At 50.4% G+C, this 137,796-nt stretch overlaps 8 protein-coding genes and 1 long non-coding RNA gene across 21 annotated transcripts in view; 4 read left to right on the top strand and 5 right to left on the bottom strand.

Moving 5' to 3' along the window:
- Nucleotides 1–1,377, top strand: part of SLC37A4 (solute carrier family 37 member 4) — a 6,379-nt gene extending 5,002 nt beyond the window's left edge. For 4 of the 5 annotated variants that reach the window (XM_043900723.1, XM_043900724.1, XM_043900725.1 and 1 more), the window contains exons 8-10: nucleotides 10–75; nucleotides 433–571; nucleotides 679–1,377. In XM_043900723.1, the coding sequence (XP_043756658.1) occupies nucleotides 10–75; nucleotides 433–571; nucleotides 679–845 (372 nt within the window). In that variant the 3' untranslated portion in view covers nucleotides 846–1,377. The remainder of the gene's footprint in view (nucleotides 1–9; nucleotides 76–432; nucleotides 572–678) is intronic. The other variant, XM_043900727.1, reaches the window with a different exon arrangement.
- Nucleotides 1,378–2,020: 643 nt separating this feature from the next.
- On the bottom strand, nucleotides 2,021–5,455 carry TRAPPC4 (trafficking protein particle complex subunit 4). Its single transcript, XM_043900735.1, has 5 exons — nucleotides 5,205–5,455; nucleotides 4,851–5,025; nucleotides 3,387–3,490; nucleotides 2,633–2,759; nucleotides 2,021–2,365 (listed from the first exon to the last, which is right to left on the bottom strand). Exons 1-5 carry the CDS (start codon nucleotides 5,377–5,379, stop codon nucleotides 2,287–2,289), a joined length of 660 nt encoding a protein of 219 aa, XP_043756670.1. The 5' UTR covers nucleotides 5,380–5,455; the 3' UTR covers nucleotides 2,021–2,286.
- A 281-nt stretch (nucleotides 5,456–5,736) lies between these two features.
- RPS25 (ribosomal protein S25) lies at nucleotides 5,737–11,550 on the top strand. Of its 2 annotated transcripts, none has more exons than XM_043900743.1 (5): nucleotides 5,737–5,896; nucleotides 6,134–6,229; nucleotides 6,779–6,962; nucleotides 7,316–7,414; nucleotides 11,461–11,550. In XM_043900743.1, the coding sequence occupies exons 1-4, from the start codon at nucleotides 5,894–5,896 to the stop codon at nucleotides 7,408–7,410; spliced, it is 378 nt and encodes a 125-aa protein (XP_043756678.1). In that variant the 5' UTR covers nucleotides 5,737–5,893; the 3' UTR covers nucleotides 7,411–7,414; nucleotides 11,461–11,550. The 2 variants fall into 2 exon arrangements, with proteins under 2 accessions (XP_043756678.1, XP_043756674.1); XM_043900739.1 differs by lacking the exon at nucleotides 11,461–11,550 and adding an exon at nucleotides 7,517–7,563.
- Nucleotides 7,532–15,399, bottom strand: CENATAC (centrosomal AT-AC splicing factor). The gene is made up of 11 exons (XM_043900729.1): nucleotides 15,228–15,399; nucleotides 14,925–15,088; nucleotides 14,423–14,521; nucleotides 11,964–12,030; nucleotides 11,826–11,888; nucleotides 11,443–11,507; nucleotides 11,184–11,289; nucleotides 10,078–10,108; nucleotides 8,034–8,123; nucleotides 7,824–7,956; nucleotides 7,532–7,739 (listed from the first exon to the last, which is right to left on the bottom strand). Exons 1-11 carry the CDS (start codon nucleotides 15,345–15,347, stop codon nucleotides 7,664–7,666), a joined length of 1,014 nt encoding a protein of 337 aa, XP_043756664.1. The 5' UTR covers nucleotides 15,348–15,399; the 3' UTR covers nucleotides 7,532–7,663.
- Nucleotides 15,400–26,634: 11,235 nt separating this feature from the next.
- On the bottom strand, nucleotides 26,635–36,387 carry FOXR1 (forkhead box R1). The gene is made up of 6 exons (XM_043891595.1): nucleotides 36,113–36,387; nucleotides 29,177–29,251; nucleotides 28,838–29,082; nucleotides 28,375–28,601; nucleotides 27,172–27,410; nucleotides 26,635–26,712 (listed from the first exon to the last, which is right to left on the bottom strand). The coding sequence occupies exons 1-6, from the start codon at nucleotides 36,171–36,173 to the stop codon at nucleotides 26,684–26,686; spliced, it is 876 nt and encodes a 291-aa protein (XP_043747530.1). The 5' UTR covers nucleotides 36,174–36,387; the 3' UTR covers nucleotides 26,635–26,683.
- Nucleotides 36,388–43,028: 6,641 nt separating this feature from the next.
- On the bottom strand, nucleotides 43,029–45,965 carry UPK2 (uroplakin 2). Of its 2 annotated transcripts, none has more exons than XM_043890619.1 (5): nucleotides 45,936–45,965; nucleotides 44,533–44,667; nucleotides 44,209–44,347; nucleotides 43,909–43,979; nucleotides 43,029–43,528 (listed from the first exon to the last, which is right to left on the bottom strand). In XM_043890619.1, the coding sequence occupies exons 1-5, from the start codon at nucleotides 45,955–45,957 to the stop codon at nucleotides 43,392–43,394; spliced, it is 504 nt and encodes a 167-aa protein (XP_043746554.1). In that variant the 5' UTR covers nucleotides 45,958–45,965; the 3' UTR covers nucleotides 43,029–43,391. The 2 variants fall into 2 exon arrangements, with proteins under 2 accessions (XP_043746554.1, XP_043745861.1); XM_043889926.1 differs by lacking the exon at nucleotides 45,936–45,965 and adding an exon at nucleotides 45,142–45,259.
- A 21,546-nt stretch (nucleotides 45,966–67,511) lies between these two features.
- Nucleotides 67,512–95,986, top strand: BCL9L (BCL9 like). Of its 6 annotated transcripts, XM_043900716.1 has the most exons (11): nucleotides 67,512–68,282; nucleotides 74,479–74,534; nucleotides 80,256–80,403; nucleotides 83,018–83,119; nucleotides 84,362–84,747; nucleotides 85,473–85,592; nucleotides 88,636–88,846; nucleotides 89,002–89,086; nucleotides 89,187–91,470; nucleotides 91,864–92,145; nucleotides 92,579–95,986. In XM_043900716.1, exons 4-11 carry the CDS (start codon nucleotides 83,094–83,096, stop codon nucleotides 93,670–93,672), a joined length of 4,488 nt encoding a protein of 1,495 aa, XP_043756651.1. In that variant the 5' UTR covers nucleotides 67,512–68,282; nucleotides 74,479–74,534; nucleotides 80,256–80,403; nucleotides 83,018–83,093; the 3' UTR covers nucleotides 93,673–95,986. The 6 variants fall into 6 exon arrangements, with proteins under 6 accessions (XP_043756651.1, XP_043756649.1, XP_043756653.1 ...); XM_043900714.1 differs by lacking the exon at nucleotides 80,256–80,403; XM_043900718.1 differs by lacking the exons at nucleotides 74,479–74,534; nucleotides 80,256–80,403.
- CXCR5 (C-X-C motif chemokine receptor 5) lies at nucleotides 93,852–109,565 on the bottom strand. 2 transcript variants are annotated; one of them, XM_043900721.1, is made up of 3 exons: nucleotides 109,538–109,565; nucleotides 108,433–108,552; nucleotides 93,852–98,606 (listed from the first exon to the last, which is right to left on the bottom strand). In XM_043900721.1, exons 2-3 carry the CDS (start codon nucleotides 108,487–108,489, stop codon nucleotides 97,539–97,541), a joined length of 1,125 nt encoding a protein of 374 aa, XP_043756656.1. In that variant the 5' UTR covers nucleotides 108,490–108,552; nucleotides 109,538–109,565; the 3' UTR covers nucleotides 93,852–97,538. The 2 variants fall into 2 exon arrangements, with proteins under 2 accessions (XP_043756656.1, XP_043756657.1); XM_043900722.1 differs by lacking the exon at nucleotides 109,538–109,565 and having other exon boundaries at nucleotides 108,433–108,569.
- LOC122693055 lies at nucleotides 104,533–114,618 on the top strand. Its single transcript, XR_006340840.1, has 3 exons — nucleotides 104,533–104,819; nucleotides 105,215–105,288; nucleotides 111,422–114,618. It is a non-coding gene; the product is annotated as an uncharacterized LOC122693055 (long non-coding RNA).
- The last annotated feature ends 23,178 nt before the right edge of the window (nucleotides 114,619–137,796 follow it).

Genomic DNA, 137,796 nt, shown 5'->3' with positions numbered 1-137,796 from the left:
CTCCTCTAGGATATTGCTTTCTGGACTCCGGCTCTTCACCCTCTTGCTGAGCTCACAGGCTTTACAGAGAATGAGGTGCTCCATCTTTATCTCTGGTTTTTCTCTTGGTCTTATCTCACCTTTATCTTACCCCGCTCTGCCTTGTCCCCAGCCAATCTGGCTTGCACAAATCCTGAAAGGGGACAGCATCTAACTCAAGAGGGATGGCTTCTCTACCTTCCTCACCTACCCATACAGGTCCCTTAGGTTGGCTCAGTGTGGCCGCCGCTCCTCCAGTCTGTAGTCAGTTGTACTGGGAAGTGGTCTGTATGTGGGAGCCACTTTCTCCTTACAACTACTTGTTCCCGGGGCCAAGCATTCTCTCCTGTGGCAAGGGCAGGTAGGGAGCAGTCTTTCCCAGACTCTAACTGCCACCCTGCACTGCCCTTACAGCTCTGGATCCTGGTGTTGGGAGCTGTGTTTGGTTTCTCCTCTTATGGTCCCATCGCCTTGTTTGGAGTTATAGCCAATGAGTGTGCCCCTCCGAACTTGTGTGGCACCTCCCATGCCATTGTGGGACTCATGGCCAATGGTAAGTGATACCCCAACTGATGCCTTGCCCTCAGGCCAGCGAGGGGCTGGATTAAGCCCCTCTGGCTCCAGCCTCACTGTGACATGGGCTCTTCTCCTCCCTGACAGTGGGCGGCTTTCTGGCTGGGTTGCCCTTCAGCACGATTGCCAAACATTACAGTTGGAGCACAGCCTTCTGGGTGGCTGAGGTGATCTGTGCGGCCAGCACAGGTGCCTTCTTCCTTCTACGAAACATCCGCACCAAGATGGGCCGAGTGCCCAAGAAGGCTGAGTGAGGACAGTGCAGGCTCCAGAGCATCCTGTCCTACTTGTGGCCTTTCCCCTCCGTGGGGGTAGGGAGGGAAAGAATGGAGGGTGCCGTCTTCACTAGCACCTTTGACTTTCCCTTTCTGCTCCTTTTCCCTTATCTACATGGCACTGGAAGTTATCAGTAGTTAATGAGGTCCCAGCTCATCTCATCTCTATTTAAAGGACAACCTTTGTTCTTGGACTCCATTAGCTCCTATTTCCTGCCTTCAAATAGGAACCCCCTGCACTCAGGAAGTCTCCTATACCCTTCTCCCTCTCCTGAGCCCCACCCTGTCTCCATCTCACCCCATCCTCACTTGAGGTGAGGCATCTCCTGCCTGCAGCAGCTGGGCAGCCATGGCCCGAGACTTCTTCCAGAAGACCTCAGCAAGGAGGCAACTGCTCCTGCCAATACTTTGGAGTTCAGGGCCAAAAGGTCACTCTCACCAATACAAGGGTACAATAGGTGGGAGGGTAGAAAGATTTGTTATAGAGAATTAAAACTAGATTTGATACTAACCTTGTCAGTGAATCATTCTTTCAAAAGGTGTAATACAGAGATAGCTTTGAGAAATACTCCCTTAATACCTGCATTCTCTACCCCCAGAGAGCCAGGGAAAGCTGAAGGGTAAATGGACTCCTTTAAGCTCCTGCCTCTTCTGCCTTCAACTTCATGCTGCAGAATTCAATGCACATTTTAGAGATGACGCTACTGGGTGTCAGGCAGTTTAAATAACTTGCTGTAGTGAGGCAACAGTATAGTCAGAAAGTCTAGGTTCAAGGTCTACTGGTAACTAGCTTTGAGACTTTGAAGCAGAGAGTTTGTACTTTGCTAAATCTCATCTGTAACACAAACAGGATGAACATCCTGAGCTAAGGGAGAGGATGAAGGGAGATAAAGCAGTAAAATCTGGCTGTGAGCCCTTGATAAATGTTCCATCATTGTTTTCATTATCGTCATCACAACCGAACCACCCAAGAAGTCAGTGGCAATCCAAGACTCCTGCTTCAAAGTCCCATGTTCATTCATTCGCTTAATGAATATATATTTGTTTTGTTTTCCACTGGAACACAGTATCTCAGCTTCCTTGAATTCCCTTATCATTCCTGTTTCCCCTTCTGAGGCTTTCTCCCCCAAACCGTCAATTAGGATAGCAAACACTGAGCTCAAAGGAATGTTTATTACAACATTTATGGGCCTACCTCCTATAAATAATCTGTACAGAGTTGGGAAGTAGGACCATGACAGATATAGGAGGAAAGAGAGAATGGTATTAAGGCTTGGGATCAGAACATGTCATCAGGCTCAGCATCCTCCCATTTTCAAGTGCACTAACAATGCTGCCGGGATCTCCATCAAAGTGGAAACCGCAGGATTCCTGCTGTAGGATCTCTTAAGAATTTGGTGGGGTCCGCTGTAGGTTGAGCCTAAGACCCAGGTCCAAAGGTTCCAGCCTTCTCTGCCACCTCCAGGGCTAACTTCAGGTTCTGGTCAAACAGTTCACACCTAGGCCAGGCCCAGGAGGCACAAGACAAAGTGTTAGGCCTGGCTCTCTCCCCACCGTGGGTACAGAGGCAGAGCTAGTGGAAACTCTGCTTGAAGGCCATCAAACTCAAGGAAAGTCCTTGCTTTCTCAAAAGAATAAGTAAGTGAAAGGCTAGTTACTTTTTATTTTAAAATAACTATTACACTTCAAAATGACATTGGGGAAGCAAATACAGGGAGAGAAAACAAGGAGGCTTTGACTAGAATCTGCAGACTGCGACCGCTTACCTGATGGGCATTTCCAGGGAGTAAAATGGATTCTTCAGGGCAAAGTCTGAGTAAATCTCATAAATTTTTCGGAGAAGAGAATCTATCCCAGCCTGCCTAGGATCCGCCAGCACCACAAACTTTATCCCTGGAGAGGGACCAATGATTACCAAAGGGTAGAGAATCAGCAAATAAAACTGTCCTGTTTGTACAGCACTTTATATGCTCATTTTTATTTTATCCTTATTGCCTCATAAAGCATGAAAAGCAAGACTTTGAATTCACAGGGAAGAACAGAGAAGTGAAATGACTTTATAGCACCACCCAGCTGATTGAGTGACTAGGCTTTGGGTTCTAGCTCTGTTGCTTACCTCTGGCCTGGGTGCCTCTCAGCACAAAGTGCCAGGCAGGGAACAAACTCAGGCAGTTTTCCATGCTCTGCCTTCACGAAGTGAGGCAATGCCACTCAGGATCCAAAGGCCATTTTCAACTGGCATTCCAATTTTATTTTGGAACAACACTTACACCTTCCAAAGTGTGTGCAACATGAGAGAACACTAAGGTGAGTTTATCTGAGCACAGGATAACGAGGGCTGAGCATGGACAAAACTGGCATCAAGATTAAATATTGGCTTTAGATTCACAAAACAAATAACTGTGCACTTGTCCCAGAAAAGGCTAACCACCACCCCCTTGCTTACCAGAGCCAACTTTGGTCAATGCCTTCCTCCAACCAGACCCATCGCATGCCTTTGGCCTGTCTGGAAGCGCATACCTGTCAGAGTCTGGAAGCAGTGCAGTTTGAATGTATCTGTCTCCAGCATCTCAATGCCTGAGCTGCCCTGTTCAGGAGACAGCTGGGAGCCGATTGCGAACAGCCTATTTGCAAGAAAGGCAAAGTTGGGAATGCACCTCATTGCTATAAGGGAGGAGTGCTTCTCAAACTTTTCCACCGAGGTGACCCTTATCTTCTGAACACTTAAATTATAGCTTGAAATAGAATCAGCAGTGTGAACTGCCTGGCAGCAGTATCAAAATTTTGTAAGAATTCATTTGAACTCTGCATGTATTTTACAATCACACTTTGCTACAAAACATACTACACTGAAAACTGGGTAAAATTAACACTCTGGGATTACCATGCCATGTTTACCCACCAGCTGACTATGCATATCCAACACATCTTATAATACAACTGTCAGCAGGAAAAGATCTTAAAGATCATTTAATCACCTTACTTTAAAGATGAACATATTAAAACTCAAGAAAGAGAAGGTAACTTAGGCAAACAAAATCACACCACTGCCAGCATTACCTAAAGCCTTGTCATACTGGATCAATTCTTTTCATGACACAGCACTGACAATTTAGGAGGAGACAGAGAAGGCTGATGGGACCCTACACTCACACGAAGAATAGAAGACACTGGAGGTGGACAGCTTGCCCAAGATCCTTGACACAACTTGTACGATCATTAATATTTTCTTGACTTCTTGAATCTTAGCATACAAATCAAATGTTTTTCTATCATAGGCATGATCCTATGCTAGTTTTAGAAATCAATCCAATTGTTGGGTTTGTGACCAATTAACTATGTCTAGTAGTTCTGGGTTACCTTGGTGGATTTCACCCCTCAAATGCTCTAACTGGCTGGCCCTGAGAAAATTTACTTTAAAGAAAAATTATAGTTATGTTCAGATCACTCTTGGTATGACTAGATGGACTCCCCTCACCAGGCCAACTGATAATGACTGCTCTGACCCCGGTCATAAATATGAGTTTTCTTCTATTACTCAAGCTCAACCAGAAAAACAAGCAAAGGTTTAGCCAAGGAATAAAATCTCCCACAATTATGGAATGGATTTATGTAGATGGGGTGTCCCTGGTGGCTCAAATAAATGGTAAAGAATCCCTTTGCAATGCAGGAGACCCAGGTTCCATCCCTGGGTGGGAAAGATCTCTTGGAGAAGAGAATGGCTACCCATTCCAATATTCTTGCCTTGAGAACTCTATGGACAGAGAGGAGTCTGCAGAGCTACAGTCCATGGCGGGGGGGGGGGGGGGGGGGGGGGGGGGGTGGGTCACAAAGAGTGGGACACAGCCGAGGGGCTGTGTTACTTTTTTAGAGAAAGGTAAGCACCGCCAGTCAACAAGTCTCTGAGCGCAGAACTACACTAATCCAGTCAGCCTATGAGCCAAGAGTTGACGGACAGAATCTAGGAAGAGTTGTGGGACTTACGAGTGGAACATGGAGGCCAGCATGAGCTTCTCATTGGAGGTGAGGCGAGGGCGGCCGAATCGAATGGACACTGGGTAGTTAGCAGGGTTGCCCAGGTACTCCAGTACCTCTTTCCCATCGGCCGTATACTTGCCATTCACGTCCACACCATTGATAGCCAGCACTGCGTGGCCCACTGCAATGGCGAAGCTAAGGGTCAACAAAGCCTCAGACTGCGGATCCCGCCAACAGTACAAATGACCCAGCCCCCAATTTCATCCGCCCCCCTCCCAGAGATAAGCAGCCCACCAAGGCAGCACCTGGCCCCGCCTCATCCTCCCCCAACCCCGCGCCCCGGGAACGAGCCTAACCCACCCCGGATGCCGTCTCGCTGGCCAAAAGCTACCAGCACACGCTCGTCGTGCAGCTTAAGCAGCAGATCCAACGGGTAGCTGAAAGTTTTCTCAGCCTCGGCCCGTGGGGCGTAGCTGTCCAACTGGTAAATAAGGCCGCCAGCTTTGTTCACCACATAAACACTGAAAATCGCCATAGCTGCCGCCGAGGCTGCCGGACTAGGACTCAGCCTCTTCCTCCCGGCCCCGCCCCGGAAGCGCAGCACGGGACCTGCTCTCGGCGCTCCAGGCCGCGCTTCCGTTCCCCGGCCCGCGGGGCCCGCTGAGACGCTTGCGCCCTTGGAGCACGCCTGAGTGCCACTAACACAGGGACTTTAGATGCCGGGACCTATAAAATTGTTCTCCTTTCCTTTTTACCGGATCTTAGCGCCAGGAAAGTGTAAAATGTGACTGCCTCAGAACTGGCCGCAAAATCGAAAAGTCAGGGATAACGCCGAGAGTGTGACGTTACGGAGGTGGACCCTGCTCCGTAGCCAGTTCCGGGCCTGAGCCCAACCTGTGCCTCCGGACTTCCTTCGCGCGGCTCCGCCCCTTGTCCCGGAAGCAATCGCTGCGGCCGGAGGTTTCTGGGCTTGCTTGCGGGGCGCACTTCCTTTTTGTCCGACATCTTAGCGAGGCGGCAGTGGTCGCAGTTGCTCTCCGGCCTTCGCTATGGTGAGCTCGGTGTAGGGGAAACTGGCGTGGTTCTGGGAGCAGGCGGTGCCGGCGCGCGTTTGGGGAAGTATCAACGGAGGGCTCACACAACTGCCGGGCCACGTGTGGAGATGGGAGGGCTGTAGCTTTCCCCATGTGCTCCGGTAGTGGAGTCTGGGCAGGGTGGGGGGCGAAGGAGTAGCGGGAGCGTAAAGGGCTGCCTTGTGACCTGGCCGCATTCCGGCTTTTCTCCTACAGCCGCCCAAGGACGACAAGAAGAAGAAAGATGCCGGAAAGTCGGCCAAGAAAGACAAAGATCCAGTGAACAAATCTGGGGGCAAGGCCAAAAAGAAGGTAGGAGTAAAGCCCCTCAAATGGTGAGGGATGTTGGGGGCGTCTAGTCTCATTTCCCTATACTGTAACAAATGGCTTGTAAGGTTGTGGGGTTTAGAGTCAGGTTATTAAGAGTTTACACTCACATCACTGTTTTGGTTTTGACTCATATAAAGAATGGGGATGTATATGCTACTTGGAAATGAAAAAGTGTGTACTGAGCTACTTTAAGTGGGCTAGTGGGGCTCAGCCAATATCCGAAAGCCTCAAAGATAGTTTATTTTCCCCCCAACGTAATGTCTCCGATGCCTTCACCAATAACCAAGGTCTCTTTTACTTTGAACTTGGCTTTATGATTAGTTCAGCTTTCATTTGCTGTGTTTGCAGATTCTGAATTTTATAGGTTTCTGCAGCCCAAGGGACAGACCCACTCTTGTATAACTCTGCAACCTTGTAACAATTCTTTGAGTCAGGTTGTTCCAGAGAAGGGAAATACTGGTGCTTTGAAGAGCACTGATTTTTTTTTCCCCTTTTTCTTCCTTCCTTTTTTTTTTTTTTTTTGGTGAGCAGAAGTGGTCCAAAGGCAAAGTTCGGGACAAGCTCAATAACCTAGTCTTGTTTGACAAAGCAACATATGACAAACTCTGTAAAGAAGTTCCCAACTATAAGCTTATAACTCCAGCTGTCGTCTCTGAGAGACTGAAGATTCGTGGTTCCCTGGCCAGAGCAGCCCTTCAGGAACTCCTTAGTAAAGGTGAGAGGAGGGTGTGTTGTACTGGTTTGTATGCTTTTTGCACCTTAGTTTGGGCTGACCATGTTAGCCATTTTAAATGCAGTAGGTGGAGGTTAGCAATACAATTCTAGCATGTTATCTAGGCTATCCGTAGTGCCTAAGTGGAAACAGTGATTTTCAAGTTACAGTCAAGTGTTGTGAGGGTAGCCATCCCAAGAGCTGGTAATGAGTCCCTTCTTTTTAAGGGGTGAGTCAGGTTAGATTACACCAAGAAATGTAGGCATGTCTTGTAAACTCATGCTTTAATTAAGCATTTTTAGTTTGTTGAGTTTTTAATAGTACTATTGTGTGAAAATTTTATTCTCTCTTTCTAGGACTTATTAAACTGGTTTCAAAGCACAGAGCTCAAGTGATTTACACCAGAAACACCAAGGGTGGAGATGCCCCAGCTGCTGGTGAAGATGCATGAACAGGTGAGCTGGTAAAGATTCGTGAACCTGGGGCTCCTATATGAAGTACACATCCCCTTCACAAGGGTCTATAGTTCTGATTTGATTTTTTTTTTTTTTAAACAGGTCCCACCAGCTGTATATTTTAAAAAATAAAACTTTATTAAATCAAATAAGTGGGTTTGTCTGTTTCCTAAGAAAGGCAGTTACAGGATAATAGCATGTAACAGATTTGTTGTCTTGGCTTTGAGCCTTATAGTGGTTGGAAATACATCAGGAAGCCATTAGCTTTTTTCCTTTATGTGACTGCTGTTTGTTTCTTGCTGCAGCTTCACTTTTGAATTGATGCCTGAAAAGAAATGAAAGGTTAGCAGCACAAAGAGTGAGATCTCCAAGGGGGGAGCAGGTTGGGGTCCTGACACTAGGCTCATACCTGGATTGCCAGCGGCGTCCATTATTCCAGACCCGGCCAAAAGAGGGCAGCCAGCCAGCACTGGTGCTGGAGCTGTGGTCAAAGTTGGCCCCAACTCTGTCTGGTGGGAGCTTCTTCAGTTTCTGTTTTTCCTCTACAATGAGTAGTTTTATTTGAGTAAGAAGACTTCAAGAGTAGGAAGCCTTCATCACCATTCCTGTATTAACTTACTTTCTTTAAGAAACTCTTCATAGGAGGGTCCTATTTGTTGGTTCCCAGAGCTATAGTCCTCATCTTGGACCATCCAGGGAGGTGTGGCACCTGGAAAAGGAAGACCTTTTAAGCAGAAATGAAAACACTTCAGGACTTCTGGACCATGGGAATTAGAGGGGCTTAAGCTTATTGGGGGCATGACATAACAACAAACTGCACACATTTAAGGTGTACAATTTGAAATGTTTGCAGTAAAATCACACCGTGTATCCTTGTGCCCCTTTAAATTATTTTTTAGCACACCTCCTTTATACCCCTTTCGCAGGCCCAGGCAACCACTGATGTGTGTTCTGTTGCCATAGATTAGTTTGCCTCTTCTATAATTTTGCATAAATATAATATGTACTTTTGTCTACCTTTTAGCATATTCTGAGATTGTGTGTTGCATGTATCAGTCATTCCTTCCTTGTTGAGTATTCTTTGAATTGTTCAAATTTGCTGGGGCACGTTTAGATTTTTTCAACTTTTAAAGAAACTGCTGAACTCTTCCAAAGTAGTTATGCCATTTTGCATTCTCACCAGCAGTTTATAAGAGTTCTGTATACTTTTTTTTTTTTTTTGCTGTGTGACATGGTCAACTTTTTCCCTGTCCAGGGATCAAACCCACACCTCGTGCATTGAGTGCAGAGCCTTAACCACTGAAGCACCAGATAAGGCCATAGTTGTAGCTATTTTGATGACCAACTTTTTATATGCCTTTATTGAGTTTTGTGCTGCACTTAAGTTGCTTGAGTTGTGTCTGACTCTGGACTGTAGCCCACTGGGCTCCTCTGTCCATGGGGTTTTCCAGGCAAGAATACTGGAGTGAGCTGCCATGACCCTTGCAGGGGACCTTTCCAACCCAGGGATCAAACCCATCTTTCTTAAATCTGCATTGGCACGCAGGTTCTTTACCGCTAGTGCCAACTGGGAAGGCTGTTGAGTTTTGAGAGGTCTTCATATATTGAAGATAGTTTCTTCATCAGATGCTTTTCTTTTTTTTGAAAAACATGTTTATTATGCTAAAGTTTTGCAGTGTTTCCATTTTTCAAGCAAAATATTTTTTTCCCTTAGTCGAAACACAAAGAGGCTGTGTGGCTGTGGCAGGTCTAATGCTATGGTGGGCATTATGTAAGGTACAGAGACTCTGGCCCTCAATTGCAAGTAGTTTTAGATATTAAATACAGTTCCCTGTGCTATACAGTAGGACCCTATTTAGTTTATACCCTTTTTTTTAATACCCTTATTTTTATTTCCTTCTCCACAACCACATGTATTCCTGCGATAAAAGAATTATCCTTACAGTTCTTATTTTTCTTTAATATAAAAATATTAAGCGTATTATTTTTAAAAACACAGAGGTTGAACAAAAACCCACATAAGAATTACCATGTCCCTGTATATTATCAAGTGTGAAACAGATCACCAGTCCAGGTTGGATGCATGAGACAAGTGCTCAGGGCTGGTGCACTGGGATGACCCAGAGGGATGGGATGGGGAGGGAGGTGGGAGGGGGTGTTCAGGATGGGGAACACATGTAGATCCATGGCTGATTCATGTCAGTGTATGGCAAAAACCACTACAATATTGTAAAGTAATTAGCCTCCAACTAATAAAAATAATTGGGGGGGGGGAGGGGGAATAAAGCTGCTAATACTAAAAAAAAAAAAGATGTGAGAAAGACATCAAGAAAGATAACAAATGTTGGCAAAATTATCATATACTATTTCACTGCCAAGTAAAACATCCCTGGTGAATTAAGTAGCCAATTGGATAAGAAAATAAATTAAGAACAATAAAAAGAAAAAAAAAATTACCATGTCCCAACACATTTACTAATTTTAAAACATCTTAGATATGAAAGGTAAAAAAAAAACATCTGGTAAGCAGGTAAACATTATGTCTGTTACTTTTCTGAGTTAGATGCATCTGACACAGGTGTCGGGGTACCCTCCTACCAGTGAAAGACCTACAACTCAAAAAAAAAAAACCTCTTACAGTTTGAGATTGCCATGGGCCTTACCTGAGTGTATATTACCAATTCCTGGTGTATCCTGTAGTGGAAAATGGGGGAAAAATTAAAAGAAAGCCAAGAGATGATAAGGATACTCAGCCTAGAAGAAGAAATTGTACAGGAGGTGGATGGCACCACTGCCACAATGCTAATGCTGCACTGAGTTTATGTTAAATCTCACAGAGCGTGGTAAATCACTGAAAGACAAGTCTTGTCCCCACCATAATCAAGGGCTCAGGCTGGAGATGTCCAAAAATAAAGTGCCTACTACATGGTAGGTAAACAACCCTTTCCTCACAGAGCATACATATTACTGGGGAAGAGAACTAAGTATGAATTATACAAATTACATGCACAGCTTTTTACATGGTATGACACAAGTTTTTCATGAAAAAGTGACATCTGAGCTGAAGGGGGAGGTAAGGGTAAGTAGAGAAGGGAAGGAAGACATCATTTAAGACAGTGGGAGGGAAGTTAAAGAGGGAGAGGACATAGTTATGGCTGATTCACGATGTATGGCAGGAACCAACACAGTATTGTAAAGCAATTATCCTTCAATTAAAAAATGGCAATTACATGTTCAAAAGTAAAGAGCATAGCAGGAGGCTGGAGGATAGGATGTAAAGATAGCAGGTGATGAGGTGTCTGGGACAAGACTGCAGGAGTAGAGATTGTTCCAAGGTGAAATAGAGGCCAAATTCAGGAGATAAGGCATACTCACTGAGCAATGTGAGAGATGAAAAAAAGGAGGTGGGCATACTCATTAAGGGAATGTGAGAGATGAAAAAAAAGGAGGTGATAATCCGTCTACAGTTACTAGAAAGAGGAGTGGTGGGGGTTAGGTGCCTGTGGGGTATCTGTAAGTGTCCCTGTGTTGAGCTGGAACTGGATTCTGCACAGGATGATTTAGGAGTTGGTGCTCCTATGTGACAATGTAGGTAGTGTGGATACCATGGAGGGTGAGGAATGAGAACATGATACTATGGAACAGGGCAGCAAGAGGGAAAAGCCTACTAACACAGGAACAGCCAGAATATACAGAAAAGCCAGGGGAGATGGGTGTCCTGGGAACTGAGGGGGCATTAGCCCTTTCCCAACGTGCTTAACCATTGTACCTGATGACCAATGAATGTCAGAGGTTGTCCTGTCTCCATCCAGTCAAGCTCTGGGGCTGGTGGCAGGTCCAAGTATGAGGGCTGCTGTGAGGTGGAGGCTACTTGGCTGGAAAAGACAAAACAGGAGCCAGGCTGGCAGACTAAGTCCTTGAGCCATGAGGACAGCAAGAATGAGATTTGTTTCCATGTCTCGATCAAAGTTACAGAATGTTCTGAGATGTCAGAATGTCCAATAAGAGGTTTCCTAACAGTCTTTTACCTGTTTGTCCCTTTCCAGCTTCCAGGTGCTGAAGAGCCCTCTTCTGGGTCTGGCACTGTCTGAGGCTGAGTTTGATTCAGGAAAAATAAATGTGTCTAGAATGCTTAAGAATTTGCCTAGGCCATACTCCCCACCTCCAGAAGTAAACAAATTGACAAATTGAGGATACTGCCCCATCTGGCAACTTCCCTCCCTCCCAGCCCTGCCCACATTTTCTCCACTGATAAGGCCTGCCCCCTGGTGGGCAGGGAAGGGAATTCAAGACAAGCAGATGGAGTCCATAAATTTTTCTTCAGAAGAGCTGGTAGGTGAAATGCTGGACCTGGGAGAACCAGGAATCAGTGGATTTGGATACTGCTCTGGCTCCTCCGAGGGAAACCAACCTCTAAGACAGACCGAACCATCTCCTGCCGGCTTTGCTCCACCTCTCGGATCTGAGCTGCCATCTGTGGGAGAGGGGTGACTCAGACAGGTACCAGAAGATGGGGCTGGGTCCTTCAGAGGCCATTCCTTTAACTCACCTCTTTAATCACTTCATCCTCTTTTTCCTCATAGGAATCCAGACTTTTCACCATGGATTTCTTGAATCTAAAAAGGAAAGGGACAAGTCACCCCAGAATCCCAATCCCTGCTAGTTGTGAAAAGATCCTCAGTAGATCATTTTTCTCTAGATTCTGAATAGTGTCAGACTCCCAGAAACCAAATCTCAGTAGTACAATGAACACCCATGTACCTCTCACCCAGACCCACTGTTAACATTCTGCCATACTGGCTCCAGTTCTCTTACAAACACATTTCCTTTCTCTCAAGAACATGAGACTTAATTCTAAATTTTTCAGCATGCATTTCCTGGGAAAAGGAACAGTCTATGAAACCATTACCATACTTTAAAAAAGAAAAGTCAGTTACCCTTTTCTGATGTCCAAATTGTCCCATATTGGGGACAATATATTTGCAATAGTTTTTATCCTACAATACACACAAAGATATCTGCATAATAGTACTACTGTCAACGAGACTACTAAGTAAAGCTCAAGATTTCTTTGCAGTTCTTTAATCCTTGGAAAATATCCTTCAAAGGGTGTACAGATTTTTGTTTTCAAATGTTGCTTGAATTCTGGGCCTCCCTGGTGGTCCAGTGGTTAAGAACCCACCTTGTAATGCAGGTGATACCAGTTCAATCCCTGGTCCTGGAAGATCCCATATGATGCGAGCCAGCTAAGCTCGTGCCCCGCAACTACTGAACCAGCACTGTGGAGCCTGCAGGCTGCAACTAGAGAGTAGCCCCCCCCCCCACAACTAGAGAAAGTGCACACGCCGCAAGCAAAACCCAGAGCAGCCCTGCCCCCCAAAAAAATTTTTTTTAAAGATGTTACTTTAATTCTTATTCTTCTGTCATTGTTACCAATTTGATAGTTACATGATAATTTGTCTTTGCCTAATTTTAATATGTAAAACATTTATATAGGGGAATGGCTCTACCATGGTGCCCTGGCAGACCTTACAGGCAAAGCCTTGAACTGCAACTTATCAAAGTCTTGACAAAAGGTTTGAATGATCCTCCAGGAACACAAGAGGACAGGAGGTCTAAAAGGAACTGCTAGGAGGCCATCTCCCACTGGTCTCCTTATCTCTCAGAGGAGGGCGTTACGAAACAGTTTTTCATTAACTCCCAGTTCTGATGGGGTATGGGGCTTTGTGCTCTCAGATTAGAGCTGCAGATATAAAGCCTGTAGCTGCAGTCTAGTCTTGGCTCCCCAACAACAGTATCCCATAGTTCATGCTACAGTCACCCAGCCCTATTTGTATCACTGTGGTCCTTTTTGGTGTGTGGGACAACCTGGGAAGCTGGCACTTTGGGCTTACTCTTTTCACTGCCTATGTAAGTAATAAGCTGCCTGAATCTAAAAGTGGCTCATTTGTATCTTTATGGGTCAAATCAGTCAAGCCTGGCCTGGCTTAGTCTTGTGTGAGCTTGAAATTTGTAAAGTTCAAAAATCAAAACTATATTTAAATAAAAAGTTCAGAGAGTCCATCCATATAATTCTCAGTTATAACCTTTCTGCTAACTACCCTTTATTCATCCACCAAAAATTATATAGAGCTGGGTCAGGCTATGACAAGTAAGTGGCCTCAGTTTCTTTTTTAATTTTTGATGTGGACCACTTTTTTTAAAGTCTTTAATTTGTTACAATATTGTTTCTGTTTTGGCCACAAAGCATGTGAGATCTCTGCTCCTAAGAACCTGAACCCCTGCACTGGAATGCAGTCTTAACCGCTGAACCACCAGGGATGTGCCTGGCCGCAGTTTCTTATTTCCTCCCGGCCCAAACAACAGACTGGAAGACAAGGTGATCGGGTTTAAGTACTTCTTAATTCCTCATTATTCTCCACACTGAGTAGAAAGGAATAATAATAAACACTATGTATTTTTTTAACTTTGGGATCCCCTTGGGTTCCACTCTCCATAATCTCAATACAGTCCCAATAAAAGGGGTGATGTGAGGCTGCCTGAGTCCTCTTTCTGAGGCAGTCACAACTCAGCCCCTCTGTGCTGCCAAGCTTCCTGCACTCCAGGTAGTTGGGGCCCTCCAAGGCCAGTTAAAACTATTAAAAGTGGGCACTGGGTAAGCATGTTTTTTGCACTCTATAAAAAGCATCTTCTATTTCTAAAGAAACTTAGTAGTCTCTCTGTTACATATTAAAGTAGTTGACTATGGTCAGCTTTTATTATACGCTTCTCTATTTGCTAAATATATTGTAAATCCCACCATCCCCCCCCCCCCCCAACTATATTATAAACCTTTCAAGGACTCTGTCATTTTTCATTTGTGTTCAACATGGTGCCTAGAATAATGAGTGCTACAAAGACCATGGTCACTGATGAAGTCCTTACTAAACTTTACAATTAGAGGAAGCTCCTGACACAGATGCAAAGAATCCACACTCTGCTACCTCATCATGTGGAGGAATGACTCACCGAGCGAAGTCCTGGGGGGAGATCAAAAACTTCTCTTTCATCTGGAACTCAGCCTTGTTTTCCCACCAGAATTTGTTGGTTGCTTTCTTGTGCTCTGGACTGAGAATGGAAAGGACAAGTAATCTCAATGATAGACTACATAATGCAAACTGACACCTGGGTCTCTGGGCAAGGCTGAGAGAATACTGACAATAGTTTCCTCAAGATCTCCAGTTTCCCCCTTCCAATAAAAATGTGACAATCTGAGAGGAGGTGATGGGAAGGAACCTTGATTGAGCCAGTTGTCCAGTCATGGCCATCCCCAGCACTGAGACCACTGGGACCATAAGGCCTAACCCTCAAGGTTGGCCATGCCTACAAGATGACTGAATCATCCAATCTTATCAAATCACAAAAACGTTCTTCCTCTCACCCACCCTAAACCCTCCCTCCATTAATTTATAGACTAATATAAACCTATTAATACACTACCGCTGTGAGGGGTTCCGGGCCCGGCGCTCACCTGGCCAGATGCTCCAGCAGCCCCCCGTGCAGCACGGTCAGGTTTCCGTGGCTCAGGTGTTTCCGCACCTCACAGCCGCAGCACAGGCACCAGCAACATCGCTCGTGCTCGGGCACGTAACGCTCCACCTGGGCGGCGCGGACGGCCTTGCGGGCGGCCTCCACCTGTGGCGGAGAGGATGCCAAGGCGGACAGGCTAAGTAGGACCCCGGCGGGATCCCCAGATCCCACCCCCTGCCTTCACAGCCCCTTCCGCAGCCCCGCCCCAGGCCGTCCGCGGTCCCCTCCAGCCTCCCGTCCGTACCTGCGGCAGGAGCCGCTCCAAAGCCACCTTTAGCTGCCGCTGGTGCTTGCGACTGTAGACGTGCCCGCGACCGCAGAAGAAAGTCTGGCGGCAAAGAGGACAACGCTGCGCCGGCGCCATCTGGCCAGGACTGGGAAGCCGCGACGCAAAGCTTCTCCTACGCGGCCCCGTGACCTCTGACCTCTGGGGCGGAAGAACTCCGGGGCCCCGAGCCCCCAGCGGCTGGTAGGCGCCACTGCAAGTCTTTCGCTGCTGCGCACGCTTTTCTCCCAGCTCCTCCCTGTGCGCAAGCCCAACCAGTCACCAACATCGCCAAATGCTGTCTGGCTGGGAAAGGCGAAGGGAAAAGAGCTCCCGCAATAGTTAAGGGAGACCGCACACGTATCGGGAACACTGACAAGGACCCGTGCAATGTAACAAATCGTAACTCGTGTTTATAGGGTGCTCAGTGTGTGTCCAGAACTTTACACGTACTCTGTGATCACAATAACTCTATGTGCGTGCATGCTGAAGTCGCTTCAGTAGTGTCCGACTCTTGTGTTCCCAAGGACTGTAGCCCACCAGGTTCCTCTGTCCATGGAATTTCCCAGGCAAGAATACTGGAGGGGGTTACCATTCCCTTCTCCAGGGTATCTTCCTGACCCAGGGGTCGAACCCGGGTCTTCCTCATTGCCAGCAGATTCTTTACCGTCTGAGCCACCAGTGACCTCTTGGAAGCACAAGGCGGAAGGCCTAATCTAAGACCTAGTCACTCACACCCATGCCCCCACAGGGGCGATCTGAACGCTGCCCCTGTAAAGCTGTAAAGGGGAAGCTATAAAGGGTTCAGAATCATTGCTGACATCTTTAATCTGTAAACATGCTAAACTAGTGGAACTTTATTCTTTACAAGTCACTTCTAGAGTCAACAGCCTTCCTGTCTAGCTCCCTTAAGAACTCATAGGGCTGAAATCCCCAGACTGTTGTGATCTGCACACTAGAGCTCCCTCCAAAAAAGCTGGGACCTGGCCCAGACTCTATTTGTAGGACTTGCAAACAGAGCTGTCACAGGGTCCCCAGCTTCCCTGACCATGTGTTACCAGTACTGGTGCATTAACCTGCATGGGTTACAATGTCTGTGGGTGTATACAGTCAACTCTACATAATTCAGACCCAGGAAGTAGGCAGACTCCCCTTCAGAGCTTGACTTCCTGTTGGAGCTTCCGCTTAGACTTAGGCCTTCACTAGATGTGATCCATTTTAATGACCCTTGCAGTTCTCAATTCCTTGACCTCTCCTCACTCCCCTGGCAGGGGTGATCCTGGACTTTTTTCACCAAAAACTGCACCTTCTCTGACTTCAAACTCTGAAGTTCTTCTCTGACCACTATCTTCTACCCTCCCTTGTGGCCCTACCTTCCAGCTAGTCTTTAACTGCAGGGGTGAATATAAGCACTCTTATCCATTCACTGAGAAAATTATTCATCATTTGCCAGCTGCTAAATACTTTGCTCCTTTAAAGGTCTAAAAATCTTTAAAGTGTGGCCTCCAGGTCAGCAGCATCAGCATCTGGGAGCTTGTTAGAAATGCAAACGCTACTAACACATATATATGGAATTTAGAAAGATGGTAACGACAACCCTATATGCAAAACAGAAAAGGAGACACAGAAATACAGAACAGACCTTTGAACTCTGTGGGAGAAGGTGAGGGTGGGATGTTTCAAAAGAACAGCATGTATACTATCTATGGTGAAACAGATCACCAGCCCAGGTGGGATGCATGAGACAAGTGCTCGGGCCTGGTGCACTGGGAAGACCCAGAGGAATCGGGTGGGGAGGGAGGTGGGAGGGGGGATCGGGATGGGGAATACGTGTAAACCTATGGCTGATTCATATCAATGTATGACAAAACCCACTGAAAAAATAAATAAATAAATAAAGGGGGGAAAAAAAAAAAAGGAAGTGGAAAAAAAAAAAGAAATGCAAACGCTTGGGCCCCACCCCAGACCTACTGAATTGGAAACTCTGGAGTAGGGCCCAGCAATCTGTGGTTTAATGAGCCCTTCAGGTGATTCTAATGACCAGTCAAAAATTGCTGGTCTAGGACTTCCCTGATGGTACAGTAGGTAGGAATGTGCCTGCCATTGCAGGGACCATGGGTTCAATCCCTGGCCTGGAAAGATTCCATATGCCTTGAAGCAACTAAGCCGGTGTGCCGCAAGTACTGATCCCACGTGCCAAGAGCTGGTGCTTGCAACAAAAGACGCCACTGCAATGAGAAGCCCATGCACCACAACTGGGGAGTAGCCCCCGCTCATCGCAACTAGAGAGTCTGCACGCAGCAAGGAAGCTCCAACACAACCAAAAATAAATAATAATAAACAATAAAAACCTAGCTGTTAAAAAAAAAAAAAATCACTGGTCTAGCTCTTAGGTCCTCTTGGCTTTGCTTTACCCACTGGAACCCAGAAATATTTTCACCACATTCTCATGGCAACCTATTACTTCACTTGACTTACCAAGCTCTCTCATTCTGTCACACCCCAACCATCAACCCAGCTATCTCATCTGTCTCTGTCATTTGTTCCAAAACTGCATTAGGTAGTCTACACTGTCTGCTTCAAATTCTAACTTCTCAGCCCTCTGCAGTTTGGCTTTTGAAACTGTTTCTCTAAAGTCCTCCACTATTTATTGGGCTGCCATTTGAACTAGATTGTGTGAAATGGAACTCACCATCTTTCTCCTCAGATCATTCCCTGTTTTCATCCTCCCAGAAAATAATACCACCAAGTTAAAGCCTGGAGTTTTGGAGTGAGTTGTCTGTGACACTCCTTTAGTCCCCACATCTACTCTGCACAAGTTGTCTTATTGGATTTCTGAGATGTTTAAAATCTGTTCTCCACCTTTTACACTCACAGAGTACACTTTATTTCAATTCCCTTCCTTTCTTGTTTTGATTCATGTAAAATCTTTCTGACTGGTTTCCAAGTGTCTGGTGTACTTTACCTCCATTTATCCTCCAGACTCTGGTCTGAAGGTAGTCTCTAAAATGACTTTCCTGATTAATTTAATGTCTAAATTGCCTTCAAGAAGTATCTAAGTTTTGCAGCAAGAATTTTACACTAAGTTTCCTAACCTCCTTTTCAGTCTTATACCCCACACACCCCTCCCCTTCTCCAGGCAATATTCCTACAGTTCCACAGCTTCTTTGCACTTTAGCATCTCCAGCCCTTGGTTCCCCAGCCTAGAATTTACTTCTTTCCAGCTCTGCCTGATAAATTCTATTATGTATAATAGAAATATGAAACTGCTGTGAAATATGAACTAGAATGGAATTTCCATAAGGCTGGTGATTTTGTCTGGAACATAGTAATACCTCAATCTATTCATAAACTCTTGGATCAATTCATGATTGAATGAATGAAATGTCACCCCTTTTGTCAAGCCTACCAGAGTGGATCCTGCAGAATTAATTTTTCAATTCCAAGATCCTTTGCTTATCTTGTCGTCATTTTGTTCAATAGTCAGTTGAAAATCTAACAGTTGAAAGATCAAGTGTAGGGACTGTGTTTTGGTCATGCCTGACTTGGCAGAACTAGCAGAAAGGCGTCTTCAATGCATGTTTGTCAAATTAAAATCATCAAAACTCCAGGAACCCTTGTGTTGACATGCCCATGGGGTAGTAATCTATGCTGGGAAGAGCCTCAGAAACATGCAGCTAACAGCCTCCTAATTATGTTGCAGAAAGAGGGACCTATTCCAAGGCCTGAGAGTGGGCTCTTTTCTAACGCTCAGAAATGAATTGTCCAAGGAAATACACGTGCTGACAAAGCAAGAGACTTTATTGGGAAAGGGCAGCTGGGCAGAGAGCAGGAGGTAAGGGAACACAGAACTACTCTGCCACCTGGCTCACAGTCCCAGGTTTTATGGTGCTAGCGCTAAGTTGCTTCCGTCATGTCCAACTCTTTGCTACCCTATGGACTGTAGCCTGCCAGGTTCCTCCGTCCATGGGATTCTCCAGACGAGAATACTGGAGTGGGTTGCTATGCCCTCCTCCAGGGGATCTTCCTGACCCAGGGATTGAACCCATGTCTCTTAAGTCTCCTGCATTGGCAGGTGGGTTTTTTACCACTAGCACTTATGGCCATAGAATTAATTTCCAGGTTGTCTCTGGCCAGTCATCTTGCTTGACCCATATTTGATCTCAGGGTCCTTTCTAGTGACCCACGCATCTCTCAGCCAACATGAATTCCAGTGTGAAGGATTGTGGGAGGTTGGTAGGACAGTATTATGGCATCTCCTCTCTCCTTTTGGCCCCTCCCAAACTCTCCCAGTTTTTGGTGGCAGCACCATGTTCCTTACTAGGACCTCCTGTTGTGAGATAACTTAAGCAAATGGTCATTATTGTGCCTGGCCAAGGTGGGCAGTTTCAGTCAACGGTTCCCTAACAATAGTATCAAACTACAAAACAGCCTAGTGGATAAGTTTATTTTAAAGTTCTAAAAAGTAATTTCTTATTAAAAAAAAAAAAAAACTGTACTGAGGTTATAAATAAAAAAGATTGGCCTCCATCTCTTTGCTACCTGCCAGTCCCCAAAGATGACTACTACTGTTCGATATCTATTTTCTTCAAGGCACTTTCTGCTTCAGCAACATATGTGTATCTATATAAACATAGTTTCTGTCACATTTGGAATCATATCGAACATACTGTTCTGCTACTGTTTTTTTCACCCTAAAAATGCATTGTGGATATCTTTCTACATCAGTATATTGAGTGTGATTTAAATACTGTCTGTATATCCCTCTAACTGTCGAATGTGTTTACATCTTCAGCTCAGACTTATCTTCTGAACTCCAGACTTACAACAATTATCATCTTGACATAACCACTGCGATGTCTCAGATTCTAAACACAGAACTGCTCACACCTGCCTCTCATTCACCCAGTCACTCAAACAAAAAACCTCAGAGTCACTCTTTTCTTCTTCTGCATCTAATCAATCCTGTTGACCTGTTGATTCTGTCTCCACCCTACAGCATCAAATTGGGCTGCTTCTCCCCCTTTCTGTTGCCATCTGGATTCTGCAGTCATCTCGCTACAGGCTTCCTGCTTCCACTTTTGCCCCTACAAGTCACCTTCGGTGAATAGCTAAGCATCATTTTAAAAATTAAAGGGAGTTATGTCAGTTACTTCAATTACTTTTCGCTATACTCGGGAAAAAACCAAAACCTCTCAATTTCATATCATAGCTTAGAAGGGTCTGGTCTCTGCCTCCCAACACCACCTTGGTTACCATATTCTGTAGCCCATCCCCATTCTCTCAACAGGCCAAGGTGAGGAGGTTCCTACCTCCTGAGCTTTGTCTATTCTGTTCCACCTACTACAACACTTTTCCTTACCATGCTTCAGCCTGGCTACTCATTAAACAGGTCTCAGTTAAAATACCTTTCTTAGAAAGGCCTTCTCTGACCTCCTCTCCAATTAGAGTTGAGTATCCATATTGTCTCTCTCACAATAACCTAAGTCTACCTTATTAAGATTGATCATCATTGTACATTATTAGCATATCTGTTTAATATCCTTTGAGACTGTGAGGGAGGTTGCTATCTGTGAGGGAGGAGTCATTTTGGGTTTCACTCTATCCCTGGCAGCTGGCACTGGGCCTGGCATAATGAAAGATCAAAATGAATAGTTGTTGAATGAACAAAAAAGAGGGGGTAGGTGTAGGACTATAATCGTCTATTAGAGAACAAATGGGCAAAGGCAGATTTTTCTCTGAGTTCCTTTTCCCACAAAGGCTATATTGTTGTGTTCCTTCCTTCTGATCTGTTGCCTTTTGGGATCCACTTGTGGCTTAAACCAAACATCAACAAGAATGTGGACAGGGATAAAGATGTGTACATAGTACAGGTGAGGCAAGCTAAGACCAGATCAGCTGAAACCAGAGCTTAGGATTCAGGACCCTCTTCTTCCTGGGACCTGTATAGATAAGGGCGGTCGGTAAGGGAACTCTGCCTACAGTGTGTTGGGTGGGCCCAGAGCCAATGACACTAATGACCTGGCCCTCGACCCTTCTGGTGGATGCCACATAAAAACAAACAAACAAACAAAAAACCAGCATCCAGACAGTCCAGAGAAAATCACTCCAGGTGGGCCAGGGAAAGGCAGTTCTCTTTTTTTCAAAGAATATACTTGGTGGCTTCCCTGGTAGCTCAGTGGTAAAGAATCCACCGGCCAATACAGGAGACACAGGTTCGATCCCTGGTCTGGGAAGATCCCACATGCTGTGGAGCAACAAAATCCATGTACCACAACTATTAAACCTGTGCTCTAGAGCCGGGGAGAGGCAACTATTGAGCCCAGGCACTGTTAACTACTGAGGCCTGAGCAGACAGCCCACGCTCTGCAACAAGAGAAGCCACCACAATGAGAAGCCCTTGCTCTCTGTAACTAGAGAAAAGCCCCCACACTAATGAAGACCCAGCACAGCCAAAAACTTAAAAAAAAAAAAAGGGGGCGGGGTATACTTGTTTTGTTTTTCCCCAGTGGCTGGAGACTTTATTTTGGCCGTGCATGCAGGATCTTAATCCCTCAACCAAGGATTGAATCTGTGCCCCCTGCATTGAGAGCAGAGTCTTAACCACTGGTCCACTAGGGAAGTCCAGAAAGGCAGTTTTTTACTTGCTCCAGCCGGGAATCTGCATGAGTCTGTCATCTCTTTCTTGGCACCAGGCACTTTCTCTTCCCTGATTGACCCCACCTCCCCAGCCTCCTCAACTGCTTGCCCGAAGCATCCTGACCCCTCACCCAGCAGGGCAGGGCTGCCTCTAAGCACTTCTGGAGAAGAACTAGCTGTTGTTTTCCAGACCTGGAAAAAATACCCTGTGCTCATGTCCCTGTGAGAAGGCTTCCCCAGTTCCTCTCAAGCTAATTGCTCTCTTCTCTGTGCTTCCAGAGAACATGGACTCTGTTAAGAGAAGTTACTAGTGACAAGTAATAGCAAACAGCATTCTTACTACCTAACAGGCCCCATGCTAGGCTCTGGAGTTTGGACATGAAAGGGACTTATTCCATTGTATTTTCCTCAATGGTTGCCAAGGTCACTGAGGGCGAGTGCCTCTGGAACAAGGACTTATACATTCCTTGGTTTGGTGGTTTTCTATTTCATTAGCCTTAACACCCTAGAATGGAGCAAATACTTTAAGACCATCTTTATTGCTACACATGGGCTTTCTCTTTCTCTAGTTGCAGCGAGCAGGGCTCCTTGTCGTTGAGGTGCTCGGGGGTCTCACTTCCTTGGCTTCTCTTGTCCAGCACAGGGTTTAGAGGAAGTGGGCTTCAGTTGTTGTGGTACATGGGCTTAGCTGCCCCATGGCCCGTGGGATCTTCCTGGACAGAGGTCAAACCCGTGTCCCTTGCATTGACAGGTGGTTTCTTAACCACTGGACCACCAGCAAAGTCCCATACAACCATCTCTACCACCCTGAAGTGAACCTTGCTGACAGAATAACCTACCTATATGTATCATTAAAAACAAACAAACTGGAGGACTTCCTGAGTAGTCCGAAGGTTAAGAATCTGCCTGCCAAGCAGGGGACTTGGGTTCAATCCCTGGTCCTGGAAGATCCCACATGACGAACAACAACTAAGCCCATGCATCTTAACTGTTGAGCTCTGGAGTCTGGGAGCCACAACTACTGAAACTTGCATGCCCTAGAGCCCAAGCTATGCAACAAGAGAAGCTGAAAAGCCCACATACTGCGATGAAGAGTAACCCCTGCTTGCCGCAATTAGAGAAAGTCCACGCACAGCAACGAAGACCCAGTACGGCCAAAAATAAATCATAATAAAATTTTAAACAAATAAACAAACTGTAATGTTCTGTAATATAACATAAAAATAATGGGAGAGAAATTTATAATAAGAGTATATTCTAATAGATAAACTATATTTGAAAACATGAAACAGTTGAACATTTGCACATTCTTACAGTAAATAGCTGAAATGTCATTCAGATGATTATTGAAAATCCTTTTCCTTTATACTGGCTACCTTGACACCACCACATATTTGTTTATACATGTAGAATCCTTGTGGTCACAACAGATACAAACACAGGCCAATACAGGGATGTGGTACTGGTGACTTAAATACCAGAGCAGCTTTGCTGTCAGTGATTTTCCAAAATGGCAAACAACTCTTGGTAAACTTCCAAACGAAAAAAAGGACAGTCTTCCTTCATTTTACATAGGAGTTGCATTCCTGGAAAAGTCAGTGTATAATAAAACAATACAACAAATACTTTCTGCTTAGATGTAAAACCAGGTTAGGTTCTTGGCTCAGCTCATTTCATAGGTATAAGGGTCTAAGGTCTTAGGTATAAGGGTCAGCTCTTCAAGGTGAGACACTCTCTCCCACACTGACATTGGACACTCCTGGGCCTTATGCCCCAAATCACTGCACAACCACAGTGCCCCCCAGGGACAGTGAGAGCCCTTGGCCTAGCACTACTTTCGGTGCATGTTCCAGAATGAAGGCAAAGCTGCAACCGGTAGAGAAGAGATGGCTCTGGTGATAGACTGGTGACCAGGGAGAGACTTCATTTGTTACCAAAAATGTGCAAACCACGCATGAACTGGGGCCTTTCTTCCAAGGTAGAGATTTTGGTCAGGTGGGATACTGCTTGTACTTTTCAAGAATAGCACTTTTCAGAGACCAGGGAGGAAGCAGTCTGATTTTATAGTGATACAGACTACAAAAATGAAGGCAACTCCTTGAACATAATGACCACCACACTCAATGACCTGAGAGCAACAGTGCATGTGTGCTCAGACGCTTCAGTCGTGTCAGACTCTTTGCGATCCCATGGACTGTAGCCCGCCAGGCTCCTCTGTCCATGGGATTCTCCAGGCAAGAGTACTGGAGTGGGTTGCCATGCCCTCCTCCAGGAGATTTTCCCAACCCAGAGATCAAATCTGCGTCTCTTAAAGCCAGTTCTGGGACTTCCCTGGTGGTCCAGTGGTTAAGGCTTCGCTTTCCAATGCAGGGAGTGCAAGTTCGACCCCTGGTCTGGGAGCTAAGATCCCACATGCTCCCACAGACCAAAATACCAGAACATAAAACAAAAAGAGGTAATGTTGTACCAAATTCAATAAAGACTTAAAAAAAAAAATAGGCAAGTGATAATGCTAAAAAAAAAAAAAAAAAAAAAAAAAAAGTCAGTTCTTTACCACTAGCGCCACCTGCGAGAATAACAGTACCTATTCCTTAAGGCTTTTAATACAGGTTTAATTGTATGGATTAACCCTGCAAAAGCACATAAAATGATGTTTGGTCCAATTGTAAGCACTCAGTGTTAATGTTAATATGCCAGACATGGGAGTATACACTTTGCATTGTCCGATTTAGTTCCCAAATCAAAATCTGTGTGTACTTCTATTATCCCAGATTTGCATGCAAAAGAAATGGAAGTTTAGAAGTGTTAAGAAAACTTGTGCTAAAAATGATACAGTGAGAGAGGACAGGTGATTTGCTGAGAGGGAGCTGAGCTGGGAGTCAGAGATGGAGAACAAGACTATTGCTGGCAATAGCAAGGTCCCAGTTCCCACTGAGAGTTGCCAAGCACTGAAAGTAGATATAGGCTATTACTAGCCCACCAGCCTCCTGGAGCAGAGAGGGTATCCTAACCAGACATCACAATGGGCAATAAAATAGCTACCCTTTATTTTAGAACTGTGTATCAGTTTCAGGAGGAAGCACTCTACTCCATCCCCCTCGATCTCCACACTGGTACAGTGCTAAGAAAGCCATCATTAACTCATTTTCCTCATCAAGACACTGAGAAAATGGCTGCCTGAGGCACGTTCTTCTGCAATGAGGATGCAGGAGAAACAAGCGGCTACATCAGAGCTGAGAGCCAGGAAGGAGAGCAGGGAGGAAAGGAGAAGTGAGACTATCTCAACCCTGACCAACCACAAAGGCCAGGGAGCTGCACGGACAAGGCGCGCCCTTCCTGAGACTCAAGCACCACCCACTGCCACCTCTGGGGAGGAGTGATAACCAGTCCCCTGGGACCGTGTCTGAGACTGGAGCCATACTTTGTGCAGACCAGCTTCGGAGTAAGGGGGAGCAGCAGGAGGACAGGTATTTCAGCCCCATGGGAAACCCAGAATCATCTTTGAGCACTGTGGGGAACATCTGTGGCATCCTGATACAGCTCTGAATCTTGTTCCCTTCTTATCCGTCCCCCTGGCTTCTCTCCCTATTGCTCAGGTCTGATCCTAACAGCCGGCTTTGCCTTGGACACAGTCTCCTGCAATCCAGAAAGCCACCTCAGCCCAGCTGAGATCTATAGCCTCTGGAGACCCTGAATCCCCACTTGCTCTGGCTTCTACAGAACCCAGGTATGAAAGGGCCATTCCCCCCCCCTCCCCGCCAAAAAAAGAAAGGGCCATGCCCCTCAGTTCCAAGTTCCCCTCCCTCCCCTCTAATGCTTAAGTGGGAAAAATGAGGCTTGAGCCCAGCTACTTCTTTTCTCAAGAAATTATTTTCCTTTGGGACTTCCCTGGTGGTCAAGAATCCATCTGCCAATGCACGGGACACAGATTCAATCCCTGGTCTGGGAAGATCCCACATGCCACAGGACAACTAAGCCCATGTGCCATAAAGACTGAGGCTGTACTCAAGAGCCTGGGAACCCGCCATAAAGCCTATGCTCTGCAACAAGAGAAGCCGCCATGATGAGAAGCCCAAGCACCGCAAACAGTGATAGTCAAAATTGCTCAGTCATGGCTGACTCTGTGAGAGGCCTCTGTCCATAGAATTCTCCAGGCCAGAATACTGGAGTGGGTAGCTGTTCCCTTCTCCAGGGGATCTTCCCGACCCAGGAATCAAACTGGGGTCTCCTGAATTGCAGGCAGATTCTTTACCAGCCTAGCTACCAGCCCTTCCTTACTTGCCGCAACTAGAGAAAGCCCAAGCACAGCAATGAAGACACAGCACAGCCAAAAATAAATTGTTTTAACAAAGAAGTTCTTTCCTCTCACCTTTCTTTCTCATTGCTCCCTCATGGCCTCCCAGAAGGTCTTTCCTTCAACTATTCCATAAACGATACGTTTCCCTAGGCCTCTCCTCACTGTCCCCAGCTGATTACATCCACTCCTGTGAGTGGGTGGTGATTTGGGGGGCCTTTTGCAGGGCTGGCTGCTTTATGCTAGCCATCTCCCAAGGAAAAAAAAAAAGAGATCCCGAAGAAGGTTGAGTATTTTCTTCAGAAGAGTATGGGGTCCCTTTGCTGCACACCAGGCAACTGGCCCATTGCCTCTGGAGCATCCAACATCTCTGAAGGCAACCCATGTCCAACCTCAGAGCTGACCTGTACCTCCCCTGCTACCTCATCCTCAGACCACACACACACACCAGGCTGCTGCAGATTACTTTAATAAGGCATGGGTTGATGGCTGGTTCTTGGAACTAAAGGTCAAAGAGGGAGGACATCACATCTGAAAGGAAAGAAGAAAAGTCAAAGGGATCTGTCTGCCCCCTGCAGCTGCTGTTCCCTAAGCCTGGAATGCTCTCTCACGGCAGATGATGTATGTACTTCTCTCAAGCTCAAATGCCACCTGGTCTCCAGGAGAGGAAAAAGCCCCCTTTTGCAGAGAATCTCCCATACCATGCTTCTCACATTGTGTGGTCACCACTTCCCCAGGCTGCGGGGCTGTGAGCAGCACCAGCTGTTTCTCCCTCAGCTCCCAACACCTCACGTTCCATGCTTGTGTATGTGAGGATCCCTCAGGCAGGCACCAACCCAGCATCTCAGAACACCTCTGGCCTCTCCCCTTCCTCCAGAAACTGCCCCCCCTCCACCTTGGTGTGACCCTGGCTCCTTCCGTGCACACCCGGCCTCGGGTCGGGATCTTCAGGTCCCTCCCCTGGGCCTCGCTTGTGACAAGGCCTCACACCTGGCTGGCTCATGCACTGTCGGATCCTTTCCAGCCGGGTGGAGGCCAAGGCACGGGCCTCTTCTGCAAAGCGGCGGTGTCCCTCGTCAGTCAGCTTCCAGAGGCACGATCGGGGCTGTGAGCGGGCCCCACCCTGCATGCCGATCGGCACCTTCTCGAAGCTGTCTCGGAAACAGAGATTGTGACGCACAGTGTTCTTCCAGCCTTCAGGAGCCGTCCGGAAAAAGGGGAAATGTTGTCTGTGGACATGGAGGAATAGTAAGGAGAGGGGTGGTCTTTCTGGAAGACGCCTCTCCTACTCTCATCCAGGGGCCAGGAGCCCTCAGCCCTCCTCTCAAGGTGGTGACGCAGAAGCTGGCCCACACTGCACTGTGCTGACTAGGCCTGTGGCTGGCGCAGCTGGTACAAAGCCTCACCCTCTGAACTCAGTACTGCCCCCACTCCCAGGCTCGCTTTCCTTCTTCCCTCCTTCCAAGGGCTCAGGACTGACGACTGGAACAGAGCTGAAATGAGGCCAACCAGCTCCTGTCAGAGGAATCCTGGTCAAGGAGGACACCTCTTGAGGATTAATATTCTGTGATTCTGACTCTTCTAACAGAGGGAAAAGGTCTGAAAAACTCCTCATACTCATGGGTACCTGACTGTCAGAAAGCAATGTAAATCCTTTCTCAGCTCGGCTTCCCCTGGTCCCTGGGGGACAGGCCATGCCAAATGAGTTTAGTCCAAAGGGAAAACGTGAAAAACTGCTGGGGGATCTTGAGAGGAAGATGAGAGAATTTATGACCCAGGTGAAAGTATGTTTTGAAGAACTAAGATAGGGACTTCCCTGGTGGTCCAGTGGTTAAGATTTCACCTTTCAATGCAAGCGGTGCAGGTTTGATCCCTGCTCAGGAATCACATTCCTCATGGTCAAAAAACCAAAACATAAAACAGAAACAATATTGTAACAAAAACTTAAAAAAATATATAAAGAACTAAGCTATAGAAAGGTTGGAGTCTCTTAGATGTGTGGGGTGGTGGTGGCTATCCTATGTGAGGTGAGGACACACATTCGGGGACAACCTGGAACCAGAGCCTGGGGATCCTCTGGGATACATATGGGGGAACTGAGGCAGCAGCCCAGGGCCCCGGGCCAACTGGAAGGTATCAGAACAGGGCCCTGCCCCCTCCCTTCGCCCTCCTCACAGGGCCCCCGGCACATACCGAGTGAAACTGTAGATCTGTTGCACGTTGAGGCCACAGGGGGCACTGTTTCTTAATGCCAGTGCAATTAGGTGGAAGTAATTGAGAGGGGGCCGGGACCAGGGCCTCCTCTCCTGGCTGTTGGCTTGCCGAAGCCTCCGACACTGGAGGGCAGCCGGTTTGTGAGAGGATGGGAGAGCCACAGAGGAGCGGTCATCCTGGTCCTCGGCCTCCTCCTCTTCTGTGAGCTGGAGGAGCACAGAGTAGGAACTGGTCCTGACTCCATAGTCTCGACTCCAGGGGTGCGGTGGCAGGAAGGGGTGGTGGGCCAGGGCCACCATCTGGGCTTCTCCCCAACCCAGGAGAGGGAGGGCACAGCTAATTTCTGAACCCATTAACCCTTTGTCAGTCCTAAGAAAACAGCCCTCTGCTGCGTCATCCCTGGGCCCACCCCCTGCCTAGAACCCACCCCAGAAATCCCTACCTCCCAGTTGCTGGGGGAGGTGGCAAACCGCTTCCAAGGGGGAGACTGGTCTCCAGGAGGTGACAGCGACTCCACCTCTGTAGCCTCCGGGCATTTGGCAAAGTCTTCTTTTGGGACTGGCTGAAGGGAGAGAGCTGTGGTTGTCAGATTCTTCCCCTTACTGGGTTCTGGGACCTCCAGCTTTCCAAGGGGGAACATGATGTTGGGGTCTATCCACATCCACAGGTTGGGCTCAAAATCTGGACCTGCAGTAGAGAAAAAAGGAGACTGTGGCCCATAGCTCAAGGACTTAGGGTGTCCCACCCAGGCCACAGGGCCATGTCACTTCCCTCCACTCACCATCTTTATCAGGGTTGGGTTTTTTCCCCAGAGGTAGCATTGGTGGCTCAACTATTCGGAGTTTATATCTGGCAACTGGGAAAGAGAAAGAGTGTCAAAACATCCTAGGATTTCCATTGTGGCCCCAGGGTTCTGGGCCTTGAAGCCTCCCTGGGAGGTGACTGTGGGTCCTGCCTGGGAAATCATGTCTTATTCTATTGGTTTCCCCTTACCTCTCTGACCTTCTCATTTTCCTCTGCGTCCTTCCCTTCTCATCCCACATTACGTCCTTGGACCATCTCATTAATGCCTGTTACTTCAGTCAGTGACCATCTATAAACTCAAAGCTTCCACATCTTTATTTCTAGCCTAGACTTCTCTGCTAGCCCTTAAATATAACTGTCTATGGGATAACCCACAAGCACTTGAACCAGGCAGGCTACAGTCAACAAGGTCAAAAAAAGAGTCAGATACAACTTAGTGACTAAACAACAACACATATATATATATGTATTCTTTTTCAGATTCTTTTCCATTATAGGTTATTACAAGATACTGAACATAGTTCCCTGTGCTATACAGTAGGTCCTTGTTGGTTATCTATTTTATATATAGTAACATGTATCTGTTAACCCCAAACTCCTAATTTATCCCTCCCCTCACCTCCCTTTTGGTAACCACAAGCTTGTTTTCTATGTCTGTGAGTGAAAATCATTCTTGTCTCCTCTTTCCCATAGAGCCACAGCCAATCAATCACCAAGTTCTACCATCCCAGTCCAAGCCTGTAACCTAAAATTTCTGTTTACCTTTTCTTTATCATATTGCAGTTTTGAGCCAACTCATTGGAAAAGACCCTGATGCTGGGAAAGATTGAGGGCATAAGGAGAAGGGGGTGACAGAAGATGAGATGGTTGAATGGCATCATCCACTCAATGGACAGGAGTTTGAGCAAACTCCAGGAGACAGAGAAAGACAAGGAAGCCTGGCATGCTGCAGTCCAGGGGTGGTAAAGAGTTGGACACAACTGAGCAACTGAACAACAATTGCAGTTTTGAGTTATCTCCTAAAATGTTAATTCAATGTTGCCACCCTTCACTGTAAACCTTTTGATGGTTTTCTATTGCCATTGGGCCAAATCTAAATTCCCTAAGATAGTCTATAAGGCCCTGGCTCCAGGCTCTCCATCCATCTCCAACAGACCTTATCTAGGAAGATCCTCAGTCAATTCAGTTCAGTCGCTCAGTCGTGTCCGACTCTTTGCGACCCCGTGAATCGCAGCACACCAGGCCTCCCTGTCCATCACCAACTCCCAGAGTTTACTCAAACTCATGTCCATCGAGTCAGTGATGCCATCCAGCCATCTCATCCTCTGTCGTCCCCTTCTCCTCCTGCCCCCAATTCCTCCCAGCATCAGGGTCTTTTCCAATGAGTCAATTCTTCACATCAGGTGGCCAAAGTATTGGAGTTTCAGCTTCAACATCAGTCCTTCCAATGAACACCCAGAACTGATCTCTTTTAGGATGGACTGGTTGGATCTCCTGGTCTTCCCATAAGCTATTCCCTTTCCTGGAAATCCTCTTCCTGCTTGCCTCATTAATTGCTACTCATCCATCAAGTCTGTTTAAACATCTTTCTAAAGCAGCCTTCTCTGACTATCTGTCCAAACACTCACATAGCACACATTTTATTCTAACTGCTTGCTTAGAGTCTGTCTCCAGGTCTGTTTCCCTCACTGCCTGGGACATGGGAGGAGCTCAATTTAAATTAATGAATGGATACATGGTGGGCTCATCAGAGTCAATCAGGTATATATTAGAGCTAGGTGCTTGGTATGAATCTGGCTTCTGGTCCAGTTAGGGGGAACTTGTTTTGTCTTCCTCATTGTCCCCATGAGTGTCATATTACAGAAGAATCTAGGTCTTTGTCTGGAAAATGATGATATACTTATTGGAAAGCTCAGTGTCTAGAAAGGAAAAAGTAGTTAAGAGATATAAGAAAGAAAAAGGCAAAACTATAATCATTTACAGGGAAAAAATAGATTAGCATAGAAAACCATATAAAATTGATATAGTAATAAAAATTATTAGAACTAATAAGAGTCCAGCAGGTTTGATAGATACAAGAGCAACATACTAATCACCACTGTTCCTCTATACCAGCATTAAGAAACTGGAAAATAAAGTTTTTTCCAAAAAGATACTGTTTATAATAACAACCAAAATTATAATGTGGACCTTTATGTGAAAAAGATGTAATTACTATTTGAAGACCTAACAGAGTTCAATAAACCAAGACATACAGTACATATTATTAAAGATGCCAATTGGCTTCCCAGGTGGCACAGTGCTAAGAACCCATCTACCACTGCAGGAGATGCGGGTTCAATCCCTGGATTGGTAAGATAACCCATTCCAGTATTCTTGCCTGGGAAATCTCATGGACAGAGGAGTCAGAGCTGGCTACAGTCCACGGGGTTGCAAAAGAGTCAGACACAACTTAGCGACTAAAGCAATAATAAAGCTGCCAATTATTCTCAAGTTAACCTATACATTTAATGCAGATATTATAACACATAAAAATTAGAAGGGTCTGCACAGTAAAACTCACAAGGGGGAAAAAAAAAATCAATAGATGATAAAACAGAAAAAAAAAAATCAACTCCCAAACTCTCAATTCTCTGACAGACAACACCTACAAATCAAAAAATAAAAGGCTAAGACAAACCTGTTTGTGGGTAAAAGATACAAATCAGTAATCAGAAGGAGGGGATATCTGAAGACGCTCAGCCTCACTAGTCAGAGGAACACAATAAAAGAATGAGATAATACTTTACATGGAACTGACAAGAATTATAAAGACAGGCAAAAAAAAAAGCATTGACAAAGATGCAGTGAAACCAGATCCTTCATTACACTGCAGATCTGAATAGCAACGTACAGGTGAGGAATAATCAAGCAGCACTACAGATTACGGTCTGCCACTGGGTGTGTCTATTCTAGTTAACAGAGGAACTTATACACTAATCTTCACTGTTGCCATCACCTACCAAACTCTGGTCCACTCCCCCTCATTTAAAGGAATTTAGTTCCTTGCTCACAGTCACTAATGATACTCCTGCCTTAAATCTTGGCTGTTTCAATTGGTACATAGATGATTCTCCAAAGACCCTGGCCTGGAAGGTTTTTTTAATTCTTCTGCTCCCCAATTTTTGCCTTCCATCCAAATATAAACAGTTCTTCTCAGTGTAATAACCTGAACCAGTAACTGCAACCTCTCCATAACCTCACTGCTGCACCCTGTAAAAGTGTTGCACCACCTCCCCTTTCCAGCCATCTTCTTCTCAACACCAACCATCTTTTGATACCAGTGATAACACCAATCCACTGATCTATGGCTTTGGAGCACTGGTTTGGAAGAGCTGGATTTAATCAGGGTTGTGGTTTGGCGTAGCAAGTGTTCCAGAGCCAAAAGAACTGACGGGTGTATGCAAGAGAGTGATTGTGTCTGACTGCGGGATTCCAGGTTAAAGAGAGGACTTCCCCTCTAACTCCACTCTTTGAGAGCAAGAAAAATGGTGATAGGATCATCAGACTGGTGATCTCAGTGGATCAAAGGATAAGGCCTCTGTCCCTTCTCTCCTTGCTCTGACACAGGTGGCTCCGTGCCTCCTCAAGCATACAAAATGTACCTTTTTTTTTTATTGGTGCAGGGAGCTCTTGGAGGTTTGTGGGATCTCAGTTTCCTGACCAGTGAGCAAACCCGGCCCTGGCAGTGAAAGTGTCCAAAAAGCTGGACTGCCAGGGAATTCCTGTCTCCTCTCTTTTCTGATGCTAATAAGATTGACGGCAGGAGAAGAAGGGGGAGACAGAAGATGAGATGGTTGGATGGCATCACCAACTCAATGGACATGAGTTTGAGCAAACTCCAGGAGATAGTGAAGGACAGAGGAGCCTCAAGTGCTGCAGTCCATGGGATCGCAAAGAATTGGACATGATTTAGCAACTGAACAGCAAAAGCAACAACCACTCTTTTCTGTTATTAATTTCTGTCTCTGGACTATTATCAGCATTCAAATATGCTGTTAATTCTCTGATCTTATTAAAAAGAACTTGTTGGGACTTCCCTGGTGGTCCAGTGGTTAAGACTTCACGCTCCCAATGTAAGCGGCTGGGTTTGAGCCCTGGTCAGGGAACCAGATCCCGAATGCTGCAACTAAAGATCCTGCACATGTCAACAAAGGACAAAGATCTCACAAACTGCAACTAAGACTCAGTGAAGTCAAATAAATAAATACAAATACTTTTTAAAAAACAAAAACTTTTGCTCCCACTTTCTGTGCCAGGCCACTACTCCATATTTTTGCTTTCTTTTGAGGCAGAACTCCTTGAAAAAATTGCCTGTACTTTGTCTTCACTTCCCCTCCCTCCTACTCTTAAATCCTTGCCAATCAGACTCCTCCACCACTCCCCCAAAACCACTATGCTTAAGGTTGCACTCCACCAAAACCATACACTCAAGGCTCTGCTTTGATAATTCCAAGTCAGCCCACCCCTGATCTGATCTCTCCTGTGACCACTCCTTCTTTGAAACACTTTCTTCACTTGATTTCCAGGAAAAGACAATCTCAGTTTTGATTCTCAATGGTCATTTCCTCAGTTTTTGTTAGTTATCTCTCTTCTCTCCAATCTCTTTAGAATGAAATGCCCCCTAGGGCTCACTCTATTTTCTCCCCTTAAATGACACACGTGTAACAAAGACTTTCAAAATTCCTATCTCTCTCTACAATTAAAACATAGCTACCAGTTTACTCAACATTTCTACTTGCATATCTAAGAAATATCTCAAACTTGGCATGTAAAGAACAGAATTCCTGATTTTCCTCCCCAGATCTTCCACATCTCCGTACAAGACAAGTCCAACCTTGAACTTGGTCAGCTAAAAGCTCTGGAGGAGTCATCCTCTAATCTTTTTTTTTTTTTTTTTACATAATACATCCAATCCATCAAGAGAATCCAGCTCGTTCCTTCTCACCACATCCTCCACCACCACCCTGGTGGTCCAGTCCACCATCAGCTCTTGTCTGGATTACTACTATAGCCTCCTAAATAGTTTCCTGGTTCCCAGTCTCTCTATACTTCAACCCAGCAGCCACAATGATCTTTTCAGACTATAGATCATTCAGGATGAGCTATGTAATTTGCAAAGCCCAGTGCAAGAGGAAAATGTGGGGTTCCTTGTTCAAAAATTATTAAAAATCTTGACAGTGATAATAGGACATTAAACCCAGTATAAACACCCTATGTAATGGCACAGGTCACTCACTATGTTGGCAATCAGGTCACTCCACTGTTCCAAACGTTTCAACCGTACTAAACCTTACTCAGAGTCAACCCTAATGCCCTCAGAAGGGAAGAGGGCTCTTCCTGACCTCTGCTCCACGCTCCACACCCTCTGAACTCTTCACTAACCTCTTTACAAGTTCCTCAAACACTCCAGGCATATTCCTTTCTGAGGACTTTTCACATGGGCTATTTCTTTTGCTTGAGAAACTTTTCCTCTAAATATGGTCCAGCTCACCATCTCACCTCCTTCAGCTGTGCTCAAATATGTTCCTGGGACTTTTCTGGTGGTCCATTGGCTAACACTCAATGCTCCCCATGCAAGGGACCCCAGTTCAATCCCTGGTCAGGGAATTATATCCCACATGCCGCGACTAATATAAATAATATATATTACACACACACACGTGTGTATATATATATTAATATGAACTGCCTGTGTGACCCCAGTGGAATATCAGCTCCATGAAGACCTGTCTGTTTTGCTCATGGTGTATCAAGAGTGTCTGGAAAAGTGCCTGGGAAAATTGGAGGTGCTCAATTAATATTTCTCTTTTTTTTGGCCATGCCTTGCGGCATGCAGGATCTTAGTAACCAGGGATTGAACCTGGGCCGCCTGAATTGTGGAATCTTAACCACTGGACCACCAGAGAAGTCACTTGATAAGTAAATATGTCTTGAATCAAGACACAGGAATGTTCAGCATTACTCATGGTGACATGGAGTTCCAATGGAGTTTTGTCTCCGTCAGTAACGAAAATTAAAATACGAAAAAATAATATATGCAGATGATAGAATATCACACAGCTCTCAGAAATGATGAATCAGATCTTCACTTAGCAACCCAAATAACTCTCAAAAACAATGTGAATTGGGGGGGGGGGAGCAAAGAGTATTATGTACAGTAAGGTTACCTATAAATGCAAAATAATGCTAAACAGTTTTCAAAGATACATCTATAAAGACATTAAATGAATTAGGAGTGTGGTAAGTGAGGAAAGAGGGTGGGGACTGAAGGAAGAAAATGAGTTAATCCAACTACTCTGCCCAAACAGATATATCAAGAATGTAGTAAGCAATTACCTCAACTCTCAACACCTGAGAACCAAACTAAAAAAGTTTTTTAAAAGACAACGGTCAACTATCCATTCAGCAAATACTGAGCGGCTTTAGGTGTCAGACAATGTATTAAGAGGGGGATACGGCCACAGACAAAACTGATTTAAAAAAAAAATTTTTTTTAAGAGAAAGATGAGTGAAACCCATAGTGAGCCCAAACGGCGTAGGCGCCGCGGAGAAAAGGCTGAAAAGAGACCTAGAAAGTTTTGCGACGGCGCCCGTGAACGAGGGTGGAAAAGCAGTGTTCAGGCAGGCCCCTGCCTTCCGTGGGCTTCTAGTCGAGGCTGGGGCCCCCTCGCCTCTTGGAAGAAGTTGGGGGGTGGGGGCAGGGGCGCAGCAAAGCGGGTAAGGAGTCCAGAATCGCAACATCGTAACGGGGCTCGTGAGGGCGGCGGGAAGGAGGTCAAGGAGCCGGAGCCCCCGGCCTCGCGCGCCCGCGAGGGCCCCCCTCAGCCGTCGCGGCGCGCCCATCCCCCCCACCCCGGTCCCGGACACTCACGGTTCTGTTCGGCTAAGGGCAGGTGCGACGTGGTGAAGGCCAGAAAGGACTCGTTCCCCATGTCCCAGTCCAGCAACCCCGGGACCTGGCCATGAAGGCTGGCCCAGAAGTCGACGTGCTGCAGTTTCAGGTCCACGGTTATGAAGAGGAGGGCCAGCCGGCACCGGGTGGGCGAGTCGGGAGAGACTGAGGCTGAGGCCTGGGAGGCACGTTCTTAAATCCCCTGGCGCTGATTGACTTGTGTGGAGCCCGCTCAGGTGTGCCTCGTTTGACACCCTCGGCCTCTCGGGCCTGCACTGAGCGCCCCCCGGCCCGCCTTTTCCACAACCCCTCAGGCTTTCACTTTGGGGTTTGGGGACCTTGGGGATTCAGAAGGGAGGGATCCCAGGCTCTCTTTCCCCTCTACATTTGCCCCAAGCTTTTTTTTTATTTGGTAAATCAGTCTACCAATCAAGAATGATCCTGCGATGGTATTAGCAGCTACTTTCTAGAAGTTTGGAGGATTTCATGGTTTATCCAAGATCGCATCTGTAAGTGTAAAGTGGAGACGGGATTAAATGATGTTTTATGAATTTTATATGAATTTTATGTCATTTTTTTTGGAATGGTGATTCTTAAATTTTGTTTTTCATACTTTCAAATTTACAGAAAAGTCCCAAGAATGCTATAAAAAAATTCCAGTATACCTAAGTCCTGTAACCAATTATACCAATTATTAACGTTTTATCACATTTTTGTTTTTCTCTCTGTGTAAGACATACATTATCTTTTTCTGAACTACTCGAGAGTAATTTGCTGACATCATGCCCCTTTACCCATAAATACTTAAGTGTGTATTTCCTGAAAACCAGGATATTGGTTTACATAACCAGAAATGAGAAAATTAAAAAATTTAACAAGGATTCAATGAAAGTGAAAGTGGCTCAATCATGTTCAATTCTCTTTTTGTTTGTTTTGTTTTGATAGGTAAGAAGTAGATTTATTCAGATTCAGAGAGAAACACACTCCAAAGACAGAGTGTGGGCCATCGCAGAGGCCGAGTGCGGCTGTGTCTGACTGTGACCCAGGCCAGAATCCTGGAGTGGGTAGCATTCCCTTGTCCAGGGGATCTTCCCAACCCAGGGATCAAACCCAGGTCTCCCGTATTGCAGGCAGATTCTTTACCAGCTGAGCTACCAGGGGAGCCCTTATGGATTCAATACTGTGTTTAAAATACAGATCCTATTCAACTTTCACCAATTGCTCTAATAATGTGCTTTATATGACTTTGTTTTATTATCTAGAATCCAATTCAGGATCATGCAAGGCATTTAATTTTTATGTCTCTTTAGCCTCTAATCTGGAGCAATTTCTCGGACTTAAATCTTTCATAACATTGGCATTTTGAAGAGTATAGGCCATTTATTCTGTAGAATGTCTTTTAGTTGAGGTTCCTATTTCCTCACAACTAGATTATGTAATTTTGGCAAGAATGTCAGAGAAGAGATGCTGTTTCCTTACTAGTACATCACATTAAGAGACCCGTGATGTCAGTTTATCTCATTATTAGTGGTATCCATTATGTTTTTCAACTGTGAAGTTACCTTTTTTTTTTTCTCTTTTGTAGTTAGTAAGCGATTTGTGGGGAGATATATTAAAGTGATCTAAAATCTTATTTCTCATCCAGTTTGTACCCACTAATTCTAGTGTCCACTTATGATTCTTGCCTAAATCAATCGTTACTATGATGGGTGTGAAATGATTATTTTATTTAGTTATTTTTTTGACTGCACCTCCCATCTTGTGGGATGTTAGTTCCCTGACCATGACAGTGAAAGCAGAGTCCTAACTGCTGGACTGCCAGGGAGTTCCCTGATTTTTCTAAATCTATCATTCTATCTCCATTTATTTAGTTGGCATTCTTTTGCAAGAGCTTCCCAGGTGGTGAGGTGATAAAGAATCCACCTACCAATGCAGGAGGTACAGGTTCAATCCTTGGATCAGGAAGATCCTCTGGAGAAGGAAATGGCAACCCACTCCAGTGTTCTTGCTTGGGAAATCTCATGGACAGAGAGGAACCAGAGCGGGCTACAGTTCATGGGGTTACAAAAGAGTCAGACAGGACTAAGCACAGCACAGCACATTCTTTTGTAAAGAAGAACTTTTCTTTATCTCATATTTGTTTGTTATCAATATGGACTCAAAGGATTGATTCTTATGTTACAGAGTGGATTATAATTCAGTACTGTATTTGTTTTATCCTTAACTTGTTCATATTTGGCCAGAGGGTGAGGCAGCCCCCTCTGGTTCCTTTGTACATTCTGGGTTTTCCCATCAGAGCCCATCCACCCTGTACTGTATTGCCAGTTGCTTGCCTACTAGACTGGAAGCTTTGAGAGTAGTACCTGGTGTATAGGAGACCCTCAATAAATATTGTTTTAACTATGGTTAAAACAACAACGTCCTTTTAAAAAATTTACTGGCACCCTACCTTTAGTATCAGTAATAACGGTAAATTTATGATAATTTCCCTAGTTATAAAATAATACATGTCTGATACAGAAAACTTGGAAATATAGAAAGCACAAAGAAAAAGACAAGAAAACAAAAATCATTCTTGTTATCCACCAGAGATAATAATTAATTACATTCTGATGTATAGTATTCCAATCTTTTTCCTGTGTTTCATTTTGTTTTATATCAAAAGTTATTGTAATGCATCTACCCTTTTATAGCCCCTTTTAAATTAATGTATCATTTGAGAATGTTAATATCATGTAAATCATATCTCTGATGAAGTTAACACCCAGAATGTATAAAGAACTCCCACAAGTCATCAAAAAATCCAAACAACCCTGTTTAAAAACGGGCAAAGGACTTGAATAGACATTTCTCCAGAGAAGAAATACAGATGTCCAATAAGCACATGAAAAGATGTGCTTTTATATCATTAACAGTAGAGAAATGCAAATAAAAACCACAATGAGATACTACTTCATATCCAGTGGGATGGCTATTATAAAAATAAACAAAGAAAATACAGGAAATAACAAGTGTTGACGAGGATGTGGAGCAATTGGAATCCTTGTGAATTACTGGTGGGAATGTAAAATGGTGCAGGCTCTCAAAAAAAAGAATTACTATATGATCTAGCTGTCTCATTTCTTGGTTTATACCCTGAAGAACTGGAATCAGAGATTTGGATAGATCTTTATATCCATGTTCAAGACTGCCTATTCACAGTATCTAAAACATGGAAACAGGGACTTTCATGGTAAGAATCTGCCTTGCAATGTAGGGGACTTGGGTTGGATCCCTGGTCAGGAACCTAAGATCCCACATCCCTGGGGCAACTAGAGAGAAACGCACACACCTCAGTGAAGAACTCACAAAAGATCCCCTGTGCCACAACTAAGACCCAAGGCAGCCAAATAGATATATTTTTAAGATGGTTAAAATCATAAATTTTAAGTTTGTATTGTGTGCTTTGTCACTCAGTTGTGTCTGACTCTTTGCCACCCCATGGACTGACTGTAGCGCAACAGGCTCCTCTGTGCATGGGAATTCTCCAGGCAAGAATACTGGAGTGGGTTGCCACTTCCTTCTCCAGGGGATCTTCCTGACCCAGAGATTAAACCTGCGTCTCCTGCATTGGCAGGCAGACTCTTTACCACTGAGCCACCAGGGCGGAGAAGGGAATGGCATCCCACTCCAGTGTTCTTGCCAAAAGAATCCCAGGGATGGGGGAGCCTGGTGGGCTGCCGTCTATGGGGTCGCACAGAGTTGGACGTGATTGAAGCGACTTAGCAGCAGCAGCAGCAGAGCCACCGGGGAAGCAAAGAATGAATGTGCTGTGCTGTGCTTAGTCGCTCAGTCATGTCGGACTCCCTGCAACCCCATGGACTAGAGCCTGCCAGGCTCCTCTGTCCATGGGGATTCTCCAGGCAAGAATACTGGAGTGGGTTGCCTTGACCTCCTCCAGGGCATCTTCCCAACCCAGGGATCGAACCCAGGTCTCTCGAGTTGCAGGCGAATTTCTTTACCATCTGAACCACCAGGGAAGCCCTTTATGTTTGTATTACCATGATTTTTAAAATGTTTATATCATCCCCCTACCCACATACATTTGACAGAACTCTAGAAGCAGAGCGCAGGCAGGAGGGAAACTGAAAATAAATAAGTAAATAATGTACATATCAGTTATTTCCAAACTTTGCTGCATGTTGGAATTCCATGGGGATCTTTAAAAAGTACTAATGCCTGACTCCCACCCCCAGTCATTCTGATTCTGGTGTAGAATATAGCCTGGGTTTGGGATTTTTAAAAGTCTCCTGGATGATTCTAATGTGTGGCACAGTTTGGCTCCCTGTCTGATGCTCTTGTTGTTGCTGAGTCGCTAAATCATGTTCAACTCTTTTGGGACCCCATGGATTGGGGCCTGCCAGGCTCCTCTGTCCATGGGATTTCCCAGGCAAGAATACTGCAGTGGGTTGTCATTTCCTTCTCCAGGGGATCTTCCCAACCCAGGGTCTCCTGCTTGACAGGCAGGTTCTTTACCACCATTGGTCACCTGATACAAAGGGCCAACTTGGAAAACACCATTATACTGGGAAAGATTGAAGTCGAATGGAGAAGGGGGCAGCAGAGGATGAGATAATTGGATAGCCTCATAGACTCAATGGACCTGAATTTGAGGAAACTGCAGGAGATAGTGGAAGACAGAGGAGCCTGGCATGCTGCACTTCATGGAGTCACAAAGAGTTAATAAGACTTAGCTACTGAACAACAACAACTGATGCTCTTCCCACCATACAAGAAGAGTGGGCACCATACCTCCCTTGGCTGGTACAGTTAGGATGGGAAGAAGGGCCTGAAGGATTCTCCCTGACCCTCCTTCCTAACTTCAGGCCTCAGGGGAGTTGGACCCACCCAAACTAAGGAGGGTCCCGTGTTCACCTCCTGTCATCTATCATGACACTTCTTACAATTTTTTATTAAATGTATTTACCTGTTCACACTTTGGGGAATCTCTTTTCCCCTAAATTCCCTGTAAGTTCCACGAGGGAGGAAGAGTGTCTTTTCACAGTTTATTTCTAGCACCTGGCACATAATAAACGCTAAGTTAGTGTTTGTGGAATTGATAAATACTGTTGTTCTCTTCCATTGCCTCCATCTCCAGGATCTTCTAACTCTGTGTCATTTATTATTGTTTTTGCAGAATTTTTGGCACTTTTCCTAGCCCCCCACCTTCTCTTCAGGGGGTTGTTGATTCATCCATTTGCTCACTTTTTCTACAATATATATTGAATATCCACCATGTCCCAGGCACCACAAAGGTACTGTAGGCCCTTGGGAGCAAAGAGACAACTCTCAGGGAACTTAAAGTCTGGAGGGAAGACCACTGAATAATCACATTAACATAGTAATAAACAATAGTAATGCTATGAAAGACAGAATGGGAGAACCCAACCTAGTGGTGGGGGTGGGGTAGAGGTCAGAGAAGGCTTCCCTGGAGAAGCTGGGTTAACTATGCAAATAGAATGGAATTGGGGGTGGGGGTGGGTGGTCTTAAAAGTAGTATAGGGCTCAGGAAGGGGCTTCCTTGGTGGCTCAGATGGTAAAGAATTTGCCTGCAATGTGGGAGACCCAAGTCTTCCCCGGATTGGGAAGACCCCCTGGAGTAGGAAATGGCAACCCACTCCAGTATGCTTGCCTGGACAATGCCATGGACAGAGGAGCCTGGTGGGCTACAGTCCATGGGGTTGCAAAGAGTCAGACATGACTGAAGCAACTTAGCACGCACACAGGCTTAAAGAAGAGTCTGTGCAAAGGCCTCAAGGCAAGAGGGAATGCAGGACATTAGAAGGAATATAGTGAGAGCTGAGAGGTAGTTAGGGGACAGACAGGGCTGGCCTTGAAAGGCACCACAAAATTTTGGTCTTTACCCTAACAGCAAGGCAAAGATCACTGATCCTTAGAAGGAATTATTTATTGGGGAGAACACAAGTGAATGAGGTGACCACTCCCACTGTCCCCTCGGTTACTCTCAGTACCACTTTTGCTCCCTCTGGCAGGGTGTTCCACTTCTCTCTTCTCCTTGTGCCCTTTAGCCTGTTCTTCACTTCCCCTGGAACTGTAACCCCTCTTCCCCCCCTCCTTGCCCCATCCGCAGAACCCTGTCCTTGGGCCTCACTCTGGTAGCCTTCTGGCTTTTTCCCTTCGCTGTGCTGGTTATTCATCATGATGAAGAAAGCCAGGGCTTTCTCTAGTTGCAGAGCACAGGGTCTAGGGTGCTTGGACTTCTCTAGTTGTGGGATCTGAGTCCCCCCCGCAGGGATTTAACCAGCACCCCCTGCATTGGAAGGCGGATTCTTAACCACTGGACCACCAGGGAAGTCCTGGCCCTCTGGGTTGTTTTTTTGTTCAGAGCCTCTCTTTCAGAGCACTTCCCCTTGCTCTCCCGGCTACCACAAAGGCCCTCAGGCCTCTGGATCCCAGCCTTGGCTTCACTCCCACCCCAGGGCCCTTGGATGGTGCAAAACCTATTGTCCAGGTGTGGGTCTGAGAACTCTGACTCTTGGATTTTTATCTCATCGCAACTTCATGCTTCCTGGGAAAAGTAACTTTGGGGTTTCAGGGCAGAGAGAAGACTGAGAGCAGCCGCGGCCTGGACATAGGTTCTGTACGTTTGCCCAAAGTGAAAGTGAAGTAAAAGTCACTCAGTCATGTCCAATTCTTTGAGACACCATAGACTATACAGTCCATGGAATTCTCCAGGCCAGGATACTGGAGTAGGAAACTGTTCCCTTCTCCAGGGGATCTTCCCAACCCAGGGATCGAACCCAGGTCTCTGGCATTGCAGGTGGATTCTTTACCAGCTGAGCCACCAGGGAAGCCCAAAGTGGAGCCCATTGAAGAGAACACACACAGAAACGTGGCCTCAGGCTTTATTGCAGGGACTAAACTCACTGAGGGAGGGAAAAATTCCTGTCTTTCAGGGGTAGAGCGGTTAAAGAGGTGAAATGGGAGAAAAACCAATTCTGACAGGAGTGGGGTGAGAGCAGTAATAGGGAGTGTTGGGCCAAGGGGACACCTAGGGGATGAGAAGGGGACGGAGGGAGGAAAGGGCTGTAGTGGAGAAGGGAGGGGAGATAACGGCTCTGAGGGAGCCCAGGCCTGGTGCCTTGGCCTGGGAGCAGGCCATCTTCTCAGCAGCGGAGGCAGGAGCAGACGCAGCGCCCCGGGCTGAGAACACAGACAGTGCCTTGGACTTGCTGCCTGCTGCCTGGTGCTGTCCTCCTCACTTTTGGGCGCCCAGTGCTAGGGCGATGATCAAGCCCAGAACCAGCAGAAACATGGCGACCGAGAGCAGCACCGTGATGACCACCATGCCCCCTGTCCGGGCCATTGCCAGCCCAATGGATTCTGCCTTCCTTCCTGTCAGAAGAGAGGAGGCAGGCAGTTCTAGGCAGGAAGGGCCCCCATCCTGCCCAAGGCTCCCAGCCGGCCTTTCATCCATTCATCCAGCCAGCCATCCCCTCATCCATGTCTTCATCCAACCAACCAACAAATCATCAGATAAACATTTATGAAGCGTCTCCTAGGTGAGGCACTGAGGATTCAGAAATTAATCGGACACAGTCACTACTCACAAAGTTTAGCGGTGCGGGGAAATGTGTCAGCGGCCACTTAAAATGCCAGGGGCTCAGTGTGAGGATAGAGGAAGGCAGAGAAGCTAAGGGAGGATAGGAAGGGGCAGGTGGGGTTTGGGGTGAGAGGGGCCAGGGAAGGCTCTGGGGCCCTGAGACGTTACTCACGAGGAAGTGTGGACATTGGGATTTCTCTGCTGGTCTCGGTGGATGCCCCCTTTGTCACGAGGTAGGAAATGCTTTTGTGGTGAGGTTCGGGAGAGGAGAGAATCCTTGGTCAGTGTCCAGGACTTAGAGTATGAGGGAGTCCAGGCCTCCCTCTCGACAGCTATGCCCAGGAGAGGCCTGTTCTGTTAGCTGTGCCCCTGCTCTCTCCCCCATACTCACCACATCCCACCAAAGTCAGGACCCAGCTCCTCTTCCTGTAGCCCTTCCCACCCATGCCCCAGGCCCGGCTCTGGTACTTACTAGTATTTGGTTCCTGGCGCCAGGTTTGTCACCTGGTATGCAGTGAGCCGGGTGACCGTGAAGCCAGACCCGCTGTCCACCACGCTCACCAGCTCCCTGCGTCCGCGGCACGGAGGCACCACGAAGCTAGATCTCACCACTGGGGGGAATTGGTGGTGAAAGGTAGGGTCAAGCTTCAAAAGGCCCCAAGGAGGAGGGCAGTATTTAGAGTATGAATGGTGGGAGAAGGGGGTCAACAGGAAGGGAGAGTGGGAGGAGGGATGCCCGGGTATCCTGGGAAGGGATCTCTGGGGACTAGGGGGTGCCTGGGAGCGGGAAGCAGACCTTTGCTGTCATTGGCTCGCCGGACAGTCAGGGTGGCATTGCCCCCTGTGAGGTGACACGGGGGCAAGGCAACGAGCAGACTTTCCGTCATCACTGGGGACAGCAGACCAGAGAGGCTTGAGATGTTGAAGTCAGCTAGGGGGCCGGAAAGGAGTTCAGGGGAGGATCAATCCCTTTCTCGCCAACAGATCGGCCATCCCGCTCCACCCCTGGGGGTCCTCTCTAAGGATGAAGAGTCCCTTCCACTCCGTGGTCTGTTTGCAGAACACGAGTCTTTGCCCATAGGACCACCAGGTGGCAGGCTTGGGCTGCAGAAGCTGGGTACTCCTGCAAGCCTCCAGATGCAGGGGTGCTAGAAGAGGGCAGCTCCCAACCCCACCCCTGTCCAAAGCCTTGGTCTCTTCCCCACTCCTGCCTGCCTCCTGGGTCCGGAAGGGGACAGGCGTGTGCCCTGGGCCCAGCGACTGATGCCTGGTCACCGCCATCACCAGTTCCCCAGCCCCAACTGGCCAGACCAGCCCCTCTTTGACAGCCCTGGAAGGCACAGTGCCTCCTCTCCAGAAACAGCCTTCCAAACCCCTCCCCACCCCGGCCAGAGATGGCAGAGACCTGCAGCCCCGGGGGCCAGGACAGCCAGCAGAATCAGAATCCAAGACAAGGTCCACACAGGCCGCGGAGATGCCATCGCTGGGCTGGGAGCTGGGGTGGGTGCTGGCGGTCTGTGACTGCCTAAGGCAACTGAGGCCCTGCCCCGGGGGCTGTCTGGTTTTGTCCTGGGGGGGTGGGAGGGGCTCGAGGGGAATCCTGCCCAACCTGTCCCTTGGGCACCAACAGCCTCAGGGGAGGCCCCCAGACAGGTTTTTCAGGATGGGGAGCTGGCCCTCAGGCCAGGAGGGGGAGGGCCTGGCTGGATCTCAGTGGCTTAGTCAACGCAGAGGGGCAGGGGAACTGAGGTTGGGCTGGAAAATCCTTCTGGGACACCCACGTGTAAGAGCACGAGTGTTCCCGCCTGCACGAGCATCTGGAGCCCAGCCTGTAGAGGACCACCCCCCCCCATGTGGTGGGGGTCTTCCCAGGAGGGTGGCAAGTACTGAGTTTGCCCTGGTGTGTGGGGAGAGGGGAGTCACCCTGAGGGGCTCCTGAAAGGGCCTTGGCTGGGCAGGAACGGGAGAGAAACAGAGAAACCGGCAGGACAGGGTCGGGGCATCAGAGCCCAGGGCCCCAATTCTTGGCAATCACTGAGGCCCAGGCACTGAATTCTGGGAGAGGCAGAGGGGTATGGATGCCAGGAAGCACACAGGGCTTCCCATTCCTCTGGAGAGTGGGCCAAGGATGCCACGGAGGACTTCCAGAGATCGGAGAGGTGGGCATTGACCTGCCCAGTGGGGGTGGGGGATACATACCGTCAGCCTTGGTCAACAACATTTGCTGAACTGTTTGAAAATAAAGGAGAGAGAGAGAGAGAGACGGGGAGAAAATGAAAGAGAGACACTTCTCCAAAGGCCCTCCCACCCCTGTGCTCCGTTAGAGAGCCGTGAAGGAGCTGTGGGCAGAGAAGACAGGAGGAGGAGAAAGCACCTCTCCTGGGCCCCAGCAGGCGCTTTGCTTGCTCTACACTCACCCTCACCGCCAGCCCGGGTGGTGGATGTTATTGGCTCCTTTCGTGGATGTGGAAACTGAGACTCAGTCAGAGCCACTTGTGGAACGTGGAATACTTTGTCAGGACAGGTCGTAGACCTCCGCAGAGAGCCTTTATGTGTGTCTTTCTGCTCGTGGAGCTACTTTGGCTCCCCCAGCCCAGAAAAGGGCCAGGGTCCCACCAGGGAAGTGAGGGGCTGGTGAGGGTGTGTCCTTAGCCCCACGGTGAGAAAGTCAGCTCACGTCCTGGGGTTTGAGCAGGGGGTGACAGTAAAGACAGGACTCCTGGACCAAAGCGGAGAGTGGGAGGGCCTCAGACCAGTGCTTCTCCAAATTGAATGTGCATGTGAATCACCGGGGATCTTGTTAAGATGCAGTATCTGATTCAGTGGGTCTGAGGTGAAGCCTGAAATTCTGCATTTCTAACGAGCTTCCAGGTAAGGTTGATTGATGCTAGTCTGGGAGGCACACACCAGATGCTCAGTATGGCCTCTCCCTCCCCCCACACACACTCTGGATCCTCTGCTGGAGATCAGAGTCAGGTGTTTTTCCCCTGTCTCCCAGGACAGGCTGCCTTTGGGTGAAGAAATGAATTCTGTTTTCCCTGCGCCTCGGCTTTTGTTCCCTTTTAGATAAGATCTGATCATTATTTTGCAAAATGAAAGAGGATCTTTGGCACATTGAGAACTCTGGAGAGAGGGAACAGACTAAATGGTAGAATTCCAGGGGTGAGGGATCTTCTTAGTACTCTTCAAATCCCATTCCCAGCCAGGAGGATGTTTACACTTGGGCTTGGGAGAGATCACTTCCCATCTCAGTCACAAACCAGCAGCAGAAAGAAGAGATTGGGTTTATTGCAGACTGGGTCATGTTGTGTCTACTCCTAAGCTCCCATCTCCATCTGAAATTATGAGTGAGACAGAGTGGGGTAGGGGATGACAGAGCTCTGACCAGATTTTAAAAGAATAAGAGGGGCCTGTGCCTTTAAACCCTCCTTTCTCCCTTCAATCCTCCCCCCTTCCCCACCCTTGGCCCTCCCCAGGTTTCTGGAGGAGCTGAGAGTTGCGTCTTCTCCCTGCCCTGCCGAGCTGCTCACTGGCTGCTCTGGAGGCTGTGCTTTGGGGTCTCCATGGAAACCATTAGTTGCTAAGCAACTGGAGCATCATCTGTGCTGAGCTCTCGCATCTAATTATCCCATCACAGCCGCCGAGAAGGGTTTGGGGAGCTGAGAGGAGGGGGAGGACAAGTACAGGAGCAAGAGGATAACTCTTTTAGCAGAGCAGATTCATTGACAACGCTGAAGTCATTTAAAGCCACAGCACTCTGTTCCTCTGGAGGATTTCCTCATGGCTTGGAGAAATCGAGCCAGGCCCACAAATGCCTGGGGTCTCTCTCTTGGACCCACTCTTTCTAGGCTGTCTCTCTCTTGGTTTCTCGATTCTCAACTCACTCAAGTTTCCTCCCTTGCCTCCTTCCTTCCAAACAGCAAATAGTTATTAAATACCAGTTATGTCCCTGGAACTGTGCTAGGCACCAGGGATGTGAAGGTAAGATAAATTTTTGCCCTCAAGGAGCTCCTGATTGTTTTATTCTGCTCCAAAGATTAGCTCCTGAAACAGACCTACTCTTTCTAAACTCTAAACTGTGGTTCTTTCTTGCTTCCTCTCTTTCTCCCTTCATTGCTTCCTTCTTCCCTTCCTCCCTCCCTCCTTTCTTTCATTCTTTTTAAATTGAACTCCAGTTGTTTTGCAACCAAAAGAGCTTGGATCAGAACCCAGGTCTGCCTGACATATTATACTTTTGTTTCTCCTTTGGCAATGCCATTCTTAGTCACTTAGAAGAACATGTCCACTTGGTTCCATGGGCATGTCAACCTCTGATGGGCACTACCATGTAACTTTAGGTGAGTCACGTTGAACCTCAATTTTCTCACCTATAAAATGGAAAGACTCTTTCCTTACCATCTGTCTAGCAACATATAACAGATGTAAAAATGCTTTAAAAATAAAGTCGCAAAAGGAATGTAGAGACCATTGTCAGAATCTATAGTAGCAGACCGGGGGAAACCCTGGCGACTTAGATCTAGAGGTCAGATGCAGTGCTCACCAAATGTTGGTCCAATGATGAATGGTAGAGCATCTGTCCTTGAGATATGGGGCTGGAAAAGGCTGTGAGAGTAAGAAAATCTCAGTTGTTCAGTGATAGAATGCAACTGGATGCTTCTTTATTTTTTTTTTCTAATATTGCCCATGACACAACCACTTCCCTCAAATCTTTCAGCTTTCTGACCTTGACCAAGTTAACTACCTAACTACTCTGAGCTGCAGTTTTCTCTTCCATAGAAAGGGTATAAAATCTGTCTCATCAGGATACTATGACTATCACTCAAGGTAATTTATTTAAGAGTGCCTAGCACTGTATCTGGTTCAATAAATATTAATTTAAGTAATTTATCTTATCCTCTCTTTTTTATTAACCCTTGGTGCAGAAGAAGACTAGAGGCTCAGAGGCAATAAATAACATTCTGAAGGTCTCAGAGTGAGCAAAAAATGAGGTGGGATAGAATTTAGAATTTGCTTTTCCAACCATGTCATTGATGTAAGGGCTTCCCAGGTGGCTCAGTGATGAAGAATCCACCTGCGAATGTAGGAGATGTGGGTTCAACACAGCTCCTGCTCTCAAGTTGCTGATTTTTGGAGGGTTGCAGAGTTAGCCTTCCTAAGTGGAAAGGGATATTCCAAAAAAAAGGGACCAGCCCATGAAAAGACTCAAAGATGTGAATTATCCTGACACCTGGAGCTGTGAACAATACATCTTGGCTAGAAAGACGTATTCAAGGATGAACATGGTGAGAGCTCTAGCCATCAGTTAGGCCACCAATGGCTTTGTAAGCTACGCTGAGGAGCCTGGCTTTTTTTTTGTTTTTTAGATTTATTTATTTTTGGCTGGGCCGGATCTTCGTTGCTGCTTGCAGGCTTTCTCTAGTCGCGGCAAGCAGGGGCTACTCTGCAGTTGTGGTGTGCAGGCTTCTCATCGCGGTGGCTTCTCTTGTGCAGCACAGGCTCTAGAGTGGTGGCTCAGTAGTTGTGATGCACAGGCTTAGTTGCTCTGTGGCATGGAATCATCTCTGACCAGGGATCAAACACACGTCCTCTGCGTTGGCAGGCGGATTCTTAACCACTAGACCACCAAGGAAGCCAGGAGCCTGATTTTTTTGCTGAAGAAAACAGGAAGCCTGTGAGGAGTTTTACTTGTTTAAAGATCTTTCTGGAAACAGTGTGGGAATGGATTGGCAGCAGGTAAGAGACTGGTTCATTGTCAGGGTTGGTTTATGTGGCCAATAGAATATGACAGAAATGATAGTAGGTCACTTCTGAGGCTACGTCCTAAAAGGCATTGCATCTTCCCCCTTGCTCTCATGGATTGCTCACCCTGGAGGATATGGGAGCACCTCCATGGGGAGGTCCACGTGGCAGGGAATTGAGGCCTTCTGCCAAGATCCAAGGAGGAACTGAGGCCTCCAACAGACAGCCATGTGAATGGGCGAGCTTGGAGACAGATCCTCCGGACCCAGTCAGTCCTTCAGGTGACTGTGGCCCAGGCTGACACCTTCACTGAAACTTCATGAGACAACTGGCTAAGTCTTACTCAGATTCCTGATTCTCAGAGTAAATGTTCGCTTTTATAAGCCACTAAATTTGGAGATTAGCTGCTATGCAAGACTTGATAACATTCTTTCCTGGAGAATTCCATGGACAGAGGAGCCTGGTAGGCTACAGTCCATGGGATCACAAAGAGTCAGACATGACTATCGCTTTCACTTTTTTCACCAATATCTTGGGCAAGTCAGATGAAAGCGACATTTTCAAGTGAAGTCAAGTGAAGTGAAAATATATAAGTCTGGAGCACAGGAGAGAAGTCTGGGATGAAGAAAGGGAAGGTGGACAATGGCTAAAATCATAAATGTAAGGACTTCCCTGGTGGTCCAGTGGTTAAGAATCCGCCTTGCAATGCAAGGGATGCTAGTTTGATCCCTGATCCAGGAAGATTCCACATGCCAAGGGGCAACTAAGCTCGTGAGCCACAACTACTGAAGCCTACGTGTCCTGCAACAAGAGAATCCACCACAATGAGAAGCCCTTGCACTGCAACAAAGAATAGCCCTTACTGGCCACAACTAGAGAAAGCCCACAACAGCAACAAAGACTCCACACAATAAAAAAATCAGAAATGTAGAAGAGTCCTGGAAGACCATGGTGGAAGGGAAGGATAAGAAAGTCAAGTACAGAATACCAGGGAACACAGTGTCTAAAGGACAGACAGAGGGAGAGGAGCTGATGGAGGAGGAATGAGCCTTAGGAAAAGAACCAGGGGAAAGTGGATGGATGGTTTTGCAAAGGAAGTGTCAGATGGTATGAAGGTCAGGATTGAAGTCCAGGACTCAAAAATGTCCCTGGGGCACTTCCTTGGTGGTCCAGTGGCTAAGACTCTATGCTCCCAAGGCAGGGGGCCTGCATTCCATCCCTGGTCAGGGAAGTAGATCCTACATACTGCACCTAGAGAACCCGAGTGCTACATCTAAAACCCAGCAGACCCAAATAAATAAATATTAAAAAACAAAAATGTCCCTGGGCCTAGCATCTTGAGGGGTATTGTGTGTCCTTCGGAGTAGGTTCCTGCAGGTGAGCGGGGCAGCAGCCAGATAGTAAGAGTTCAGGGATAATTGGGAGTAGGTGGAGTTAGAACTGTGTAGATCTCTCTTTGAAGAAACTTGGCTGCAAAGGGAAGGAGACAGATAACCAGAGGGAATTGTGGGTACAGAACAGTCTCATCTGTTTTGTTTTTAAAGCTGAAGAGGGAATTCCCTGGTGGCCCAGTGGTTAAGACTTCATGCTTCCAATACAAGGGGCACAGGTTTGATCCCTGGTTGGGGAAATAAGATCTCACATGATGTGCCATGCCATGCCTTGCAATGCAGCCAAAAATTTTTTTGAAATAAAATAGAATAAAGCATGTTTAAAACATAAACTAAAGATAAAGAGAAGGGAAGGTATAATTTATGGGGAGGCTCCTGGAGGAGGGAGAAGATGGCACTCAGATTAGAAGTGGAGGTATTGGCCTGTGGCGGTAGGAATGGAGGTATTAGCCTGTGGCGTAGGAATGACACTTTCCAGCAGAGAAGAGAATAGGAGCAATGGTGCAGAGAAATCTTATACCTTTGGTGGGGGGCGGGGGGCGGGGGAAACAGGTTGGGAAAGGCTGGGAGATAAAAGAAGAAAGTTAAGGGAGCTCCCTCCTGAATGTCTCTGCCTTCCCTGGAAAGTAGAAAGCTCATGGGGGAGGGAGGTTTGGGGCCTAAAGAGCTGTTGGGGGAGAGGAAGACACAGCTACCAAGAACCCTGAGGAAGACTGTGTTTGGAGGAAACAGACAGCTGAGAGTGGGGACCACTGGTCTTCAGGGGCACGGACTCTGTTAGTCAGGGTTCTCCAGAGAAACAGAACCAACAGGATGTGTATATATAGACAGATTTATTTTAAGGAATTGGCTCATGAAGTTGTGGAGCCTTGGCAAGTCCAAAATCTGATGGGAGAGGCTGGCAGGCTGGAGACTCAGGAAAAGAGTTGCAATTTTGGAGTCCAAAGGCAGTCTGTTGGCAGAATTTCTTCCTCCTAGTGGGGAGAGGGTGGAGGTCACCTTTGCTACATTAGAACCTTCAACCTTCTCCCATATTGTGAGAGAATCTACTTTACTCAAAATCCACTAATTTAAGTGTTAATCTCATCCAAAAAACACCATCACAGAAATATCCAGAATAATGGTTTGACCAAATATCTGGGCAACATGGCCCAGCGTGGTTGACACATACAATTAACCATCATACAGACCTTGACATGTTGGGAGTTTTTCAAATTGCTCAACAGCTGGACCATAGAAATGATAAAACTGTCTGGTTGTAGTGACTCAGGGTTAGGGTTCTCAAGGCATGGAAAGTTGAGGGTATTGGCAAGAGTGAAGGGATGGAGAAAAGACCTAGACTGGTTTCGAGAAGGAGCAATAGATAGGACAGGAAAGAGGATGGAAGGAGCAGGTGTTCAGTGAAGTCAAGGCAGAACAAGGCGTGGGAGAGGTGAAGGAGCAGGGGTTCGTGGACCTGGCAGGAGGTGACGGGGGCTGTCTAGGTGGCTGCTGAGGAGACAGAGCCAAGGTCTTCACTGCAGCTGGATGGGATCAAAGTGTTGTGAGGCTGGCAGGGGCTGCAGACCCAGTGTCCCCAGGGTCCAGGCAGATAACGGAAGTAGTAAAACCAGGTGGGGCCAGCTGGAGAGAGTGTAGCAACATGAGCTCCCTCTACTGAAAGAGTTGCTCTGGGGAAGGGGGAACATAGTATGGTCACGCCTCCGCGCTTTTTCAGGAGAAGCCAGAAATCTGAATTTTTTGGTAAAATGATCATATTTTCAAATTTTAAACTAAATATATATTAGGAAAATGCACTTGTGAGCCAAACAATATACACCTCCGAGGCCAGCTTTGCCCTGGAGTCCCCAGGTTGTGTCATCTGGGACATAGGACGTTGGAAAGGTATTTGAGGCTGGGGCAGAAAGGCTGGAGGGTGTGGAAGCAACTAGGGGCTCAGTGCAGCCAGTGGGTGGGATCCTGGGCAGGAGGGTTTGTCCTGGGAGGAGTGGGTGCACAGGTGAGGGAGCAACTGCCCTGCCGTTTCCACAGACGGCAGGAGCCTCCGACGGGGTTTGAGCAGGGAAGTCGAATAATTCATTCTAGTTGTAGAAAAATTACTGAAAGAGTAGGTGGAGGCTTGATTGTGGGGTAATTAAGCCTTTCCTTAGGCTGAAGGAAAGCTAATCCATACAAGAAATAATCATGGCCTGAATTAATTTATTCAATAAATGTTTATTAAATGCCTCTGCATCAGTCACTGTGCTAAGTGCTGGACATTCAGAGGTGAACGAGACATTGTTCTCCCTTAAATTATGGTCCAGTGGGAGAAACTGAAGAGGCCACTACTCACTGTATCAGGGTTTTAGTGGAAGATGTAATAGTAGCAGCTATTATTTACTGAGTGCTTACAACATGCCAGGCACTGTGCTAAATCCTTTATGTTTATTTTCTTGTTTAATCCTCACGATAACCTCTATTATTATTGTCCTTATGTTTTTTTAATAGTTAAAAAATATTTACTTACATGGCTGTGCCTTGTCTTAATTGCATCATGAGGAATCTTTTATTTGTGGCATGCAAACTCTCAGCTGTGGCATATGAAATCTAGTTCCACAACCAGGTATCGAACTGGAGCCCCCTGCACTGGTAGCGGGGAGTCCTAACCACTGGATCACCAGGGAAGTCTCTCTCCTTATTTCATTAATGAGGAATCTAAGGTCAGGGAACTTAAGTGACTTGCCAAAGAGACACCTCACAGAAGGGGCCTGGGTAGTTACAAAGGGCTTCCCAGAGGAAGTGGTGATTAAGTGAAGACCTGAAGGTTGAGTAGGAATTAGCAGTGTAAAGGCTGTGAGGGAGGAGTGGGGAGGGGAGATTGTTCTAGGCTGTTAGGGACCAAGGTTAGGGACTGGGCCCATCAGTGGGGGCAGGGTGGGGGCGTGTTAGAGTGGATTTTGAGAGAGTCGCTGGAGAAGTAACTGGGACCAGATGAAAAGTTTTGTAAGCCCCATTAAGCAATTTTAGTTTTTTAAAATATTCTTTATTTTTGGATGTGCTGGGTCTTCATTGTTGTACGTGGGCTCTCTCTAGTGTGGCGAATGGGAGCTACTCTAGTTGTGGTGCATGGGCTTCTCATTGCGGTGGCTCGTCTCGTCTCATGGAACTCTGGCCCAAGGGTGCTTGCGCTTCAGTAGTCATGGCGCATGGGCTTAGTTGCTCCAAAGTATGTGGAATCTTCCTGGACCAGAGATTGAACCCGTGTCCCCTGCGTTGCAGCTGGACTGTCAACTGCTGGACCACCAGGAAAGTTCTAAGCAATTTTATCCTAAGGCTAAAAGGAAGCCCCTGAAAGGTTTTAAACTGGAAAGCATCATGATCAGATTTGTATCTTATAAAGATGGCTTTTGCTGCAATGCAGAGATTTTGTTGGGTGAACAGCTGGGAGATATTTTGGACATCTCTGACACACTGTGGAGATAAGATTCCAGGCAAAAGATGATAGAAGAGGAGATTTGGGGGTGATGGTTGGGCTGGGAAGGCTGTGGAGAGGGGTGAAGAGCAGAGTTCAGGATGCCTCCCAGGTCCTGGCTGGGGCAGCTGGGTGGAGGACGGCAGTGTCACTAGCTGGGCATGCGTCGGGGTGGGAGGGGCAGATTTGTGGGAAGAGGGTGGAGATCATGGAACTTGCTGAGCCGAGGTGCTGGAGGACACCCAGGTGGAGGCGAATGGAAGGCGGGCGGGTGCGTGTTCTGGAGCCCCCAAGGCTGTCAGCTCAGCTGTGACAGCTGCAGCCTTGGAGAGAAGGACGTGCCAAGCAAGAGGACAAGGTCAAGGAGAGAACCTAGGGAACACCAACACTATGGGCAGAGGAACAGAGGAGCTTGCAAAGGAGACTGAGTGCGTGCGTGCACGCTCAATCGTGTCCCACTCTTTGCGACCCCAAGGACTGGAGCCAGCCAGGCTCCTCTGTCCATGGGATTGTCCAGGCAAGAATACTGGAGTGGGTTGCCATTTCCTTCTTGGAGGAATCTTCCTGACCCAGGGACTGAACCTGAGTTTCTTTTGTCTCCTGCATTGGCAGGCGGGTTCTTTACCTTCAGCGCCAACTGAGAAGACTGAGAAGCTTCCCAAAAGGAAAAAAGAAGAGCCAGGAGAGGTATCCCAGGTACAGAAAAGAGAACACTTCCAGGAGGCATGTTCCCCATCTAGCTGGTGCTCAGCGAATAAAGAGCCATGACGCGTGCTCTTTGCATGTGGCAAGTAGGAGTCATGGGGACTGCTTCAGGCTAGGGGACTCTTGAGTGAGGGGGACGGGGCTGGGCACAAGGGTGTTGAAGGCTGGCAGGTCTGGGAGGAGTTGGGTCTGAGGCTCGGCAAAGGGCTGGTTGACCAGACAGTCTGGGGAGGGCAGGTGTGAAGGAGGACGTGGAAGAAGCTCTTTTTCTCACCAACCCCCCACTTCCATGCAGTCCAAACCCTTTTGGGTCTGGAACCTATGATGGGAACAGGGAAGGAGGGTCAGGAGGGTCATCCTGGATGTTGGTGGCTTGTGGAAGAGATGGTGTGAATTGAAGCAACAGAAGTGGGTTGATCTAGATCAGCTTTCCCTTCAGGCCTCAGGAGGAAGCTTTACCTCCGTTCCCGCCCCCACCCCACGCCCGCCCCTGCCCGGTCCCTCTCCTCAACCTTCTCTACAGGGGTGGGGGGCAGGGACCTGGGATCTCCAGCTCAGAGACAAGCTGGAGCCACTACAAGCGCGCGCGCGCGCGCACACACACACACACACACAAACACACACACACTTCCTGGTTAGGGTGTGGCCCGCGCGCGCGCGCGCGCACACACACACACAGACACACACACACACACACACACACTTCCTGGTTAGGGTGTGGCCCAAGCCAGCCCCCAGAGAGAGTTGTTTCAAGGTAGCCAGGTGTGCCGGAGGGCCAGAATCCCCTTGAGTCCCAGGGCACCCTCCTGAGGGGGAAGGGTGGTCTTGGCAGAACTGCCCAGGCCACAGCCCCAGACTTGGCCTTCTCCCACCTCCCCAGGCCCTGTTTAATATGCGCATCAGCTACGGTGCCCTTTGCAAAATTGTTATTTGTACAGAAGCCCGAGGGAGGGGGAGGGAAGCCGCGCCTCACTTCACCCCCTCCAGGCACTTCACTTGCAGGGACCTGCAGTCAAATACCAGCCCCGGGTCCCTCTGGCTCACTAGCTCAGAGACTTGCAAACTGAGACCGCCGGTTCCCCGACTCCCCACTTGGCCGCGCTGGAGTTCCTCCGCAGCACTGCCGGAAATGGTCTGGCCTCTGCGCTTCCCCCACTCCCACGGTCCTCCCCACCTCAGCTCTTCCTCCCCACTCCCCCAGCCCTGAGCTCAGAGCACCCCAGCGCCTCCCACTGAGCCCGGAGTCTGGCTGCTGTGGTGTATTTGCCTGTGGTTTCCCCAACTCTGTCTCTCCGAACGGAATGAGAGCCCCTAACTCATCTACCCCACCCCTCCCCACCCTCAACGGCGCCCATCCTGCCCCGTCCAGTCCCAAGGGGGTGCAGGAAAAGCCAGGGACTGCGACATAGGTTCTGCAAGGTAGGCAGTGGGCTAGGAAGGGAGGAAATGGCTTTGGAGGAGATGGGCCCCACTGCGCCCCACTCCGGCTGCTGCTTGCCAGCTTGGGGCCTTGTTCGAAGTTTCCTGCCTACCAGTGGAGGCGATCAAACCTACCTCCAAAGGCTGCGCTGCGGTTGGAATGAAATAACGCCTGAGGTGCCCAACACAGTGTTTGGCACATAGTAGGTGCTTAAAACAAGTTCCCTCCCCTCTCTTCACTGTGGGGCTCTGATGAAGAGGTAGAATGACAGCAACTAGGGTCAATGGAGAGAACTCTCCAAGATCCGAGGAGGCCTGGGGTAGGGGGGCGCCTGGGGCCCTCCTTCCCTCCTCGCTCCCCACTGCCCTCGCAAGACCTCTGAGAAAGGCAGTCCTATGGGTTAAGGAGAGCCTGAGGTGGGGACACTGCCTCTGGGTCTTGAGCAACCCCCCCTCTCCACTCCCCCAACTCATAATCCGATTTATATTCCTACTCCCTCCTCTGGACCTGTCACCATGGCAACAGTTTTCTCAGTTGCACTTCATCAGTTTCTTGGCAAATCTTTTTTTCTGCTCCCTCCTTGAGTCTCCTTTTCCCTTCTATCAGTCTGCCTTTTTCTGTACCTATGGTGCTCACCTTTACCCCACTCCCCCCCCCCACCCCTTCAGCTTTTCTGTTTCTCTCTTGCAGCTTACTTTGTCCCTGCCTACCCCTGTCTCTACACCTTCCCCTTCATCTTTTCCTTCTCAAGTCCAGGATTGTAGCAACAAGCTAGAGTCTATTGGCTGGACAAGAGCTTGAGTTCCTTCTGACATCAGGGTAGAAAAGCGGAGAGTTATGGAGGGACACACTTATGGGTTCCAGTGAGCTCTGGACAGAGGTCAGTGATGTGAAGGTGGATGGAAGGTCTCATCTCTATTCAGTTCTGAAATGGGAGTGGGGGAACGGGATCAGACAGTTTCTTCAGTCCCAAACAGAATCAGTGTGGCTCTGGGATGTCCCGCATGGCACAGTCCTTGGTTCACTTCCCAACTCACCCTCAGAGACCTCACTCCATGTCTACAACACCCACTGGCTTGGGGTGTGTCCCAAATACATGAATTTGGCTCTGACTTCTCTCCAGACTTTACTCAAGTCTCTTACTTCCTCGGGGTCAGAACCAGGGTATACTTCTCATCATGCTTAATTCAACAACTCTAACCATGAACCTGTCTTCTGAACACTATCACCCCTCCTTACAGTACTTCCCCATCACAACCCAGTTTAAAAACATTAGTGCTACCTGTGAGTCCTCTCTCTCTGTCATCCTCCATATGTAGCTAGAGGTCAAGAGGTATCAGCTCTTCTTTGTAAGAGGAGAATCTGCTTCTATCCCTATACCCTTTCGTCTAAAGGACTTGAGACCAAGTGCCCAGTGAGTCATTTGGGGCTCTCCCTATAGCCTCATTCTCTCCTGGGCCTCCTAGAAAGATAGTCTCCTCTTAGAAACCAAATCCATCTGAAACATGGCTTTCTTCTCTCTCTTTTTCTCTACCTGATTTATTGAGTGTGCATGCTCAGTTATGTCTGACTCTTTGCGACCTCGTGGACTGTAGCCTGCCAGGCTCCTCTGTCCATAGGATTTCCTAGCAAGAATACTGGAATGGATTGCCATTTCCTCTTCCAGGGGATCTTCCCTACCTGGGGATCAAACCCACGTCTCCTACATTGGCAGGTGAATTCTTTACCACTGAGCCATCTGGGAAACCTGATTTATTGAACAACCATTATGTATTAGGCTCTTCATATATGTCATTTAATTTAATCTTTACCCTAATCTATAAAGTAGGTATCATTTTACAGAAGAAGGAGTTGATGCTCAGAGTGGTTAATTTGTCCAAGTTCTACAACTAGTAAGCAATAAGGCTAGGGCTCAAGTCCAGATCTGTGGATTTCCACAGTTAGTGTTTTATTCTGTTGCTATACCTATAGTCTGCTTCCATGTGACTCTTCTACTCAAAAAATCTGTTCTCGTTCTGAGCCTTCTGACTTTCTTAATCTTCTGTTAGGCTTGTGAGGTTCATTATGATCTGACCCATTCCACCTACAAGACCCTGGATCTTTCTACTTCTCAGTATGACATGGACTGGTATCAACCAGGAACATTTGTTTGCTTTAGGACTCGCCTTCATCTCTGTCCTGTTAAATATTTTTAGATAGTGTATATGAAAATATAGTTTCACATTTCACAGAGGTAAACCTCGAGTATAGTAAATACTTTGAAAGACAGGGTAAAGATCCAAATATCATCTCCATGCGTAGAATGGTAGGAAAACCTAACAAGATGAAATGATCAGAGATCTGTGTAAGATCTCAGCAACACACACAGACTACACGTGTCTTAGAGGCATTTCAAGTAAAACAGAATCAGGGGGTTTAGTAAATTCAGTCTGAGTCATCAGCGTAACATGGTCACCAAAAGTGAATCCAAGTTTAAGCCATATTAGTAGAGGTATAGTTTTTGGAATAAAGGAGAGGATTGATAGTCCTGCTTTACTCTAAGTTGGCCATGTGTCATTGTGGGCATAACATTAGTGAACTGGGAATGTTTAGGCCGGAGAAAAGAAGAGTCTGAAATCATTAGAGCTTAGATATATGAAGGGCCAGGAGGTAATTCATGGACTAATGAATAGAGACCACTAGGAGATAGAATTCAGCTCAAAGGAAGGAAAAACAGATGTTCAAAAGTGGAACGGACTGCCCCATTACTGGAGAGCTTCATCAAGGTGCTGATATACTGCTTGCTTGGGATGTTAACAGAGAGTTGAGAATCAGAAAGAATTAGAGCTAGGTAGTTGGTCTTTGAGACCCCTTCCTGCCAGGATCTGTGATTCCTCCTGCTTCGGCTCCATCTGCGCCCCTCACCGAGGCCGCTATGCTCCCCCGTACCTGAGGTCAGTTTCCTGTTTCTCTTCCATGTCTACCAAAGGATGCAACATGCACTGGTTGCATCAACCCCACATCGTTTAATGATTTAGCATCTTTTATTGTTCTTTAGTTGTCCCCATTTTATAAGCTCCTTTAGGGCAAGTGCCTTTATTATCTGTTACAGGATGAAAACTTATTAACCAATGACTGTTCTCAGATGCCCTCTGCCCTGCAGCCCCTCACCCCCGAGATAATTTTATCCCTCACTTGCTGTTGGAAATCTTGTTGTGGCCTGCTCAGGGCTTTTGTAACATAGAGCTGGGAGAATAGGAGGTGACAGATAAGACTAGAGAGACAGAGACAGGTAACTTTTTTGTGTGTTAGGGAGAATCAGGGTAATGGGTGAAGGAAAAAAGAAAATAATGAAACCGGAGAGGCTAAACTACTCTATGAAAAAGGAAAAAGAAGGTGACTGGTGAAAGAGACAGAAAACCTTTTTGAATACAAAGAACAGAGAAAGGCAGAGAAGGGGGGCTGATTTAGGGTTTGCAGAGAGCCATTTAACTGTTGTAAGGTTTAGCAGAATAGAAGAGGAAAGGGGAAAAAAAAAAAGAAGAGGAAAGGGAATTTGAACAAGATGTGCTGTAGGTTAAGAACTGGATCACTTTCAAGAGATAAAAGTAAATAATGCTCTGTGGTTACCTGAATGGGAAGGAAGTCCAAAAGGGAGGGGCTATGTGTATACATACAGCTGATTCACTTTGCTGTACAGTGCTGTTCTAAGTCGCTTCAGACCTGTACGACTCTTTGTGACCCCCGTGGACTGTAGCCCGCCAGGCTCCTCTGTCCACGGGATTCTCCAGGCAAAAACACTGGAGTGGGTTTCCATGCCCTTCTCCAGGGTATCTTCCTGGCCCGGGGATCAAACTGGAGTCTCTTACATCTAACCTGTATTGGCAGGTGGATTCTTTACCAGTAGTGCCACAGTAGAGACTAAAATAACATTATAAAGCAACCATAGTCCAATAAAAATTTTTTAAAAGAAAAAAAAAGAGATACAAGTAAAAATTGTGATTCCTTTTTGAAATTATTCTTGTTATTTGGGACCCCAGAATATACTCAAGGCTACAAATTTGTCACTTTCATAAGAACTGGCATGGTGTCAAGGTATCAGTGCCTGCATCAAGCAGCACCTAGTTTCTGCGGATAGAGCAGACAGTCCTGGGGTTATGGGGTCCTGCAAAAAGGCAGAAAGTGAAGTGAAAGTGTTAGTTGCTCAGTTGTGTCTGACTCTTTGAGACCCCATGGACTGTTGCCTGCCAGGCTCCTCTGTCCATGGGATTTTTCCAGGCAAGAATACTGGAGTGGATTGCCATTTCCTTCTCCAGGGGATCTTCCTGACCCAGGGATTCAGCCCAGGTCTCCTGCATTGCAGGCAGACTCTTTACCATCTGAGCCACTGGGGAAGCCCCAAAAGGCAGAAAGGTTAAGCTTTTACCCTACCTCAGAGTTATAGCTTTTAAAAACACATCGTAATCTGAGATTTCAAGTTACAAATGCTCCAGGAGTTAGAATTTGCTATAGGTCTCGACAGATGGTGAAAATGAGGCCCAGGGAAATTAATCAACTTGCTCAGAGTCACAGAGCAGGTTTTAGGCCTGGGAATATGCCTGGCCCAAGGCTCTGTCCGCAATCCTGGAATGCCTTTTTAGATTGAGTCAGAGACCTACGTGCATGTAAATAGGGTCATGATGAGAGAGGAAAGGGCGGCTGGGAGACTGGGAGTTCTGAACACCCCTCCCTCTGTTCAGAGCCATGTACCAGGCTCTGGGGGACGTCCAGATAAGGAGGCCAAGCCTGCCTTCCCAGATCTTATGGCCTCACAGGGAAATGAGCCAGATGCAGGAAGAAGTCCAATGGAAAGTTGGAAGCAAGTGCTGCAGTGGTGTCGTGGAAAGAGTCTGGACTGGGAATGAGGAGACCCAGGCACCCCTTCCAGCTGTCACTCACCAGCCATGTGATTTTAGGCCTGTCCTTTTACCACCCTCTGCCTCAGTTTCCTTACCTCTGAACATCCTATCTCTTCAAAATAAAAGCTCAATGGTGCTACATGGGCTTCCCTGGTAGCTCAGATGGTAAAGAATCTGCCTGCAATGCAGGAGACACAGGAGTTGCAGGTTCCATCCCTGGGTCAAGAAGATCCCTGGAGAAGGGAATGGCAACCCACTCCAGTATTCTTGCCTGGAAAATCCCCATGGACAGAGGAGCCTGGCAGGCTGCAGTCCAGGGGATCACAAAGAGTTGGACATGGCCGAGTGAGGGAAGAGCAAACTAATGCAGCTGCATTATATTGATATTTAGGGGGTGCTGTCACCCAGGGCTCACCCCTCCTAGTACAACCTCAGAAAAGCACTTGCTTTGAGTTGATGACAAGAATTAAATGTTCCCAGGACTCACAACTGCCAGGCGACCTGGGAAGTGAGGAGTAGGAGGTGACTCGAGTGGCTTTCTCTGGGCCCTGTCTCCGCCAGCCTCTCCTAGGCTTATGAACTCTGCCTTCTATTCCCAAGCTGGCCAGAGCCATGTGATTGTTTTTCTCTGAACAAACTAAGCCTGCTATTTAACCGCTATCTTCCTGATAAAAAAAGAGCCTGCAGATAAGCTCATCCAACTCCCTTGTTTTTTGAAGAAACTAAGGTCCAGAGATGAGGCTGACTAGTCCAAGGTCATATGCTCTTGGCTTTCAGGCCAGTCTCCTTTCTTTTGGAACTTGGAGAACTTAATAGAAATGGATTGTTGGGGAATGCAGCCTTGGCGATCTCTCTCTTTTTTAAAAAACTTATTTATTTATTTTTAAAATTCATTTTTATTTTTACCTGGCCTGGGTCTTTGCCACTGCGCATGTTGGCTGATGAGCAGGGGCTACTGTAGCTGCAGTGGGCGGGCTTCTCATTTCAGCGGCAGCCCTTGTTTCAGAGCAAGGGCTCTGGACACTGGCTCAGTAGTCGTGGTGCACCGGCTTAGCTGTTCCGCTGCATGTGGTATCTTCCCAGACCAGGGATCGACAAGCAATAAAACCCATGTGCCCTGCCTTGGCCTTCAGATTCTTAACCCCTGGACCACCAGGGAAGTTCTCAATAGATAGTTTTTTAATAAGTAGATGTTAGAGAAGGATTCCTGGAGGAGTCAGGTATCATAGCCTCCAAGTAGGACGGGATTGTCCTTGGTTGGGTGAACTGCTTATGGGAAAGGAAGTCTTAGATAGAAGATAATGGGAAATAGGAGAGGGAAGGAAGTGGGGCAATTAGGGGGAAAAAAGGAGACAGGAACCCTTGAAGGTCACAACCTTTGCTAACCTGGGAGGGTTTCTGGGTAGAGGGAGGAAGGGCGTTAGCCCTGCCTGCGATAGGAGGAAATGGTTGTGAGCACCTCGAATCCATCAAGAGGCCTCCTTTATGGGGGAGAAATCTGAAGGCAACTGAACTTGAGGGGAGGGACACTGATGGGGGATCATGTAGCTGATGGGAGTGTTGAAGCCTGGCTAGAGGTCTGCTTTTGCTGCTGGGGTCTGGAGGGAAGCAGACTGCAGGGGGTTCTGGGAAGGCCTGGAGCATAGAAAAGATGAGCGACAGCTTCCTTCTACTGCCCCCCCTTCATTAGGTTGAGACTCTGGCAGGATAGGGTGTCTTCTATTTTTGCCTATCCTCCTCCAGGTGTCTGGGCACCTGGGACCCACAAGTAGAGTCCCTAGGGCAAACATCTGGAAGTGACTGAGGCAGCCTGATAAGTGGGGATGGCATGGCAAGGATTGTGGAAGCTCCACCAGCCTCCCCAGAGGATCCTCTGTCTCTCCGAAGGTTATGTTCCTGCAGCAGTACTTGAGCAGTCTCCAAAGTTTTCCTTCCACCAATCCCCACCTGAGCGCATCTTTTGCCAGAGACTGCTAGTCCAGGTCTAGCCACCAGGGGGCAAAAGAGCAGCCCCGAGGTCCGCGTCTCTCCGCTTCCCCACTCGCTCACCTGAAGGCCAAGATGGGCGGTGCCTCACCTGGCTCTCACAGGGCGCCTGGAAGCTCCGTTAACCCCTTCCTGCCTAGACTGAGGCACTGCCTTCAGGCAGAGTCTTCCGAGGCCGAACTGGGCGCGCAAATCTGACGGCGGAGGAAGTGCTGCTTAGGAGAGGGGCTAGGGTGGAAGTGAAGTCAGGGTTTCCGGCTCCTCGGGCTCTTGTCCTAGCTGGGGCTGGGGGAGGCTAGCATTCCCCGCCTCGGTTGGGTAGCTACTCCCGAAGATGGGTGAAGGCGCCCCCTGGAATCCAGAGGTCCCGGGCTGCGGTCACCTGCGCGGGGCCTCGCGGGCGGGATGAGGAGAACGCCGAGGCCGCCACGGCACCCAGACTTCCGGGTTCCCCGCAGCCTTCTATCTGTCAGGGCTCTTTGCAGCAACTAGTGGGGGTGGCGGCGGGAGGGCGGCCGAAGGGAGGAGGAAGAGGCACCGAGGGTTAGGGTGGCGGGGGAGGGTAAGACAGTTAAGATTTGGCCTGAGAGCGGGCTGGGTTACGCAGCTCTCAGGTGCCGGTTTTCGTGGGTCGCTTTTCGAGGACTAGGCAGCTTTCCAGGGCTCTGACAAGACCGAGTTCCAGAGACTGCGTTCTGGACCATAAGGTGTTAAGCCGTGGGTGGGAGTGGGGTCTGGAGTCCCTCCCTCTTGCCCTCCCTCACAAGCGTCACCACCTAAGAGTCCACCGGGCTGGCGCTCAAGGAGTTAAGTCTGCCCGCAATCTGCAAAGACTGGAGCCGGGGAGGGGGAGGAGGGGGAAGGAGGGGGTAGAGGACAAGGGTAAGCAGACTGCAGGGAGACAGCGCCAGGAACCCCCTCCCCAGGGACCTGGCCCCTGGGCCCCCAGCCCCAAAAGAGGCCCTGCCCTCCCCGGGGTCGTGCTCTCTCCCCGCAGCCCTGCCTCCACCCTCCAGCTTTGTGTCCCCAGGAGGGTGGGCTGCAGAATTTCCAGCCAAGCCTTGGCTGCCTGCTCAGTTTTTCCAAACCCTCCAGTCGGGGAAGGCGGGAGCCCTGTCAGGATAAGAGTCCCTCCCCCACTGCCCCTGCCGGCCCCCTTTCCCAGCCTCCCTCTCTCCCTGCCCCCCGCACGTTTTCCAAACTCCTTCCCCAATCCGACCCTGGCCCCTGCGCCCCCAATCCCCACCTCTATTGGCCCCCAAGTTCCAAGTTCAGGTTGGAAGGGGCCAAGTGGGTCCCACAATTCTGGAGAGGCGCTGGTGAAACCTTACTCCGCGGGCCAACCCTGAGACCTGCTGGGCGCCCGCCGGACTCCCAGCCTGACGCCCGCCCCATCCCAGGACGTGGCCCCAAAGGCCACCAGGGAGGGTGGCCCAGGGGTCTCCCGCCCCGGAGTGGAGGCGGTGCCGGGGGCGCCGGGCGAGCTGGGCGGCGGGCCCTGTGCTGCTGGTGCCAGGCCCTGGGGCAGGCTTCGAGGAGGGGCAGAGTGTTCCGAGCTCTGGCACGGCTCTGTCCAGCAGGTCTATTATATAATAATCACCATCTATCAGGAAGCCAGGCAGCTGGAGTGAGTGGAGAAGCCAGGATGCCCAGATCCGCTCCTTCTCCAGGGCTCAGGAAGGTGTCTTCATCAAGGTGGGGGGTGTGGCAGCAGCCCAGAGGTGAAACCAAGTTGGGGGTCTAGGGGCAAGTGAGGGGCGCTGGGCAGTCTGAAACCGGCCCCCACAAGCCCCGCCCCAGAAATCTGACTGACAGTGCCCTGAGCCAATGGTTGAAGTCACTGTGGGGGTTCAAAGTTAACCCTTTCTTGGATTTTTCGTAGCTTAGGGGCTAGAGTCCCTTCCCAGGAACTGTTCCCTAGTTCAGAATTCCTCCCACCTGCCCGAGGTCGGCGATGAGTACCAGCTGGAGGGTCCTTTCGTCCTCGTCATCCCATGTAGAAATCCCAGATAATGAATCAATAGACCTAACACCGCCCACCCCCTACCGCCACCCCAAAAGTTAATTGCATTACAAAATGTGGTTGTGTGTACACGTTTTGTTTCCAGAAACCGACCCGCGTAACGCTGGCTCATCCACACTGCACCACGAATGAACAGGCACTCACACAACGAACATGCCCGAACTTCCATCGACACTCGCTGACACACCTGTGACACTCCTCGTGACATAGTGACACAGAGCTACGGGAAAACACACGGTGATTCCCAGAACTCGCCAGTAGAGGGAGCCACTCTATTCCAGCAATGGGCCACGGGCCTCCTCTCCTCTTCGCTCACTCCAGGGTTCCACCCAGAACTCTGGCTGCCCAGAGCTGGGGCTCCGCATCCCAACCTGGAACCTACGCTGGGGCAATGAGTCACAGCCCCACCCAAGGGAGTGCTCTACATGACTGCTCCACGGGACGTGCCAAATACGCTGAAACTTACGGTGTGCCACAATTAACTGACCCCTTGCATAACATGGCCATCACTCCCTGCTACAAACATTGTTTTCTGGACCTGCTATGAAGCCGCATGGTGCCAAATAGATAATCACAAGCCTGTGTGTCTTGTCACGTAAGTAAATGGGAAACTGACCCAAGTAACTGAATGGACCCTTCCTTCTAACAAGCAAATCCTCTTTGAGAAACAACCCTCTTGTCTTGTGGCTCATCTTATACCCTCAGGACCTAGAGAGGGGAGAGGAGGTGAAACCCTACTTCTATGGGTCAGGTACCATCCTAGGCTCTGAGATCTTTTATACCAGAGCTGAGCCTCTCTGGGCTTTAGTTTTCTTTTCCTTTAAGTGAGAATAATACCTACCTCATAGAGCTGTGATGATTCAATCCCTGACCCAGCTTGATCTTAGCATAGCAGATAATAGACACTTGTCAAAGTTTTGTTGATTGGCTCAAAGCAGGATCAAGAGATAGTGTGTATGAAAATGCTTTGTAAATGTCAATGTTAGGCACCCACAGGGAGTGTTATCTTCTCTCAGGGTTTCTCCCCCTTTTCTACCTGGGCCTCCCCAGACCTTGCTCAGCGCTCAACTCCAGGTACCATCAACCCATCAAGTGAGTATTTACTGGATCCCTATTATGAACCCAGCACTTGAGTGCTATGGGTTTATGTAGAGGCAGAGAAGGCATGGTCTGGGCCCTCAAGAATCTTTTGGGTCAACTAGACATGCACACAGGAGAGTCAAGATAAAACATGCAAGTAGGTACTCAGTTGGGTGAGGTAGATGTAATAGTTGGTCAAAAGTGTAGGAGGTCAGGGGCAGGGGAGAGCTCAGAGGAATCAAATAGCATGAGCAAAGGGGCTTGCTAGTGTCCTTCCTTTCTGAAGTGTCCATGCTTATTCTGTCTTGGTATTAATTCTGGGTGCTTGGGGACAGTGGGATCCAGGGAAAGTACCCTGGGATAAAGAGACCCAAACTCTAGTCCTGAGCTTGCCACTTTCTATCAGTGTAACCCTGAGGAAGTCCTTAATTAATGCAAGCCTTGGTGTCCTCATCAGTGTCTTGGGGCCATAACATCTTTCCCACAGGTTTTTGGCAAACATTGATATAACCTATGTGAAATGCTTTTTTAAAGTCCTTTACTTCTTTTTCATTGGATCTATTCTCCTGTAGGGTCTTGGGTGTTTTTGTGTAGCACTTTGAGACTGGGATAGAATTCTTTTGGGAAAACAAAGGTTTCATTTTCACAAACACTTTATTAGTATCCACATTGCACTCTGCTGAGGATTGAGATGAAAAAAATTCAGTCCACATCCTCAAGGACCTCATGGTCTACTAGGAAAGAGTATATAGGAAAGTGAATAAAGAGATGTTCAGTGCATAATGAATGTGGGTGGGTACAATGAAGAGGGGACCTAGTGGAGTGCGTGCGTGTGTGTGTGTGTGTGTGTGTGTGTGTGTGTGTTGTGGGGTGGGGAGGTCTAGGCAACTCCCACTGCTTCCAATCACTGTAGATAGGCAGGTAGGCTTGTCAAACCTCTCCCCAGCCAGAGATGTTAGCACGTCTCCTCCCCAGTCCTTGGGAATGGGGTGGAGGGAGGGATAGAAGCCCCCACCCCGCCTCCCGGCCAACCAGCCTCCCGCTAGCCGGCCGGGCGCCTTACCGAGTCAGACCACTGGGAGGCTGGGGGAGCCGGGTTGGGCGAGGAGGCGAGCGAGATGGGGGAGCTCTTATTTTGACAGGGGCCTCTCCGGGCTCTGGTATGAAGGCAGAAGGAGGCAGCCAGAGAGCCCCGATGCTTATTCAGGCTGGGGAGCGGAGCCGAGTGGAGGGGCGAGCGAGGCTCCGGCAGCGCAGGGGAGCCCGGGAAGGCGGCGGCGAGCGGCGGAGCCAGTGGCCGGACATGCCCCGGACTCGGGGCCGCTGCACCACCGCCGCCGCCCGGAGCCAGCCGGCCGGACACCCGCACGCCTGGGTCCCCCGGCGCCGCGCCGCCCGGGGGCTGCGACCCGGACCCTCCGCGTCCGACCAACAATAAGCGCCCAGACAGACCCCTCCCCGCCCCGCGCCCGCCTTCCCCGCGGGCCTCGGGGAAAGTGAAAGGAGGAGGCGAAGGAAGGAAGGAAGGAAGGAAGGGAGGAGGAGCAGGAGCCGGAGCCGTGAGGTTGGGGCCGAGACCCCAGCCCCGAGCCCCGAGCCGGGCGGGTGTGCGCGCTCTCCAGCCGCTGCCCGGCGCCCACGACCATGCTCCGCGGTTGGGAGGCAGGAACCCAGGCTCCCAGCGACCCCCGGATACCCACTCCCGGGCCGGGTTGGTATTGAGATCAAGGCGTCCAGGATCAAAAGATCACCACCTGCCCGCCTTCCTCCGCACCTCCACCTGGCGAGCAGGAGGACCCCAATCCACCCACCGACCCTGACCTGGTCATGGCGTCCAACTCCGGCCTGGCGTGAGGACCCCCGACCCGCGCGAGGTGAGGGGTGGGCTGGGATCGAGGGCGAAAAGTCATGTCAGGCCAGCTGAGGTGCGAGGAGGGAGATCCAGTTCGAACTGGGGAGGGGGGACACAGTTTGATTGTCTCTGGCCCTCTGGCACGCACCCTCAGGCTGTATAAGGGGTGGGAGACGCCCCCAGGGTTAGCGGAGGCTACTCTTGGGTCCCCAATCAGGTTGGCAGCCCCAGAGCACAGTGGGGAGGGCTTAGGGGCAGCCAGGGGACCCTGCCACCCTAGCGCAGAGAACAAGGCCGGCCTTGGGCCAGCTGGAGCAGCAACCCTGCCCTGGGGGCTTCTGGGAGATGTAGTCCCCCTCCCAGGCTCACCAACCCCTTGGGTCTCAGCCCCCAGCACTCCTCTCCTGGCTGATAGGATCCTCCGGAAGGAGGTGCACTGGGATTGGAGATTGCTGGGGGTCCCCCTCTGCCCCCAAGCACTGTCTAGGAGCAGCAGGGGCTGTGACTAGAGAAGTCTCCCCAAGACTCTGGTGTGGGCTTGGTTGGGGGGTGGGGCAGTCACACAGTTCCTTGGAGGTGTCTCTGCATAGGCTCAGAGGGGATGGCCCCTGCCTTGGTCCCAAGAGCTCTTGGGAGAGTAACATGATGAAGAGAAGGGAGGCTTAGGGCTTCTTGCTTGGCTGGAGTATGCCCTGTGCCAGGGCTGTTGGAATTTGGTTTCGGGGGACACTGAGGTCCTCTTAGGAGCTGAGAGAGAGGGTGTCCCTGACGGTCAGGGAGTTCGGAGGGTGTCTCTCTGGAGCAGGGAAGCCAGGATCAGCTTCTGTCTGTCTGTCCAGCTTCCTTCCTTCCGGGTTTTTCTGACACCCCCTCCTCCCTCCTCCTTCTGTCTGTCTGCTGCTTGGGGTGTGGGTCTGTGTCTGTGTCTAGGGGGGCCTCTGATGCAGGGAGGAAAAGTGTTATTCTGGGAGAGGTGAGCTGGGCATGTGATTGAGCCCTGGGAAAGGGGCTTGGAGGCTCCCTTGATCTTTGGCCTTGGTTTCCTGTTTTACCTAGGAAAGCTGTCTTCATACAGTGTCTGCTGTAACCCTGCTGATGCCTCTGGAGGAGGTCAGCTCTCTGAATGAGACCTGCAGGGTGGGTGGGCTTCCGCTCCCCTTGCTCTTCCCACATCTTCAGCCTCTCCAAGGATCAGCCACTTCTGGGCTGGGGCTGCCTGGCTTGTCTGCTGCCCCCCAGCACTGGCTTGGCTGCCTTCTCTAGGTCAGGACCGTGATTTCATGGCCCCAGGGGAAGAGCATGTTCAGGCCCTGTCTTTCTGGTATCAGCTCTGAGGCGCCTGCTGATAGAAGCCTCAGGACAGAGTGAGAATGGGAGAGAAAGGTAAGGGGCAGGGAGGTCTGGTATCAGGACGGAAGGTGCTGCCTTCCCTCAGCTGATCAGGTTCCTTGGCCTTAGAGCACCAGGCCTGGAAGATCAGCCTTCTGGCCAGTTTCTTCTGGAGGTTCTTTGCTAACCTGTGTTGCTCCAGATTGGGGTGGGGCAGGGGTTAATGTTGGGGAGAATTCTCTCCTGAAGGGGAGACTATGTATAGTCTTGGATACAGAGTAACTCCTGTGGTTGGGCTAGCAGGGCTTTCACGCTGGACACAGCTTCTGGAGGGCCATATGGAGACTCAGGGTGAGTCTCCAGGTACTGAGGTTGAGGGTCCAGGTGGGAAGAGATGACGGAGTCCCAGAGAGGGGCTAGTGTTTGTGATCACAACAGTGATGATGTGGGACCCAGTGAACTTGCTTTTTGAGTCTGTGTTGGGCACTCATGCTTTCTCTGGATAGTTTCTGCCTCCCAACTTCTGGGTACGTGAGTTAAACAGGAGCCCTGGGCTGGGGACTCAACTTCCATGAACAGGCAGGGCAATAGCCTTCTGGGCACAGGCCTAGTGGGTGGCAGTGTCGACTCAGCAAGGGCTGGAATGCCTGGCACCTGCTTTAGATTAAAGGAGATGCCTGCAAAGGGGGCTGCCCGCCTGCAGGGGGAGGGGCTGGGATGGGGCTCCGTGGAGCCCAGGAGTGGGGTGGAAGGAAAGGACCAGGGCTGCAGACAGCTCTGGCAGGAGTGGAGGGAGCCACCCAGAACAGCAGCCCCACCTCCAGGGAGCCCAAGGCGGGAACTGGGGGCCCTCCGCAAGGCCTCTGGCGCCACAGGCTGCCGCTCTGTCCCAGTGCCCTGGGCGGGCAGCTGCGGGGAGCCAGGGTGTCTGGGTGTCCAGTCTGCCCAGGACTGGAAGAGGCCTCCAAGGAGGTGGGGGGTGCTTGGGGGTTCTCCTTGGCCTGATGCCACGTTGACTCTTCTGGGGGCTCCTGGGTTGCTGGTAGTGAGGCACCCTGAGAGCTTGGGCACCCAGGGGTGCCGGAAAACAGCACCCTTTCCCGGTGCCAGGAATCCTGGACTCTGCTAGGTTGCTGACTTGGGGGGGGGGGAGGGGGCAGAGGGGATGACACCGTGGGAAAGTGGGCAGCCGTGGGAGCCAAGCGGGTACAGGCTGGGTGCCGCGGGCAGGGAGCCTCTGCCAGGCCTGCTCTCCCCAGGGTGGGGCTGGTTGTTCCAGGGACTGGCTCAACCTGTTGAGCACCTGGCTGCTCTAACCTGGCATCTGTGTCCCTGCCTGCCAGCCCCGCCAGCTGCCCACCCGCAGCCATACTGCGGGGGCTGTCCCCCTACGGATCTGTTGCCAGAAGGCTCTGACAGGCCAAGGGGCCAGTCGAGGCTCCTCCAGAGGTTCCTCCAGGGTATGCCAAGCTTCCCCAGGTCTTACCCTCTAACTCCCAGTTGGAGGGCCAGGTAGCCAGAGCTAGGAGCGAAGGGGCGAGGTGAAGAAAGCTACAGCGCTGGATCCGCTGCCGGTCACTGGGGCCGCCCTGAAGGCAGCCTGGAGTTACCGCCTGGAATTTCCTCCACTGGGTGCCAGGGCCGGGCCTCCAGAGCCCCACCCCCAGCCTGGCCTGACCTCCCCTCCCTGGGAGAGACTTTCCCTGGGGGTTGGGGGAGGGGCGGTAAGGACATTCTGGTGCCCTGGGAGGAGAGGGGTGACTTCCTGGGTGTGGGGGTCTGTAGTACTGCCTCAGCCTCCTAAGTAAGGGCTGGCCCTCCCCATGGAGAGGGGAGAAGCTCCGGGTTCCCTGGGAGATGTCCCCTACCCTGCCCTGAGTGTGTGTGTTGTTGGGGGGGGGGGGGGCGGCCCTGGGTCCCAAGGAGGGTCCCTGACCCGCCGCAGGCCCTTGCCGTCCTCCCACACTCTCTGCCCCGTAGCTTGAGGCCTGCCTCGGGGCTCTGCTAGCCGGCAGCCAAGGGGAACCAGCTGCCACTCTGCTGGGGAGAAGGTGGCCACCACCGCCCCCAGGTAGACGGGGAGGGCCCAGGCAGTTTCCCAGCTGCCTTCCGACTTCTCCAGGCAGTGGCTGGAGCAGAGGCCTCCCCTTCTCCGCCTCCTTTCCACCCCGGGCCCTCCCAGCTGGGCCCTGGCCACCTGCCCCTCCTAACCTTGGTGTCTGGCTGAGTCCCCATCCCCGGGGGCTGGGATGCCCTCTGTCCAAGTCCCTCCTCCCACAGGCTGGTGGCCCTGTGCTGGCCTGTCTTCCCCTCCTCCTCCCCTCCCCCCACCCCCAGCCTCAACTGAGAATGGCCCTGAATCCAGCATTTCCAGCATTTCGAAACCAGGATTGTTTTGAAATCCCTGAGCACTTCTCCACCCTCCTCTGACTCCCCTCCTCCCCACTAGCCCAGAATTTAGTGCTCTAATCTGGCTTCATGCTGTGCATTGCCTGGGTGTGTGTGTGAGAGAGACAGAGAGTTTGTGCTAGCACATGGCCATGTGCATACTACTCAGTGTGTGTGTGCGCGCGTGTATCCCAGTGTGGGTCTACCTTCTGTCAGCAGTTCTGTGTGACCGGCCGACGTCATTTGTGTTTCCTGGGCCCCTTTGGGCTTTCTCTATGAGTGTGGGCACCTCTGTGTGTCTGAAGGAGTCAGTTTTGGAGAGTTTGTGTTATTTTAAAGAGGTATCTTGGTTGTGTGTGTTTGGGGGTTGCGTCTGTTTCTCTCCCAGGTACACATGTCTGAGGAGTGTGTGTGCCTGGGGTTGTGTCTTTGATACACGTGTGTGTGTGTGTGTGTGTGTGCACATGCACACACTCAGCTCACTCTGTTCCCGCCTCTATCCTCCTCCCTCAGAACACGTCTGGGGGTGTAGCCACAGGTCTCCCCACAGCTCCCTGGGACATGAAGTCCTCTGTCCTTTGAAAGGGAGGTTTTCTGGAGGGAGGCCAAGACTTCTGGCAGTTCTGTGGTCCTTGGAGAGAAAGTGTGCAGTGGGGAGACTTTGGGATAAACTGTCCCCAGAGCTGGACTCTCCTCCTCTGCCCTCCCCAGCCACCCAGCATCTCAAGGGGTCTGATGCTCCCAGTCCACCCTCTTCTTGTCCTGGTGCTATCGGAGGGATTGTGACAGGGAGGCCCAGTGCTCTCCAGAAAGGGATGGGGGAAGGGACTTAACCCCCCCACCCCCACCCTTGGGGTAGCTTGCTTCACTGGAGACAAGAAACAGCCAGCCTCACCAGACCTGGGAGCTTTCAGAAAAGTTGACTTTGCTAGTTAGGGGCAGACAGCAAAACAAAACAAGACACTCATGTTTCCAGCCTGAGCAGAAGACAGAGGGGCCTGGTCTCTTGGGGGGTTATACCACCCCAGAAATATGAAGCATTGGGTATGGGGCCAGCTGCCATTGTAGCCTTGACCCTGAGAAGTCCTTCTTGTTCTACAGTCCTTTATTGTGTTCTACAGGATGAGAGGTTGTTAGGGGGAGCTTTCTTTCTTTCTTTCTTTTTTGTGCCAAAGCTAAAATTGTGATGGTCATGTTTGCACGGGATACAGGCACTTGGAACTCTGATGCCTTGCTATGACTCAGTTTCCCATCCTGGGACCTCAGGCTATAATTGACTACTTTCTTCTAGAAGCACTTGTAGCAAGTCAGTGAAGAGGAAGAGGGCTGGGGCAGGGGCTGGTTGTCGGAGTCTAGGGCCTATGGAGACAGCAGCAGAGGTGAGCAGAGAGAGAAGCTGTCTCCTTCTAACCCCCCTTCCCATGGCCTCTGGGAGGAGAGGAGGGGTAAGGGCACAGGTTGGTACAGTGCTCAGTGACCCAGCAGGGGGAGGGCCTTGGCAAGGAATCTTCAGTTTGTTTCTCAATCTCTGTCTCTGAGACCTGCACGCCCGTCACTGCAGACACCTTCAGGAGATGAGCCCAGAAAAGTCACCCAGGTGATGGTAGGACAGGGCGGTACCAGATGGGGACAGGTGGTCCCATGTTCTGGCAGGCACGCTACGCTTTCCCCCCTAGAATGGGAAGCTGGGCCCAGCAGGAGGTCCCCTCCCCAAACCCCCTGTCCTGGGCCTGGGCACACCACAGGCTGGAGAGGGTTAAGTCTGGTTGGCAGGGACAGCGCCCCCCCCCCCCCCATTGCAGTGAGAGAGGGAGGGAGGGGTAGTTAGCAGCTTGCTCTAGTTGGCTTCTGTCCCAGAATTCTTCGGAAAAGAACTCCCCTTTGACCCCCAGTACAAACTGAGCCGAGCCACCAGCCTCCCTCCCGCCTGCCTGCCTGTGGGAGCTTCACCCAGCCCCCTCCTGCTGAACTGCTAAGCCCAATTCTCTCCCTCCAGGCCCTCCCAGCTAGGCCCAGTCCCCAGGACTGGAGTCTTCCGGGGACAAGGGAGGCCACACAGGGACAGAGGACCCACGCCATTCTTTTCCCTGACACAGGATAATCCCGGGGTGGCGGGTGCTGGAAGCTGGGGTCCTCAGGCCTCCTCTCATCCATCCCTCACACCCAAGTCCTCAGGCCAGGACGAGGGAGTCCTGCCCACCCCACCCCCCGACCCTGGGGCTGAGCCCTAAGGCATCTCCAGGGCCTGCTCCTTTCCTGCTTCCAGGGGAGGGAGGGGGAGCCGTGCGGTGGGGCGGCTGGGTCAGGCCTGGCTCCCGGCCAATCCACAGAAGCCGTGGAGGGGGGGTGGTGTCCGAGTAGCTCCGGGACTTCCTGGAGCTACAAGCCCGTCTGTGTACATGCTTAGCGGTGTGCGTGCGGGGGGTGGGGCTGGGGTTCTGGGAGGAGCAGGGGTAGAGATTGCTGGCCCGGGGCTTCGAGCTGTGACCCTCTCTCCACAGGGAGCCCCAGCCCCGATCACACCCTTGAGCCCGAGCCCGACACGCATTATCCCGAGGTGAGAGGTCTGTGTGCTTGTGTGTGTCCTCACACCCTCTGCGCTCAGCTCTGCCTGCCTCTGCCGGAGCCTCCTGCTTGGCTTTTTGTCTTGAGCGCCCTCCTCCTGGCTCTCTGCCCCTACTTCTCCTTTCATTCTCCTCCCCCAGAGGAGGGGGTGCTGACAGCTTACAACCTGGGACCCAGTGGGGATGGGGGCGGGGCCCGGGCAGGAAGGGTTAAAGCGCCGAAGCCGCAGTTCCAGTGAAAGTCCCAGCCGGGGTAGGTGGTGGGGAGCCCCAGCCCAGTCACCCCTGGAGGGCAAGGTATGGTTTCCTTCCTGGTCATCCCAAGTGCCTGCTACCCCCTGCCTGCTGGCTTTGGCCTGAGCTGGCTGAGTCAAAGCCAGGGTGGCCACCAGCCACGGTACGTGGTTTCTGCCCTGGCTCCTAGATACACACACACACACACACACACACACACACACACGCACGCACGCACGCACGCACGCACGCACGCACACGCACACTTTCTCCCTATTGCCACCCCACCCCCTCCTTCCCTCCTCCCTCCCTCCCTTTCTTCCTTACTTAGCAACAACTCCCTGAATTCACAACAAACATGCCTGTAGGATCCCAGACTAGGGAAAGCTGGAGAAAGTACAGGACTGGGAGGAGGCCCTTCTAGACTGTCCTCAGGAGAAAAGGGCTTCGAATCCCCCCACCCTCCCTGTTGGAGGCAACCACCACCCAGGGGCTGGGAGGAAAGTGGTCCTGCTTCCAATCAGGCAGTGAAAACACTGGGGGGCAGTGGCCAGGTGTGGCCGAGCAGGTGGGGGGGCAGGGCTGAGACTCCACCCATCACTAGTGGAGTCCCACTTGACCTTTGACCCCCACCTGCGAAGTGGGAGGGGCCACAGACTCCTCAGCCTCTGGGCCTCTCAGCAGGGGCCTGTGCTATTGTCATGGTAACTTGCTGGGCTGGGCTCCCTCCCCAGACTCTTAGGGACCAGGATGGGTGACAGGTGACAGGTTGGGGGTGGGCGGGGCTGGGGTGGCCCAAGAACTTTACTCTCAGAGCCCCAGCGGGCCAGGCACCTGGGTTGAGGGGGCGGGGAGTTGTGGCCTCTCTTTGATCTCGTCCGGAGTAGGAACTGTGGCCTCTGGCTAGGACCTGCTGCGCTTCAGGTTTGGAGGGAGTCTGAAATGAGGGAGTGAGGCGCCAGGGCGAACCTGTATTGTGAAATGGTTAAGAGCAAACGGCTGGAGTATCTGGGTGCAAATCCTGACTCTTCTAAGTTTGGACTGTCTGCCTTAGGCAAGTCATTCAATGTCCCTGTGCCTCGGTTTTCTTCTCTGTAAAGTGGGGATAAGAGACTTTTCTTGTAGAGTACTAAATTAGAGAATTAAATGAGATAATGGCTGTGATTAGCAGCTTGATGTTACACAGTAAATGCTCAATAAATATTAGAGATTTTCCTAATTATTATTAGTCATAGGAACCCCTGATCCTCCCAGAGGCTTTAGCAGGGAGAGATAGGGGTGGGGAAGAAACAGCCTTTCCAATGCTTGAGATTCCTAGATTCTAATAGCCTTCCAGACCCACCTTCTTGCTGCCTCAGTTTCCCCACTGCTGGTGCTGGCAGGCATCATGATTGCAAGTTTGGGAAATAGCTGTGGGCCTGGAGAAGGGTCTGAGGGCTTAGGGCCTGCCTGCCTCCCCATCGCCCAGCACTTCTCAGGGCTGAGCCCCTCCTCTCCCAGGCTATTAGCTCAGATCCTCTTCAACACACCTCCCACCGTCCCATCTCCTGCTGCTCTGTTCCTTTACCGGCTGAACAGCCCTTAAGACACGCTCCTTCAGTGGCTTAAATGGCTGCCTCCTCTCTTTCCTGGCCTGAGGGGTCCGGGACCTTCCTTGGGGAGAAGAGTAGCATGAGGAGCTGTGACACGGATGGCAGCTGTCAGGCCTGCCTTGGGGCCCACGGCATTTTCCCTGAGTGTGGCGGGGCAATGCCAAGGTCTCTGATATGTGTAGAAGCCCAGATGGGCAGGCCCAGCACCTGCTGCACACAGATGGGCAGGAAGTCCATCCTGAAGCCCAGAGGAGGGGTGGGGTCATATCGGCATCCAGAGGACAACCCCGGAACCCTTTCCTCTGCTACCCATGCATGGGTAGCCCACATGAGTACATGTGGGCAAGGCTGGGAAACGTTCTGTTTCAACCCTGTGTGCCCTGGGGCAGGCCAGGGGAGAATGCTGAGTGACTCTGGGTGAGCAAGGCTCCCAAAGGCCCTGGGATGAGAGTGGGATGATGGAGGGGCTAAGGCTTGGGAACTTTTGGGTGAGGATCCAGGGTAGCAGGCATGCCCACCAGGAGGGAAGCTCTGCAGGCACGTGGTTTGGTCTCATCGGGAGTAAAAGTGATCAGATGTGGCAGAGTGCCTGGGATTCCAGGACTCCTGGGGATCTTCTCTGGCCTGGTACCAAGGCGGGTGGGCTGGAGCCCCTGGCTCTACTCACCACGTCTTTCTGGGAACAGAGGAATCTCTTCCCTTCCATGGGCCTGGGAGTGAGGCATCAGTGTTGGCCTGAGCCATGCCTGACTGCTGGGCCGGCCATGCCACCTTTGCCCAGCCCCTGGGGCCTGTTCCTTGGGCAGGCTGGGGCTATTTTTGGGATCGGGCTGGGGCTCTGGGGCTGGTTTCAGATGTTCCAATGTGAACAGGAGAAAATGGGAACAGATGGCTGGAGGGCTCCAATCAGTGGGTCCTGCTGGGAGCAGGTTATTTTTAGGGCCTTGTTAACCCTTTGGGGGCTGTGGAGCCACCCCAAGAGGGACAGCCTTCTTTAGCTGAGAAGAGGATAGGTCTTCTCTCTGGATCTCTACTTTCAGAACTGCGTGTCCCAGTTGCTCTTCTTACCTTCTCAGACCCTCCACTCTTTAAAGAGGCCCATGGTAACAAAGTAGGCTCCTGCTTCCTCCCAGCCTAGATCCTGAAGGGAGACTGCCAAGGGGTTGGGGTGGCTGTTGGAAGGGATGTGGCCACTGTTGGAAGGAAACTCCCCTTTGCTATTCTCCTGGGGTTCTGAGACAGCCCTGAGGGTAAGAGAGTGGATAACTGCTCTCTGGATTCAGGCTCTGGGTTTGAATGTTGATAAACCCAGTGAGGCCCAGAGGAGTCCTCGCCCGAGGGACCTGGCCTCTGTGAGGACAGAGGAGGAGCCAAGTTTTTGTACTTGATACCACTGAGATGATGCCTGTGGGCCTGATGTCTTGAAAGTCACTCAGTCATGTCCGACTCTTTGTGACCCTATCGACTACAGCCTGCCAGGCTCCTCTGTCCATGGAGTTCTCCAGGCAAGAATACCGGAGTAGGTAATCATTCCTTTCTGCAGGGGATCATTCCAACCCAAGGATCGAACCCAGGTCTCCTGCATTGCAGGCAGATCCTTTATCGACTGAGCCATCAAGAGCAAATCTCTCGACAGTGCCCATCTTTACCAAATGCCCATGGATTTGGGTGCCATGTAGGGGGTAGATCAGGGGGCATCATGGCCAGAGGTGGTTTGTTGAGGGCTATGGCACAGGCATTCTGTTGGCTAGTTTCACTATTAGCATCTCACTTGATACATTGATCCTCATTCTGCAGATGAGGAAACTGAGGCTCTAAGGGCTGAAGGGATGGATAAAGTCCTGTCATTCAGAGCTGGTGGGATGTGATTGGCAACCTTGTCAGCCTGACTGCAAACCCACCTCTCATTCCACTGCGTCACTCACTGCCTGCCATGTCGTGGCCCCAGAGGGCAGCAAGGCTGCCAGGGCTAGGCCTCCTCAGGGAGCAGGTCTGAAATGAGCCTAGGAACTGAGGCCTGGGGGCAGGGGGCCCTGCCTGTCACCACTCTCAGAATCCCCTAAGCCCTTCTGGTCTGAGGGTGCCAGGACTGACACCAGAAACCCCATGTGGCCTTCCTGTCTTCCCTGCAGGAGGATCACAGGCACACATCCTGTCTCGTCAGCCCCCACCCCCACCCCGTCCTGGTGCACATGCCCCTGCTTCCTGTAGGGTCATGGCAGTCTGGATGGCAACGTGGGCAGGGCTGGAGGGCCCTCCAGGTGCTGCCGGTGCCAGGAGTCTGGGGCCGGCTGGCGAGGTGAGGGCTGGGAGGATGTCTCTGTCGCCGGCAGCACCTGGGGGAGAGAGCCCGGCGGGCAGGCGGGCTCTGGGTGAGGGCCCGCCCCTGGTGCGCTGCCTGTGCCAGCAGTCTGCCCGCACTCCGCAACTCCCACAATGGCCCCATTGTTCCCAGCCGCCAGGCAGTTTGGAGGAGGTTCCTGGGCCACCCCTAATCCCCCCCCAAAAAAGGGTCCGATTAACCCCTTGGAGGATAGAGGCCAGGTGAGGGTCCCCAGGGAGCTACCCTGTCCATTCTGGGGATCGGGCTGGGGACACCACCTCCTACCACGTGTCCGCAGCAACAGGGCACCTGGAGAGCCCGGGGTCCCCCACAGGGGAGGGAGTAGCCCCTAGACCCTCTCCCACCCCCACGGTGGTGCAGGTGCCAGGGGGCAGGAAGTGCCGGAGGGGTGGCAGGCGGAGACCAGATATATTTGGGCCGGTGGGGCTAATTCCAGCCACCACCTCCTGCCCTACTGGCTCCAGAGCGCCTTTCCTTCCTGTGAAACCAGAGCTGGGTTGGGCCTAGCTCAGGATTTCGGTGGATTTAAAGAGGCAGCACCCTCCCTGGCAGCCCGGCTTCCTCTCCCCCTCCCCAGGTGGGGTCTGGGGCTGAGAGAAGGCTGGAGAGCCTCTGCCCCTCCCTTGCCCCGGGCTAACCCCTGGCCCTTGCCCCCGCGGGGGTACCAGGCTTTTGGCACTCCTTTCTCCAGAGCTTTGGGCGGGTGGGGTGGGCGGGGGTGGGCTGTGGTTTCCTGTGTTGGCTGTTTGTGCCTGGCCCAGAGTGCCCGCCGCCTGCCTGGGCTTCCTGCCCCGTCTTGTTTCCTTGTGCCCCTCACCTCCTCCCCCGCCTCCCCCCTGAGGGGAGGGAGCAGCCAGGGATTGGGCAGTAGCCTTTGGGGGCACCCCACTGCCAGGCTATGACTGCTTCTTGAGGCCTGGCCACAGGGGCCCTGGCTACGGGAGCCAAGTGAGGCGACCTCTAGCTTCTCTAGGCAGTGCTACTTAGCCTGGTGGTCCCCACAAGGGCAGAATCCACCCCTCACCCCTGAAGCACCCTTCAAAGACCCCATACTGGAGGGTCTGGGGCCAGGAATTTCCATGTCCCAGCAGGGCTGGGGTTGCCAGACATCACCTTGGGGCTTCAGGTGGGGTGGGGCTGGAAACTCCCAGACAAAAATGGTTGATTTGCATGGTCTCCTTTGGCAGGAGGTGGGGGGAAGTGGGGAGAACTGCTAGGAACCAGGCTTAGGGGAAGGCCCCCCCCAACCCTGGAAGTCCCCACACAGAGGGTCCCCAGCAACACCTTGGTTCTTGAGCAGATTTCCTGCTGGGCTAGGAATCCTTGACCTCCCCACCCCGCTGAGTCACCACCTCAGGAAGAGGAAGTGACCTGGGTGATAGAGGAGAGCTTCTAGGGACCCTGGAGAAAGGGGACTCAGAACCTTGTTGTCTTGGGGGCTGCCTCTCTCTAGGCCAGTGGCCAAGGATCCCACCCCTAATACTCCCGGCAAGTCTCTGTTCTTTCAGCCACACAGGGTTCCTAGCTGCCCATTTCCTCTCTAGAGGCGTCTGCCCACTGCCTGCGGAAGCATGGACCCTCCAAGCAGTGTTTTCAGTGCCTCTTTGGGGTGGTTTGGAGCTGGGCTTTGAGACTGGTGTGCTGGTAGGCAAATCAAGCAGAGGCTCCCAAGGTGGGAGCTGCTGAACAGAGGTAAGTGGCCACTGCTGTGTGCTATACCTGTGGCAGTTCTGTGTTGAGCAGGGAGCTGGCCTGTCCCACCTGGAGGTCCTGGGCATCCATCAAAGCCTTTCTGGTCTCCCTCCCCCAGCTAAGGTCAGGTCCACTTTGACCCTTAGGTCACTGCCCCCCCCGCCCCCCGCCGGCCTGCCCCCCCACGTTGCACCCGGATGGCAAGATCTCAGGCAGGCTTTGTCTCAGCAGCCTCCTGGGCTCCATTCTCATGGGTCTGCTCCTGGCCCTTCACTCGGGTGACTGGCACCTGCTCCCTGTTTGTAAGCATGTCACTGCTCCCCACCCCATCCCACCCCCTAAGAGGAGCCCAGGTCTGTGTTCGCAGAGCTGCATCCCTTTCACCCCCCTCAGGGGCTCCTGGCCTGGTGCCAAGAAGCCCCCCTCACTTTGTTCCTGCCTCCATCCCCAGGGCTTTCCAGGTCTCTTCCGGGGACTCTAAGTACATAGAGCAGGAGGGTCTCTGTGATCTGGGGCGGGCTGCTGAGGGGCAAAAGGGGGAGGTGTGAGATGGGAAAGTCCTGACTCATCTGTACTTGACTCAGCTCGTCATGCTGGGTGGGAGCGAGGGGGTGGAGTCCTAGAAGGGAGGGCAACTCAAAGATTCTTCTGGAGAGGAGCCTTGGCCCCACTGGGTACCCTGGAGAGGATGAATTTTCTAACAGCCCCTTCCCAAACTACTAAATGCCCCAATATTTGAAGCTGTAAACAGAGGAAAGTAAAGTGGGTAGCCTTTGCCCTACTGGAAGCCCATCTGTCTGATGCAGGCACAGACACGCCGTCATGACTGAAGGGGAGGACACAGCAGTGTGGGGGAAACAGCGGGGGAACAGGGTCTTGGTAGGCCCATGTAATGGTCATGCGACCCAGGGGCCTCTGACTTCCTTCTCCCAGATCTCAGTTTCCTCTTTGTGAAATGGGGATAGAAATACTGCCGTGGCAGGTGGTTGGTAGTTTTGAGGATCAGCGAGGTGGGGAAGGGGGAAGCCTGGGACACCTGTCTGTCATGGGCCTGCCCCTAAGCCCAGGTGCCCTCCGGCTCTCTCCACCTAACCTCTCCCCCGAGGTGACTGGCCTGGGGACTGGCCGCCCGCTGCTGTTCAGCCAGGCCTGGAACCGGAGCAATCTTCCGCTGAGAAGGCCAATGTGCCCTGGGGTTAAGTTAGGGTGAGACTCCCACCTGGTGTCCCACAGGGCCTCCTAGGTCCCAGCCCGGCCTGCAGCAGCCCGCCAGGGAATGTGCCCCGGTGTCTGGCTGGGCCTGTCACCGGGACGGAGCTCCCGGCCCAAGGCTCCTCCCCTCCCCCACCCCTTCCTGGGATCTGCGGGAGGGGCGGGGGGACAGGACCGGGGGCAGTCGGGTGAGGCTTCCGTGTTTGTGTAAGTCTGTTGGCTGGTGTATCTCTGGCCCCGTGTGTGTTCCTTTGTCACTACCGGGCTCAGCTCTCTGTGGCTCCCTTGTTGTCGGGCCTCAGTCTTTTCATCTGTCCAATGAGTCGACGCGCCCCCTCTCTGCCTTTTGGCCGCCTCTGGAAACGTGCGCCCCCGGCTATTTCTGCGCTCCTGCTTCGGCCAGCGCCTCCCTAGCCATCCCGCACACCTCCGCGGGCCGGCGTTTGAGCGCGCCTCTAGTTTCCTGGGCTCCGTGCGTGTCTTTGTTTCCCCGTCCACGTGTGAGCTGCGAGTGTGTGTGTGTGCGTGTGAGTCTAGAGTTCGGGTGCTGGTGGGTTCCCGGGGCTCCTGTCTGGCGGCGCCCGGCGCGGAGCTGAACCTGGGCCCCGCCGCTGCGCGCGCCCGGCCCCTCGCCGCCCTTGGCCGTGGGTCTGTCGGGGCGGCGCGTGCGGGGCCGGGAGAGGCACGCTGCAGCCCTGCCCGTGGCCCGCTCCCCGGCTCGCTGGCTCTGTCGCTCGCTCGCTCGCTCGCTCTGCCTCTGCGCTCGGGCTCTGCCGGAGGGGGCGGGGTGGGGTGCCGGGGCGGGGGGAGGGGAGGCTCCTGCATTCTTGCGGTCGGGGAGGAATCTGAGCCAGCGTTACTGGTCTCCAGAAGAGCCCAGCTGCAGCCCCGAGGCCCCGCCAGGCCTCTCGCTGCCCGCCCGGGCCTGCTGGGATGGGCAAGGGCTAGGCCTCGAGCTGGGGGCAGGGCATCGCCCCCACCCCCGGCCCCCTTCCCGCCCCGGCGCCCGGGGGCAGGGCGCAGCGCTGGGGCGGGGCGCCAGGGGTTCCCCCGCCCCCTCCCCCGGGTGAGGGTCGTGCCTGGGGGCGGGAGTCGTCCCCCCCCCCCCTCCCCGGGGGCCTGACAGACCTCTCAGCCGCCCCACGCGGGCACCTTGGCAACCTATCTTTTTAGTGAATTCTGCCCCTGCGGGCCCGGGGGACTTGCTAGAGACTGCAAGCTCCCTGAGGGTAAAGTGCGGGAGGGATGGATTCAGACCCCGACCTGGAATCCTTCCTGGCCGTTCCCACCCTACCCTGTCCGGTACCCTAGTCCCAGGGCTGTTGGGTCCTCCCGTCTCCCCTCCCCTCCTCGCACTCCCTCCCCAAGTCACAAGTTTTCTCTTTGGGGCTTGTTGCTGCAGTCCCTGCTCCAGTACCGAGTACCTGGCTGGGCCCTGGGCACGCACAGGGGCCGTAGCCCCACTGTGTGTGGGAGCCATGAGGATCCTGGCTAACAAGACAAGGTGTGTGGGTGTCGTGGAGGGCGGGATGTGTGTGTGGAGTGAGGGGAAGGGATGGGCCCAGTGTTGATGGGGCTGAACCGTGCAGGCTTGGAGAGCAAGACCCCCTGGGTACCTGGCTTCCCGGCCACCGGTGGGCTAAAGGGGGGTCAGAATCGGAATGCCTGCCCCCAGGCAGGAGCCTACAGCTTTAGCTCCTGAGCCCAGGGGACAGAAGGGAATGGCAAGCAGCTAAGCTTGCAGTTCTAGTCCCTTCCAGTCCTTTCCTCTTAAAAACGGTTTGAGCAGACCCCCGCCGGCCCCGCTGTCGGGTCCGCTGGCGCCCTCTGGCCTCGGTCTAGCTGGGGGTGGGAGCTGGAGGGGCGGTGCCTGCCTCCCTCCCCTTCCCCGGGAGAAGCCGGCAGACAGGGCCAGGCGGCAGCAGCAGGACAGCAGAGCTGAAATAAATCTGAGCTGGTGTGGAATGAGGGGGGATAAATATCCTCTCCCGTGATGTGATCTTTCCAGCGGCTATTAATAGGTCTCCGGGGAGGGGGAGGCGGTGGGGGGAGCGGGCTGGAGCTTAAAGGGCCCGCAGCCTAGGCTGCAGGAATCCTTGGTTTCAGTCTGCTCCATGCACCAGTCCCCTCCCCCTTTCCTCTTGCTCCTGCCTGCCGGCCAGACCTGCTGGTGCACCCTCTAAAGGCATTCCCCTCCTGCCCTGGGGAGCTGTCTGGACCAGTGGGCACCACAGTCTGGTGTGCTTTCTCCCACTTCCCCAAGGGGAAATGGGGCTGGGCCAGGAGCAGTAACCCCCAGGTCCTGGGTTCCTTCCCTGCTGGTGTTGGGACACATGGAAGTTTAGGTTGGGGGGCCTTGGAAGGAGTGTGAAGACAGCAAACCCTTGAAGAGAGAATGCTTAAGAGTTGGCCAGTTGCTAGTGGAGGGGGTTGCCATGGAGGCTTGCAATCTGATGGATGCTGGGGCTTAGGGGCTGGGTTGGATTCTGCCAACATAAGGCCCGGGTTTTCATTTGGGGACTGGAGGGGTGGAGGGGTTGCCCCATCTTCATTCCCCAAGTGGAGAAGGGCATTAGCCCTTGTCCGAGGAGCCATGGAGGGAGATAGGGGATAGCTGGTGGTCTTAAGATGCCACTCAGCTCCCACCTCCCCAACCATTAGGTGAGGCAGGATGGGGTGATGAAAATCCAGGCTTGCTACACCCCTGGCACTGCAATTAACTTTTCATGTCTCTTCCACCTCCCAGGTTACCCCACCCCAGGAGGAGAGAAGCTCCAGGGAGCCCGCCGCTGTCCCCCCGCGGCCACTGCCCCCCTGCCCCAGCCAAGCCAATGCACCCAGAAAATAAGTTGACCAATCATGGCAAGACAGGGAATGGCGGGGCCCAATCTCAGCACCAGAATGTGAACCAAGGACCCACCTGCAACCTGGGCTCGAAGGGCGTGGGGGCGGGGAACCATGGGGCCAAGGCCAACCAGATCTCACCTAGCAACTCAAGTCTGAAGAACCCCCAGGCAGGGGTACCCCCTTTCAGCTCGCTCAAGGGCAAGGTGAAGAGGGAGCGGAGTGTGTCTGTGGACTCCGGCGAGCAGCGAGAGGCTGGGACCCCATCCCTGGATTCAGAGGCCAAAGGTACCCCATTTCCTGATGCCTAAGACCCCAGCATCGTCCACCGTCCTAGACACACAGGGGCTGGGAGAGGATCTTTCTGCACCCCTGGCCAAATCCTCACTTGCCATTCCTCTCCAGCATTTATGCAGGGGCAGCCTCTTTCTCTACCACCCCCTCCACCCCTCCCCACCCCGGTTATACCCACCCATCTGCTCATTCTCTCAGGACTGGGTGGAGATGTTTCATCCTTAGGGCCACACAGAGTGTTGGGGCCTCCCGTCGGTCACTGTCGGTCAGCCTCAGGCCTCTCCTGCTTTCCCACCAAAGCCCCCAGAGGGGAAACGGGAGGTGCTCTGGGGTGAGGCGCAGACCCATACACCTCCCAGGAACCTCCTGGTGTTCCAGCTGGTGGGAGCAGGCACTGGGGCCTGGAAGAGTAGCAGCAGCTTCCCCCTCCTCCCCCAGTCCTAATTAGAACCAGTTGTGGTTGGGGATTACGTTGGGCTTGGTGCTGGGTGGGGGAGGGGAGACAGGCAGCCAGGCTGTAGAGAGAAATCAGAAACAAATGGTGTTATGGTGGGGGCCAGGGGCTGGCAAAGTGCCCACTGTGGCCTGTGGCCTGGGCAGTGCCCCTTGGGCAGAGGCCATCTGGGGGAATGGGCTTGGGGAGGCCCCCGGGTGTGGGAGGACCAGCCCTCGCGGGTACTCGCTGTCTCACCCTGACCCCTGCCTGCCTGCCTGGGCAGAGGTGGCACCCCGGAGTAAGCGGCGCTGTGTGCTGGAGCGGAAGCAGCCGTACAGCGGGGACGAATGGTGCTCAGGCCCGGACAGCGAGGAGGACGACAAGCCCCTTGGGGCCGCCCACAGTGAGTGCCCATCGTTGCCAGGATGCTGTGGCCCATGGCGTCCCCGGGAAACAGTTGCCCTGAGGGAGCCTCCCTCTCTTCACCTAGGGCTTTCGAGGACCCAGGCTGGGCCAAAAGGAGCAAGGACTCAGGGGCCTGGGCTCCTCCCCTCCTCCTCTCCCATCTCTGACTCAGTCCCTCCCGGCACCGACAGCTCAATCCCCGCCTTCCAGGTGCTCAGTAGCCCCCTGTCCTTAGGGACCTGGGTGGGGTGGATGGAACCTTAGGTGGCCTCTCCAGCCACACTGGCTGCACCGCCTCCCGTGATTTCCTGGCCTCTGCTGCCACCTACTGGTCAGTAGAGGGAGGGCAGTGAGGGTTCAGCATCCCTGGGAGCTGGACAGCTGGCTGGACCCTGCAAAGCTGTGCTGAAGAAGCCTGGGTGTGAGCTGACATTGACTGTCTCTGGCGCCCTTCCCTAACCTCTAATTGACCACCTCATCACCAAGACGAGGAGTGGGTGTGGGTGGGCGCCCACCTCTCTTATTCTTGCACTGATCAGTGTATATTTGGGCCTTGCACAAGTGATGGGGGAGAACCAGACATACTCCTGCCCTTGGGAAGCCTGTGCATGTTGATCTGATGCTTTTCCTCCACGCTTGCATCTGTGTGTGGGGAGCAACAACTCAGTGCTTAAGAACTAGTCAGAGAATGTTACACTGGGAACTTTTCCAAGGCTGGGACTGTAGAAAGGAAGAAGAGAAATTATGCCGGACACTTTGTTGCTTTGTTTTATTTAATTGTGATAGCAGTGCTGTGAGGTAGGTGTTATTAGGAAGCAAAAGAGGAGACAGACTCAGCAGATGTTTTTAGAAGGAGTAGATCATGTCTGTGGAGATGGCGTTTGGGATCAGACACAGCCTGTCAGCTGGCCGGTACTTTAAACATCACCTGGTCCCAGTACCCCCACCCCCCAGGGGACTGACTAGTGGTTCAGAAACCCTGGCCAAACCCTTCTGTGGTAGATGGGGGTAGACACTGCTTCCCAGGACAGACCCTCCTCAGTTCACTTTTACAACAATTAGGCTGTACCATCGTAGAAACATGAAGACACAAGGAAATCAAAGAAGTTGCTAATATCCCATACCCAGTACCACGGCAATCAGTTACTGTTTTAGTTATACTGATATTAGATTCTTGAAGAGTTCTTTTTAACGGTAGGGCAGAAGTTAAGAAGAAGTTAAGAAGTTAATGTAGAAGTTAAGAGCACAGACTGTGTAATCAGACCCCCCTTGGATTATATCCTGGATCTTCTACTTATCATTTGTATAAGGATGGAAAAGGGCCTCCGTTTCCTCATCTATAAAAATTATATTTCCCTCTTAGGGTTGTTATGAGGAGTCAATGAGTTGATACATGCAACACACTTAGAACAGTGTTAGCTTTTTTTGTTGTTATCATTGTATTAGAAGTTTTCATATTGAAATAAAGCCCGGGGACTTCCCTGCTGGTCCAGTGATTGCCAGTGGTTAGGACTCTGTACTTCCAAAGCAGGATGCACAGGTTTGATCCCTGGTCGGGGAACTAAGATCCCATGTGCTATGTGGCGCAGCCGAAAGAACAAAGAAAGAAAGAATAAAACAAGGCCTGCCTCTCTCCCTATAGCTTTTCCCCAGGAGTCCTAGTTCTGTGTATTGAATATGCATCTTCCTCTTCTCCAGGAGAGCCCTCACACATTGAGGTTGGCTCTCAAGTCCCCCACCCCCCAAACTTTTGGCTCTATGTAAAATTGGAGGGACGGGGTCCAGATCAGGGCCGTTATAAGGTAGGAGAGTCAGAGCAGATTTCTGCAAGGATAGGAGCCTGCCGCTGAGCTGTGGGAAAGTGGCTACTTCCCCAGTTCAAGGGAGTCCACTTGGAATAGTAAGTCCTGGCGCTGTCTATGGGCCACACGTGTACTGGTGGCAAAGGGCCCACCCACTCACTAGACCCAGTAATGACCAAGTGAAGTGAAAGTCGCTCGGTTGTGTCCAACTCTTTGCGACCCCATGGACTATACAGTCCATGGAATTCTCCAGGCCAGAATTCTGGAGTGGGGGGGTAACCTTTCCCTTCTCCACGGGATCTTCCCAACCCAGGGATTGAACCCAGGTATCCTGCATTGCAGACGGATTCTTTACCAGCTGAGCCACAAGGGAAGCAGTAATGACCAAGTGTAGATCTTTTCTAGGCTAGGACTTACTGTCAAGTTGGTGACCGTGGATGAAAACCTCCCTCAGTGCTGTGGGTGGCCAGTCTATCCCGGGGAATGAACCCAGTGTGTTAGGTGTTTGTAACTCTCTGTTCCTCAGTTTTTTTAGTTTGTGACACAGTTGTGAATTTGCTGTAAAAGTACATTTCTTTGGCCAGCCCCTCCCCACTCCTGCCGGACTAGAGTTTAGTGTTTCATTTTACAGATGAAGGAATGACTCCTTGAGGGAGGAAGTATCTTGTTGATAAGGTTGCCAATCAGTTAGTGGTAGGGCTAGAATGAACACCATTCAGCTTTTGGACCATCAGTTGTACAAGCTCTTTGCCTGCTTCCCTCACCTGGCCGGCGTGCACACATAAACACACACCCGCTGCACAGACCACGGGAGGGGTCGGAGCCGGGCCAAGTGCAGGGCTCTGCGCCGCCTGTCTGTCACCTTGGGGGGTACTCTCGCCCTTCCGAGGCTGTTTCCTCCTCTCTCGAGTGGAGTGCACCGACTCCTTCCTCCCAGGGTGTGATGGTAAGGTGGAGTCACTTCCAGAGGCATAGTCAGGGCGCGCCAGGCACGTGGGGGCCTATTGGTTTCCATCTCTTCTCTACGTGGTCCGCACAGTTGCCATCCTTGTCGAAGACCTGACTCGGGCAAGTCTCTGGAAGCGAGACTAGAGAAAATGCCAGATGGTGGCACCAGATGACCCCGTGGGCATGAGCCTCTCTGTCCCTGGGCACCTCTGGGATGCGACAGCGGGGCGGGGACTCCCCTTGGCTTTTCTCTCTAAACCTGGGCCTCTTTCCTGTTCCTCTCTTGTGCAGATTGTAATGTAGCAGACCCAGCCATGGCGGCCCCACAGCTGGGTCCCGGCCAAGCCCCCCAACTGCCCCTCAGTGAGAGCAGCGCGCCAGGCCCTCCGCATGGGCCCCCGCCCGGCCTTCGGCCTGACGCCCCTGGGGGCGGAGGCGGCAGTGTCCCCGGAAAGCCCCCCTCCCAGTTTGTGTATGTCTTCACCACCCACCTGGCCAACACGTAAGTGACCCCAGCCACCGTTTGCCCAGCACCCCTCAGCCCGGGGTCCTGGCTGCCTGCGGGGGTTCAGGGCTGGCTAGGGGTGGGGTGGGTGAGGTGGAGGGCTCCGTCCCGCCCAGCGCTCTGAGCTGGCTGTGCCCGACCCTCCCGTGCAGGGCTGCGGAGGCTGTGCTGCAGGGCCGAGCCGACTCCATCCTCGCCTACCACCAGCAGAACGTGCCGCGGGCCAAGCTGGACCAGGTGAGTGTGTCGCCCGGTCTGGGCACGGGGCTCCGTGAGCAGTGGACTGGCCGCGGCCTCCCCTGACCCATCTTATGGGTCTGCCTTTGTCCTCTCGCAGGCCCCCAAAGTGCCGCCCACCCCGGAACCGCTACCCCTGAGCACGCCGTCAGCGGGCACCCCTCAGTCCCAGCCTCCACCTCTGCCACCACCGCCACCCCCAGCTCCGGGCAGCGCCCCCCCTGCTCTGCCTTCTGAGGGGCCTCCTGAGGATGCCAGTCAGGACCTGACACCCAACTCAGTGGGAGCTGCCAGCACGGGCGGTGGAACCGGGGGGACCCACCCCAACACCCCTACAGCTTCCACCGCCAACAACCCGCTGCCTCCTGGAGGAGACCCCAGCAGTGCCCCCGGCCCCGCCCTGCTCGGGGAGGCCCCCACCGGTAATGGGCAGCGGAGCCTGGTGGGCTCGGAGGGCCTGTCCAAGGAGCAGCTGGAGCACCGGGAGCGCTCCCTGCAGACGCTTCGAGACATTGAGCGGCTGCTGCTCCGCAGCGGGGAGACTGAGCCCTTCCTCAAGGGGCCCCCCGGAGGAGCAGGTGAGGGGGGACCACCAGCACCAGCCCCTCCCGTGCCCCAGCAGCCACCCACGGCCCCGCCCAGTGGGCTGAAGAAATACGAGGAGCCCTTGCAGTCCATGATTTCTCAGACTCAGAGCCTCGGGGGCCCTCCGCTGGAGCATGAAGTGCCGGGGCACCCCCCAGGCGGGGACGTGGGGCAGATGAACGTGATGATGCAGAGGCTGGGCCAGGACAGCCTGACCCCCGAGCAGGTGGCCTGGCGCAAGCTGCAGGAAGAGTACTACGAGGAGAAACGGAGGAAGGAGGAGCAGATCGGGCTGCACGGGGGCCGCGCGCTGCAGGACATGATGGGCATGGGGGGCATGATGGTGAGGGGGCCGCCGCCCCCCTACCACAGCAAGCCGGGGGATCAGTGGCCCCCTGGAATGGGCGCCCAGCTGCGGGGGCCCATGGACGTCCAAGATCCCATGCAGGTCCGGGCTGGACCCCCCTTCCCCGGCCCCCGTTTCCCCGGCAACCAGATGCAGCGGGTGCCAGGATTTGGGGGCATGCAGGGTATGCCCATGGAGGTGCCCATGAATGCCATGCAGAGGCCTGTGAGGCCAGGCATGGGCTGGACCGAAGACTTGCCCCCTATGGGGGGGCCTGGCAATTTTGCCCAGAATGCGGTGCCCTACCCAGGTGGGCAGGGTGAAGCAGAGCGATTTATGACCCCTCGGGTTCGTGAGGAGCTGCTGCGGCACCAGCTGCTGGAGAAGCGGTCGATGGGCATGCAGCGGCCCCTGGGCATGGCCGGCAGTGGCATGGGGCAGGGCATGGAGGTGGAGCGGATGATGCAGGCGCACCGGCAGATGGATCCGGCCATGTTCCCCGGGCAAATGGCCGGCGGCGAGGGCCTGGCGGGCACTCCCATGGGCATGGAGTTTGCCGGAGGTCGGGGCCTCCTGAGCCCCCCCATGGGGCAGTCTGGGCTAAGAGAGGTGGATCCGCCCATGGGGCCCGGCAACCTCAACATGAACATGAACGTGAACATGAACATGAACATGAACCTGAATGTGCAGATGACCCCACAGCAGCAGATGCTGATGTCGCAGAAGATGCGGGGCCCTGGGGACATGATGGGGCCTCAGGCCCTCAGTCCTGAGGAGATGGCCCGGGTGCGGGCCCAGAACAGCAGTGGAATGATGGGAGGCCCGCAGAAGATGCTTATGTCCTCGCAGTTTCCCAGCCAGGGCCAGCAAGGATTCTCCGGGGGACAGGGACCCTACCAAGCCATGCCCCAGGACATGGGCAACACTCAAGACATGTTCAGCCCAGACCAGAGCTCAATGCCCATGGGAAACGTGGGTACCACCCGGCTCAGCCACATGCCCCTGCCTCCTGCGTCCAATCCTCCGGGCTCTGTGCATTCAGCCCCGAACCGGGGGCTGGGCAGACGGCCTTCAGACCTCACCATCAGTATTAATCAGATGGGCTCGCCGGGCATGGGGCACCTGAAGTCGCCCACCCTCAGCCAGGTACACTCACCCATGGTCACCTCGCCCTCCGCCAACCTCAAGTCACCCCAGACTCCCTCACAGATGGTGCCCTTGCCTTCGGCCAACCCGCCAGGACCTCTCAAGTCGCCCCAGGTCCTCAGCTCCTCACTCAGCGTCCGTTCGCCCACTGGCTCACCCAGCAGGCTCAAGTCTCCCTCCATGGCGGTGCCTTCTCCAGGCTGGGTCGCCTCACCCAAGACAGCCATGCCCAGCCCTGGAGTCCCCCAGAACAAGCAGCCGCCTCTGAACATGAGCTCTTCCACCACCCTGGGCAACATGGAACAGGGTGAGTCAATGGGGCTGGACAGGTGGGCCCTGGACTCGCCTCCCAGGTGGGTGTGTTCTTGCCCAGCGTGTGTGTGTGTGTGTGTGTGTGTGTGTGAGTGAGTGCGTGAGTTAAGGGGTCTGTGCTGGGGCCCAGATAGCAGGGATTTCAAGGGGGGAGTGTCATATTTAGGATCTCCTTTCTGTTCAGGGCCCTGAGGCTACAGGAACTGCCTAGAGATGGGTGGGCTGTAGTGATCATGGGGGAACCCAAATGGATGGGACACCTGTGCCTGGGAGTCAGGTGGAGGTCTGGGAGCTGACCTCTTCCTAAAGCCGCAGTGTGAGCAGCCAAATTCATCCTGGCCTCCCCAGTCACCACCCCCCTGCTCTCTCTGTCTCCCCGCTTCTGTAGGTGCCCTCCCACCCAGCGGCCCCCGGAGCAGCTCCTCAGCGCCTCCCGCCAACCCCCCCAGCGGCCTTGTGAACCCCAGCCTGCCGTTCACTTCCTCCCCAGACCCCACGCCATCCCAGAACCCCCTGTCTCTGATGATGTCCCAGATGTCCAAGTACGCCATGCCCAGCTCCACCCCGCTCTACCACAATGCCATCAAGACCATCGCCACCTCAGACGACGAGCTGCTGCCCGACCGGCCCCTGCTGCCCCCGCCGGCACCACCGCAGGGCTCTGGGCCAGGTGCGAGGACAGGGAGGGGGTCCCAGGGAGAAGAGCCCACGCGGGCTCTGGGAGGGCGAAGAGTGGCCATGGCCAGCGATCGCCCCTGTGGTCACGCTGGCTTTTTTGTGCTTCCAGAGGGCCCTGGGCATCAGGGGGTGTGATGTCCTGGGACACAGTTCCCACTGGTCATTCAGTGAAACCAAGCCCGGCGCACTGGAGTGGTCTTTCCAACATCTACTGATGTGTCCCTGGGTAACTGGGCCAGAGCTTGGGTCTCTTGGCTTCTCACCTAAGTGCCTTGAGTCCCTGCCCTCGCAGCTAGGGCAGGCCAGTGATGAAAGCCGACATCCCTGGCATCAGCCTGGCTGGGGCATGAAGAAAGGACTGAGTTCTGTAATCTGCCCCAGCTGGGTGCACCCAGTTCCTGACCCCCGTTTCTCTTTCCCCGCAGGGATCAGCAATAACCAGCCCAACCAGATGCACCTGAATTCAGCTGCTGCCCAGAGCCCCATGGGCATGAACCTGCCAGGCCAGCAGCCCCTGTCCCATGAGCCCCCACCTGCCATGCTGCCCTCCCCCACCCCTCTGGGCTCCAACATTCCACTGCACCCCAACGCACAGGGGACAGGAGGGCCCCCTCAGAACTCGATGATGATGGCTCCAGGGGCCCCAGACTCCTTGAATGCCCCCTGCGGGCCGGTGCCCAGCTCCTCCCAGATGATGCCCTTTCCCCCTCGGCTGCAGCAGCCCCACGGTGCCATGGCCCCCAGTGGGGGCGGGGGTGGGGGCCCTGGCCTGCAGCAGCACTACCCCTCAGGCATGGCCCTGCCCCCAGAGGACCTGCCCAGCCAGCCGCCAGGCCCCATGCCCCCCCAGCAGCACCTGATGGGCAAAAGCATGGCCGGCCGCATGGGTGACGCGTACCCCCCGGGTGTGCTCCCCGGGGTGGCATCAGTGCTGAATGACCCTGAGCTGAGCGAGGTGATCCGGCCCACCCCGACGGGGATCCCCGAGTTCGACTTGTCCAGGATCATCCCCTCGGAGAAGCCAAGCAGCACCCTCCAGTACTTCCCCAAGAGCGAGAGCCACCCCCCCAAGGCCCAGCCCCCCAATCTGCATCTCATGAACCTGCAGAACATGATGGCGGAGCAGACCCCCTCCCGGCCCCCCAACCTCCCGGGCCAGCAGGGCGTCCAGCGGGGGCTCAACATGTCCATGTGCCACCCCGGACAGATGTCCTTGCTGGGCAGGACAGGTGTGCCCCCGCAGCAGGGCATGGTGCCCCACGGCCTGCACCAGGGGGTCATGTCCCCCCCGCAGGGCCTCATGACCCAGCAGAATTTCATGCTGATGAAGCAGCGGGGCGTGGGGGGTGAGGTCTACAGCCAGCCCCCCCACATGCTCTCCCCGCAAGGCTCCCTCCTGGGCCCCCCGCCCCAGCAGAACCTCATGGTGTCCCACCCCCTGCGGCAGCGCAGTGTGTCTCTGGACAACCAGATGGGCTACCTCCCAGCCCCGGGCGGCATGGCCAACCTGCCCTTCTAGCGGGCCCAGCGAGGGGCTGGAGCTGGGGCCATGTTGCAAATATGATAACCTGAAAAAAAGTTTCTTCCCCTCCAGTGTTGGGATGGCCTGCGTCAAGGGGTGGGGAGGAGGGGGCTTGTGTAGGGAGCGGCATTTGTGGAAACCAGATATGCTGGCAGCTTACGAGAAGTGGCAGAGTGGGGTGGGGGATCTGGGGGTGGGGTTGGTTCCATTTTGGCCGCCAGGACCGCCGCCTCCCTTCTCCTCCCAAGTCCTATGGAGCCTTTCCTGTTTCTCTGCACCCACCCTCTTCAGCTTTGCTGTCCGAGTCCTGTATCCTGTATCCCTGTATCAAATCCTTGGCCGGATTGGAAGGAGAGAAGTCTCCCTGTCTTCTCTCTCCCCATCCCACTGCTCTCTCCTCTTGGAGCTTCACTTTCCTCCTCTTGGTTTCTCTGCCCCCCTCCACCCCATTTTTTTCCTTCTGTCTTCTCCTGCCTCAGTTCCTCTTCCTGCTGTGGCTGACCCCCTCTCCCACCCCACCCTGCAGGCGGCCGGCCAGGTGGGCAGGCGCCAACTGGAGCTGTAAATAGAGCGCTGCGCTTTTGTGCCGGTTTGTGCGTGTGCTGTATTTCTGTGTTTTGATAGAAGTCACTCAGAAAAAAAAAAAGGATAAAAGAAACCCTCCCCGTGCCCACCCCCCACCCCTTCAAATGATTGCCCTTTCCATTTCCCCTGGACCCAGGGACACACAGTCCAACACACCTACCCTCTGCAGGGCAGTGTCTCTGGGTCCAGAAAGGATACCATTCCCGTGCCCTCTTCCAGTGGTGAAATGACATAGCTACTACCCCCACACCTGAACTGAGGTCAGACCACCTTAGGCTTCCACCTGGTGGGCCCCAGCAGGGCTGAGACCTCCCAGGGCGGCAGCCTGTCTGCTGCTGAGTGATTCAGGAGAGCGTGTGCAGGTGCACACATGTTTGCCCCACACAGGTGACACGGGGGCCCTGGCTTCCCAGCTGTGGATGTCTGGTGTCTCCTGCTGCTACATCTTAAGCCAGAACTTGAAGTCCTTGGTCCCCAGTCTGGGCTGAAGGAAAGAAGGATGAGGCAGAGGCTGAGCAGGCGGCCTCCCACCCCGGGTGTGGAGCCTTGGAGGAGTAGCCTGGGGGCCGTGAGCATCCTCTGCTGCAGTGGCTCCGGGCCAGGTAGCCCCCAGGGCCCTGACTCTTTCCCCAGGCTGCCACCTACTTCCTATCACCAAAGGAGGAAGGAAAAGGGTTAGGCCCAGTCAGTCTGTCTCCCTCCATCTGCTGAGGACAGAATAGAGAAAGTGTTCGGCGCGGAGCAGGGCCGCGTCCTCCGCGTCTCTCTGCCTCCCGGTTCACTGGCACGGTCCCTCTGCTCAGAGCTCGGGGCTCCCTGCCCACCCAGGCGCAGCCACTGCCTTCCAGTCAGCCCCCGGCCCTTTCCCAGAAGAGCTCCCCCCTCCTCTGGTCAGAGCTGAAGCCATACACGGTTGGGTGTTTTGCCCCCGCCCCGCTTGGCCCCAGGAGTAAAACACTTCTCCTTTTCTCACTTCCTTCCCTGCCTCGTGAGGTGGCGGGGCAGTTCCCTGGCTGAGGCCTTCCGTGCCTGCCTCCAGGACCCAGGGCCGTTTCTCGGTGAGGTGTCTTCTGCCATGGCCCGCCCCTGGCCTTCCTGACCTGAGGGGGCCTGGTCTCCCTTTGGCAGCTGTGATACAAAGGGAATTTGTCCTCGCTTCTCCCAGTCTGGTGCTGTCCTCAGTCCCCCGTCGGCCAGGTCACGCGCTTCCTCCAGGGCTGGCTGTGGGCTCCTGCCTCCCCCAGCCCCTCTCCGGGGGGCCAGGGCCTGGGACTCTGGGTTCAGGGGCCACCTGCCCTCCGCCCCCCAGACGTGTTCCCGCCCTGTGTCCAACCTGGGCCCCGTGCCCTTGAGCCTCCCACCCCTAACCCAAGACTCCCCAAGCCGACTCTTTTAAGTGTTTCCTGCCCAGAGGAGAGACAGGTCAGACTGAAAAGGGCCTGACGCCCTCCCCCTGTCCCTCTCCTCCCACCTCTGCCACCAGACTAGCTTTCCAAGGTGAACTCCACAGGCCAGCTTCCCTCCATCCGTGGCCACACCCCCAGCCATTTTGTACCATTATATAAATATATATATATAAATATAAATATATAAATACAATATGTGAAGACATCTTCTTCGTTTTTATTTTGAGACAATTTTTAGGCTTGTTCCGGGGCTCTCTGTGCTGCCTGTACTGTATTGACCTGTTTTATAGGTGCCTTTTTATTAAAAAGACAAAATTAAACATCTAGTTTCTTGCTTTCTTCTTTAATGTCTGGCTCCTCCACTGCCCAGCTTACTACTGGAGGCTGGGAGGAACAGGGGACCCCAGGGTTCTCCAGTGTTCCACGGTGAAGACAAGAGTCGCCTGGGTTATAGATCTAATCTTCCCTGCAGAGAGGCTTCTTAGGGACCTCCGCTGACGGGCTTGAGTGGGCCTGAGCAGCCAACGTGTGCCCTTGGCAAGTGCAGAAGTCCCTGATGTCCCATCTGGTCAGGCCAGAGGCCGGGGAGGAGGCAGGAGAGCCCTCCCTGGGTGGCAGGCAGGGGGCAGGGGCAGGACAGGTGCGGAGCTGCTTCCTCCGGTTCCATTTGAGTAGTACCCTCTCAGGGCAGGGCTCAGCTTCCTGGAGCCTGGGGACTTCCCTGCCCAGGCCTGCTTGTCACACTGCCCAGCCCAACGGGGTGCTCCTCAGCTCTCACTGAGGCCCAGAGAGATGGCCTGGCCTGCAGGCAGGGGGCTGGGTGAGATACCCCCAGGGACCCTTTAGGTCTGTCTCTCTCCTCAGGAGGTCTCTCTCTCCACTGACTCTTGGCTAAGTGCCCCCTCTGCTGTGGTCGGATTCTCTCTGTGGCTCCAGGGGTTTTCCCTGGCAGCATAGTTTGCGGGGAGAGGGGTGGAGGGAACGCATCTCTCTCCTTCCCCATCAGCTCCCAGACCCACCAGGGCCCTGGACGACACTGGGAACTCTCTGCCCTGGGCAGAGAAGACAGCTGGCTTTGGTGAATACTTGGGCCTCCTTGGAGCTGGGGAAGGAGAGTCTTTTCCTTTCCTTGGTTGGGCTCCTCTCGGCTGCCCTTACATCTTCTCTAGGACGCTGGCTGGTCTCCGAGGATGCCTGGAGTCTGTCCTCAGTCTGTAGACCTCCCAGGGCCCAGTGACGTGGGGCTGGCCCAGCACCATGTTGAACAGAGCCAGGCAGCCACGTGGACCGGGTCAGCCTGAGCTTTCCGCCTGGTCAGAACACCGCAGGGCTGGTGACCTGAAAGAATGTCTGGGCTTCTTAGTCACCGAGACATGTCAAGGCCACACACGCTCTGTTGCCAGCTGACCTTTCTTTGGCTTTAACCTCCATCCACCCCCTGGTGCTCAGCTTCTAGTTTCTTTTGGCAGGTGAGGTGAGGAGATACGAGTGGTTGTGGAGGTATGTGGTCCATAAGATGACAGACTATGTTCTGGAAGAGGAATGACCTTCCCTATTGGCAGGGGCAGAAGTAAAAGTTGTTCCCTGAGCTCTGGATGGATAGGATGAGTGAAGGCAAGTGTGGTCCTCTCAGCCCAAGGGCACAGGTATCCTTGGCTCTGCCTTTGGGACGCTGTCCCCTCCCTGGACCCCAGCCTAGATGTGGGGCTGGGAGAAGAGCCGGCAAGGTTGTCCTGGAAAGAGGGGTTGGTTCCTCCAGCTGCCCCGTATGAGGATACTGGCCAAGGCGAGCTCTTTGGATCCCAGCTCCTGTGATCCCAGCATCTCTGCCTGCCCCAAGGAAAGCAGAAACAAAGGGGAGGGGGCTGGGACCTAGAAGGTGGTGAGGGAGGTGGCGTTCTCTGACTCCGAGAGGCTGCTCTTGCGCCAGCTGGGGAAGAACTGGCAAAGGGAGGCAGGGCCGGTGCAGCCCAGCTTGGTCAGGAGCCGTGACAGGTCACTGCGGAACTTCACGCCGGCGAAGGTGTAGAGCATGGGGTTGAGGCAGCAGTGGGCCAGGCCCAGAAACTCACTCATGGTGATGGCCATGGAGAGATAGCTGTCCAGCTCACAGCTGCTGCCCAGCATCTTCAGCCTCGCTAGGGTGTCCAGGAAGATAACGATTTGGTAGGGTGACCAGCAGAGAAAGAAGACGCTTGTCACCAGAATGGCCACTCTGACCGCCTTCTGCCGCTGAGGGCGCCGCTGGGCCTGGCACAGCCTGTGCACCACCCCAACGTAGCACCAGGCCATCACCAGCATCGGCAGCAGGAATCCTCCGATGTGGTAGAGAAAGCGAGAGGTGAACCAGGCATTGGTTTCTGCTTGGTTCTCCTGGGAGAAGGTGCAGTGCGGCAGGGAGTCATTGTAATGGGGTTCACTGACCTTGGCGAAGAGGATCTCCGGCAAGGCGAAGAAGAAGCCCGCCAGCCAGATGGTCGCACAGGTGATATGGATGGAGAGGAGGCGGCGGTGGCGGTAGGCGTGGACGGCATGGACGATGGCCAGGTAGCGGTCCACGGCGATGCAGGCCAGGAGCAGGCTGCTGCAGTAGAAGTTGATCTTGTGCAGAGAAATCACGGTTTTGCAGAGGAAGGTGCCCAGGACCCAGCCCACGGAGCTCTCGGCCACGGCGAAGGGCAGGATGAAGACCAGGAGGAGGTCGGCCACTGCCAGGTGGAACAGGAAGGTTTCCGTGGAGCTGCGCGTCTGCCGGTGACGCTCCAGGATCACCAGGACCAGAATGTTGCCCATCATACCGAGGAGGAAGATGAGGCCATAGGCCACGGGCATGAACACGGCCTTGAAGGAGGTCAGCAGGGGCCCCTCGACGGTGAGGCAGACGTGGTTTTCCTTTATGGGGGTCTCCGTACTGTCATTGTAGCTCCCTAATTCCTTGTACTTCAAGGACAGGAGACAGGAGAGCAGAAACTGAGAACCAGTCTTTCCTCTCGGAGAGGGATCCTGACTCCCTGGTAGAGTTATCCTGTTCCCTTCCCCCGCAACCCTGCAGGCTAACTGCTTTTGTCCCTGCACCCCCAGGCTGCCCACAAATCAAATCCCAGTTTCCCTTCGTGTTCCTCCAACAAATTACTTTCCTTTTTCCAACTTCAGTTTTCGTCTGTAAACATCCCTCACTGGGTAGTGACGAAGACTAAAGGAGAGAACATGGCGTGGGAACATGAACTCTGGAGGGCGTGCACCTGAGCGTCATTTCTCATCTCTGAGTCCTCAGGTGTGGAAGGCTGCAGGCTCGGGGGCCTGGGATCAGGACTTCCATTTGGGGAATGAATCTGGTTGGGATAAGGAGTTCCAATTCTGGACGGGACAGGGGGCACTAAAGCCTGCGTGCGTGTGCACCCAGTTGCTCAGTTGCATCCGACTCTTTGTGACCCCATGGACTGTATAGCTCCTCTGTCCATGGGATTTCCCAGGCAAGAATGCTGGAGTGGGTTGCCATTTCCTTCTCCAGGGGATCTTCCTGACCCAGGGATGGAACCTGCATCTCCTGTGGCTCCTGCATTGGCAGGTGGGTCCTTTACGACTGAGCCACCTGGGAAGCCCTACTAAAGCCCAGGGTCCTGCTGAAGGGGTGGATGGGGATATGGGCTGTTGGCTTCCTCTCATTTTGTCCCCTTCTTCCTGAGTGCCTTCCTTATAACTGAAATTGTTGTGAGAGCCTCTTGTTTTGTTTAACGTGCACAACAAGCTCAGGTATGTAATATCTCTGTTCCACTGATATTTTGCTAGAGAACAGGTCTGCTTGAACCCATGTTGATGTAACTTCTACCAATACACGGCACTGCCTGGGCTGCCCTGCCTGCTACTCCCTGTCACCTGCACACTCCTTGCTCTGCGCCCTTCTCAGTTCGGAAGCAGAGAGCCCAGAGGCAGAGGAGAGCGATAGGAGGAAGTAAGGGAGGCACGAGGGTGGTGGTGGGGTGTGGGTGTGGATACCTGCAGCAGAGGGGGTGGTGGGGGGGCAGGGGAGGGCTCCAAGTGAAGGGCATGTGCCCACTCTGTTTCCGGAAGCTCACTCCTCCCCCCCTCCCCCCCTCTGCCAGCACTCAGGTTGTTTACCGAGCAAACCGCAAAGGAAGGCAGGGTGCCTGTTTTCATACCTTTCACTCACAGCTGTCCCCCTGCACCTGCTCCTCCTCACTTCCCAGCTCTGTTCTTCCCACCCCTCCCCTAACCAGACCCCCCTCCACGGCATTTCAAAACCACTCATAACCAACTTATGTGGGCTCAAAAAGACACTTCTAGAAATGATGAACCCCTGGGAGAGAGAGGATGGGAGCAGGGACTCGGCACCCAGGCTCTGGGTGCCCTCCTTCCTGGAGAGTGAGGGTCTCCCCACAAGCAGGGGTGGCTGCACTGCTAACCAGGACCCCAGCTGGGGGTCATCCACTTGCTCTCAATGGTTGGGAAGACCCATTCTCCAGCCTGGGTCTTTCCTTCTGGTTCCTGGGGCAGGTGGTTCTGGAAGAAGGGGTTGGGGGGATACATAAGTTTAGTGGCAGAGCCATAGGCTTGCCCCGATCTCAGCATCCTCTACCAAAGCCCTAGCTCTTCTTCATGCTCATGCTCAGGTCTGAATCTCCCCACAGTCCCATTCCCACCAACTTCTCCACTCTTGTCCAGCTCCTACACAGAGGGCAGTATGGATTTTCCAACCCACGAACCTCATTACATCAGTGTCCTGCTTAAAATCTTTTACTGTTCCCTGGTACCTCTAAGCAGTGATTTTCTTATCTTTTTTTTTCCCCAGTTTCATACTTAAAAAAAATTTATTGGAGTATAGTTGATTTAAAATGTTAGTCTTATTTAATAGCAAAGCCAATTATAAGAAAAAGTCATGTTTGGGATCAAGTTCATCAATAGAAGGTTGGAAGACACCAACATGCGTGCATTCACACAGCAGACTACAATGCAGTGCTCAAAACCAGATGAGGTTTATCTGTATGTTTTCTTAGGGAGAGATGTGTACCTTACATCCCTCAATTTCAGAACTAATTGGAGGGCATCCCATAGAAGACGAGTCCATGACTTTCTCTGCAGGTTTTACCAGGGATGGGGTGGAGGGCAAGGAGAGAGCCTCCTTGAAACCAGGACACCCTTGTCACATGCAGTGTTTCACATACTAGATTTTGTTTAAGAATATGCTTCTGCTTTCATTCAAAAGCCATAAGCTTGCAGTACCAGTGTGCCAAGTCAATTTAGTCGTGTCTGACTCTTTGTGACTCTCTGGACGGTAGCCCACCAGGCTTCTCTGTCCTTTGGATTCTCCAGGCAAGAATACTGGAGTGGATTGCCATGCCCATCTCCAAGGGATCTTCTCGACCCAGGAAGAAGAAGCCACGTCGAACCCACGTCTCGTGTCTTCTGCATTGGCAGGTGGGTTCTTTACTGCTAGTAGCACGTGGGAAGTAGGGTGAGGTCTAAACTCCCCTAAAGGACCTTTACATAGTTGCAAAATGTATATTTCCCTGACCTTTCAAACCTCATCTCTTCCTCTTCATAGCTTTATTCCCCGCCTTTAGAGTCCTCTCCTGACTGTCTGCCCCCATCACTCCAATATAGTCCTCTCTCTAAAATTCTTCCTTGTGCTGAGGAGTCCTTTCTTCCAAAAGCTTACCTGTTTCTATGCTTCTGTCAAGGCCCCACTCAATCCCACCTTCCTATGTCTTTCCTAACTCTTCTGGTTGGAATTATTGGGTTGGCCTAAAAGTTTGTTCAGGTTTTTCTGTACTGTCTTATGGAAAAAGCTGAACAAGCTTTTGGGCCCTCCCAGTACATTCTCTCTTCTTCTGTCACAAGTGCCTTTATTACATCACTCAGGGCCGGGATGTCCATGGCCTCGGTACAGGGCGAGCTCCTGGAGGCAGGCCTTCTGTGTCTGCACATGCTCGATGGGCTTCAGAGAGCAGTTTCAAAAGAAGACCAGAGACCCTCATATTCCAGGACTTCAAGGCAGTTCCTCTCTGTGCCCCAGCAGAGACTCAGACACTCCTTCTTACCCTTCTTCAGGTCTTGCCTCCTTCCAAAATTCTTGACAGCCTCAAGCCTATTGAGTTCTCTATCCATACTGGGAGCTATTTCCAACATTGTCATTGAATACAACCCTTTGATTCATCCTGGAATTCAGCAGGAGTTAAGGAGAAAGCAGTGAGATGAGCTGTCTTCACGTAGAACAAAGCAATGGAGACAGAAGCACAGGTGCAGGGTTTGGCAGTCAGTGGGACTGGGCTGGACTCCATCTACATTGTGGTGGGAGCCTGGCGGTCCCACCGCCCAGTACAGCCAGCCTACCTGGCCCAGGACCACTCAAGACCTTCTGGCTAAAGCATCTAGGTTGATGGGTTAAAGTCAACACAGAGAGATGTGTCCCTTGGACCCCAGAGCCCCCATTTCCTGAACCAGGTTTAGAGAAGGATGGCTGGGGTAGGGGGTTGAGGGAGGGATTCCCAGGTGGCGCTAGTGGTAAAGAATCTGCCTGCCAATGCAGGAGACGTAAGAGACCCAGATTTGATCCCCTGGAGGAGGGCATGCAAACCCACTCCAGTATTCTTGCCTGGAGAATCCCATGGACAGAGGAGCCTGGTGGGCTTCAGCCCATGGGGTCACACAGAGTCGAACACAACTGAAGTGACTTAGCATGCACGCATGGGAGTAGGGAGTTAGGGGAGTGGGGGACTGTCTCTTCTTTCTTGCCGAGAGGTGGTTGTTCAGAATGCTCAGGCAGAGAGGAGAAGATGGAGGAAGCTGGTTTGAGGAGTGCTGAGAGGCTGCGATACCGCTCAGCAGGAGGTGTCAAACAGATGGTTTTTGGGGCCCGGGAGTGGCACGTGTTAAACCATTTCCCACAGCCAGGGGATCCGGCACCCTCACCCTTCCCCAAATCATGGACAGAGGTAATCGCACAAGGCTGACTCTGGCCCAGCGGGAAATTGGAAATTGGGAATCCTGAATGTCATGGGGAATGGGGCATGGAGGGGCCCCCCAAGACTCACACCCAGAGGGAGTTCATTGTGGGTGGTATGGCCTTATTCTTTGCTATGACAAGTTTCTGGAACCCACAGCCCTCAGGCACACACACCCTCTGACAGCGGTGTGTACCCTGTATAGCCTCAGACATGAGCCAGGTGGGGCCATGACAGCATGTAGCATGAGCAGGTGCCCAGGGGATAGCAGCCTAACAAAGGCTGGGGACCAGGCCTCAAAGGAGGCAAGAGAACACAGTGACTGGGATGAAGCTGAGCAAAGAGCCAGGAATCTAGGTAGAAAATTGCTATGACCACTGGGGAGGGGCAGGAGTGGGGGCTAGAACATTCTGTGTCCTGGTATTGAGGTGCCAGGAGAAGGGAGGGTGGGATTGCAGTGCTTGGGGTTGCAGACTTGCCTGGTGGTCCAGTGGTTAAGCATCCACCTGCCAGTGCAGGGGACATGGATTCAATCTCTGGTCCCAGAAGATCCCATAGGCTGCAGGGCAGTTAAGCCCGTGGGCCACAACTACTGAGCCCACGAGCCGCAACTACTGAAGCTCAAGCGCAGTAGAGCCCATGCTCTGCAACAAGAGAAGCCACTGCAACGAGAAGTCCTCACACCTCAACTAGAGTAGCCCCCACTCGCTGCAACTAGAGAAAGCCCATGCAGCAATGAAGACCCAGCGCACTCAAAAATGAATCAAAACAAATTTTTTAAAAAATGCTTGGGATTGCAAATGTTACTCTTCCTCCCCCGCTCCGCCCTTCTTTCCTTCCTCTGGATCCGCTGTGGGACCCAGGCCTCTCCCTGGATAATTAAGGCCCCCAGGCCCCATCTGACTTCTTTAATAAAGAGGCTACCTTGCTGCCCTGCCCTCGCCTGTGTGAAGCTCACAAACATTTGCTGACGGGTCTCTGTGTCAGCAGGCAGGCGGGGGTGGCGGGGGGCGGTGTCTTGGACCCTCCCCAGGGGTCTGCCCTGGATCCTTTCTTTGTTCTCACTCTCAGCCCTGTCCTGGGTGACACAGCTCGGGGACATGTTCAGACGATGCAGAGCTCTCTACAACCCAGAACTACAGGCCCAAACTGACCAGATGAAATTGATCAGGAAAAATGTAGAGACCGAGATGGGGTTTCAAACTAACTCTTCAGGGACAGATGAGGGAAGACCTGACTTAAATGTTTATGAGAAAAAAGACCCGAGAGTTTGTTGACAGCAAGCTTCAGATGAGTCAACAGACTGATGTGGCTGCCAGGCCGGCTCCATTACCTTATCTAGGTGAACAGAAACCTGTAGGTGGGCAACTGCCACCAACCCAGTTCCTTTGGGCTGGACCAGGGTGACCACTGGTTAAGGGGTCTGGAAATCCCCGCCCTGGGAGGAACCTTCCAGGTCGCTGGCTGTGGCATCCATGGAAGAGAAGACTTGAGTCAAAGAGAGCCGGCTCCTTCAAGGACTGTAAAGAGCCCCCATGGCAAGAGGGTAGGATGGACTTATTGTGTGAGGTTCTAGAGGGTAGACTGGGAGGAACGGGCCGAGGTTGGGGTCAGGGGTGTTTCAGTCAAAGGAGAAAGAAACTTCTAACAGATTCTAGCTATCCAACAATGGGTTGGGGCCCTTGGGAGGAAGAGGAATATTTGAGGCCAAGTGTGTGGAAGGCATTCCTGCCTGGAAAGGAGGCTGGGCGCTGCTCTCAGATGCGCCTTGCTCACAGCTCACAGACGCTCCACGTCTTGGGCTCTCATGCTCTGCCCTGAGCTGGTTCCCAGCCTTATCTTCATTTGCTTGGGAGTCGCTGCTTCTCCAGGTTGTCTGGCCTGCAGGGAGGGAATGGCTCAGCCTAACTTTGCTTCTCAGCCCCCAGGAGGGGGGCAGGGCTGCTGAGGGCTTGGCTAGTCCAGGCCCAAGCCCAGGGCTCCAAGGGCCTGAGTCATACTGACAGTAAGAGGTGTGGGGAGCACACACAGGCTCCATCTCCTTTTATGTCCCTGGCTGGACATTCCCAAGCCAGAGTCAGGAGCCGTGAGTGGGGCCAGCCAGGCTGTCTCTTATTCTAACTTTCAGTGGCTTGAGGGATCTGGTGGGGGTTCTGGAGGAAGGAGGCTGGGCTGAGGGGCAAGGGTGGAGGTCTGTACCCACTCTTCTTTTAGAGGGCCCACACTCCCTAAAGACCATCTGAGACTCTGGCTTGCCATTTGTCACATCTCCCCCCTTTCCCCACCCCCAGCCTTCAAGAGTGCCCTGCCAGGCTACTCTTCCATCTCCACCCGAGGGTTTTGGCCATGAGGAACAAGACACTACTCTGGGTGTGGTTCTGGGTGGAGACTTTAAGCTACCCCTACCTCTGCACTGAGTCTCTAGGCTTCAGTGGGTCCCCCTTGGTACCCCAAATCAACTTACACTTTGGGGACAGAGCCACACTGTCCAAGGGACAGGATATCACATCCCGAATTAGTATTGATTGGAAACATTTTGTCCCATCATTCCTGAAAAAAGACTCATTCTTATGTCCTGATTTTCAGCGCGAGTTCAGGGCCACTTTTTCAGCCAATCTGCCAGAGGAGTGGACCAGCCACAGTCTGCTTCGTCCCTGAAGGTGAGAATTCCTGATGGAAATTGTGGTCTGTGTGCCTGAGTCCAGGTTTGCCCTCACACCGACCCCTCCCCAGGCTGGCCCTGGGTCTCCCCCTTATCGGACCCTGCCAATCACCCCCAGGCGGGGCCCCTTCCACTGGGGTTCCTCTGGGAATTTCTGATTGGTTTGGGAGGGGGGTGAGCCTCCCCTCCCCCAAGGTAAACCCCAGAAACAGCTTGAACTGGTTTTGGTTCCTCTTCTTGACACCTCCTTGATGAAATGGGACAGTGCGTGTGAACGGCCTTTGCATCCTGTGATGCTCTGATCACGCTGAAGTCATAGTTTGTGGGGGTCATCCCTGGGGAGGGGTCGGGGAATCCAGGCCCTGGGGCTGGGCCAGGCTCCCCCTACTCTATGACTGGTGTGCAGGGTGGGGCTGGAGATGCAGCTTATGACCGGCCCCTGGAGGTGCCTCAGGTCCTAGTTCTATCTAGAGGAGGCTCCATGCTTTCAGGTCCAGCTTCCTGTGGATAGAGGCTTTTCCCGGTCTGCCTAGATCTGCCTTCCCAGCAGGATGGGTCCCTGGCGTGCCCACTCCAGGGACCTGGCTACTTGTTTCTGGCACCTAGCTGTCTAGATGTCTTCCATTTGGATCCTCCATTCACGAAAATTAGCAATCCATCTCAAGAAAATGGACATTTTAAACAGTTGATAGATGTTTAAAATAGATGCAAGAAGAGGGAGGGAAGACAGGATGGCCAACACTTGGTTTATGGCCAAGAGCCCCCCTGTCCCTGCACTGATCTTAACCCAGCATTGGAGTCTAGAACTCAGTGTTCTGGGAAGCTGAACTGATACTTGATTTGGACAAGGAGAAGGAAGGGAACAGGAAACAGGAAACAAGAAGAATAGAAGCCAGACTAACTCCAGAGGGAGATGGGGAGCTGAGACCCCTGGCAGAATAGCACGAATCAGCACACACTTGGTGAGAGGCAGGTGCATACAAGACTCTTCTGCCACCCTGACATCCCAGGGCCCCTGTGTGGGGAGATGCTGTGGGGCAGGCTGTCGAAACTGCTCAAGGTCCTGCTGTGAGGGGGTGGGGGTGGAGAGAGGGTCTGTGCTCCTGAGGAGACAACAGCCCTAGAGAGAGAATATATAGGAGGTGAGCATAGGTGGGATGAAGCACTAGGAGCTGGCTAAAGGTGAGTCCAGGGCCCAGACGGTGCTGGGATTCCTGGCTCCTGGCCGGACTCTGATGGGGATGGGGTGGTTCAGGCCCACTGGGTTCCCTGGCCCGAGACCACCCAACTGAGGTGTGACATGAAGTGAGTCGCCGGTTTCTCTCCCCGGCCTGCGGGTTTTCTTTGGTATGTGGGACGTGCCCCACTGTCCCCCTGCCCCCTGCCACCACCTGTCTCTAGTAGGTCACGCAGTGGAGTGAGGCGTGCTGTTAGGGGAACTCTTGAGGTTTCTCAGAAGCCAGAACCAGCCAGGCCTCGAGTTGGTTACTATGATATCCAACTGGGTCAGGGCTCGTGGTCAGCTTGAAGCTGCGGGCAAAGGAAGATGCCCTGTAACCTAATCAGGGAAGGCCGGGGGCCAGGGCTGGGGGCCAGGGCGAGAGCATGTTGCCTTGTCAGGGCTGTGGGGTTTTAATCTGATTGGACTCAGGGCCAGCTTTATGGGTGTGCTACCAGGACAGTCACGCAGCACCCAGCACTTAGAAGAGCCCCATGCATGGCTTGGTGCTCTGTTGTCACGGTCTTGAAATTCTTAATAGGATCCCTACAAGTTTAGGTTGCATCAGATCTCTTAATAGGAGACCTACATGTTCGGGTTGCATCGGGTCCCACAAATTAAGCAGCAGGTCTGATCAGACTGATGGTTCTGACTCTGCTTTTATCTGGGGGTTAGGATCTGAGAAGCCAGACTTTGGGTAATTAGCCCTTCCCCCACCTCCCCGTGTTCTACGTATACTTCCAAGTCTTGGGGTCTAGGCAAGTGAGAGACAGAACTTTCCAAGCAAGTGTGGGAACACAGTTGATGGATTTACAGTATAGACTCCAGTCAAGGGAGTGAGAGGGAGTCAGGGATCATCTCAGGGTGAGTTTAGGGCCAGGAGAGCTGGTGGGTAGAGGAGAAAGGAGAAAGGGACCTTTCATGATCCAATCCAGACTGAGTGAGAAATTCTTCCCCTAGAAGTGTCCTTGGCCATGGGGGAAAGGAAGAAAAGGCCACAAGGAAGTTTCCAAAAGATCCGTACAAACCATCCTCTGCTGCCCTCACACAGACGCCTCCGGTCTCTGGTTGAGTGGTCCCCTACATACATCTTTCGTGGACCCAGTGATGACCAAGCCAACTGGGCTCCTCGGTTTCACAGGACAGGCATGGGTGGGTGTGAGAGAGTGATGCTGGGGACTGTTTTTTTTCAGCCCACCCAAGAATACCTTGTCTCTAGAGAGCCCAGTCTTCAAAGGGAGACCACAACATACTCTAAGACATTTCTAGGATTAACACAAGATTCTTCCATGCACCTGATACCAGCTCAGTACCACCTGCCCCAGCCCACTGGGGTCCTCTCCTTTGCCAACCATCTCCTCAGTTTAAGCACATAATCCTTGTCTACAAGCTTCCAGTGAGTCATTTTTACTTCTTGGCTAGCCCGTAAGCTATTTAAGGGCCAACACCAGGTTCTCAACTTCTCTACCCAAGAGAGTGTGTTGTGCCCCAAAGACAATCATATAGCAAGAGATGACTCAATATACACTGATCGGTCAGCTAGCAGTGCCAGCCTCTGGACATGAAGAAAAGTTCCAACATACTTTCCCACCTACCCCTTATTCCAGCCCTAAGGGATGAGAAGAAGAGATCCTATTGAAGAGTTGAGAGGCAAAGTGACTTGTTCTAGGTCCCAGAACATGCCAGGGAGGATGCAAGACCTAAACCCATCCTTCCAGTTCCCTTTAAATAAAGGATGCCTATGTAAACCATAAGCTCTATTTATCTGCTGCATCCATGGAATGAGAAATCAAACCTTAAAAGGCAGGGGCCAGGGAGCCTGTCTAGAGTCTGCCGATTCACTGTGAGAGGGGACTATCCCACCTTCCCTTGGGCCCCGGGCCCAGGATATTTAGAATTCCTGGGCGACCTGTCTGTACTCACCAGGTCCTCCAGGTTGTAGTTCATGAGGTCCATGTCCAGGGTGAGGGGGTAGTTCATGGTTGTAGCCGTATGTCAGCAGACTGGCCACTCTCTGATTTTGAGAGCTTCTCCGCTTAGAGCCTATAGAGAGGTGGCAGCCGTCAGCTGCAAATTTAAACAAATGAACTGCGCACTGTCTCCTGGGGCTGCATAGGGCCCAAAGCCTGTCTCACAACTCATCACTTTTTTTTTTTTCCACTGGGTCTTTTCTGTTTTTTTGAAGAAAAAGGGAAAATCCCCACAGCATCAGTGCTAGTCAAGCATTTCAGCTTCTTTCCTGGCAATAGTTATCTCAGGTGGGGCTTATGACTGGTCTGAAGGCTGCCCCTCACTTCTCCTCCCTGTATCTCCACCAGCCTCCCAACAGGGAGTTAGTTACGCCTGGTAATGAAAACTGCCACACCGGTTGGTCAGGGGTGCTTCGTGGGAAACTCCACGTAGAAAGGGAACAGGAGGTGAGCTCTTGCAGGCCCCCTCCTCCAAGCTGCCTCCCAGCCCTCATCTTTCTCACCACTATGGCAACCCAGCCTCCAGTGTGCCTGGGACCGAAAGTCCCTGGTCCTGGGAAACCCCTCAGTCCAAGGCAGACTGGGACACCCTATTTGCCATCATCCTTTTGTCCACACAGGGGCAAAACCCCTTCCCTTTCCAGCTCAAGTTCAAAAGAGATAGGTTAGAAATTTTCAAAGGGAACAACACTAATATTACTGGCAGACAAAAATGAAATTACCCGAATCACCAAGCACAAAAACAGCCACAGAAGAGTCATTTTCTGACTCAAAAATAATGATGTTCCAGCTATAAATGAACTTGGTTGGCACATAAATGATAAATGTCATAGACTTCCCAGCTAGAGTAGACTTTTACAGGGGAGGACCCTGATGCTCAGGACCTACAGGTAACCAGTGGCAGAGCTAGGACTTGAAACCCAGGCCTCCTGACTCCATATTCAGTATTATCTCTAATGCACCAGGCTGCTGCTCTTACAGGCTTGTCAGAACCCTTTTCCTCTCCTTCAACTCTGCCCTGAGTTGAAGGGCAGTTGAAGGGTTCTGTGGACCCCTACCTTTAAGAAGCTCCTTTGTAGACAGGAATCAACTTCTCCAAGGCTCACCTTTGTGCTTTTTCCTCCAGGAAAGGTCCACAATGATCCAGAATCAGTGAGAACACACACAGAGGCACCTACACATGATGTGCTCCTTCTGGCCCCACCTCATCCTCCCCTTCCAGCCAAATTGCCATTTGCTGGGATTCTACTTGTTCTAGTGTCCTCCTTCTCCTTTTCTTCCATATTCATCTTCCCCTTTTCTCTCCCCCACATCATCCCCAACAGATACGTCTTCCTTGGAATTCAACAACCTGAGGAGTTTTCAGCCTCTCTATTTAGTGTTGAGGTCTTTCTTTCCTCAATCTCCATTCAGTGCCTTCAGTAACAGCTTTTGAAAGAGGAAGAATTTCAGGACGAGGGGCTGGAGTTCCTCTTCTGCATTTCCGTTCCTGAAATCACCAGGAGGCGGTTGCTCCAGTGTTGCCTGCGTGCTTCCCATTCTTCCAGTCCCCCATCCCAATATCTCTGCCCCTCCAGTCCATGGATATATTCCATTTAGCTTGTGCTACTCTAAGGAAACTGGTCAGAATCTCCCTGGTGGCTCAGTTGGTAAAGAATCTGCCTGCAATGTGGGAGACCCGTTTCAATCCCTGGGCCAGGGAAGATCCCCTGCAGAAGGAATTGGCAACCTACTCCAGTATTCTTGCTTGGAGAATCCCATGGTCACAGGAGCCTGGTGGGCTACAGTCCTTGGTGCAAAGAGTCAGACACGACTGAGTGACTAACACACACACATGTCCAGAATCATGTAGGAATAGGAAGGGAATTTGGAAGAGCAACCATTCCATTCTCATTCTCCCCTCCCCCACCCCCAGCAAATTCACGTTTCCTGTCACTACATCCTCATCAGACGGTCACCCAGTATTAGTCAAACATCAACAAGGGTGAGAAGTTTGGTCCTTTCAAGAGATCGTGTTTTAATACAGGATGACTTAATCAATCTATTCTTTGACCTCTGTGTGACTTCTGGTTAATGGTCTTGATACAATCTCACTAGGACAAAATACAGGAAGATAAGTTTTCTTGTTCCATACTACATAACTGCAATTAAAATGGTCTTTCTAGGGGGCTCCCATTCCCCTTGACAAAATGCCTAACAAATTTCATTTCAATGGTTTCAATCCATCATCGGGCTTCCCTGTTGGCTCAGCACTAAAGAATCCACCTGCAAAACAGGAGTCGCAGGAGATGCAGTTTCAATCCCTAGGTCAGGAAGATCCCCTGGAGAAGGACATGGTAACCCACTCCAGAATTATTGCCTGGAGAATCCCATGGACAGAGGAGCCTGGCGGGCCCTAATCCATAGGGTCACAAAGAGTCGGACATGACTGAAGCGACTTTGCACACACACACAGTCCATCATCTCAGCTTATAAAGGGAAACTTGAAATCCTGATTCAGTCCTTTGTTGATATGATGCTAACTTAGATAAGCCTGCTATCCTTGGGTCTATCCAAGTCCTGATGGGAAATATTGACAGAACAATGCCAAAAACAGAAGCCTGCTTCATGCCATTAGAGACCTACCATTCTCTAAAGTCAGGGAAGATTTCATGGATGAAGAAGGACATGAGCTAGACTCTGGAGGGTTGGCTAGAGTGACCTGATGTGCCTGGAGGGGAGGGTGCGAGGTAGGGGGCGTGGGAGATGATGAGGACTGCATGAAGAAGTGTGTGGAAATAATTACTCAAGATGCAATGGGTGTGGTTATGGTGGTGGTGATGGTGATGATGGTATGGTGGGGGGTGGGGGGGGGCGGCAGCAGCAAGAAGATGGAGGAGGTTGGAGTGTACATTGGACAAGGTAGGAATTGCTCTCATGGCCTTCTTGCTTATTCTTCCCAGGGTTTTCCATTCACTTTGATGTGTGGCAGGCTCAGAAGAGGAATTTGGTAAGAGGCTCAGGATAACTCCTCAGATGTGGCAGCAGGCTATGGCTGTGGTTGCCCCATGATGCTGTGGGCAGCAAGGCATCTGACTTCTCAGTGACTGACCTGGGTTTCAGGGAGACGATAAACCTGTGCCTGTTTCCCGAACTCCTCTGCAGTCCCCTAACTTACTGTGCATCTTGGGCCATCCAGATGGCCCTTCTCGTCTCTCCAGATGCTGGAAGATACTTCAGGTGCCCAGGGCCCACTTGTCCCAGTCACTGACCTTTGATGGTCAGCTGGGTTTGCCCTAAATGAATAAATACCTGCTGACTATAAGTTCTAATGTTATCTTAGAAGGTTCAGAGAGTAACTGCCTCTAGGAGAAAAGATGATCTTCAAACAGATAAAGTCAGACTAAGCCCCCTAGAATTGAGAGGGCAGTGCCTAGCCTGTGACCCCTTGATTTTAAAGAGGAGCTGGCAGGAGTTCCACCGGTGTGTGAGGGGGACATTTCCAGATAAGGCAACCCAAACTTCATTTCAGCGTGCAACTTGCTTATATTTCTTCACGTGGGATCACAGTCCCCACCCATGGGTAGCCTACCCAAGGCAGTGTTGTTTTCCAGTCTTCTCAACAAAACAACCACTGATGGTTCTGACAAGAGTAGACTTGTGTCTGCCTTAGGCAAGATGGTGGCTTAATACCAGCTCAGGCAGATTTTTCTCAGTGATTTTTGCTTCACAGTTCATGGATTAATTGCTTCTCTTTATTTCCGATATTAGACTCTATCACTTGTCTTGGAGTTCATTTCCTATATTCCACAGAAAAGTTAAGTTGTGCAGCAGAGTGTCTGGGGGGCAAGGAATGGGTTGGGGTTTTCCCCTATTCTTTCACTATCCTGGGATGCTGCCTCTCTCTGACCTGGACTGAGATCTTGCTCTCTTCTCTCTCTGGGTCTCCCCCAGCAGTTCAGAACAAAGCTCCACGGGTCCCCACCTAGCAAATCAGCCCAAGGAAGTGTTGGGTATCTGTCTAGGATAGGACAGTAACTTTCATACAGTATTTACCAATCTACAAAGTCGCACAATTTTATATTTTGCTTTCCTTAATCTTTATCATTACCTTCACATTTAACTCTATTTAATCCTCAAAACTCCTTGTGCAGGTAATGCATCACCCGTGGCCATACTTTATGGTAAGGGAGGTATGAGGAAACAGAGCCTCAGTTCCTCCCTTGTGAGTACAGGGAGAGTAATGGGCAAAGAGACAGGGCCTGAAACCAAACCCGGGAGTGTCTCCACCAGACCACACAACCCTCTCTCAGAGATTCAGTTTTGCAAAGGACAGGCACGTACCTGGCCATCTGAGGGGAAAATTCCGCCTAAATTTATGGGCTGATTATCAGGTACTTACTGTGTACCATGAACTGCTAAGCTCTTCGCACACATCATTTCCTATGGTCCTCTGAACAGTCTTTATGTGTTAGGTATTTTTATCACATTATCACACATGTGGAAACTGAGCTTCAGGCAGTAGTGGGAAGTAGTTGTGAGTGTTAACAGCTCACTCAGTCACCAGTGACCCAAAAGCACAATAAAAATCAACACAGGAAGTGGGGTGGTGAAGGTTCTCAGTGCTGGAGCCAGCACCCACGCATAGCTCCTCTCTCATTAGGTAACAGGTAGGAGTCCTGCGGGGAGGAAATGAGCTGCAGGTGCTGGGGAGGTACATCAAGGTTGCCTCAAGGTTATAGGGGCCTTGAGCGTGTCTGGGAAACTTCTGTCTGGGGCGGGCTCTGTGGCCAGGGTTAGAGAGGGAGTCAGGTGCCTGGATCAGGTGTTTGCATGCTGAGCACGGCTGAGCCCCATCCAGAGGGGTGATGTGAAGATGGAGGGAGGTGGGATTCAGGCTCTGCACTGGGAGCACCTTGTCCAGCATGCACCCGTCCGCACATTCATCTACACGTGTAACTTGAGAACGTCTTCAAAGCAACATACATGCATGCATTTGAACCCAGTGCAGGCCAAGTCCAGCAGTCTCGAAGGTACACAGTGTAGGAAGTATATACCCAGTATTCCTTTACATGTCCTGTGTGTGAATATGCTGTGTAAACTGTGGAAAGAAAGCCAAGTTTTGTAGCAAAAGGCCTGGACTGGAGGCCCAGCATTTCCATTTTCCAACAAGTCTGCTTTTAGACCAGATCTGCCTAGATATTCCAAGACACATAAAATACAGAATGCCAAACAGGGCATCCTTAGGAAAGTGGTTCTCAAACATCCTGCCTCAGAGTCACCAGGAAGGCTTGTTAAAAAGATGGCTGGGCCCTCCCTCAGGTTTTCTGATTCCCGAGGTCTGGGATGGGACCTGGGAATTCGAATTCCTAACAAGTGACCAGGTGATGTTGATGTTGCTGGCCTGGGACCCACACTTTGAGAACTGCTGCCCTAGGCTACATGGCATAGGCACCTGGAGATGGCTGGCCTTGACACAGCCCAACCCACCCAGCACGGCTCTCAGCCTCTCCACACAAACACTGCCATGGCTAAGGCTTCTCTAGAACAACTCACCTCACACAGTAGGAACCACAACCCACAGTTGGTTTCCCCCAGAGCACTGGCTTCCCTGGGCCCCAAGCTGGCACTGCTGAAATTTAGGTCATGGCTCCCATCTCTGGCCCCTTTCTTGTCCATCTCGGCCTCCACAAGAACTTGTGAAGCTTAAGTCCTGCTGGTTAACCCTTCAGCACACTGTGTAACCCAGTCACTTTGACCATGGCCCATAGTATGAAATATGTCTTATATCACAGACTTGTTGGCATGTGTACACACACACATGTTTCCCAAATGATACTTATTCTTTACTTATTCTTAGTATGTGTGACACACTCATATTTTCTACCCTTCCTTTCTTCCTCCCCACCTCCCTCTGGGTCTCTTGCCTCTGTCTCTGCTTCTCTCTCAGTCTGTTAGTCTATCTCTCCTTGTTCCTTTTTTTCTTCAGTGGAACTCAATCTACCAAATTGCTTTAATGCATCCACAAGTTAAGTACACTCCCTGGGTATAGAAATTACAAATAAAACTTCTCTGAGCCTAACTTCCTAATCTGTATGCTTATGAAGTGCCTGTACTGCCAATCTTGCTACTATTTATCTTGAATGATATCATGATTCATGTCAATGTATGACAAAACCCACTGAAATGTTGTGAAGTGATTGGCCTCCAACTAATAAAAAAATAATAATAATTTTAAAAAAATGAAATATATGAATGATATCATATATGTAAAATGTCTCTTTTTTCCAAATAGAAATCCTGCATAGGTACAAACTGCTATTAAACACACACATTCTGACTTCCTTGGTGGTCCAGCGGCTAAGACTCTGTGCTCCCAATGCAGATGGGGCTGGGTTTGATGCCTGGTCAGGGAACTAGATCTCACAAGCTGCAGCTAAGAGTTTGTGCACTGCAATTAAGACCTGATGCAGCCAAAACACACACACACACACACACACACACACACACACTTGTTAAAGGGGCTTGGAAAGGAAGGAGGTTTAGGCAGGACTTTGAGGGAAGGGAATGGGGAATGCCTGAGCCCCAGCAGAGGTCCATAGGTGGGTACAAGCATATCTTGGGGAAAGGATGGTGGGCAGCTTGTCTGGACTGGAGCCAAGGAAGATGTGTGAGAAGGACAAGAGGCCGGGAAGGTGGGTTCTGAGGAGGCACAGGGAGTCTGTCTAGGCATTTGGATCACAGATGAAGAAACTGGGAAATGTGATAGCTTCTTCAGCAACAGAACTTCACAACAAAGATGGAATTTAAGGAAGTTTGATCATTTCAGCTTCCAAAAAACATTTAATCGTCTACTATATGCCAAGGTGAAGCAGTGAACAAGACAGACTAGCCTCCCAGATGTCTCTTGGGAGGATGGGTAATGGTTCCTCAAATCATTATTTTTTAGGCTTGCACTGCACCCAATACTGGGAAAATAAAAAGAAACAACCCTAAACATGATTTCTGCTGATTGCACACGTAACTTACACTCTGGAGAGGAGGTCGGCAGTCAACAAGCCAACAATTTGCTCAGTAGTTATAGCATCTTATAAAAGTCTGTAAGTGCTCTGAAGGAAAGTAACAAGATTCCCAGAAAGAGAACAATAATGTGAACTCAATCTCTGCAAACTAATAACGGCAATCAGAACACTCCCAGATTAATTTAGTTTATGAAGTCCTTCCCCATGCTTTGTCTCAGAAGGACCTCATCTAAAGCCCATGGAGAAAACCAGCCAGGAGTTCTTCAGCTCTTTTTTTTTTTTTCTCAATTACTTTTTAATTATTTATTTTACTTTTATTTTTAAATTAATTTTTATTAGAGTATAGTTGCTTTAGAATATTGTGTTAGTATTTACTGTACAGCAAAGTGAATCAGCTATGGTGGTGGTTGATTTAGTTGCTAAGTCATGTCCGACTCTTGTGACCCCCATGGACTGTAGCCTGCCAGGCTCCTCTATCCATGGGATTTCCCAGAGAAGAATACTGGAGTGTGCCATTTCCCCCTCCAGGGGATCTTCCTGACTCAAGGATTGAACTAGTGTCTCCTGCATCGCAGGCACAGTCTTTTACCCCTGAGCCACCAGGGAAGACGAAGTGAATCAGCTGTTAGTTCAGTTCAGTTCAATCGCTCAGTCATGTCTGACTCTTTTCGACCCCATGAATCGCAGCACGCCAGGCCTCCCTGTCCATCACCAACTCCCGGAGTTTACTCAAACACATGTCCATTGAGTCGGTGATGCCATCCAGCCATCTCATCCTCTGTCTCCTCCTGCCCCCAATCCCTCCCAGCATCAGGGTCTTTTCCAATGAGTCAACTCTTTGCATGAGGTGGCCAAAGTACTGGAGTTTCAGCTTCAGCATCAGTCCTTCCAATGAGCACCCAGGACTGATCTCCTTTAGGATGGACTGGTTGGCTTTCCTTGCAGTCCAAGGGAATCTCAAGAGTCTTCTCCAACATCACAGTTCAAAAGCATCGATTCTTCAGCGCTCAGCTTTCTTCACAGTCCAACTGTCACATCCATACATGACCACTGGAAAAACCATAGCCATCAGCTATACATGTACATACATCCCCTGTTTTTTGGATCATCCTTCCCATTTAGGTCACCAGAGAGCAGTGAGTCAAGTTCCCTGAGCTGTACAGTGGGTTCTTACTAGTTATCTAATTATATGTAGTGTCAACAGTATGTTTATGTCCTGAGAAAACCAAGGCTCAGCCAGTCTCATGAGTTGCTTGAGTCTATCCAGTAGGAAAGGAAGCTCAGTCAGTTCTTCTGACTCCAGACCCAGTGCTCTGCCCTCCAAGGAGCAAGAGATGAACCAGCCCCCAGTGGGGCAGTTAGCCCGCTTGTTCTAGAGGAGATGAAAAGTGGCAAAAAGTTCATTTTCCCTGTCTACACGTTCTCAGAGCCTCTACAGTGAGGCTAGAGCAAGGAACTGTGGTCAGTAAGGGGGCAGATTAGGGGCCTGGCCTGGGATGGCCCAGAATGGGGTGGGCAGGACAGAGCAGCCTTGAAAGGCAAAGGCAGGAAACGAGAAGCAGGACCGTGAGCGGGCATCGTCAAAGGCATCCACATCACACCTTCTCCGTCTCCGTCTCCAGCAGTGAAAGTGAACCGGGCCGAGGCGGAGGTGATGGGCCAACGAAACTCACCACCGCGTTCACCTCCGAGACTGGGGACACGGTGAGGCAGGCCCACCTGCCGTATCAGCACCTTGATCACGGAGCTCATCAGAGAGAGGTTTCCAAATGACTCGGCCCTGCTGCCCCAGGAAGGAAGCCTTCTGGGCTGCTGTGTGGGGGCTGCTGGGTGTGGGCCAGGCACTTAAAAGAGAGTAAACGATGACACAGCAGCGGGGGACAGGGCTGCTGACACTGTGGTTCCAGCTGCTGAGGAGGAGGCTGGGAGAGGCCAAGACGGGGCAGACACCTGGCCTTACCCATCAAAGGGGGATGCTGGGAAAATCCCATAATGGCTCCCTGTTAGCAAGAAAACAAGCACCAGATTCTGTAATTCGGCATTTTTGGTCTCTGTAATCTGGCCCAAATGTACTGTTTTTCTGGTAGTAAATATTTAGAGAATGTCCACAGTCTATTTCTTTTTTTCTAGAGGTGCAGCTCATGCCACATGGCATGTGGGATCTGGTTTCCTACCGGAGATCAAATCCACGCCCTCTGCATTGGAAGCACAGATTCTTAACCATTGGACCACCAGAGAAGTCCCTCCACTGTCTATTTCTAAAACTTAAGCCTGCTATTACCCTTTAGGCACATCATCTTCCAACCACACAGACTCCTGTAGTTTTTCCCCTTCCTTTCTCCACCCCTTCCTGCCTCCACCTTTTATTGAATGTGTTTCCTTTAATCTCAGCAGTCCTTTCCCCATATCTCTGCTGGGCCCAAAACTGAATATCCTCAAGGCCCATCTCAGTGCCCCTTCTCTGCAAAGATTCTCCTAAATCAGAGTAATTTTTTCCTCCTTGAACTTGATCTAGCACTTTATCTACATTTCTTACTTTTCACCTGGCATCATAATTATTTATGTATACTCTTCTATTAGGCTATGAGAGTTTTTGGTGATCAAGTCTTTTATGAGCCATTTCCCCACTGTCCCAAAGAGCTTTGCACCTAGTAGGTGCTCAGTAATTGTCTTTGATTGACTGACTCACTGAATGAAGGAATGAAGAGGGTATGAGAGGGTGGCCAGTGGAGGAGAGGTGGGAAGTCTGGGTAGGGTCCCCGGGGGTTGGCTTTCCCTGAGTCTTTCTGTGGACTGAGCCTGCAGTGTTTATCCTGGGACTGCCGGCAAGGTCAGGAGAAAGAACACAGGCTCAGTAGCTGTGTGACCTTAGGAAAGTCTCTGCCTTCTTCCTCTTGTGCAAGTGATCTTACGTGCGTGGTCACTCAATCGTGGACTCCTTGCAACCCCATGGACTGTAGCCTGCCATATTCCTCTGTCCATGGGATTCTGGCCTCTGTTCAAGTCAGAATACTGGAGTGCATTGCCATGCCCTTCTCCAGGGGATCTTCCCAAAGCAGGGATCGAACCCATGTCTTCTGTGTCTCCCACATTGCAGATGGATTCTTTACCCTCTGAGCCCAAGTGACCTAATACCTACCTCAAAATTTTATTGTGAGGATAAATATATGATCAATACAGGAAAACAGTAGTATTCAATAAAGTCATTGACCACTTAGCCAAGTGAAAGTGACTTTTTTTTTAACTGCTTCTTTTAGGTGGGGTGGGGTGAGTGAGGCATTTGCCTTACTCCTCTTTGTAGCAGAGACATCCTCCCAAGAGTCCTGCTAGATTATGACTTAGCACAGTGCCAGGCACACAGGGCAGCGGAATTTGTAGTCCATAGAGGTTTGATGAATGATGTATGAACACATGCATGATAATTGAGTCACTAGCCTCTGGAATCTAAAATCCTACTTCTAGAAACTAAAGGAATGTAAGCTGTTGCTGTTATGGTTGTTCAGGTTCAGAGAAATTCTTTTCCTCTAAGTGGTTGATCCAGCCCTGTGACCCTGCAGGGCTTCTGGCTAGAAGCCGAGGGGAGGCTGTGGAGGCAGTGGTGGAAGAGAGGCTCAGCTTGTGCGAAAGGGCAGTCACCCTGTACTTGACGGCTGAGCCGGAAAAGAAACAGTGCTTTTTGTCCTTATCGGGTCTAGGGTGGGGAAGAGAAAGCCACAAGTCACTGAGTCTTATGAATCAGTGCAGTGCCCAGAAAATGGACATTGGCCAAGGCTGCACAGCTGTAGAGTTCTCTGTCCTGTAGTTTGTCCAGGGAGGCTGAGCCCTGGTCAGCAGCAGAGAGGGCCCTCACGCTGAGCAGTGGGGAAAGACAATGGCTGGGGAGGTGCCTGGGGATAGGGCAGAAGGAGTCCAAACTGGCCTTGACAACTTCCATGTGAAACAGGAGGGAAGGGTGCAGGGCGCAACCTTTAAAAGAATATCCTAGCCATAGGACATGACAAGAACTGGTTAGAATTAACTGGGTCCAAGATGGTGGAAGATTTGACTTCCAGTGGACCTTGCTGTTGTTTAGTCACTAAGTTCTGTCTGACTCTTTGCAACCCCAGAAACTGCAGCACACCAGGCTTCCCTCTCCTTCACTGTATCCTAGAATTTGCTCAAATTCTTGTCCATTGAGTCAGTGATGCTATCCAACTATCTCATCCCTTCTCCTCCTGCCCACAATTTTTCCCAGCATCAGGGTCTTTTCCAATGAGTCAGCTCTTCGCATCAGGTGGCCAAAGTATTAGAGCTTCAGCTTCAGCATCAGTCCTTCCAATGAATATTCAGGGTTGATTTCCTTTAGGATTGACTGGTTTGATCTCCATGCTGTCCAAGGGACTCTCAAGAGTCTTCTCCAGCACCACAACTCAAAAGCATCAATTCATCAAAGAAAGCACTCAGCCTTCTTTATGGTCCAGCTCTCACGTCTATGATCTTGAGCCTTTTTATATCCTCATTGTAATATATTAGCATCTGAATGACCCACCCACAGGTGACAGTCCTGAGCTAACCATAAAAAGCAAAAAAGTGGGTGGTGGCCCAATTCTGCAAATCCCCACCCCTTCCCCCAAAATAGCTGGACTACTCCTCCCACTCATTAGCCTATGAAATTACCCACCTTTATAAAAACTGACAACCCCATACCCTGGTACCTCTCGCCCACACTCTGTGGAGTCTTTCTCTCTAAATAAATCCACTTCTTACCTATCACTTAGTCTCTCACTGCATTCTTTCTGTGATGAGACATCAAGAACCTGAGCTTTGTTAAGTCCTGAGACCAGGTGAGTGATTGTAATTAGAAGATCATGGGTTCAAGTCCCAGTCTGGGTTCCATGGTTTCACATGTGCCCAGTTCCTCCTGTGAGATGGGCCGAGTTTGGAACACATCACAGAAGGTTCTGGGACCAGCGGCACAGAAGGCTGATGAGGGTCTCCTTCCTGTGATCTGAGACTAGTACACGGGATGTGGCATGTGTGGGTGCACCCTGGAGCGAAACCTGCCTTGCTGCTGTCCAGAGGTCACTGATCTGCTGGTCAGAGGACCCTTGTGAAACCGTACAGCTCACACTGGGTCTCAAACCCAATCACACCTCAGATGGGACTTGAACCCAGCCAAAACTCAGACTGGGACTTGAACTCCCGGGCTGGGACTCGAACCCACTGTTTTTTAACTGAAATTGCACTCCTGGTTTCAGGACTTAAAGAACGGGAGTTTTGTTTTGTGTTGGAGTCTCTCCTATGGACCAGACTTTTTTTTCTAAAGTGGCTTCTTCCAGGCTTATTTTTAAAATCTAATTATACAGTATATGAACACTGTATATACAGTTATTTTACAGTTTTTTTATAAATGATGTACAGAAAAAGCCCTATGATCAAGACCAAAAAATATGCTTTCCCTTCTCTCCAGACCTGTTCCAGGTACTGCTGAAAAGATAAGGTAAGCTTTGCTTCATTTTTCTGTAAAGGATGTCATGTTGTTCCTATTTCAGTAAGTCAAACTTTTGTTTTAGAGACAATTTTAAAAGAAATTGAAAAATAGCAAGAAATTCCTTGTAATGTTACAATGAAAACTAATGCAACTTTTGTGCTCCATCTTTTTCTTCTACATATCTTGCAAATTTGAAATCATAGTATCTGTGTGATTTTGTAGCCTTTTCATTTAGCATGCTCTCATAAGCATTGTTTGTAAAATTTTTAGCAAGAAATGTCAATGCTTAAAATTGTTCTTTTCCAGACTCTGTTTCCAAAATGATAAAAGAATAACTAGAGTGACTAGATATTAACTAAATGTATTCACAATTATTATCAGGAATGTATTCAGTGCCAGGTTTTGTTTTAGGATGTAGCAGTGAACAAAATAGACAAGGATCCCAGTCTTCACAGAGCTTACTTTCTAAAGGTGAAAGACAGAAAATAGGCAAAATAAATAAGAAAATTAGATAGTGCATTAGATAAATAGTTTGTGAGAAGGACACATGTACTATTAAAAAAGGTAAAGCTGGAAAGGAGGAGAGGGAGGGCTGGAGCTGCCAGGAAATACATAACATTTAAAGGGGGACTTTTGGGTGAAGATTTGAAGGTTACAAGAGTGAACCAAGAGGCTAACTTGGGGTAAAAATGTTCCAGGCCTCTGCTAGCAAATACAAAGTTTCGGAGGTGCGGGAACATGTAAATGGCTGGTCTGACTGCAGTAAAGTGAGTAAAGTGTAAAGAAGATGACAGCAGAGATGGTGGGACCAGATTGTATACAACTTCATAGGTCCTACAAGGACTTTGAGTCTGACTCTAAACAGGGAGTCTACAGCCATGCCACCCCGAACGCGCCGGATCTCGTGTGGCCTCAGAAGCTAAGCAGGGGTGGGACCTGGTTAGTACTTTTGGAGGCTTCCGTGGTAGCTCAGACAGTAAAGAATCTGCCTGCAGTGCAAGAGACCTGGGTTTGATCCCTGGGTCAGGAAGGTCCTCTGGAGAAGGGAATAGTTACCCACTCTAGTACTCTTGCCTGGACAATTCCATGGACAAAAGCAGGTTACAGTCCATGGGGTCGCAAAGAGTCTGACACGACTGAGCAACTAACACTTTCACTTTTCACTGAACTGGGAAGTACTGGAGGGTTTGGGGCAGAAGAATATCATAATATGACCTTTATAAACTTAGTTAAAATAGGCTTTCCCTGGGTTCTATGTTAAGATTAGACTTAGAGGGACTTCCCTGGCGGCGTAGTGGATAAGAATCCACCTGCCAATGCAAGGGACTTGGGTTCGATCCCCGATCAAGGAAGATCCCACATGCTGCGGAGCAACTAAACCCCCGCACCACAACCCGTGAGCCCGAGCTCTAGAACCCGCAAGCCGCAACTACTAAGCTCACGTACCTAGAGCCTGTGCTCCGCAACAAGAGAAGCTACTGCAGTAAGAAGCCGGCACCCCACACCTAGGGCAAGCCCGTGTGCAGCAATGAGGACCCAGCACAGCAAAAATAAAATAAAATAAAATAAAAATTTTTTTTTAAATAGACTTGGAAAAAAAAATAATAATAAAGTAGACTTGGGGATAAAAAAACAAAAAAGAATAGGCTTGAGGAGAATAAAAATGAAAGCAGGGACACCAAGAAGCTATTTCACTAGTCCAGGTAAGAGGTGACAGTGACATGAACCAGTGTGGTTATAGTGAAGGTAGTGAGAAGTGGTCGGATTCCAGGTGTATTTTGAAGGAAGGGCTGATGTAATTTGCTAATGTGTGACTCCAAGGGCCCTGACCTGAACAGGTAGCAATGTGGAGTTGCCATTGCCTGAGACAGAGAAAACCTGGGAAAAAGCAGGTTTAGGGAGGGAGATGAAGAGTTCAGTGTGGGTCATGTGAGGCTTAAGATATCTATTAGATGTCCAAGAGGAGTAGTCCATCAGGCACTGGGTATTGAAATGTAAAGATCAGAGGAGAGGAAGGAGCTCAAGATGTAAATTTGGAAGGAATCCAATGGTATTTAAAGCAAAGGCAGTGAGTGTAGCAGAAGAGATGAATGATTCTGGCCTAAGGCACAAGGTTCAGAGGTCAGGGAAATGCATTCATTCATTTAACCTTCACAACAAAACCCTCTGAGGAAATGACTATGATTGTCACTATTTTGTTTTTGTTTTTAGTCGCTCAGTTGCATCCGAAACTTTTGTGGCCCCATGGACTGTAGCCCACTAGGCTCCTCTGTCCATGGGATTTCCCAGGCAAGAATACTGGAGTGGGTTGCCATTTCCTTCTCCAGGGGATCTTCCCGACCCAGGGATTGAACCTCAACTTCTGTGTCTCCTGCATTGTAGGTAGATTCTTTACCGCTGAGCCACCAAGGAAGCCCTGTCATCATTTTACAAGTGATGAGATTCAGGCATAAAGAGATGAAACAACTTGGCAAAAGTCACATAGGCAATAAGCAGCAGTACTGGGATTTGAACCAGCCAGTCTGGTTCTAAGTACCATGCACTTAACCTCTAGGTTATGTGGGTGGGTTCTAGTCACGAGCACTGGTGGACAAACTGAGCCTTGCGCTAACTAATTTGCTAATTGGTGACAGAGCTGGGATAGGAAATCTCTCATTGACTCTCTGCTTTGAGAGATCTTTGCTTTTTTAAAATCATTCTGCCATGGTGGTGATTTAGCCGCTAAGTCGTGTGTGATTCTTGCAACTCTGTGGACTGTAACCCACCGGGCTCCTCTGTCCATGGGATTTCCCAGGCAGGAATACTGGAATGGGTTGTCATTTCCTCCCCCAGGGAATCTTCCCAACCCAGGAATCAAACCAGGGTCTCCTGCATTGCAGGCAGATTCTTCACTGATGGAGCTACAAGGCAAGCCCCAACATCTCTCAAGTTAAAGCCCTTAAACAACCGGGCTTTCCTCCTCTCACACAAACATTTTTTGACTTGTTACTGTGATTGGAAAAATGGGATGCCAGGTCTAGCTGCCAAGGCAGCCTCGGACCCTTCGACCCTTACCCTCCCCTCTCTTCCAATCAGGAAGCCCATGGTTGGATATGGTTCCAATTTCCTGAAGCTTGGGTCTTAAGGTGATTCCTACATAATGGTTCTGTGTGGCTATTAGCAAGGTGCTTCCCTTCCCAGCCTCAGTTTCCTCTTCAGTAAAACAAGAGGATTGGGTCAGGACAGTTGTTCCCAAGCTGGTTCCATACCTGATTCATCCACCTGGGGACTGTTCAGAGTCTGTATTACCCACAACAGACCTATTGAATCAGACTGTGCTGGGGCGAGGCCCAGCCAGGAACTTGATGGTTCTGACACAGCTTTGATTAGGACACCCTGGGTGAGATGATCTTGAAGGCCTCTTCTCAGCTCTGTGCGCTGATCTTGGACTGAGCTTCTCTGGTGTCTCTCAGGCCCAGAGCAAGGTGGACTTCTGAGTAGAGGTCAAGAACTTGAGTTCTCATGCTCATTTAGCCCATAATTCAGCTCAAACAATACCTCCCTCTGGACCCCAGTTTCCCCAACAGCACGAATAGTTTATTGAGGGCAGGGCATAGGATTGCCCCAGAGTCATTCACCCAGAAAGTGAATTCACCCAGCAAGTTGAGCACCTACTGGACTCTCTACCAAGCTCTACAATTTGCTGGGTCTGAGTCTAAATCACATGGAAGAGTAATATCACAAGAGGTGAGGATGGGAGGGTGGCTGCTGCCAGGCAACTGGTCCCAGTTATCTAGACTTCCAGGCATGGATGCCATACATCTTATTTTAGCATAAGAGTGATGGTCCCCTCTCCCTAGACCCTCTTCCTGACCCTGGCAGCTCCATCTGGTCTCCACAGCAACAAGCAAGCCTGCCAGACTCTAGGAGGGAAGAATATGCAAAACTGGCCAAATAAAAAAATCATTAGCTTTTCTAGAGAATCACAGTAACAGATTCTAAAATATTAGATTAAATAATCCCATTCCAAATAGCACAACCACAAACTCAGTGATCAGCATGTGGGCCCGAGCACCATAGCAGCATCACTCCAGAGCTTGCTAGAAAAGCAGAATCCTAGGCTCAGCCCCGGGCCTGCTGACTCAGAGTCTGCTTTTCAAGATTCCCAGGTGATGGTATGCACATCAGAGTTTGAGAAGCACTAAACTAAAAATAAAATCGCCTCAGAAAACCCCCTGACAAAAAATGTGTGCGAGACCAGCGTGAAGACAAGCACGTGACTTCCCTGACAGACAGCACGTAGCACATTCCTGGATGGGGCGACTCAGTGGTGTGAAGACGTCTGTTTTTACCACCGCAGAACGTGTCAAAGAGATTTGTGAAGTTCATCTGAAAGAATAAAGGGCCAAGAATAGCTTTTTTTTTTTTTTAAGAAAATAAAAATAATGAGATGAGATTTGCCCTGTCAGAGAGAAATGGGTGATAAGTAAGAATTCGGGTTCTGGAGGAAGCAGACCAGGCATTGAATCTGGCTCTACCACTTCCTTGAGTTTCCTTCCTTGAGCAAACTTCAGGAGATAGTGGAGGACAGAGAAGCCTGGCATGCTGCAGTCTAAGAGGTCGCAAAGGGTCAGACACAACTTAGCGACTGAACGACAGCGACTATTACCACTTCCTGGACGTGTCCCTGCTGTGGCATGGTGTCCCGCCAAAATTCACATGTTGAAGCCTTAACCCGCAATGTGACTGTACCCAGAAAGAGATCCGTCTGTCCCTCTCTCTCCATGCCTGAGAACGAAGGAGAGGTTTTCACGAGAGAGCACAGCAAGAAGCAGGGCATCAGCAAGCCAGGGGGAGAGTCCTCACCAGAAACCAGACTCCATCAGAACCTGGATCTTAGACTCTCCAGTTTCAAGAACTGTGGGAAAATTAATTTCTGTTGCTTAAGCCACACAAACTGCAGTGCTTTGTTGTAGCAGCCTGAATGGACTAATATAGTCACCTTTGGAAAGATTTCTAACATCCTGTAGCCTCAATGTCCTTATCCAGGAGAGTGGGGAGAAGAATACCATTTAGAGTATTGTTTTTTTTTTTAACTTTTTATTTTATATTGGAGCTTCCCAGGTGTCACGGTGGTAAAGAATTTGCCTGCCAGCGCAGGAGACACAAGAGACATGAGTGTGATCCGTGGATCTGAAAGATCTCCTGGAGGAGGAAATGGCAACCCACTACAGTATGCTTGCCTGGGAAATCCCTTGGACAGAGGAGCCTGGAGAGCTACAGTCCATGGGGTTGCAGAGAGTCTGGCATGATTGAGCACACAAGTAGCCAGTTAACAATGCTGTGATAGTTTCAGGTGGGCAGCAAAGGGACTCAGGCATCCATTCTCCACAAACTTATAATATTGAGTATCAACTGGATGCAAAGCACTTAGCACAATGCTTAGCCCTAACAGCTGTTCAATGAACAAGCACAATGGTAACAACTGTGCCCCTGGAGCAAGAATTCAGAGAAAGGCCAGTGGAACAGAATAGACAACTAAAAAACATCCCTCAGTATCTATATAAGCTCTGGGAGTGAGAAGAAGTATTATATTTTTATTAACTGTTGTTTCATTCCCCCATGCAATATAGGTATAGCACATGCTAGATGCTAAAAATATTTGTTGACTGCCTGAACTAGAATTTAGCACATACTAAAGGAGGACTTATATTAATATTAATGGTAAAAGAAATTGAATGATAGATCATATCATTACAGTTTATAAAGAAGCTTTCAAACCATGACCCACAGTAAGAAATATGTGAGACATCTCAGCCAAGTAAATACACTCATAAATATAAATTCATAATTAAAACAACAGATCATAAAGCAATATTTATCACTATTATGTCAGATGGACTCTGATCTCTTCTATCCTATCCCATTCTACTCCTAGTCTATCCTATTAGAAAGAAAATTCTTGTCCCTACCCAGTAAGCTGACCTCACAATACTTATGAATAGCCATCAACAGTCTGAAGAATACTACCTTGTAAGATTAATTTCCAATTTGAAAAAGGAAAAGAAATTATAGCTAAATAATATAAAGTTTTGAACTGAGAAAGGTCTTGAGAATTAAAAAATGATGGGATAGGGACTTCCCTGGTGGTCTGGAGGCTAAGACTCCAATCTCCCAATGCGTGGGGCCCAGGTTGGATCCTTGGTCAGGGAACTAGATCCCACATGCCACAACTAAGACCCAGTGCAGCCAAATATATACATAAATATTAAAAAAAAAGATATAATAAGGGCTTCCCTGGTGGCTCAGGGGAAAGAATCCACCTGCCAATGCAGAGACATGGGTTCAACCCCTGGGTCAGAAAGATCCCACATGTATCGGAGCAACTAAGTCTGTGCACCACAGCTATTGAGCCCCAGAGCCCATGCCCTGCAACAAGAGAAGTCCCTGCAAAGAGAAGCTCGTGTACTCTGATGAAGAGTAGCCCCTGCTCACTGCAACTACAGAAAAGCCCGTGCCACAACAAAGAACCAGCACAGCCAAAAATAAATTAATTAATAAAAAAAAATAAAAATGATATAATGAATTTACAGTAGGCCCTTGTTGGTTATCCATTTTAAATATAGCAGTGTGTGCTTGACAATCCCAAACTCCCTAACTCTCCCTCCCCTCGCCCCGAGCAACCATAAATTTGTTCTCTGAGTCTTTGAATCTCTCTCTCACAGTAAACTCTTTTTTTAAAAAAAAAAAAAAGAAAATAATGGGGGAAATGTCACAGCTGCTGCTGCTGCTGCTAAGTAGCTTCAGTCCTGTCTGACTCTGTGCGACCCCATAGACGGCAGCCCACCAGGCTCCCCCATCCCTGGGATTCTCAAGGCAAGAACACTGGAGTGGGTTGCCATTTCCTTTTCCAATGCATGAAAGTGAAAAGTGAAAGTGAAGTCACTCAGTCGTGTCTGACTCGTGGTGACCCCATGGACCGCGGCCCACCGGGCTCCTCCGTCCATGGGATTTTCCAGGCAAGGGTACTGGAGTGGGGTGCCATTGTCTTCTCCGAAATGTCACAGAGGCACATGTTAACAGGTTTGGCTATCTAAGCCTTTTAAAACATCCGTCAGAGGGTTTTAGTGGGGAAGAGGCAGCTGTGACTGAAACAAGACATGTCTGTGATGGGGAGGCAAAGAGGACACTCAATCTTGACGCTTCCTTCTTCCTCAAACTCAGCTGCCTCTGAGCATCACCAAGGCGTTTGGATTCGGCCTCTGTCTGTGGCCTTACCTCCCTCCCCGCAGCCTCATCTTACTCCCGCCACCATTGTCTCTCACCTGAGCTGCCGCCTCCACCTCCTAACTGGTCTCCCCACTTCCACTCTGCACCCCACAATCCTTTCTCCTCACAGCAGCGAGAGTGAGACTTTTAAAAGTGTAAGTGAAGTCTCTCCCTTCTTAATATCTTTCTGCACAGTCCAAACTCTTGCATGTGGCCTGGCCGCTGCCCTCCTCCCGCCTCATCCTCAGACGCTCCCCCTTCTCCGCCCTCCACACTCCCCTCTGGACTCTGGCCCGTCCCGGTCGCATCTGAACTCAGCAGTCTTCCCTCTCCCCCCTTCTCCCCTGGCTTCTCATTCCCCGTTCCTCAGCCTGGGTCACCTGCACCCAAGCCCAAGCAGCTCCCTCTCTCATAGTGTTTTCCCCCCCCGAATGTATAAATATTTGCTATCTGTTTTCTCCTTTCTTTCCTGCTCACCTCCCCTGAATGGTCTAAGTTCCTTGAGAGCAGGGAACACCCAGTCTTCTTGTCTACAGCAGCTTTGGTACGCAGCACAGTGTCCAGCCTGTAGTAAATGGTCAATAAACAGTCACTGAGTGTAGGGCATGCTAAGACAGGAGCAAGGGGGACTCCAGCTTTGCGCCTGCACTTTCGAGGCCCCTGCTGTGGCCCTCCCATACTCTGCCCTTCCCTATAGGAAGCAGAGAATATGTGTCCACCAGGCTTTTCCCCTCAAGTCCATGTACCTGGAATCCTAGAATTCCTTTCGCAGTGCCCCTCACCCTCTTCCACGGCCTTCAAGGGCCTCTTTCCTGGGTCCATCACCCCAAGGACAGGTTGGCTCATCTATGTGTGCATCCCTAGGCCTGAAAAGTGGCCAATAGTGACTGAAGCTTGGGTGTGTGGTAGAACCTAGATGTGCTGGTTGAGGTGGCCGCAAGCATGCCCCCGAGACCCTGTTCGGGATGGGGCGGAGGTGTGGGGTTAGAAGGGGGAGAGGCCAGCCCTGCCTGCACCTCCACATTCTGGAGAGAAACTCTAAGGAGTCCAGGAATTCTAAATTAGAGCCAGGACCTCCTGGTTGTTCTGAAGGTATATTTCTCAAGGTAGGAGGATAGACTATATGTATGTACATACATATTTAAATGTATTTTATTGACATACAGTTCATTTACAATGTTGTTTCTGCTATATAGCAAAGTGATCCACACATACACACACAGATATAAATATATATATATACTTTTATTTATTTATTTTTAATGGAAGATAATTGCTTTATAGTATTGTGTTGGTTTCTGCCAAACATCAGCATGAATCAGCCATAGGTATACATTATTCTTTTTCATGTTCTTTTCCATTATGGTTTATCACAGGATATTGAATATAGTTCCCTGTGCTATACACTAGGACCTTGTTGTTTATTCATTCTATATATAATAGTTTGCATCTACTAACCTCAAACTTCCAAACCATCACTCCCCATCCCCCATCCCTTGTCAATCACGTTTGTTCTCTTTGTCTGTGAGTCTGTTTCTGTTTCATAGATAAGTTCATTTTTGTCATATTTTAGATTCTACATGTAAGTGATCCTGTATGGTGTTTGTCTCTCTTTCTGACTTTCTTCACTTAGTGTGATAATCTCTAGGCACAGAGGATAGACTATATTTTATCTAATAAGTCTCTTAGCTTGACTTATGACTTCTACTTATTTATTTAATTTTCTTTTCAAATGATAATTTTATTTATAAAACTGAGTATATATATATGTATATATATAAAACTGAATATATGTATTTATATATATATATAACTGAATCACTTTTCTGTACACTTGAAACTAATAAAACATTGTAAATTAACTATACTTTAATTAAAAAAATAAAAAAGAAAATTATCAAAAGAAAATTAAATAAATAAGTAAAAGTATATATGTGTGTGTGTGTGTGTGTGTGTGTGTGTGTGTGTGTATATGTAAAACCGAAAAGTGAAAAGTGTTAGTCACTCAGTTGCGTCTGACTCTTTGCACCCCATGGACTGTAGCCTGCCAGGCTCCTCTGTCCATGAGATTCTCCAGGAAAGTATACTGGAGTGTGTAGCCATTCCCTTCTCCAGGGGATTTTCCCAACCCAAGGATCAAACCCAGGTCTCCAGCATTGCAGGCAGATTCTTTGCTGTCTGAGCCACCAGGAAAAGCCCCATATATAAAACTAAATATATATATATATATATTAATAACCATACATATATAACTATATATATAAGAATATGTAAAAAAAATATGTACTATTCTTTTTGAGATTCTTTTCCATTATAGGTTAATACACAATATTGAATACAGTTCAGTTCCCTGTATTGACTTATAGCTTTTTTTTTTTTTTTTACTTATAGCTTTTAAATATTAGATATATGGTCTATGGACATCCATTTGCATTCTTGCCCTGGGCCTGGCTGGGTGAGACACAGGCGTGGCTGAATGAATGGACAACAACTTCTTGGGGCTGAGCTCTCCTTCCTGTGGATAGGGAGTGGGGACACATAGACTCTGGGAGTTGGAGCTCCATTGAAACTTGACTCTCAAATCTCTGATGCCTTGATAGGAGGGGAGGAAATGAAAAACTGTCGTTTCAAAGCTGATGTTAATCCATTTTCACTCTAGGGAAACCGCTTAAGGGGACTTTTAGTTATGCAAATATAGAGCAGAACTACTCCTCTGAAAAGGAGATGCCTCTGGCCCAGTGGTCCAGTGGTCCAATGGCCCAGGAGAGCCACTTCTGGTCAGATAATGGCGATGGCCTTTGTTGTAGGCAGAAAGGCATCTCTTCAGATTCTATTTCCAAAAAAAAAATTTTTTTTATATAAAGTGTAAAGTATACAATAATATTAAATGAACAATCATGTGTCAGATATTATGATAAGCACTTTACATTGATTATCTCATTCAGTTTTCATGATACCCCAAATTATCATCTTCATTCTATAAATAGGGAAGCTGAGGTTAATAGAGTTTGAGTAACTAGTGCAGAGGTCATGCAATTAAGCAAGTGCAAAGCTGGGATTTGAACCTTCATCTGACTCCAGAGACAGAACCACCTCTATCAGCCTCTGGAATTGTTAATAATCCTCTCCTGTGGAATGCCCAGACTAGAAGGGTGTCCTCAAGACTGACTCAGACAAGCAGAGCAAGAGAAGCCATCGTTTTCTATGAGGCGAATGCCAACTGGAGTCATCCTTCTGACTTCTAAACTTGTCTCTTGACCCAAGACGGAGAGGGTGGAACCACTTTACAACCAGGGCACAAAGATGCAACAGGCAGGAAGCGACCAAGGCCCTTTCCCACTCTGGGGCAGGCCAGGAACAGCTGAGCCCCACCCAGGTGATCAAGCCAAGTTCAGAAGGGTGATGTTGAGGACAGCTTCAAGGTGATGCTGATAGGGATAGAGTGTCTCCCAGAAGTAGAGGGTCCCCTGGACAGGGGCCAGTGGCCAGAGTGACTGCTGGGGTGATCCATTTCAGCAAGTCGAAGGAAATCTGAAAATACTTCCCACAAGCAGCCTGAAGCCACCTCCTGGACAGAGCTGCCCCCTTGATGCAGACTGGGGACTGGGCACTGTATTGGAGACCTGCCGGTCCAAAATAGAGGGGTGGATGTCCTTATCCTTTTGGGTGTTGAGGCCTGTAGGACTCAAGAGAACTTTTGTTTGTAGATTTAGCATTTTTTACTTTAAGCTTACAAACCACATTGTTAGCAGAGCACAGATGCTGCCTGCCTCCTCCACTCGATTTGCATTTTTTGGGAATCCAGGTCGGAGGCTGAGCAAAGAAATTGTAATAACTCCATCCTCTCCCACCCCTCCTCCAAGAAAAAAACCCTGCCTGTTTGTTGCAGCTCAATGGTTGCACTTTTATCGATACTTCTTAACATTATGCTGTAAGCTGTTGGTTCATATTTAGCTTGTGGTTGACCTAAACCACCAGATCTTTTTCATACAAACTGCTGTGAGACCAGTTTTTCCCAGCCTAAGCTTCTAGTACACGTGCAACTGATCAAAAATAAAGTAAAATGTAAATGCAGGGCATTTCACTTTTTAATTTTTATTTGATTCTGGTCTGCTGAACTACTGTAAATATTTTACTCTGTCACCTTTTATAATAATCCCTTTGCAGCTTTGTATCATCTGCAAAACTGATGAGCATCAGTTACTTTGTAGTTAGTGAAAATTAATTACAAAACATTCATTAATAATTAATGAAAATGAAAAATAGGGCAAGACAGAGCCTTGTGGCATAGCATGACATTGGGGGTTCTCATAGTGTGGTCTGCAAATCCTGGAGTTCCCTGGGACTCTTTCAGAGGATCTGTGAGATCAAAACTGTTTTCATAAAAATGCTTAAATGTCTTTATCCCTCTCATTCTATCGTGAACAAATCTTGAATTTTCCAGAGGTTAGATGACATGTGATATTGCTCTAGACTAAGCAGAAGTAGTTATGAGAATCTAGCTGTCTTCCATGAGCCAGATGTTAAAAAGATTCGCAAAACTGTAGAACAAAACCACTCTTTTTTCACTATTTTTTTTCTTTTTGGAACATATAACCATTTTAAATTAAAAGTTTATGTAATATAAAATAGAGAAACAACAAGGACCTACTACATAGTACAGGGAACTATGTTCAACATTTTGTAATAACCTATAATGGAAAAGAATCTGAAAAAGAATATGTATATATGTATATAAATAAGTATAAAATAATATGTATATAAATATATATATATATATAATATGTATATATGTGTATATATGTGTGTGTTTATTGTGTGTGTGTGTATATATATATAAACTGAGTCACTTTGATATACATCTGAAACTAACACAACATTGTAAATCAACTATACTTCAATAAAAAAAAATCAAGTCTTGCAGAGCCTGTCTTCTGCAATGAGAGAAGCCACCACAAACGAGAAGCCCACACACCACAACTAGAGAAAGTCTGTGTATAGCAACAAAGACCCAGCACAGCCAAAAAAAGTCTAAAAAAATTGTTTAAAGCTTACATAACATACAATAGATTTATTATTTTAAAAGCAATTAATAAAACATTTAATGTATTTTATTAATTTTAATTTCCAATACAATAATTTTCTATTAAGAGATATAATCCACATAAATGAAAGTTCTGAGGGTCCTCAATACTTTTAAGTGTCAAGGGATCCTAAGGCTACAAAGCTCAAGAATCACAATGTTAGAGATATCCCTCCAGGCTGATAGCAAGCCCCTACTCTGTGAGTTGCCATAAATACTGTGAAGATTTGCAGAATTTCCCTAGCACTTTTCTTCTAAGGCAGAGGCAGTGTAGTCAGGCAGACACTGAGGATTACAGAGACTGGGCTCTAATTCTGCCTGTGTCACTAACCAGCTGTGTGATCCTGGGTGCTGTGCTGAGTCACTCAGTTGTGTCCGACTCTTTGCAACCCCATGGACTGTAGCCCACCAGGCTTCTCCGTCCATGGGGATTCCACGCAAGAATACTGCAGTGGGTTGCCCTCCCCCAGGAGGTCTTGGATCTTCCCAACCCAGGGATCAAACTCAGGTCTCCTGCATTGCAGGTGGATTCTTTACCATCTGAGCCACCAGGGAAGCCCATGATCCTGGGTAAATCCCCTCATTTCTCTAGAGAATTGTTTCCACATTTGTAAAATGAGGAGCTTTATGGGATTGACCTTTAGGGTCAATTTTTTAAAAACTAAAGCACTTCAGGGGGAAGGAGGAAGGGACAGGTATTTATTCTTCATTTTACCAATAAGGAAGTTAAGGTCAAAGATGTTAATGAGAAAGAAATGCTCAAGGACATGTCTTGAGCTGGTATCAGATTCAGGATTGAAGTTGACGTCCTTGTCTTCTGGGCTAAGACTTGATGCATTCAATTGGTAATATTAATAATAATAGTATTTGCATGTATATAGCATTAAAAATAAATTCATATTCTGAAACAACTCCAAATTTCTAAAAGCTGGACAGACAGAAATAACTTTATAATTTTCGTGACTATGGGAGCCAGCTTCTGAGGTGGCCTGCAATAATCCTTTCTTCTGGTATCTGTGGGCTTGGGAGTCTCCATCCACATTCAATAGGGCTGACCCGTGTGACCAACAGAATATTGGCCAGTAAACTGAAGCAATCGGGTGTGTCATAAAAGACATTGCAGCTTCCACCTTGCTCTTTCTTAGATTGCTCTAGGGAAAGCCAACCCCAGTGTTCTGAGGATGAATAAGCATCCCTTTGGAGAGTCACATGTGATGAAGAACTGAGTCATCCTGCCAACAAGCAGCACCAACTTGCATTCATGTGGAATGCAAAGGAGGTCAAGGGTCTTTGCAGACTAGAAAATGACAAAGGCCGAGGAGTAGGTCAAGCCCTAGGATAGAGCAATGAAGGTATACTGCTGGACCTGCCAACTAAAAGAAAACTGCGTTGGATGGTCTCTTCTAAAAGATATGGAGTAAAAAGCACTAGTCAAATCAATAGCAAACTAAGTACCATGGGATATGTTGATTTGCTTTAGCGAAGAAATCATACTGAGAATAGCAGTTGTGACTGAGTCATCAAGTTTGGATAATCCATTGTCATTCTCCAAGTTCCATCAGTCTTTGGAGAGACAAATAGGTGATCTGAATGGGGCATATGGTAGGAATAAATACCTCTGTATCTGTCAAGACCTTGTTGGTGACAGTGATCTCTTTAGTCCTTCCAGGAATGCAGTACTGTTTTTGGTATACTAGTTTAGGAAATGGACACAGTTCTAGTGACTCCACTAAGCCTTTTCTTTTCTTTTTTTTTTTTAGCCTTTTCTTTCTAAAAAATATGTATTTATTTGGCTGAGCTAGGTCTCAGTTGTGGCACATGGGATCTTTAGGTGAGCATGTAGGATCTAGTTCCCTGACCAGGGATGGAACCTGGGCCCCTTGAATTGCAAGGAGGGAGTCTTAGCCGCTTGACTTCTTTTGTCATGATAGCCTTTACTTCCTGGGTCAAGGGAGTGTCTACCCATTGCTGACTTTATCTTCTCAGATACCTGCTGAGTATATCTAAACTGCAGTATACATCCATCTATGTATTCTGGAACTGAGGAAAAATAATGGGATGGTTTCTGGGAACCACTGGGCTTGTTGTGATATGAAGCTAAGCCAAAACTCTGAAGATCATCTGACTTTCCTAAGCCCCTACTTTGACTGAACCACAGTGGCATTTTGAGTCTCCAGGGATTAGTATCAGTTCAGAGCCAATGTTCAGTAATCCCCTAGAAACCTGGTTATCTCCCCTTCCTAATGCACAGTTGCCATGGTAAATGGCTGCAGGTCCCTTCAGGAGAAAGTGTTGGTAGAAGATTTACAGTGTGACTGGCAATAGAGCAGGGTCCTTCCTCAAGGGGTCCCAGTCTTCCCTTCATTCCAGGAAGTTGGTACCGGCTCCAATCTAAGAACTGGTTGAAGAGCTCTTGCTCTATTGTTAGAAGTCAGATTTCTAATCACCACAACTAGAGTGTTTCACTCACACTAACCAAGTAAAACTCCTGTCCCAGGGATGCTCTGATCAGTTAGCCACGGCCAGGGCTCTGTAGGCCAAGCCACTTGGATGCCTCTTCGGGCTCTCCTGCCCATCAAAGTGACTACTCTAACTTGTCTAGGTTACTAAATGTCTCCACTTTGCTTCTGACACCTGAGAGCTTGCCATTCCTATTGAGTTAATTTAGGAAACCCGTTTTGATGACTGTTCCCCTGCCTGCCTTTAGAGAAAGCCACTGCAGTGCTCTTCAGGGATGCTGGTGTTCTAACCAATGTCTGTCTCAAAACCCTGGTGAAGGGAGTATCTTCTCTATCCTACCCAGGAAGACTGTACATTGGTTTTATGTTATCAACCTACTCTGGTGTTCAGAATACTTTTCTCCTCAATATTGGTATTTCTGACATCTCAGCTTCCTTCAGTGAAAGCCCTTTTTGGATGTAATCAAACTATTAGAGCTATTTCCAGCCAACATGAGCAAATACATTAAACCCAGGATCTCTGTTTAGTGTATTCATGTCAACACATTCAGCCCAATCCACAATAAATATTCCTTCCATCCTGACCCAACACCTTTAGGATCCATCCTCACACATTTTCTCTGGGTTTCTGTCCATATACATTGGCATCAGAGGGGGTCTGGATGAAAGGTAAAGAGTATCATTTGTACTATTCTTGTAACTTTCAGTAAGGGTGAAATTCTGTCAAAACAAAAAGCGAAACAATATATGACAAACTTTCAATATTCTTTTGGTGTGTCATGGGTCACGCTGGGGCCTGCTGTCTCTTGAATCAGGTCACAGATCCAATAGAGGTGGTGGGGTTAAGTTTCTAGGAGGATGAGTTGCCTGCGAGGCAATGACTTCTGGGGACATCATTACAGGTTCTTCAGGTAAAGGAAGAATAACTTCATTTTTACTGCCCAGGGAGGGTCGGCAGAACTTAGAGGTTAAGGACTTCTTAGTTTCCTCAGAATCTGTCCACGTGTCCCCATCCTAAGATGGGGTCTCATTCCTTCCCAGTCAATGTCTTATTTTACATGAGACCCTGCTTGGTTATGAATTCAATTTGTATGGAAATTCAGTTCCCTGCCAAGTAAAAATTGAGGGCTTGGTTATCAGAAATCTTGACCTTGAGGCTACAAGAGATAAAGGTTTCCTCCATGGCAGTTAGAGAAAGTTTTTGGTCCCTTTCCCAGATTTTGGACTGGGAATTTAAAGGCCTAGGTTCATTATTTTCTTTCTCTGAACTCTCCAGCACACTTAGAAGCAACCAACAAAGCTCACTGTTTGTACTAAAATGTTCTAGGACTGCAAATATTTGGTTACTCTAAGGTTTGCCTTCCATAGGCATTTATCACAGTGAGCATTATCTACAAGTGGGAATTAAGTGACTGCTTTGTCACTGAATGCCTTGGAACACTTTCCCACTGGCAATAATCATTAATGTGTTTAAATTTCATTAGATTAGAAAACCAATTCCAGATTCCCATCCTTAAGAATCTATTTCCCTGAGACCACAGTCAGAACCAGTAAGTGTATCAGTCAGGAAAACTTAACCACTGTGAATTATGAAATAAGAAGTTTACTATGGGAGGGACTTCCCTGTTTAGTCAGTGGCTAAGATTCTGTGCTCCCAATACAAGGGGTCCTGGGTTTGATCACTGGTTGGAAACTAGATCCCACATGCTGCAACTAAAGATCCTGAGTGCCACAAGTCGGAACCTGCATGCTATAACAAAGATCATAGATTCCCTGTGCTGCAAATAAGACCCGGCATGGCCAAATATTAAATATTAAATAAACAAAAGGCACCTCAGCCAATCACAGTGCAAGAGTGTTAATAAAAGTGTAGTTTTCTATGGGTTAGAGCTTACACAGTTTTGGAAAGAGCTGGAGAAGTGAAGGGACAACAGAGAAGTCAGGATCAGGAAAGGAGTCATGAATATGGGAAACCCAGCACATCCAGCAGACACGGGACACTGATGGGAAAGCTCATGAAAACTGCCACCTCTGTGGGTCTACCAGCAAGTGTCTG

This window comes from Cervus elaphus, chromosome 1, assembly GCF_910594005.1.
Source record: "Cervus elaphus chromosome 1, mCerEla1.1, whole genome shotgun sequence".
NCBI classification, from domain to species: Eukaryota; Metazoa; Chordata; class Mammalia; order Artiodactyla; family Cervidae; genus Cervus; species Cervus elaphus.
The sequence above is the reverse complement of the archived record's forward strand: the minus strand, read 5'-3'. Positions and strand labels throughout refer to the sequence as shown.

Coding starts and splice junctions, on each gene's coding strand:
- FOXR1 (XM_043891595.1), bottom strand. CDS start 36,173: ATGGGGAACGAGTCCTTTCTGGCCTTCACCACGTCGCACCTGCCCTTA. Junction 29,252..36,112: donor GCCCTTAGCCGAACAGAACC/GTGAGTGTCCGG, acceptor TCTCTTTCCCAG/TTGCCAGATATAAACTCCGA. Junction 28,602..28,837: donor CCTCCCCCAGCAACTGGGAG/GTAGGGATTTCT, acceptor GTGCTCCTCCAG/CTCACAGAAGAGGAGGAGGC.
- RPS25 (XM_043900743.1), top strand. Junction 6,230..6,778: donor GGGGCAAGGCCAAAAAGAAG/GTAGGAGTAAAG, acceptor TTTGGTGAGCAG/AAGTGGTCCAAAGGCAAAGT. Junction 6,963..7,315: donor TCAGGAACTCCTTAGTAAAG/GTGAGAGGAGGG, acceptor CTCTCTTTCTAG/GACTTATTAAACTGGTTTCA.
- BCL9L (XM_043900718.1), top strand. CDS start 83,094: ATGAGGATCCTGGCTAACAAGACAAG. Junction 84,748..85,472: donor CCTGGATTCAGAGGCCAAAG/GTACCCCATTTC, acceptor CTGCCTGGGCAG/AGGTGGCACCCCGGAGTAAG. Junction 92,146..92,578: donor ACCGCAGGGCTCTGGGCCAG/GTGCGAGGACAG, acceptor CTTTCCCCGCAG/GGATCAGCAATAACCAGCCC.
- TRAPPC4 (XM_043900735.1), bottom strand. CDS start 5,379: ATGGCGATTTTCAGTGTTTATGTGGTGAACAAAGCTGGCGGCCTTATT. Junction 2,760..3,386: donor CTGCTTCCAGACTCTGACAG/GTATGCGCTTCC, acceptor GTCCCTCTCCAG/GGATAAAGTTTGTGGTGCTG. Junction 2,366..2,632: donor TCCCTGGAAATGCCCATCAG/GTAAGCGGTCGC, acceptor GGCCTGGCCTAG/GTGTGAACTGTTTGACCAGA.
- CENATAC (XM_043900729.1), bottom strand. CDS start 15,347: ATGGCGCCGGCGCAGCGTTGTCCTCTTTGCCGCCAGACTTTCTTCTGC. Junction 7,957..8,033: donor TGAAGAGTTTCTTAAAGAAA/GTAAGTTAATAC, acceptor TACTCATTGTAG/AGGAAAAACAGAAACTGAAG. Junction 7,740..7,823: donor GGACGCCGCTGGCAATCCAG/GTATGAGCCTAG, acceptor ATTTCTTTTCAG/GCATCAATTCAAAAGTGAAG.
- UPK2 (XM_043889926.1), bottom strand. CDS start 45,217: ATGGCATCTCCGCGGCCTGTGTGGACCTTGTCTTGGATTCTGATTCTG. Junction 43,980..44,208: donor GCGCCAGGAACCAAATACTA/GTAAGTACCAGA, acceptor TCACCACAAAAG/CATTTCCTACCTCGTGACAA. Junction 43,529..43,908: donor CCCAATGTCCACACTTCCTC/GTGAGTAACGTC, acceptor CTCTTCTGACAG/GAAGGAAGGCAGAATCCATT.
- CXCR5 (XM_043900721.1), bottom strand. CDS start 108,489: ATGAACTACCCCCTCACCCTGGACATGGACCTCATGAACTACAACCTG. Junction 98,607..108,432: donor ACTACAACCTGGAGGACCTG/GTGAGTACAGAC, acceptor CTGTCCTTGAAG/TACAAGGAATTAGGGAGCTA.